The 144,179-nt window shown below is 46.6% G+C and overlaps 2 protein-coding genes across 2 annotated transcripts; both read left to right on the top strand.

Annotated features, from left to right (window-relative positions):
- Positions 1–68,848: 68,848 nt before the first annotated feature.
- l(2)gl (LLGL domain-containing protein l(2)gl) lies at positions 68,849–130,737 on the top strand. The gene is made up of 23 exons (XM_084598274.1): positions 68,849–68,995; positions 72,107–72,205; positions 74,940–75,037; positions 76,866–76,947; positions 77,513–77,625; positions 78,017–78,157; positions 78,843–78,999; positions 84,231–84,354; positions 84,817–84,871; positions 85,208–85,362; positions 86,496–86,713; positions 87,433–87,663; positions 88,962–89,114; positions 93,583–93,758; positions 94,326–94,414; positions 95,132–95,279; positions 95,673–95,866; positions 107,097–107,213; positions 112,934–113,085; positions 119,801–120,027; positions 121,182–121,583; positions 127,394–127,603; positions 128,441–130,737. The coding sequence occupies exons 2-23, from the start codon at positions 72,122–72,124 to the stop codon at positions 128,457–128,459; spliced, it is 3,345 nt and encodes a 1,114-aa protein (XP_084454400.1). The 5' UTR covers positions 68,849–68,995; positions 72,107–72,121; the 3' UTR covers positions 128,460–130,737.
- Positions 130,738–142,320: 11,583 nt separating this feature from the next.
- On the top strand, positions 142,321–142,944 carry LOC146196526 (protein D2-like). Its single transcript, XM_084597035.1, has one exon. It carries the CDS (start codon positions 142,321–142,323, stop codon positions 142,942–142,944), a length of 624 nt encoding a protein of 207 aa, XP_084453161.1.
- Positions 142,945–144,179: the final 1,235 nt, after the last annotated feature.

Genomic DNA, 144,179 nt, shown 5'->3' with positions numbered 1-144,179 from the left:
AGCGATGGTTAGATGGCATCCTCGAGGCGCTGCAGATGAAGTTATGTGATATTAGGAAGATAGTGAGAGACCGGGAAGCGTGGCGTGATATGGTCCATAGGGTCACGAAGAGTCGGACACGACTGAACGACTGAACTGAACTGAACTGATGAGTGGTAATAACTACAGTGACTAGAAATGACTCATCATGACTACGAGATTACCAATATTTAAAACGACGACTTGAAATGATCGCAACTGATTGCAGATGAGTAACAATGCTTAGCTACGAGTGATGATTACTACACTCACTAGACATGACTCATAATGACTGCGAAACGATCAATATGTCAAACGACGACTTGAATGGCCCCAACTGACTGGAAACGAGTAAAACTTAGCGATGTGTAAATAATTACAATGACTAGGCATGGCTCATCATGACTACGAAACGACCAATCCGTGAAATGGCGACTTGAATGACCGCGACTGGAAACGAGTAACAATGCTTAGCGATGAGTGATAAGGATTCGTTATAATGATTTTGATTGCGTCAATAAAGCTGTTTAACAAGCAAGCATGAGTGAGCTTGCATCAAAGTGTGCGCATGCATGTGCGACGACGTACAGTTAGCTGGAATCTGCATCGCCATAGGGAATCATTTAATGTGATCATTTAGGGTGGTAATCGAGGAGGGCAAGAAGTGCGAGTGATGACATACCACGAAAAGCACAACAGAATAGCAAGGTGTCAGATTAATCGATAGATCTCTTTCGCAGGGGTGGAATGATCCGCATGCAGACCGCCGCTCAGCCTTCTAATAAGCTGACCATTAACAATTCGCAAATTTTACTATTTCTAAAGTAGCCGCAATGTTCTTCAAGGCAATGCACATACAAATGCCCATGATACTTTCAAAATCTCTGCGTTTGACTTCAATATAGATAGCCGCGCCAGAGGCGCGCTTTGGGCAGTTGGAAGCTTCATGGCTGCACCGGTCATGGTTGCCAGCACACGATGGGGCCTTCGCGGTACTCAAAAAATTATCGAGTGATTCTGTTATTCGCAACATGCTCACGCCACCTCCTAAAGCGGCGCCTGTATGCGGGTATGTAACATGACTCCAAGATTTACGGCTCCCCTTAACAGATGGCGCCACAATTTACTTTGATGCGCGTTTTATTTTTTATTATTATTTCTCTACATTGGCCCGTGCATTCAGTGGTTCCCGCCCTTTACAATGGTCTTCATCTATATGTCTTCTCGGTGTCGCCAACCATCTGTTCATCGCTGCGTCATCGGATCACCTCTTTCTTCCACCGTGCCCAAGACCATGAACATATAAAACTGTATATTTTCATCATTTTCCGCCGGGAGGCTTCGAATTAAATACGGGGTTATAGGAGGTGCTCTTTTTTTTTTTTGTTAAATAAGTCTGTAGAATATCTCAATGAAAGATGGCCTGCCAACATGATGGCATATTAAATTGTTCCGGGTGTTTTACACAACACCAAGTTAGTCGTCCACGGTACGAGTATTCTTTTCAGCTCCAGTCATATCTTAGAGCAGGCAAAATAAATCGGCGTAGAGTAGTCGTTAACGCGTCCGGGTGGGACACGGAAGGATGGTGGTTTGATTCCTGGTGCAGTTCGATTTTATTAAATTCGAAATCATTTCTTAGCTCATGAGTGGTGTAGGCAGAGCTTGTCATCACAGCGTGTCCACACGGGCTGACACTAAGAAAAACGACGTGCCACCGGCTGTAATCGAACCACCATCCGAGGCGATCATCTTCCTTGGCCCAGGCACGAGAGCTATCGCCACATTGTTTATCTTTATTCGAGAGCTATCGTCATATTCGATCATATGCCTTCATTGAAAGAGCAACACACTGCATTCTTCTTTTCCCTCAATAAGTTATACATATTCACGAAGGGGGATTGGTCAAGGTTCAGTGTGGACAAGCTGTGCATTAAACATCCTCTTCCTCATTAAGTTCCATCTCCTGTACTCCTTTTTTAACCTATACAAATATGCCATACACATGCGCTATCTGGTAGAGTGCTGCTGAGATCCGCTTGCATAGTGGCGTGTGAATCCATAAAACTCTCAATGCTTTCGCATTACTGCCCATAAGCAGACTTAGTGCACCCCTCAATTTCTTTTTAAGTGTTAGTTCCCGAGGACAGGCTCTGGTAACTCCACACAAGAGACAAGAAACGACTTCGATATTTAAATGCAACAATGGATGTGTGTCGAGATCTCGATGCCGCGGTCTAAATTTATGTGGAGCACTTTAGTACAGTGTCCCCCATCATAGACCTCAATGCCGCTTTGCCAGAGTAATAACTAACCACTAAATTCATTCCAACATTGTTATTTTACTTATATGGGACAACGCTTTCTCGCCTAACAAAGTGATGACTCTGGCCGTTCTTACGACATATCTGCTCTCACTAATACCCAAACCACACCGTTAGGAAGGCAGTGAAAAAAATAAAAGTTAAAAGAGGTGCGTGGAGAGCTGCGGAATGATTTAAACCACCTGGCGATGTTTAAATTAGCACATTGAAACCTTAGCATTTTGTCTCCACTGAAAAACGACCGTCGCCTTCGGCTTCAAAACCGCGGGTACTCCACTTCAGTAGCAGATCTTTGTATCTGTTTTTGTATAGGCCAGCATTCTAGGCTTTCTTGCACTGCCGCCCGACTACAGCGACGTGTACAGACCAATGTGCCTCCTCATCAAGGAATGGATTGTGTCAAGTGTAAATTTACAGTGGACCGGAGCAGTAACTTAATTTGTAATTTCGACACAGGTTGTTAGTTGCACTTCTAGTAAACCAATTTTATCTCCAGCATATAATGAGAAATAAATTCAACTGTTGCCAAGGCAGCACAAAAATTAGCAGCTTGTTTGCAATGGGAATATCCGAGGTTATTTAGGTCAAAACCTGCATAATTTCGTGGTTAATGCTGCGCTGGTAAGACTACACGAGAACGAACGATTCAATACATGTATTGGCGCCCTATCTATATATAGGGTGAATATGTTTATTATGCTTTGCACAGGAACTTAACCGTCTTGATCACCATGTCCCAGTTTCATTGTCAGCCAGTTACTAACAAGTGCAGTCTTTGGATATTCGCGCTCGAACGAAGTGAGGAGCTTTTGTCTGACAAGCTAGTAACGGCGCACGATGTTCCTGTAAAGCCGGGGGTTCATGGAATTCTGGCAAAGTCAGCACATTCCACACTAACTTAGCCGCCACGATGAAGGTATTCGTCACCGGGTGGCCCACGGAACGTGTCGTCGACTTTGTGGCCCAGGGATAAGTCATTTACGCTCAGCGCCCCCGTGTTCACCTTTTTCTCGCTGTGATGTTCCGAGAGTGATGTCATTACGATATTAGGGCTAGCCGAGCAAGCTCTGTCCTGGCGTTGTTGCCGTGCTGGTCGGTCACTTTGTTCGGGAAGGCTATGTAACTTCGCATATGCTCGTCGTTCCGCTTGGTCCCGCTGTTGTTGGTGGACGAATGGGTCAGGACGCAAGCGCATCCCCGGATGGAAACGGCCAGCCCGGCAACGATCACGTAAAGACCCGCGCGGTTGTCGGGCATCGCCGGGATGTTCACCCGAGTCAGCAGCTCGGTGCCTGAGCTGCATCCCGTCGCGATTCCACCGTGCCAGGAATTGCCGCCTGGTGATGTCGACGCGGCGTACGGAAGCTGCGGTGGGACTCCCAACCGTCACCATCATGGACGCTTCTTCTTGTTCTTCTTCGTTTCCTTCTTCTTTTAGTTGATCTTGGACCCTCGCATGGACAGATGAGGGCCATGATGCGTTTGATGTGAATTCTCGGTCACAGTCGAAATCTAGGAGAGGCCTATCCTCAAGGCAGGAGAAGTAAAATGCACCTGCATTTTTCTGTGGACAATCCGGTTTTTGTGAGGTGCGGTGCCTTATCTCAGAAAATTGTTGATGGGTTAAATGGATTGGCTCAATGGTGAAGAAAAGAAAAAGAGCGTCGGATATCTGTGAACAAGGATAACAAGAAAACAGTGTCATCTAGTCGCCGCCTTCTGCTACGCACTGCGGTAAGGTTTGAAAGGTGTGCGTAAAATAATTGACATAAACGGCCCCTGTTACCTCATCCTCCAAATTTTATAGCAATATCGCCTTTATTTGTAGAGCAAGAAATTAAGTCGAATATTTAAAATTGTGTTTTGCTGTGTTTCGTCACCCGGTCGCGTATTGCCAAACCATATCCCGTAGGAGCACTCGAGCAGACGACGGTCTGGCGCGGGACCCTGGTGAGGTCTCTGTGTGATTGTTTTATTTGGTGCTAAACTTTTTTGTGCGCAATATAAGATCAAGGTGCATGCGTAAGAGGCTCCCTGGCCCGCTAATTTGGATTTGAATAGTTTTATTTGATTTTTGAACGTGAGCTCTACTTTTTCCATGCTAACATCATGGTCATCTGGCTCCAAACATTTGACTGAGTTTTCGCGTCGCGCCGCAAACAACGCCGTCTTCACTGCCCAGACTAGGTACTGCGAATGCACCAGTGTCATCTGTGCCTCACCACAGCTGCGCCAAAAAGCATTGCCCTGACCGGGCTTCAGAACCGCACAGAACGAACACATCAGCTTCCCTGTCCCGAGCTCGAGAGCTCCATAATATCGACGCTGCCGATCGCGCTTCGTGCAATACTGTAACACAACCTGAACATTGTGCAGTGAACATCGTGGTCTTCATCAACATCCATCTGCAGCACACTCTCACGCTGTGCATGGAACATAGTCGTCTTTATGAAGTTTCATTTGAGCCCCTCCTTCATTTAACATAGGTAAGTACACCCCACAGTTACGCCGTCTTGCCAAGTGCTGCCGAACACGTGCAGAACGAACAGACCAGCTTGTGCTCCAAATCAATTTTCTCTTTCGACCACGATGTTTCCGAAAAATTTACATAGCTTTCGTGCTTTATTCTATGGCACGTGCTTTCTTCTATATCTGGTCCGCAAATTCATTACATTGGTTACATTTGTGAACATCTATAGTATATGACACGAACTACTTTTATTCGCAACCTGCTCACGCAGCCTCATACAGGGGCGCGTGTCTGCGGAAATATCCCATGTCTCTTCAGCATAGACGGCTCCCCTCAACTGATGAATCCACAACTTACCCTTCGGACTGCTTTATTTTCATTATTATTTATCTACAATGGCTCGGCCATTCAACGGTCATTGCCCGTTACAAAAGGTATTGCTTTATCTGTCTACCTCGGCGTCGCCAACCGTTTGCTCATGGCGGCACATTCGGATCACCTCTTTTTATTCCACCGTGCCCAAGATAACAAATATACCAAATTGTATACATTCGTCCCTTCCAACCGGGAGGTATTTAGAATTCCATAAGGTAATTCACAGTACGCTGTAGAATATTCAGATGAGAGGTTGCCTACCAACAATAAATGGAGGCATGTTGAGTTGTTTGCGGGTTTTTGCACAACAAGCAGTTCGTCCTCTACGGTACGAATGTTTCTTTCTGCCCAAGCCATTTGTTAGCACGAATCAACAGGCGTAAAGTAGGGGTTAGTCCGCGTGCCTGGGACACGAAGCGTTCGTGGACACGATTTTTTTTTTCTCACGTGTAAGTTCATGGGAACACACTCTGGTGACACGTTCTGATGCCGCCGATGATGACGCAAAAAATGTTTTTGCATTAAAATGCAGAAATAGATGTGTGTAGAGATCTCGATACGGTGAAATTATATGGAGCCTTTCAGTAATATCCCCCATTACAGACCTCAGTGCAGATTTTCCACAGTAACTTCCAATCATTACCTTCATTCAAACTATGTTGTTTTTATTGTGGACTAACGTTCTTCACCTTCATTCTAAGGCTTGCTACGGTGTTGTCCCAAATTCAGTGACGCGTATGCAGCATTTTGTCTCCTCGTGAAGAGCAGGTTGAGTCGGTTTTACATTTGCGCCGGAGAGCTAGTATCGCTAATTTACTCCACAATTTTGACACAATTGTTAGGTAAACTTCTCGTCAATAAGATATATCCAGCATCTAATGCGACAGTGACTGAAGTGCTGTCAAGTCAGCACAAAAATTAGCGGACATATCCGAGGTTGTTTTGTTCGAAACCTACGTAAGGAAAGTTAGCTTTGTGCTTAATACTGCGCTGGTAAAAACACGAGAAGCGACTCAATAGATGGACGGGCGCCCTCTCGCTGGTGGCTATATTTACTTTGTTTTAGACAGGAAATTAAACGATCTTTATCAGCACGTCCACGTTTAATTATCAGCAAGTCACTCCAAGCTCAGACTTCGGCTTCGAACACTTGTACGACGTGATGTGCTCCCGCCGGACAAGCCAACAAAAGCGCGTGGTATTCCTGGAACGTCGGAGGGCAGCGTTCCGCAAATGACGGAGATACACCAGCTGCGTAGTCCACGGAAGTGACAAAGTTCGACATTTCTGCTCTAGCGTGAGCCGTCACGATGGAGTGGCTCTTTGCCGGGAGTCCCATTGAGCGTGTTCTTGGTGTTAAGGCCCACAAAGGCAACAGTTCCGTTCAGAACCACCCAGTCCACCTCTGGCTCGCTGCGATGTTTCAAGAGGGACGTCATTATGGCATTGGTGGTAGTCGAGCAAGCGTTGCCTTGGCGCCATTGCCGTGCTGGTCGATCACCTTGTTCTGGGACGCTATGTAACTTCGCATATGCTCGTAGTTCCGCTTGGTCCCGCTGTTGTTGGTGAGCGAATAGGTCAGGACACAAGCGCAGCCCCAGAAGGAAACGACCAGCCTGGCAACGATCACGTAGAGACCCGCGAGGTCGACGGGCATTGCTGGAAGGTCCACAGCGTCTGCAGCTCAGTGTCCGAGCGATGCGACCAGGCCAGGGTGTGCCGGCTGGGGCCATCGACGCGGCGTACGGAAAATGTGGTGGGAGCCGCAACCACCGCCACCATGGACGCTTCTTCATATTCTTCTTCGTTTCCTTCTTCGTTCAGTTGATCTTGGACCCTCGCGTAGAGTGATAAGGGCAACAACGCGTTTAATATGAGAGTGCTCAGTCGCAATCGAAATTTAGGAGGCATAATCATCAACGTAGAAGCAGCAAAATGCACTTTCATTTTTCTACGGACAATCCGTTTTTGGGAATTCCGGTGCCTTTTCACCCAAAAACGTTAATACCTTGGATGGATTGGCGAAATAGCAAACTAAAACTGACTCATTCCGAACATCTGAGAACGCAACAAAATTCGGCGTAGAGTGGTGGTTACCGCGCTCGGGTGCGACACGGTAGGATGGTGGTTTGATTCCTGGTGCAGTTCGATTTTATTTAATTCGAAATCATTTCTTAGCTCATGAGTGTTGTAGGCAGAGCTTGTCATCACAGCGTGTCCACACGGGCTGACACTAAGAAAAAAGACGTGCCACCGGCTGTATTATCGAACCACCATCCGAGGCGATCAGCTTCCTTGGCCCAGGCACGAGAGCTATCGCCACATTGTTTATCCTTATGCGGGCGTTATCGCTCTATTCGATCATATGCCTTTATTGAAAGAGCAACACACTGCATTCTTCTTCTCCCTCAATAAATTACACACACTCACGAAGGGGGATTGGTCAAGGTTCAGTGTGGACGCGCTGTGCAGCAAACATCCTCGTCCTCATGAAGCTCCATCTGCTGCAGTCCTTATTTAACCTATGCAAATATGCCATACTCATACGCCAACTGGCCGAGTGCGGCTGAGATCCGCTTGCATAGTGGCGTGTGAATCCACCAGGTGGCATGATAAAACTCGCAATGCTTTCACATTACTGCCCATAAGCAGACTTACTGCACGCCTCAATTTCTCTTTAAGTGTTAGTTCATGAGGACACTCCTTGGCGACGCCACACAAGAGACAAGAAACGACTTTGATCTTAAAATGCAACAATGAATGTGTGCCGAGATCTCGATGCGGTGATCCAAATTTATGTGGAGCACTTCAATACAGTGTCCCCCATCATAGACCTCAATGCCATTTTGCCAGAGTAAACGCTAACCCCTAAATTCATTCCAACATTGTTATTTTACTTATGGGACAAAGTTTTCCTGCCTAAAAAAGCGATGACTTCGGCCGTTCTTACTACATATCTGCTCTGACTAACACCCGAACCACACCACCGTTAAGAAGGCAGTGAAAAAAATCAAAGTTGAAAGAGGTGCATGGCCTGATACTATAATTTCATTTGATGACACCCTCCCAGTGAATGCTAAGCATTTGTCTGCCAATGTATTAAATGCCCTTACAGAAAACTACCTAGACAATTTTCCGGGACATATTGCCATTTTTACAGATGCATCTCAGCAGGATGAAAAAGCAGCTATTGGCATATACTCCCAGGCTCTTGACTGGAGTTATTCATTTCGGGTCCCATACTATACGCCAATTTTCGCTGCTGAGTTTCTGGCCATTGAGTTGGCCTTGACTAAAATCCCTAGTAATATTTCTAAGGTTATTTTTTTTTTTCTGACAGCCTATCCGTGCTGTCATCGCTCCAAAATTCGAAGGACACTCTGCTTTGCCGTTCACTTTATTTTCCTTTCTCCTCACATTTCGGATTTCCGTTTTCAATGGGTCCCAGGCCACTGGGATATTACATATAATGAAAGGGCAGATTTTTTAGCAAACTCCGCTCTTAGTGAACCTCTTGTTCCATTCATACCTAATACCGTTTACTTAACTTTAGCACGATATCAAAATTTCCAACGTCTCCATCACCTCAGTAACGAGCCTCTCCTTTCTGCACTAGATTACCAACACCTCAGATGGCCTTGGCGTGACCGCATGTGTGTTTCAAGGCTATGTGAAGTGACTATGACTCTCTTGCGCTGCAGATTACCGAAACTAAATCTGTATTTATGGCGTTCGGGGCTATCCGCTACTAACCTCTGTGAGTCTTGCAAAGAAATTGAATCCATAGATGATGTTTTTCTCTTCTGCCGGAGGTTCACATCTCTCCGCAAAATTTACTTAGCAACTCCCCTTCCGAGATTAGGCCTGCCACTCACCATTCCAGTTCTCCTCTCCTTCGGAGCAAGCATCAAGGGATATGCATTAAAACCAGTTTGAGATTTTATTCATGATTACATAATTTCAACAGGCAGATTCCTATGCTAGGTACGATTTCATTACCTTTTCTTTTCCTTTTTATTTTTTCCAAATTCTAATTAAAGATTCATATTTATCTGAATAGTCCAGTCCTTGAACATAAATATTTACAATCTACAATGCACCCTGGCCAATCCCCCGCCGTGGGTATGTGCCATTTTGTCTGAGGTCGTCATCATCATCATCAGCTGCTGCGGAACTATTTCAACCACCTGGCGATGTTTAGCACACTGAAACGTTAGCATTTTGTTTCCACTGAAAAACGACCGTCGCGTTCGGCTTCAAACCTTGGTACTCCATTTCAGTAGCAGAGCTTTGTATATGTCTTGGCTAGGCCAGCATTATAGGCTTTCTTGCACTGCAGCCCGACTCCAGCGACGTGTACAGACCAATGTGGCTCCTCATGAAGGAAAGGATTGCGTCATGTATAAATTTACAGTGGACCGGGGCAGTAATTTTATTTGCACTTTCGACACAGGTTATTAGTTGATCTTCTGGTAAACCAATTTTATCTTCATCATATAATGAGAAATAAATTCAACTGTTGCCAAGGCAGCACAAAAATTAGCAGCTTGTTTGCAATGGAAATATCAGAGGTTATTTAGGTCAAAACCTGCATAATTTCGTGGTTAATGCTGCGCTGGTAAGACTACACGAGAACGAACGATTCAATACATGTATTGGCGCCCTATCTATATATAGGGTGAATATGTTTATTATGCTTTGCACAGGAACTTAACCGTCTTGATCACCATGTCCCAGTTTCGTTGTCAGCCTGTTACTACAAGCGTAGTCTTTGGCTTCTCGAGCTCGTACGAAATGAAGCGCTCTTGTCCGACAAGCTAATAACGGAGCACGATGTTCCTGTAAAGCCGGGGGGGGGGTCACGGAAGTCTGGCAAAGTCAGCCAATTCCACACTAACTTAACCGCCACGATGGAGGTATTCGTCACCTGGCGGCCCACGGAGCCTGTCGTCGGCTTTGTGGTTCATGGAGACGTCACTTCCGATCAGCGCCTTTAGCACGCTGCGATGTTCCGAGAGTGACGTCATTATGGTATTGGTGGTAGTCGAGCAAGCGTTGCCCTGGCGCCGGTGCCGTGCTGGTCGGTCACCTTGTTCCGGGACGCTATGTAACTTCGCATGTGCTCGTGCTTGGCCCCGCTGTGGTTGGTGGACGAATAGGTCAAGACGCAAGCGCAGCCCCGGATGGAAACGGCCAGCCCGGCAACGATCCCGTAAAGACCCGCGCGGTTGTCGGGCATCGCTGGAAGGTCTACCGGCGTCTGCAGCTCGGTGTCCGAGCTGCGTCCCGTCACGATGCCACCGGGCCAGGGATTCTCGCCTGGTGATGACACGGCGTACGGAAGCTGCGGTGGGAGTCCCAACCACCACCATCATGGACGCTTCTTCTTCTTCTTTCTTCCTTTATTTGATCTTGGACCCTCGCTTGGACAGATGAGGGCCACGATGCGTTTGATGTGAATGCTCGGTCAGTCTAAATATGGAAGGCCTATACTCTTCAAGGCGGAAGTAAAATGCACCTGCATTTTTCTGAGGCCAATCCTGTTTTTGTGAAGTGCGGCACCTTATCACAGAAACTAGTTAATGAGTTAAATGGATTGGCTCAATGGTGAATAAAAGCGAAAGCGCGCCGGATATCGGTGAACGAGGATAACAAGAAAAGAGTGTCATCTAGTGGTGGCGGTGAAAACGTTTATTGAATCTTTGCCTTATTGATTGTTTTGATGAGTCGGCTCGATATCGCGTAGGGTGGCCGGGAGCTTTTGGCTCTCAGCGACTCTTAGAGCCCAGCCCACCAGCTTATTTTGTGCAGCTGGGTCCGAGCTGGACACCGCGATCTCCCATCGCACTATGTCTGTTAGTTGCATCTAGTCACCGCCTTCTCCGATACGCACTGCGGCTAGGTTTCAAAAGTGCGCGTAAAATAATTGACATAAACGGTTCCTGTTACCTCCTCCTCCAAATTTTATAGCAATAATGCCTTTATTTGTAGAGCAAGAAATTAAGTCGAATATTTAAGACTGTGTTCTGTTGTGTTTCGTCACCCGGTCGCGTATTGCCAAACCATATCCCGTAGGAGCACTCGAGCAGACGACGCTCTGGCGCGGGACCCTGGTGGGATCTCTGTGTGGTTATTTTATTTGGTGCTAAACTTTTTTGTGCTCAATATAAGATCAAGGTACATGCGTACGAGGCCATGTTAACATCATGGTCATCTGGCTCCAAACATTTGACTTTGATCTTACGCGTTGCGCAGCAAACAACGTCGTTTTCACTGCCCAGACTAGGTACTGCGAATGAACCAGTGTCATCTGTGCCTCGCCACAGCTACGCAAAAAAGCATTGCCCTGACCGGGCTTCGGAATCACACAGAACCAACACATCAGCTTTCGCTGTTCCGAGCTCGAGAGCTCTATAATATCGAGATGAGGGCCACTACGTCTTTGATGTGGAGTGCTCGCTCTCAGTCGAAATTTAGGGGCATAATCATCAACGCGCAAAATGCACCTGCATTTTTTTTGCGAACAATCCAATTTAGTAAGTGCGGCACCTTATCACCCAAAGGCTTTGTCGAAATAGCGAATAAAAACGAACGCGCGCCAGATGCCTGTAAACGAGGACAACAAAGAAAACAATGTCATCTCGTTGCTGCCTTCTCCTACGCACTGCGACTAGCTGTTGATGGTGTGCGTTAATAATCGAAATAAGCGGTGCCTGTTACCTCATCCTCCAAATTGTATAGCAAAAACGCCTGTATTTGTAAAGCACGAAATTTAGTCGAATATACGGGATTGTGTTTTGTTGTCTCTCTCTCGTCACCCAGTCTGTGTTTGGTTTTTTCAGTTGGTGTTAAACCTTTTGTTTTACAATATAAGGCCAAGGTGTATGCATATGAGGCTGCTCTGGCCCGCTAGTTCCGAGCAATCTACGTGGCGTTCGTGATTTATTTTAAGGCTCGTGCATTCTTCGGTAACTGATCCGCTAATTCTCTACATCAGTTACCTTTGCGAACACTTATATATACTATATGTCACGACCGTCTTTATTCGCGACCATCTCCTACAGCGGACTCTGGCTGCGGAAATGTCACATCATTCGGTCCTCAAGTTGTACAGCTCCCCTCAACAGATGGCGCCATAACTTTCCATTTGAAGTGTTTTATATTTTATTATTATTTGTCTACACTGGCTCAACCATTTAATGGTGCCCGTCCATTGCAAAGCTTATGTTTTAATCTATCTGTCTATCTCGGCATCGCCAACCGTCTGCTCATCGCGGCTCCTTGGGATCGCCTTTCTTTCTTCCACCGTGTCCAACACCATGGACATATCAAATTTTATATCTTCGTCAATTTTGACAGGGAGGTATCGAACTTCATATTGGTCTATGGGAAATTCTTTGAGAGTATGCTGTAGGATATCCCAATGAGAGCTAATCTCCCAAGAATCAATGAAAGCATGCTGAATTGTTTTCGGATTTTTCACACAACAACCAGTTAGTCGTCCACTGTACGAGGGTTCCTTATTGCCCAAGCCATTTAGCAAACGAGAAATAAAAGGCGTTAAGTAGTGGTAAGGGCGTGGCTGGGACACAAAAGGGTGGTGGTTTGATTCCTGGCGTGTGCACGATTTTTTTTTCTACAGGGTATTTCATGAGGACAGGCTCTTGTGAGACGTTCTGATTGTGCCTATCATAAGGCAAGAAATTTTTTTGCATTAAAATGCAGTAACGAAAGCGTGTCGAGATCTTGATACAGTGGTCGAGATTATATAGAACCCTTCAGTATAGTGTCGCCCATCATATATATGTCAGTGCTGATTTTGCACGTAACAGCGAAACATTTGCAGTCAGACTATGTAGTTTTCCTTGTGGGCCAACGTGTTTCGTCTTTGGCCTTGCAGCACATTAAGACGTCGAAGACTTTTTTCGTTCTCACGACATATCTGCGTTCATTCGCATTCTAAGCATCGTTCCTAACGTCCGGACAGCGTCATGTAATGCGTTTGCACCATTAGTATTTTTCAAACGTCCGTATCCCAATCCAGTGAGTGACGTCTTCAGTACCAGCGGCATGTACGGCTCTGCCATGGCTACGCCAACATTATATCGGTTTCTGCGATGCTTTCTCGACTTCAGTGACGCGTATGAAGTATTACGAAATCCTCGCGATGAGCGGATTGCATCTGTTGTAAATTGGCGCCCCACAGCTATTATTACTAATTTCGTCCACAATTTCGACACCATTGTCAAACTTCTCGTCAGTCAGATTCTATTTCCAGCATCTAATGCGAGAGAGATTCAAGTGCTGTCATGGCAGCAAAATATTATCAGACACAAAAACATTACCTGACATATCCGAGGTTAATTGTTTCGGTCCAAAATTAAGGAGCGTTAATACACTTTAGTGGTTAGTACCACGTCCATAAAATAGCACGAGAAACGACTCAATACATGGATGGGCGTCCCATTGCTGGAGGCTAAATTTACTGTTTTACACAGGAACATAAACCATCTTGACCACTACGTCCTCGCTTCGTTATCAGCAAGCTACTGGAAGCTCAGTCTGCGGCCTCGCACACTTGTACGAAGTGTAGTGCTCTCGCCAGATAAGTCAATAACAGCATGCTATATTCTTGGAAAGCCTGAGGGCAGCGTACGCAAATGGAGTCGATGCATCAGCTGCATAGTCCACGAATGTGTCAAAGTTCCTCATTTCCGCTCTAACGGGAGCCGCCACGATGGAGCCGTTCGTCACCGGGCGCCCCTCGGAGCATGTCTTCGGACCTGTGGCCCACGGAGACGTCACTTCCGTTCAAAGCCACCCTGTCCACCTTTCGCCAACGCATTGGTGCACTTCGATGTTGCGACAGTGAAGTCATTATGGCGTTTCGGCTAACCGAGCAAGCATTGTCCTGATAATGTTGTCGTGCCGGTCGGTCACCTAGTTCAGGGACGCTATGTAACTTCGCATGTGCTCGTCGTTCCGCTTGGTCCCGCTGTTGTTGGTGAGCGAATAGGTCACAACGCAAGCGCAGCCCTGGATGGAAACGGCCAGCCCGGCAACGATCACGTAAAGACCCGCGCGGTTGTCGGGCATCGCTGTAATGTTCACTAGCGTCTGCAGCTCGGTGTCCGAGTTGCGTCCAGTCGCGATGCCACCGGGCCAGGGAGTGCCGCTTGATGACGTCGACACGGCGTACGGAAACTGTGATGGGAGCCCCAACAACCCCCATCATGGACGCATCTTCTTATTCTTCTTCGTTTCCTTCTTCCTTTAGTTGATCGTGTACCCTGGCATAGACAGATGAGGGCCAAGACACGTTTAACGTGACAGCGCTCGGTCACAGTAGAAATGTAAGAGGCATAAATAATACTCAAGATACAAGTAAAATGCAACTGCATTTTTTCTGCGGATAATTCGTTTTCGAAGTGCGGCACCTCATCATTCAAAAGCGTTAATGCGTTTTTGTGCATAGATTGGCGAAATAGCTAACAAAAACGTACTCGCTCTGAACGTCTGTGAACAACAAAGAAAGCAATGTCATCTAGTTGCCGCCTTCTCCTATATGCATTGTGGCTATGTTTCAAAGGTCTCCATTAATAAGGAAGTAAACGGCCGCTGTTACCTCATCCTCCAAATTTTATAGTAAAATCGCAGTTATTTCTAGAGAAGGAAATTAAGTCGGATAAACAATATGAAGGTGCATGCATACGAGCATATCCTGGCTCGCTAGTCTAATTGGTTTCGTATTGTTTAATTCGTTTGATTTTTAGCCTAAGCTCTATTTTTCTCATGCCAACTTCATGGCCCCGAACATTTGATAATGGCCTTACGCACTATGCAGCGAAATGTGTCGTTTTCTTACTGCAAGGTCCTTCATCTGCGCAAACAAGGTACTGCGCATGCGTCAGTGTCATCTTCGCCTTGCCACGGCTGCTACGCAATAAACGTTGCCGTGACAAGGTTTCGAACCCGTGCAGACTGAACAGATCCGCTTCCCTGGCCTGGGCACGAGAGCACTATGATATTACCTCAGCCGACAACGACTCGTGCAAAAATGCATCACTCTCCTGCTGTGCAGCAGATATCGTCATATTTATGAACATCCTACTGCAACACGTTGTCGCTCTATGCAGTGAACATCGTCCTCTTCATAAAGTTTTATTTGCGCCGATCGTTCAGTTAACATAATTAAATGCACCACACACATACGTCGCCTGGCCGACTGCGTTGTTGTTGTTGTTGTTGTTGTCCAAATAACTTATGGCACATACCCACAGAGGGGGATCGGCCAAGAATTGGGTAGCAAAGAATTTTTTTTTTTTTTCTGCCTCCGAACAGTCTCTTTTTTTCTTTCATCGGCGAGGTTTCTGAGAAACGGCCTTGATTCTATAGCACATGCTTTTTTCAATAACTGATCAGCAACTTCGTTACATTAGTTATTTTTGCGAACATATTCATTACATGTCACGACCGGCTTCATTCGCGACCTGCTCCATACACCGCCTCCTACAGCAGACGCCTCTCTAGGGAAATGTCACTTGACTCCTCAAGATGGCCGGCTACCCTCAACAGATGACCCCGCAACTTAGCCTTTGGAGTGTTTTATTTTTGTTATTATTTCTCTATATTGGTCCGGGCATTCAACACTGCAAGCCCGTTAGGCATAGGTTTATCTGTCTACATCACCATCGGCAACCGTCTGCTCACCACGGCGCCATCGGATCACCTTTTTCTTCCACCATGCCGAAGATCATGATCATATCAAATGGTACACATTCATCAATTTCCATCGGAATGTATCGAATTACATGCGGGGTTATGTGAAGGTTTTTTTTTTTCTTTCAAATAACACTGTGGGATATTTCAGTGAAAGCTGGCCTACCAACATAATGACATATTGAATTGTTTCGGGAGTTTACACAACAAGCAGTTAGTCGTCCACGCTGAAAAGATTCCTTTCAGCTAAAGCCATGTCTTAACAGGCAAAAAAATTGCCCATGATTACTTTAATTCCTGATGCGAAATTTGAGCGCAGCTCATCAGCTGTTTCACCTTTTCGACAGATTGAGGCAGAGATTTCGAGCAAGACATGTATGTACAATTATAGACAATTTTTTTTTTATTTTTCTCACGTATTCCTTCAAGAGACACTCCACTAAAGGCACGCTCACACTAGCGGGAAAACGCGCAACGCTGGACGTTCTCCGCGCGCCGCTTCCCGCAGGAACCGTTTTTTTCCCCGCAGGCTGACTTGTTTGACGTTCCGCGGAGCGATGGGGTCAGGAGCTATTTTTCCCGTCCCGCAGAACGGAGTAGCCAATCGGAGCGGAGCGCAGACCGTGACGTCAGTCCAAGTTCAATGACTTCCCGGCCGCGGCTGCGCGACCGACGGAAGCATTGATCACTTGTGCGCTAGAAAGCGCGCGCTTTCCATTCTCTGTTATCACGTGACTACCCTTCCCGCTCCTCTTGCCTTCGCCTCCTCCGCATTCCTCGACAAAAGCAGCGGGAAAGCGGGGGTAGAGTGAGCGTCCTTCCGAGGAGATGCGACCCAACGGCGCCGTCAACGCTGCGCCGCTGAGGGAAGTTTCCCGCTAGTGTGAGCCGGGCTTAACAGTTCTTGGCTGTCATGAAAGAAGCTTTGTAGTCAGAGAAATGAAGAGAGCAATTGAGTTATCGGGAGGCTGCGGGAGGCAGCGCGTGGGCCCATAGGAACGTTGCGCGACGAACAGATAGCAGCGACTGACTGATGCCGCTGACGCCGCTAGCGAGTGAAGCGAGTGAGAATGGGAGGCACGCACCGTGATCCGCTGACAGCGAGCCGGTGTTTCGGCAACCTCAGAGCACCCTCGCCGCCACGCAGGAAGAGGGGGGACCCCTTCCTTCTCTTTCTGCATGGCGGCGACGGTGCTCTATGCGGTGTTCTACACAGTCACGTTGTCTTGACACGCTAGCGGCGTCAGCGGCACCAGTCAGTCGCTGCTGGCGCTGCCTCCGGAGACCATCCCCCCTTCCTTTCCTCGTGTTCTCCGGTTGCTGCGCACGCTCCTGCTCCCATCGTTCGCCGCGTACCCCCCTCCGCTTCTTGCGAGGCTCCGGTTGCCGAAGCGCCGGCTCGAACTGGGGAATGAAATGAGGGGCGGGCTGGTTACGAGGCCGACGCGGCCGACGCCGACGCGAAACCGAGGAACGGGCGCCAAAGAGCTGCGCTCTAAATAGTAGGCGTAAAGTAGTGGTTGGCGCTATCGGCTAGGACACGGAAGATTCGTGGTTTCATTCCTGGTGCAGTTCGATTTTCTTTAATGCAAAATAATGTCGGCGCATAAGTGGCATAGGCAGAAACTCTGATCACAGCGTGTCCACGCGCGCAGACACTTAAGAAAAGATGTGTCCCCGACGGTAATTGATCCATCATCATAGCAGATCAACTTCCGTGACCCAAGCACAAGAGTTATCGCCATATTTTTATATCCTTATTGCGAGAGCTATCGCCATACCCGATCACGCCTCTAGTGAAACGACAACACACTGCCGCATTGTGCACGAAATATCCTTGTCCTCGCGAAGTCCCATCCACCTCGCTCCTTCTTCAACCTAGGCAAATACGTCATGCACATGCGCCATCCGGCGGAGGGCGGCTGAAATCCCCCGTGGCCTCCGCGATGGAGCGGCGTTGCAACGCCGCGCCGCCGAAGCCGATCGCGGCGGACACGTATCCACCTACGTAGTGTCGGCTGAATCCACCAGGCGGCATCATTGAGGTCGCAATGATCATTATCATGATGTTTTCGAATTACTGCACCCAAGAAGACTTAATACATACCCTGAATTTATTTTTCTTAAATGTTAGTGCATGAGGACAGGCTCGATAACGCCACTCCTGAAACAAGAAATTACTTCGACATGAAAATGCAAACTGGATGTGTATCGCGATCTCGATGCGGTGGTCGAAATTTATGTGTGGCCCTTCAGTACAGTGTCCCCCATCATACACCTCAATGCCATTTTGGCAGAGTAATAAATAACCACTAAATTTATTAAAACTTTGTAATATTGTGGGCCAACGTCTTTCGCCTAAGACGGCGATGACCCTGGCCGCTCTTACTATACATAGAGGTAAAACTAGAGGTAAAACTATACATATCTGCTTTCACTGACACCTGAACCATGCCGCAGGGGGGCGGGGGAGGTGGGGTGAAAAACGAAAGGTGGAAGGAGATGCGTGGAGAGCTGCGAAGTAAATTCAACTGGCGATGTTTAACGTGCGCTGACATATATCGCGCAGGTGCCTTTCGCCTCCACCGAAACGTCGTAGCAGTCGGCTTCGAACCCGTGTACTCCACTTCAGGTGATAATCTCTCTCTCCCTGTCATGGCTACGTCAACATTGTAGGGTTTCTTGCACGGCTCCTCGACTTCAGCGACGCGTATAGAACAATATGCCTCTTCGTCTGGCGCAATTTACAGTGGATAGGGGCAGTAATTTCGTTCGCAGTTTCGACGCAAGTTATTAGTTGAACTTCTGATAAGATAGATTCTATCTACAGCGTTTAAGAAATTCAACTGTGTCAAGGCAGCACAAAATTTAGCACCTTATTTAATAATGGACATATGTGCGGTTGATTTGGTCAAAAGCTTCATAATTTCTTACTTGATACTCAGCTGGTAAAACTAGAGAAAGAACAATTCGATACATGGATGGGCGTCCTCCCTAGGTTGGATATATATTTTTTATGCTTTGCACAGGAATTTAAACCATCCTGATTACAGTGTCCCAGTTTCGTTATCAGCCAGTTAATAAAAAGCGCAGTCTTTGGCTTCTCGCACTTATACGATGTGAAGCGCTCTTGTCCGACAATCTATTAATGACGCGCGACGTTCCTGGGAAGCCGGAGGGTTCACCAACGTCTGGCAAAGTCAGCCAATTCCACACTAACTTAGCTTCCCCAGTGGAGTCGTTCGTCACCTGGCGCCCCATGGAGTCTGTCTTCGGCCCTGTGGCCCACGGAGGCGTCACTTCGGTACAGCACCACCCAGTCCACCTTAGGCTCGCCGCGATGTTCCGAGAGTAACGTCATTACGGCGTTAGGGCTAGCCGAGAAAGCGTTGTCCTGGCGTTGTTGCCGTGCTGGTCGGACACCTTGTTCCGAGACGCTATGTAACTTCGCATATGCTCGTCGTTCCGCTTGGTCCCGCTGTGGTTGGTGAGCGAATAGGTCAGGACACAAGCGCAGCCCCGGATGGAAACGGCCAGCCCGGCAACGATCACGTAAAGACCCGAGCGGTCGTTGGGCATCGTTTGGAGGTTCACCAGAGTGGGCAGTTCGCTGCCCGAGCTGCGTTCCGTCGTGATTCCACCGTGTCAATGAGTGCTGCGTGGTGACGTCGAAGCGGCGTACGGAAGCTGCGGTGGGAGTTCCAACCACCGCCATCATGGACGCTTCTTCTGATTCTTCTTCTTTCTTCCTTTAGTTGATCTTGGACCCTAGCGAGGAGAGACGAGGGCCACGACGTATTTTATGTGAGAGTTCTCGCTCTCAGTCTAAACTTAGGAGGCATAATCATCGCGGCACAAAATGCACCTGCATTTTTTGCAGGCAATCCGTTTTTGGTAAGTGCGGCGCCTTCGATGTCTATTACCTTAGAAATTGTGTTGTGTCGTGTCTCGTCACCCAGTTATGGGAAGTTCTTTGACTGTCGCTGTAGAATATCCCGATACACGGCAGCCTCCCAACAACCAATGAAGAAACGTTGAATTGTTTTTGACTTTTTTTACACAACAAGCAGTTAGTCCTCCACGGCACGGAGCTCTCTGCCCAAGCCATTTGTTAAAATGGGAAAAAAAGGTGTCAAGGTGTAGTTAGTGCACGTGGATTGGACACGAACGTATAGTGGTTTTATCCCTGGCATGGGCACGATTTTTTTAAGGCAAAAGCCTTTCTAGGCTCTTGGAACGAAATCCCGTGGGCGACAGTTGTGCGCGGGATCTGTGCGTCGGATCTGTGCGCTGTGTCACTTGCTAATAAGGGATGTATGAGAAGGAAAATTGGGAATGAAAACGATTTATGATGATTGATAATGAATAAATGTTATCGATAGATATCGATAGAGTGAATGGACATTAATAATGGCAAATAAAATTATCATAAAATGACTAAAAATGACTACGGAACGAGCAATATGTCAAACGACGACTTGTAATGGCCACGACTGACTGGAAATTAGTGAACAGGCTTATGTAGTGGTGATGACTATAATGACTAGGCATTACTCAGCATGACTACGCTTCGAGCATAATGTCAAACGACGACTTGTAATGACCGTAACTGACTGGAAATGAGTAAACATGCTTAGCTGTGAGTGGTAATGACTACAACGACTAGGCATGACTGAGCTTGGTTACGGAACGAGCAATATATGTCAAAAGACGATTATAATGGCCCCAACTGAATGCAAATGAGAAAATGTGCTTATTATAAGTGGTAACGACTACAATGACTAGGCATGACTTAGCATGACTACGAAACGGCCAGTATGTCAAGCGACAACTTTAATGACCGCAAGTGACAGGAAATAAGGAAAAAAGGCAAATGATAAGAGGCAAACGACGAAAGACAAACGATAAAGGGCAGGCTTTTATGAGGCAAGAAATGCTTTTGCATTAAAATGCAGAAACTGTGTGTCGAGGTGTCGATGCGGAGGTCAAAATTATATGGAGCACTTCAGTAAAGCCCCAAATGATAAACCTCTGTGCTGATTTATCACAACAATACCCAATCATTAATTTCATTCAAACTATGATGATTTCCGTGTGAGCAAACATCTTTCGCCTTTGGCCTTGCAACGCATCAAGACTTCGATGACTGTGTTCGTTGTCACATGTTTGCGCTTATTCGTATTCTGATCCGCCGCACTAAACATCCGGACAGCGTCATGCGGTGTGTTTTAACCTTCAGCATTTTCCAAACGTTTGTATCCCAACGCTTTGGGAGATTGCTATAGAACAAGCAACATCTAAGGCATCTAAGAACAGGCGACGGTATATGGCAATGTTTTAAGGCTTTCTCCGATGCTATCCAGACTTTTGTAACGCGTATGGAATATTCTGCCTCCTCATTAAGAATGAATTGCGTCTGTTGTGATTTTCGCCGGACAGTTAGAATCACTAATTTCGTCCACAATTTTGACACATTTGTTAGTTAAACTTGTTGTCAGTCAGATTTTACATCCAGCATCTATGCGATGACAATGCAAGTGTTGTCAAGGCAGCACACAACTTAGCAGACATATATGAGGTAGTTTTGTTCGAAACTTACATGTGGAGCGTTAATACAGTTTTGTAGTTAATACTGCGCTGGTAAAATAAAAGGAGAAACGACTCAATAGATGACGGGGGATGATCACTGCGTCTCTGTTTCGTTATCAGCTATTCACTACAAGGTCAGTGTTCGGCTTCGCAAACTTTACGACGTGATCTCGCCGAACCGAATAAGCCACTAACAGCTCGCAATATTCCTGGAAGGCCATATGGCAGCGCTAAGCAAATAGAGTCGATGCACCAGCTGCGTAGTTCACAAAACTCTGGCAAAGTTCGTCACTTCCGCACTAAGTTGAGCCCCTACGGTGGAGTCGTTCGTCGCCGAGTTGCCCATTGAGCGTGTTTTTGGTGTTCTGGCCCACAAAAAAGTCACTTCCGTTCAGCGCCACCCTGTCCACTTTTGGATGACTGTGATGTTACGAGAGTGACGTCCTCACTGCGTTAGGGCTAGCCGTGCAAGCGTTGTCCTGGAGTTGTTGCCGTGCTGCTCGGTCACCTTGCTCCGGGACGCTATGTAACTTCGCATATTCTCGTCGCTCGGATTGGTCTCGCTGCGGTTGGTGGGCGAATAGGTCAGGACGCAAACGTAGCACCGGATGGTCGCAACGATCACGTAAAGACCCGCGCGGTCGTCGGGCATCGCTGGAAGATTCACCAGCATCTGCAGTTCGGGGTCCTTGCTGCGTCCCGTCGGTGTGCCACCGGGCCAGGGGGTGCCGCCTGGTGACGTCGACGAGGTGTATGGAAGCTGCGGTGGGAGCCCCACTACCGCCTTCATGGACGCTTCTTCTTATTCTTCGTTTCCTTCCTCTTTTAGTTGATCTTGGATTCTCGTATGGACGGGTGAGGGCCACGATGCGTATGACGTGAGAGTGCTCGGTCACAGTCGAAATATAGGAGGCATAATCCTCAAAACAGATGTAAAATGCACCTGCATTTCTCTGCGGACAATCTGTTTTTCGGAAGTACTGTAGTTTATCACCTAAAAGCGTTAATGCGTTGGATGTGGATGGATTGGCGAAATAGCGAACTAAAGCGTACTCGCTCCGATGATTATTAACTTTATTAACGCGCGTCAAAGAAAAGATTCCTCCTCTTTCAGCAGGCTAGAATCCCTTCGGATTCAGCGGTGTCCAGAGCCAGATGGATGATTTTTGTTTGACCTTCTCTTCTCTGGCCGATCATTAAATCCTCCCAGGACTCCAATTTCCTGTCTGGTTCGTTGTATCTAGGGCATGTACACACCACGTGTATCATACCTGCAGTTTCGTTACAGTGTTTGCACCGCGGGTCCTGTAACACCGGATTCCATCTGCTTAGTGCGAGAACATCTGTGAAAGAGGACAACAAATAAAACAGTGTCGTCTAGTCGACGTCTTTTCCTATGCACAGCGGCTGTGTTTCAAAGGTGTGCGTTAATAAGTGAAATAAATAGGTCGCTGTTACCACATCCTGCAAATTTTATAGCAATATCGCCTTTATTTCTAGAGCAAGAAATTAAGTCGAATATATACGATGAAAGTAAATGCATATATGAGGCTGCCCTGGCTGGCTAGTTTGATTTGGCTTTGTTTTGTTTGATTTTTGAGCGTAGGCTCTACTTTTTTTCATGCCAACCTCAGGATCATTTGGCTCCGAACATGTGATATTGAATGTCGTCTTCTTCCTCCAAGGCCATCCATATGCGCAAGCTAGGTACTGCGCATGCGTCAGTGTCATCTGCGCCTCGTCACAACTGCGCTGTAAAATACATTAGAACGAACAGATCAGCGTCCCTGGTCCGGGCACGAGAGCTCTATGCTATCGACGCTGCCGATCGCGCCTCGTGCAAAACCGCAACACCCTCCAACGTTCTGCAGTAAACATCGTCGTCTTCATAGAGCTTCATTTGCGCCGCTCCTTTGGTTAACCTGGGTAGATACACCGCACCTACGCCGTCCGGCTGAGTGAGGCCGAACCCGCGCAGAGCGAGCAGATCAGCTTCTGCCTGAAAAGATCTTTTTTTTTTTTTTTGTTCCTTTCATCTCCGAAGCTTCTGAAAAATCTACATATATTCCGTGCTTGATTTTAAGGCACGTGCTTTCTTCAATAACTGATCCTCAAATTCGTTACATTATTTACCTTTGTGAAAGATTTTACTATATATCACAACCGGTTTTATTCGCGACCTGCTCACTAGCCGCCTCCTCCAGCAGCGCCTGTCTGCGGATATATCATATGGCTTTCAAGATGAACAGCGCCGCAACTTACCGTTCGCTGTGTTTTTTTATTTCTCTACATCGGCCGGGTCATTAAACGGTGCTCGCTCGTTACAAAGGGTATGGCTTTATCTGTCTATGTCGGCGTCGCCAACCGTCTCCTCATAGCTGCGCCGTCAGATCCCCTCACTTTCTTGCACTGTGTCCAGGACCATAAAAATATGAAATTGAATACCTTCGTCACTTTCAACAGGGAGGTATCGGATTCCATATGTGGTTATAGGAAGTTATTTGAGAGTGCATTGTAGAATATCCCAATGAGATGTGGCCTGCCAATAGAATTATTTCTGTGTTGTTGTTGCTGTTGTTGCTGTTGTTGTTGTTGTTGTTGTTGTTGTTGTTGTTGTTGTTGTTGTTGTTGTTGTTGTTGTTGTTGTTGTTGTTGTTGTTGTTGTTGTTGTTGTTGTTGTTGTTGTTGTTGTTGTTGTTGTTGTTGTTGTTGTTGTTTTTGCACAGCAAGCAGTTAGTCCACGGTACAAAGGTTTCTTAGTGCTCAAGCCATGTGTTAACAAGGGGAAAAAAGATGGCGTAATGTGGTGGTTAGCGCGCGCGGATGGGAGACGAAAGGATGAAGCTTTGCTTCCTGGTGCGAACACGATTTTTCATCTTAAAAGTCGTTCATAAGAAAACGCTCTGGTGACGCGTTATGACGGCGTCGCTATGAAGCAAGAATTGATTGTGTATTAGCATGCAGAAATTGATGTGTTTCGACATCTCGTGCGATGGTGGAAATTTATATGGAGACATCAATGCTGCTAACAGCCAATCATTAAATTCAATCAAACGATGTTTTCCTTGTGAGCCAACGTTTTTAGTCTTTGGCCTTGCAACACATTAAGACGTCGATGACTGTGGCATTTATCAGTACATATCTGAGTTCAGTGACGTGTATGAAATATTTTGCTTCCTCGCAGAGTGCGTACTGAGTCTGTTGTAAATTTGCGCCAGACAGTTTGACTAATTCCGTGGACACAATTGTTAGGTAAACTTCTCGTCAGTCAGATTTTATATCCAACATCTAATGCAGCAGAGATTTAAGTGCTGTCAAGGCCGCACAAAAATTATCATACATATCCGAGGTTGTATTGTTCGAAACTTAGGTAAGAAAAATTATTGTTTCGTTACTGCGCTAAAACAACACGAGAAACGACTCAATAGGTGGGTAGCGCCCTCTCGCTAGTGGCTATATTACTAAGTTTACACAGGAACTTAGGCAGTCTTGATCACCACGTCCCTGTTTCGTTATCAGCCAGTAACTTTAACTTCGCACACCTCTACGAAGTTAAGCGTTCTCGCCGAACAAGGCAATAATCATGCGCGATGTTCCTGGAAAGCTGGAGGGCAGCGCTACGCAAATGGTGATGCACCAGCTGCGTAGTTCACAAAACTCTCGGCGAAGTTCGTCACTTCCGCACTAAATTGAGCTCCTACGGTGGAGTCGTTCGTCGCCGAGCTGCTCATTGAGCGTGTGTTTGGCGTTGTGGCCCACAAAGACGTCACTTCCGTTCAGCCTCACCCTGTCCACTTTTGGCATGTTCCGAGAGAGACGTCATTACGGCGTTAGGGCTAGCCGTGCAAGCGTTGTCCTGGCGTTGTTGCAGTGCTAGTCGGTCACCTTGTTCCGAGACGCTATGTAACTTCGCATATGCACGTCGTTCCGCTTGGTCCCGCTGTTGTTGGTGGACGAATAGGTCAGGACGCAAGCGCGGCCCTGGATGGAAGCGGCCAGCCCGGCAACGATCACGTAAAGGCCCGCGCGGCCGTCGGGCTTCGCTGGGAGGTTCACCAGTGTCCGCAACTTGGCGTCCGAGCTGCATCCCGTCACGATGCCACCGAGCCAGGGAGGGCTGCCTGGTGACGTCGTTGCGATGTACGAAAGCTGCAGTGGGAGCCCCAACCACCGCAATCATGGACGCTTCTTCTTATTCTTCTTTGTTTTCTTCTTCCTGTATTTTATCGCGTGCCCTCGCGTGGACAGATAAGGGCCAGGACGCGCTTGACGTGAGAGTGCTCGGTCACAGTCAAAATTTAGGCGGCATAATCCTCAAGACAGGAGAAATAAAATTCGTCTGCATTTTTATGCTGACGATCCGCTTTTGGAAAGTGCGGCGCCTTATCAACCAAAACCGTTAATGTTTTAAATGGGTTGGCGAAATAGCGAACAAAAACGAACGCGCGCCGAAGTCTGTGAACGAGAACAAAGAAAACAGTGTCACCAAAAGAGTCGCCGCCTTCTCCGACTCACTGCTGCTAGGCCACAAAGATGTGCATTAACAAGCGAAATAAATGGCCCCTTGTTACTTCACCCTCCAAATTTTATAGCAACTTCTCCATTCTTTCTAGAGCAGAAATTTAATGGAATGTAAAAGATGAATGTAATGCGTATAAGGGTGCACTGGTCTGCTGATTTGGTGTGATGTTTAGAGCATAAGCTCTACTTCTCCTATGCCAAACTTCAAGGTCATCTGGCTCCAAACTTTTGACTTTGATCTCAAGTGCTTTCCAGCAAGCATCATCGTCTTCATTCTGCAAAGTTATTTGTCTGCGCCTCGCCACAGCTGCGCCGCTGTGCGAGTGCGGCCAAAGCCACGAGCGTAGTGTCGGACGAATCCACCAGGCGGCGTGACAAAAAGAGGTGGCGTGGCTTAGATGAAGCCACTCTCGCTAAAGAAAGGCATCGCAGCTGTGCCAGACAGACTGCCGAGATCATCGAACAACAAATAGCGCCACTCGATTTACGCTGAATCGAGTCAAGGTCAAAGCAGCGCAGCAGCAAATGCCGCGCCGGCCGATGGCTGAACGTCTGGACTTGGTTCAAGGATAGTTGAATCTCTGCCTTTTTTTTTTTACATTTTAACATTGCGAAGCTTTTTGTGAGTATTGATATGGGAACACAGATTCCATGATAAGCATTTTTTTTTTCAAACGCTTTTGTTATGGTTGCTGTTTCGGTCGCGAAATAGTTGGTGTGGTTAGGTAGTTTAAGTACATCTGATTATGCTATATCATCGGCTATGATATAAGGGACTCGCACTGTCCCTTTATAGCTGTTCCAATCTGAGAATATCTTATTATTATTTGAATGTGAATTAGCATTCCTTCACTTTTGCTTGCTGCATTATTAATTTGCTCATTTTCGTCAATATTTTGCTTCAGTGAAATTCATCATCTTCCCACATGAATTTCTTGGTTGCTATTGAATATTCTCGCAAGTTCATTTTCTCTTTGAATGTTTATGTCGACACCAGGAAATTCGCAATTATTATTTATGAACTACTTGGCATGGTTTTATAACATTTGAATATTATCAGGAATGTGGTTCCAATATAGTTCTGAATTTTATCGCTATATGTATTTTCAGAGAACCAGGTTTCAGAAGCATATATCAAAGCTATTTGTATTCCTCGAATATAAACCTGCTGTAGCCTAAGGCTGAAGTGCCCCAATTTTTCTAACCGAGCCAATTGGTGTGTTATCACTTGCGTTTTGCTCCTGATTATTCCCAGGGGGTCTAAAAACCCTAGGGAGCTCTCGAAGGTGACGCCTATTATTCTGTTTTAAAGCGTTTGACTGTGTCGTCACGTATGTGAATGGTGGCTTGCCCTCTTCCGTTACTCTCTTCTCTTCAAGAAAAAATTGTGCGTCTTGTTTAGAACTAATCCTTGGTTATGGTCCCAGAAATCTGCTGTTTCTAGAGCCCTGTTAGTGATCTTGCTTCTTCGTGCTGGCTTGAACCATTAGTAGTGCAATGCTGCTATGTGTTGTGCTAGGTCTCATAGTTCGAAGCTGATGACGTCCAAAATTAAATGTCTGTCCGCATATCATCGTTGTGGACTTAACTGCGCTACATAGAAAAAGGGGTAGAAGGACGCACATAAATTAACCCTCTATGTGGCGTTGTATTGCCTTTGTACCGTTCTTCAAACGTTTTTGCTACTAAATTACGTTCGCCGGTAGTAATTTAATCGGGTCTTCTAATGCTCATATCTCGTCACCTTTTCGGTTTTAGCTTCATGACGTCTAAGTACCATACGAAGCTATAGCAGAGGGTAAACGTTAAATAGCTGATTAGGCCAAATCTTTAATTGGTAAATTTATCTATATTTGTGATCACCCAGTGTTCAAATGCGCTATGCCGAAATATTATTGAGAAATATGCAATTCGGGTTTAGATAGTGTGGTTTTATTTACGTTCGGTCGTCAAAAATTACCAGCGAATTGGGCTTCTGGGGATCCCGCCGCCTCTCTGTTTCGACGGCTTTCCGCAACGCACAAGACAGATGTGTGTGTCTCCACTGGGTTGTCCTGCATCTTTTTTCACTGGTTCAACCTTTTTACTACAATGGAGCAGACAAGCAAATGGTGGAGCAGACAAGCAAATGGGCGGGCGGGCAGGCAGGCAAGCTGGTAGGTTAGGCTGGCAGGCGGGCAGGCTGGCAGGCAGGCAGGTAAGCAGGCAGGCAGGCTGGCTGGCCTGTCTTGGTGGTAGAGAGGTGCTCCATTTGCGCAGTGAGCTGCGCCTCGAATATTTCTTCTAAGGTGTTATGGACGCCGAGCTGCAGGAGCCTAGCTGTGCTCGTGGTCTCCATTAATCCCAGCTTCCTCTTGTAAGCCCGTCTGATCAGTGTGTTTAACTTTATCCTGTCAGTGACCTGCCACAACGTAAGTGATGTGACTGGTGAAGAACAATTGGACGAGGTGCGCAAGACTGTCTTTACGCATGAATGACCGTCGTGTCGAAACTCGGTATATGAGCCGGATGGCGTCCATTGCCTTGGTAGTAAGCTTGTTGGTGGTCTCGTTGTTGCGGTCGCTCTTGTTTAGCAGCAGGCTCAGGACCCTGATCTTAGGAACGTCGGGGATGCGTTGCCCCGATGCAGTCACGATCTTGATGGGATCGCATGCGTTTCCTTCCCGGTCGTAACGGTGTGAGGACGGATAGCTCGGATTTGCCGGGCGAGCACACTAAGCCGATGCCGTCAAGGTGCTGTTTGATAACGGTAACCATTGCTTGGAGCCGTTGCTCGATGCTGGCGTCGGTGTCGCCGGCTGCCCACAGTCGTAGATCGTATGCCGGACGCCGGTCCCTTCTACTGTCCTCACTACCTTGATCATGACGAGGTTGAAGAGCAACGGCGTGATGTCCGAATCTTGCGGGGTACCCGTTCTGCCGAGCTTGCGTTCGGGGAGCTTCAGTTCTCCAACGTGCAGTTCCACTGCGCGGTTGGTCAGTAAGCCTTGGATGTAATTGTATCTCGTTACCCCCATGTTGAGCCTTGATACTTGCGCTAATATGGCTAAGTGTTTGACTTTGTCGAATGCACTTTGTAAATCGAGTCCCAGAATTACTTTGCTGTCTTGTGTCTTGTTGTCGATGATTTCTTGTTTCAATTGTAGCATGGGGTCTTGTTTGCTGACCCTGCGCCGGAAGCCGATCATCGCATCCGGATATAGGCCTTCCTTCTCCAGGTATTCTTGCCACCGGTTGGCAACACCGTGCTTCAGCACCTTGCCGCAGGACGTGAGCGAGAAGAGACGCAGGTTGCTGAGGTCTGCTGGCTTGCCCGGTTTCGAAATAAGGATCGTTCTTGTCGTTTCCCACAGTCGGCGGAGCTTGCCCGAACGCCAGCACTGCATCGCGGAGCTCTGCCGTCCAGGTTTCGATGTCTGTGACATCTTGCGCTATGGTGGGTCGTCCCTTACGGAAACCGTCCCAGTCCGTCCACTTGTGCGTAATGGTGATGCACCAGAATTGGTTGGGAATCGTAATTTTGAGGATTTAGCGGTCGCTGCCCAGGTCGACACCAGTGTTGCGCCATGTTACTTTGCCTGTGCGGTCGTTCTTGATGAATGTAGGGTCTGGTGTGGTGTGTCGTGCTACGGAGTTGCCGATTGGTGTAGGATGAGCGGGATCCGTGATCAGGGTACAGTTGTGGTCCAGGGTATCCTGCAGTATGTCCCGTCCCTTGGCTGTGTCTTTCAATAACCCCACGCTCGATGGGAGGCGTTGAGGTCTCCTCCAATCAGCAACGTGTTGCCTTTCGCTTGGGAGCTGGCTGTGTGTAGTAGGCTCTTGAATGTATGTGTTTGGTGCTTGGGGTTACTGTAGATGTTAGCGATGAACAGAATGCCTTTCCGTTGTTTGCTTGCGATGATTTCGGCGAAGGTGTATTCCACCCTGCTACAACCGTATCAGAGTTGGTGCTGAATGAACGTGAACTCTTTTTTCGACGAACGTACAGACGCCTCATCCTTCCGCTGGGCTAACGTAAGCACGCGATACCCAGGGAGGGTGGGGGTCGCCGTCACCGTTTCTTGCAGCAAAATGATGTCTGGTTCCTTGTTTACCGTGGCGATGTGTTGTTGCGGCACTGTTCTCTTGTTGTAATTACGGCAGTTCCACTGCCAGACCGTAAGGCCCGGTAGTGATATCTTATTGTGGCATGGGGCTGGGACATGATTATGACGCAGTTGGGGCTTGCTCTGCTTTTGGAGGTATGGGTGGTTGACGAATTGCGCAGAAAAGATGGGGCTGCATACTACATGTAGGCTTGAGGGTCTGTTCAATAAAGTCGAAACGCTCTTGTATGGTGCGGTAAAACGTGGCGCGCCAGTCTTTGGTCGGGGACGGCAGCCGTGCGGGTGTAGGCGTTGGCAAGCGCTTCAATTTTGGCTTCAAGCTGAGTTTCCAATTGGGTCAGGTCATTGTGATGTCGTGATGAAGCGCGTGCTCGTTTCTTGGAGGTTGTGTCAGTGTATTTCTCCTCCCGGGCTCGTATTGGGCTGTGTCCTTTTTGTGTGTCTTAGTGTGATGACGTGTCGGTGTTCTTCTCGTTTAAGAACCGCAGATGGTCAAATTACCAGAGCTCTACACTGCGGTGCACCTTCTTTGGCTGACCCTTCACCACCCATCTCGTAGCCGTGACGTAGGTTGTCGGGAAAGTGTGCGGTGTAGCAGCCTTGTTAATTTCTCGGTGGTTATTGGGACTGGCTACGAGTTGAGGTCAAGGGGAGAATACATCGCTCGCTTAAAATAAAACACTCAAACACGGTGAGCTCCAAATGACTTCATCTATTTCAAAGGAGCCTTCCCGGTGTTCACCCACACTGCATAATGCGCCTAGGTCATGACGAGTACTATTCAAGTAAAACCCAGCATACTTCTTTAATTTACCCGGTTCCGCATAATGCTTCTCGAGCAGCCGGACAGGTGGCGCTGTCGGTCCGCTCTCTAAATACGCATTGAAAGCGGTTCGTGCAATTCAACAAGCAAGCATGAGTTGTTTGTACATGCATGCCCGCTCGTGGGAAAACCCGATCTAAACTCAGAAGAAACTGAACGAACAGCAGGAAAAACATCCTACTCCGTTTAGCCGGACACAAAGGTAATGAGCATAGTGCGTGCATGTTTGGCGGGGCCTGGGAAGGATTCTGCAGGGACGTGCGAGCTTTCTCGGGTTCGTTCGCCGGAACAAGCAGGTGTAAACTGTCCGTTAGCTTTTATAATAATGTTCAAAGATTTGTCAAGTTTTGAGCGACCTTTAAACCCAGTGATACGAGCGAAAGCTGTGAAAGTAGCCACGGTAATCTCTTAACACCGCCTTTTCCCAATCAGCGACTCTTTATCCATATTTTCCTAGGCTTTAGCAAAAGGCGAAGCAGTATACCTTTGGACGGACACCTAGCTACGTCTAATCAGGTGTTTTTTTTTTCTTCTTTTATGTTAGGTTTGGAGAAGGGAAGGCGCAGTAAACTTTTGAGTTGACACCATCGAATGGTGACACTTATACTAAATCAAGTCAGGTTCACATCACCTTTTTAATGAAGGTCACGTTTTCATATTTTTTAATAAATTGAATAAACTGGTGTACAACAAAGGCACAGCATCTGAAACATTTTGTGGACACCTGAACCAAGCCCTAGGGGAAGGGAGGAGTGAAAGCAGCTCCGCAACGGTGGTGCAGTGGTAAGACACCCGGCTACTGTGCCGGAGTACAGAGGTTCGAACCCGACCGCGGGCGGCTGTGTTTCGATGGAGGAGAAACAAGAGTCCATGTGCTGAAGAGCCCCGGGTGGTCAAAATTACTCTGTAGCCCTCAAATTTGGCTGCTCTTTTTCTCTTTCCACTTTCATTCCCACCTTCCTTCCCTTTCGGCGAGGTTTAGGTGTCCACAGAAACTAGTGTGACAGATACAGCGCCTTACCATTCCTGTGAAGTGAGAAAGAGGAGCAGTAGTGGAGGGCTACGGAGTAATTTCGACCATCTGTGGATCTTTATTGTGCACTGATATTGCACAGCATACGAATGCCTCTCCGTTTCGACCCCATCGAAACGCAGCCACTGGTCGTATTCGAAAGTTGGTTAATAATAATAATTGGTTCACAGGAAAGGAAATACGCTGTGTCATCAGACTTGTTGTGTGAACAACAGAACTACGCCGAAAAGCAAGGGAGGAAGGTAAGGGTGAAATGGGAAAGAGAGAAAGGGGTGCCGTATAGCTTTCCGGCCGTAATTTCGGCCACCTGGCGAACATTAACGTGCACTGACATCGCACAAACGCGACATCTTCGCTTCGCCTCAATGGAAACGCAGCCGCCGGCGGTCGGGATCGAACCCGGGTACTCTTGCATGCACCTTAGTTGGGCGTCTTAACCACTGCACCACCTCGGCGAGGCAGGCCTAATAATAAAATTAATAATTGGTTCACGGGAAAGGAAAGAGCAGCCTCTGTCACACTTCTTCTGTGGGCACCTGAACCGCGCCGTAAGGGAAGGGAGGAAGGCAGATAGAGGAAGAGATGCCGTAGTGGAGGGCTCCGGAGTAATTTCGACCACATGGAGATCTTTAGCGTACACTGACATCGCAGAGCAGACGGACGCCACTTCGTTTCGCCTCCATAGAAACGCAATCGCCGGCGATCGCGATCGAATCCGGGTACTCCGGCACAGTAGTCGGTCGTCTTATCACAGCACCACTGAGGTGGGGCAGGGTAGGCTTAAGTTATAGGTTTTGGGGAAATGAAGCCGCAGAATCGGTTGGGGTGGACACCTACACTTGATCATGTGGAGGCCACACCCATTTTTGAAAGGTTTTTGGGAACGGACGGCACAGTATACTCACAGCCACACTTCGTCATCTCGCTCCTTGAAGGTTCATTGCTAGTGCACGCTAGCTAACCCCCTCCCGCTCCTTCGAAAAAGGTCAAATCTGGCTCACCGATGACCTTGGCTCCTGCTGGCTAGCAAAGCTTTCGCTTTAATATTTCTAGGAGGCATTTAAGACCCCTAAACACAGATAAGGCGAAAGCCTTTGGCGCTAATTCTACTGTAGTGTTTATTTGACAGAACTGTTTAGGCACACTTTGAGACACTTCATTTACTCGCCCTGCCGTTGTCAAATAGGAAGAGGACTTGGCACCCGAAAGTGCCGCGTCCCAAGGTCACACATAACTCATCAACCTATCATCATCCATCCTACGCCCTCAGCAAGGAGCGAATCTCCTACCCGGACACAATTGGGCCGCGACGCGCCATGAAGGAGGTCACAGTCATATGGGACTGCTGCCCCTTCCCGAATGGTTTCAACCCGTGGCAAATCGCACTGGTCGAACGAGGTGCCCTCGTAGATGACACAGGGCAGGAAGCGGCTTCTGCTGTACCGGATTCGAGGTTAGCAGCTCCACACGGTCGCGACGGTGATGGCGTGCGGCGATGTTTGGTGCAGTCTATGCACGGTGCTAAAGCCAGTCGTTGCGCGGCTGCGGCCAGCCACGCTCACTTCTCCCCCTCGTTTTCGAGCGTCCACTATACCGCGTGCCTCTGCCTTACATAGACGACAGGCTCGCTGGACCGGAATCATGATGTTTCTCTGGCATCCTAAGTGGAGTAGTGGCTTGAGCGCTCGGTTGAAGATCGGAGGGATAGCAGTTGGATTCCCACTTTCTGTGTTCGGAATCTGATCACGCCACTGATGAGCAAAGAAAAGTTTTCGCCTTAAAAAAAAAATAATAATAAAAATAAAACGAATGCAGGGTGTCGGTCAAGCCCCTAAGACTCAAAATTCACAAATTACGTAAAGAGAGGGAGAAGACCAGGTCGACATTTACCCCTCCGTCACAGGTTTAGATGGAATTCAGCTATAGACATTTTGAGCCGAATTAAGAAGTCTTTAAAATGCGCAAAGGTTGGTTGCCTGGAAGTATTTAAGGGCACGCAAGAGTAGTAGACGAGCAAATTCCAAAGCCATGTGATTCTTACGAGTGCGTGGCGACCCTGAGATAAGGCAGAAAATGTATTCCCGGTGGGTTCTTTAAGGTACTCTACTCTACACAAGGAGCACATGGAGTGCTCTAGAGTAATATTTGTGAACTTGCCCCACCAGTAGCGAGCAGCAGCTCAATTCTTTATTTAGTACTACCATGTATACAGACAACAAAATGCAATAGAGTACTCCCTTTAGATTGTGCATTGTTGATCTGGCTTGCAAGTTCTCAAGTGGTGGTCTGCAAAGCCTTGAATTCCCTCCTCGTGGCTTGCGGTACCGCTTGAGCTGACACCTACAGAAAGATAGAGGAAATGAGGGGGAAAAAAATGTCGCAGGCAGTGAAATGTAATCTGTCATCCCTTCACGACACCAGTGTACATCATGGTGTAGCTTGGAGTGTGTATATTCAGGGAGGGCGGCGGGAGCTTGTGGGGAAGACTGGTGAAACGGTTTCACAGGTGAAAGGTTGTTGTTGTTTTTTTTTTTTCGGCTTTTGAGTCAGGTGGCCCTTTAACGAAAGATTTCACGCTTCAGTTGAACCACCGCTTTATTACAGACACAGCAGAGTCCTTCCGTTTACTGCAGCATTTTTTTTTCTCCGAATCTGAGCTGTATAGTTCTGTGTTTTTAAATGTGCTGCTTAGTGCAAGTGCGGAAAAAAATTATAGTGGTCAGTTTGATTGACGCGGAGGAAGCACAAAAGCATATGCCTTTCCAACTCCTCTTATGTTGTAATGAGGCGCGTATTAAGTAGTTTCGTTATAGCTGAGCATTTCTTCCTCTCACCTGCAGGAGTACAGGGAAGATTTCGCTCTCCATTTTGACACCTGCCAACTGTGACAGGTGCTTCTTCCGTGCACCAACCCTGGTAGGAGGCAGGCGGCTCTTGCCACCGGTCATGTGGTAGGTGGTTAGAAGCTTAGACATGGTGGACGCCGGACAGTTTTTGTTTTTGTGGCTCCTTAAATGCTTCCGCAATAAAAGCAAACGGCACAGAAAAATGATGAAGAAGTACGCGCTTTTTGTCAATGCTTGCGCCACCTATTTCCTCTCCTTTCAGCGTTATTCACTCGCGGCGTTACTTTACTGTGACACATGAGCATTAGTGCACAGATCGGCCTAAGCCAAATACGGCACAAACCATTGTAGCGAGAAATTTACTAATAGTCAGCATACCTAGGAGCACCTTGCTAGTAAATCATATCTTATAACGCAACGTAAGCAAAAATAAATGCGCCGCTGCGGTGGCTCAGTAATTACGGCGGTCGTCTAATGAGCCGAGAGACCTGGGTTCGACCCCAGCCGCAGTGCGCGTGTTTCAGTGGAGGCATATTGCAAAACTCCCGCGCACTGTGCGACGTCCGTGCAGGTACCGTTACATAACCACGTGTTCTACCTTCAGAATCTTCCACTATACGGCGTCTCCTCTCTGGAATGTTGAACCCTATAAACTGAACCAATCTATCAAGATATCACTCATTGAAAAAGTGAGCATGCTGTAAATTCAATCAAAATAACAACTTAAATATTAATTGCTACAGTAGCACACCTGTTCATCTCGGCACCCGTCGAAGATCGTTTATCCAATACCGCTGAGTCGGCTCAATATCTTCGCTTTTTATTTTTATTTTGCCCCAGCTTCGCAGAACGCCAACAACAGAGACTTGCTTTATAGCTCGACCTCCGCATTCTGGCCTTCCGCATTTTATTCTCCCCCTTTCAAGCTGTTGTTACCCCCCTCACTTCGCTTCTTCGTCTACCTCTTTTTCTTTTTACATTTGTCGGTGTATCGAGACGACCTTGAAACATATTTCGCCCTGATATCCAGCTGAACTTCAAAAGGCACACAGCCGCTGCGAACAAAGGGGCCTGCAGAGGAGAAAAAAAAATGCGTTAAAAGGAGAATAAAGAAGCGGCTGCCGCGAGAGCACAATGCGATCCCTTCAGCATACATACCTAGTTCGCTCTCAGCGGGATGCTGAAGAGCGCGGTTACAAGGCCTCCAGAAAGAAAACAAGAAGCACTACAAAAAGGAGGAAAAGACAGTCTTTACAGTTGCAAGAGTTACGAAACTGCAGCGGTACGCGCGGTTTTAGTGGCATCCCTTCCTTCTTTTTTCTTTTATTGCCGAGAGGCGAATTCTCTCTGAATGAGGAGGCGTGTATGCGGTCTAGGAGGGCAGGCAGGAAATGGGCGGGCTGCAAAAGCGAAAGCACGCAATTCAGGCGGAGAAAAACAAACCGGTACAAAGAAAAAATACAAGAAAATAACGCACGGGAAGTGCAGGAGACAGACTCTGTACTAAGCGAAACCACAGGCTGCGTACGGAAACTCGAGTACGCGAAAATATTGGCCAAGCGTTTACGTTTTCAAAGGCAGACAGGTTGGCGCGCACGACGCAAGAGCGTTTTTGTTCTCTTTTTTTTTTTTTTTTTTACCCGCTTTTAGATACGTAAGAGGCATACATTTCAAAAGAAAATTAAAAAAAAAACGCATTTTTCAAACGCGGGGCAAGGGGTGCTTACTCAGCAATAAAGCAGTAACAGAAGAAAAGGTAACATGGATGCAGAAGCGAGTTCAGCATTGCTGACTGGATAGAAACCTTTCCCAGGTTGAATGAAAAGAAATAAAAAAACATGCAAAGGCTGCCCTGTTTAGCTAGTTGTGCCTGTATACAGCAGACCTATCGAGTTCCAAGTATTCACTGTTGTTTTCCTAGCGGCACATTTCACATGCTCACACTGGAGAAGTTTCAACTTTCCTATTGCTGGTATGGTTCCATTTGTTGTTCGAACTTGCTCCGGTGTGGATACATTCCCTTTGTGTTCTTTGTCCCTCGATAGTTGTCGAAAAATGCCGGAACAACCGCTACCCGAACTACGCGTCTCTAGATCTGATACACATTTTGGTCTCGAACGAAACCGATTATATAAATGTGAAAGCATAATTTATGGCGAAGAGAAACACTATAGTGATGGTGTGTCAAGCGCAGTGTGGCCTGTGCTGCAATGAAAGCAATACCCGGACCAACGTTCCCACAGTTGCTTTTCAAAATACTTAGAGTAAATTCTTTCAATAGCGTTAGGTAATTGTGTGTGCGTGTTTTTTTTTTCTTTTGTGAGCAAAAAGATGGGAAAATGAAAAGAGACTTTACTTCGTGTCGTCATATATTTTGCGGTACAAAAACATGAAACGATTCCGACTTGTCCATCTCTCGATTTTATGGCAGAATTAATGTTCGTTCGGAACAACAAAAAAAAGTATTGAGCGTTACTGCGAAGGAAGAAATCCCAGAGAGACACAATTCCATGGTTGAGCAGCCTGCATACATGACTGTAGGTTGCGTGAGAAAGAAAGCAATAGTGTATGAGTAAGAATAGATAAGACACGAAGTTCACGTGTAAGATAACTGTAGATACACATTTGTCTCATTCATAACTTACTGTTCCCGAAGAGCTATTAACTGTCACTGCGGTTTGAATTAATGCCGAAATCCGCCCACTTGTATCAAATCCGCAAGCAAGTGTGACAATCTTCACGAAAAAACTATTACACAATAAGGAAAAAAATTTCCAGGGAATAGATGACGCAAATAGTACCTAACACTAAAGCAGGAAGCGATTTTTAATTTTAAAGATAGCGCTACACCAACGGGTATCGTTGCTGAAACCAGTCTTCAAAGGCATGTCATTATGTGGGAAACATTAATTGACCCTATACTTAAAATCCTCGCCTCAGGTTTCTAATGCACCTTCCAAAATTGCAAAATTTCCGGAGAATGCTAGCATTAGCATATAGTCTTCAGGAAGTCGTACAACCCCTTTCGTTCAGAAAGGGGTTGTCCTCTAATATAGCGCACGGTAAGGTGAAAACTTGGCGAGCAAGCGAATACAGGCTGACATAAACGTTTTAATTTTTATCATACCATAACATACAATTAAGCAGGTAAAGGCTGAGCAAGTAAGTAATATATGGCACGCTGTATGACCCAGCTACGATATTCACAGCTAATGAACATATGAAATGGGTGGTGAGTCAAGCGAACCGATAAGCAACCTCGATCTGGGGCCTCTCTGTTTCTCAAGAGAAGGAAACAGTAAATATATATTAAAATATTATGACCTGCTTGCAGGCTAATTTAAAGGAAAGCAAAAACAAATAATCCAATGCAAGCGAGGGCATTTCGTCACGTGGCAATGGTGGCAGGTAGTCCAGAAGAGAGATAAACATGCAGACAAACTCGAAAACTGTTCATTGACACAAGCATGGGTGCCCGAAAGAAAGAAAGAAAGAAAGAAAGAAAGAAAGAAAGAAAGAAAGAAAGAAAGAAAGAAAGAAAGAAAGAAAGAAAGAAAGAAAGAAAGAAAGAAAGAAAGAAAGAAAGAAAGAAAGAAACCCGGGTGGCGGTGATATCGACGTGCACCTTCGGCAAGAGTAGTGAGTAGGCTTCCTAGATTTCAGCAGACAGGCGATAGGGAAAGTAGATAAAATGACATTACATTTTTTCTCATTACATTTTTCCCAAACTAACGGGTGAAATGTCCGTCCGCTACTGCCGTTTAAGATATGAGCTCCACTGATTCTGGAAACGGCGAGACTGTTTGTTGAAATCCTATCGTTGTTAAGGGGCCGTATTTAGGCTTTATGGAACTCTTTAGGCACCGTTTACATAAACCGACGTGCTTATCGGCGTAAATAAATACGTTCATGAAAATCGGATATGATGGGCTGTTACCTCCCGTCAGCACACTGTCATCTGATAAGATGCGTCAAACGTCTACTGTTCAGCCGCGCAAGCTTCCTTTTTTTCGTAAGTGCTTCGACCCTGCACGCACGATAAACACACTCATCAGTAACTGTCTCTGTCGTAAGGCGATGCGCAATACCCGTCTTCCGACCACCGGTATGTCTCCGTCGGCCGAACGATGAGTCAGAGTCACTTGGAACGAACTTCTGTTTTCTGCGTCCCGGTCATTGTTCTTGAAAGGCAAGAGCTGGCTGCCGAATGCTTTAGAGAGGCGTGTCGATGAATGCCTTATTTATACGTGAATCAACACATCTAAATAAGCACGGCGATTTGGACCAAGGTGAGGGAGAGGAAAAGCTAGGACAGCGCTGCTAATATTGAGGCGAATACCTTACTTGCACTTTGAGTGGCTTGAGCAGAAAGGGTGTGCAGGAATTGATAAAATTCTAGGAGGACGCTTAAGCTTCGTAATAATAGTAGACGCAGTAGCGCCTTTAAAACCACCTTTTTCGTTCCGCGATTTTATGACTATAGAGAAACAGGCACAGAGTTTGGCAAAAAAAAAAAAAAAAAAGACGAAATTTAGTTGGTCTTGATTTTGGTTGGTTTTGATTAATCAATTAGTCATTAATCAGCGAATAATATCTCATTAATTGGATTGGATTGGGGTTAAGCCCGGCAAGGCTTTGCTGGTACGGGCTGCCTCTCTCGTTCTTTATATTTTTGTCATATTCTGAGAGGATTAATAAAAGGTAAAAAAGGCGTAATTAGTGAATAAATAAGGTAATTAATTAATTGGTCATTAATCAGTTATTTATTCAATTCATTTGACCTTTTTAGTTAATTGAGTGATTATTTATTGATCAGTCATTAATTAGTAATTGATCATTGATTGCCATATGGCCATATATGGCACGTATTCACGCATACTGTGGTGGTGCTCTGTGATTGGTCGAGACCTCTATGACATCATCCCGCCTCGGCCAATCAGGGCCGCCGCAAAAGCGGGACCCATTTTGTCCACGACAATATGAGCCATTAAAGGCTTTCGCCTTAATATTGATACTATAATCAAAATTTAGACGCAGCAGCTTCTTGTGCGGCGTTCAAGGTGACGTCATATCCTTTCGCTTCCCATTTAGCATCCATCTGCTACTCAAGTTAGACTGAGATTCGTACCGATGACTTTTGTACCTGTGAAGGTGACGCCACCGTTCGTCGTATACAACGGCCTTTAGTGTGAACATTATGACGCAGCTGTTCGTAGTACAGCAATCCGAATGATGGCATACGATTTTGCGTTGCACGTAGCATAAGTCTTTTAGTCAAACTGCAGTCTAACTCGCGACAAGGACTCCAACCGGCGACGTATCGGTACGTTTAATGCCACACCTTTCGTCGTACAGTGGTGTGGTAGTGTGATTCTATTTCTCGATGCACATAGCGCACAGCTGCCAGTCAAGTTGGAGAATATAGTTCATGACAGGGATTCCAGCAGACAAGACATCAATGAGGATAATTCCGCCTTCAACTCTTAAGTGCAATCTTCTTTTTCTTCTTCTCGTTATAAGTTGTTGTTTTTCTTTTACGACGATTGCAGTACTGGTGGTAATTGGCCAGAACTCCTCGTCGTATGTGCGAAGTCTCAATCTCCCAGAAACTCCGTCATTTCTCTACCATGACTCCCTTTCCAGAAGCACCACTCACCGCCAGTCACCTACCCCCATCCTTCGCCTGAGGGAAGACGATGAAATATGAATAGCGACGCTTGTTGAGGCGGAAGAAATTAACTGAAGTTTATGTATATACAAAGTTTTACAATATTTACAGCAAGGTTAGCCAAAATACAACATGGATCTGGCTAGCTTGGCCTAACCGAAGATGTATACAATCAATACCATAGCTCAGAACGCTCGAATAGACTCTCGGGAGCAGTTTTTCCGCCTCTTGGCCCGAACCGCATTTAAAAAACATCCGACTGCAGCAAGCATCAGCCTGATTGGTCTCTTGATGCATGCAATGTTCCTTCAACTTTGCTAGTAGTTAGTCTCTGCCAAAACGTACATGCAAGCAAAAGGAGAATCAGAACTTGACGTCATAGTGGCCCGAGCGACCACGATTGGCCCGCCAGAACCTGGGTCCTGCTCCACAGCCTTCACAGCATATTCAAAACCCTCCCTTACAGAGGGAGGAAAAGCAAACACAAGAACACGGCGTTCTTTTCCGCCCTTCGCCTACGCCCCGACACCTCACCTGGTCATCTATCTCATGCAACGCTACCGTTGCAAACGAAAATTTGGCAGTGTCATTTCGACGCGTCCCTCCCAGTACTTCTTTGGCGTCACCGCGCTAATTCGCCGTCGTCTTGGTTCTTCGATTCCATCGAAATTAACGACGAACTCTTTTCCAGCAGGTGCATGCGTCTCCTTTGTCATACACGGGCCTGGCCAGTCCATCCTTGATCCTCCGTCTCATCCCTAATCCGGTAGCGAAGTTCGAGCTCAAGCTAACCTGCCACCAATGCCCGCGACGCGATCGTTTCCAGGCCTACACAAAGGCTAGGTCTTCTCTAAAGACGCGCCAGTAGTCAGTCCTCCGTTACGGCTGTCATTCAAAGGCCTCAGTGCCCCCCGCCCGCACGAAGGCTTCCGTGCGGACGGGTGTCTTTGTATTATACAGGAAATCACCTGGCACCGGTCGCTGACACTTGGGCAGTCTGTCCGACACGATGTTGTATGCGTACACCGACCTTTGCAGCCTCCTTACACTCGCCTTCGTGGAACAGGCTATCCTTCCTTCCATGATTGTGGAGGCATCAAAACTCTGGAGCGTTCTCGACGCCCCTTGCGGGAAAACTTCCGCAAATCTAATGGACTTGCGATCGAAGACTACACGCATACAAGCTTCTTCGCTTCGTCGAGGGGGCACGCACTCGTGACCCCTCCATAGCGCCCTTCTTTTCGATTGCCTTTTTTTCCGACCATTTCTCTTATTACCTTTATTTTAGTCCCATTTTTCCTACAACGCGACTCGGCGAACTCGTCCCTCACTAAACTTTCCTCCACAGCCATCATGAATAACGCCTCATCACTTGTGTTCTGTATGGAAATGACTGTCTCCCGTCTCAATAAATGTTCAAAAGCTCCCTCGTTGCTCAGCCCCTTCTATTACGACAAGCGTGCAGGCCAGCTGAGTTTAATCTGTGTCTTTTAGCCAGCAGGATGATAAATAGGCATATATAGGCCGTCACATAAGCATATATATGAGGACTCACGGGACGGCTTTATCACCGAGCGTCCTACGATGCCCGTGCCGCGTCGGTGCTGCGGCGCAGAGCTTCGAACAGGTTAAAAGAACAAAAACATTTCGGTGACATGCACACAGCGTGGCGGATTGATGGTTGTAGTATTCTTCTACCGAGTCCAAGGACGCGGGTTAGAGTCCAGGCCGCGGCGGCTGCATTTACCTGAAGACTGAATGTAAAGACGCATAGGCAATATTTGATGTCAGTGCACGTTAAAAAGAAAGCCCCATGTGGTAGAACTGTGTCGTCTTGTACAGATCACGTACAGCTGGAGGACATTAAACTCTGCCACTCAGGTATGCGAGTTTATTGTCCTCATAATTCTCATGTTTAATGTCCCATAATTCTCAGGTATGCGAGCGAGGCATTGTGTTGTGAGCAATTTCCTCTGGGGTCCTGTCCTCCTTGATGTTTTGTTCTAGTTCATGCCAGAAACAGTGCATTTCGTTCTTTATCACGTAGTAACTGTTCGCTATCCTATTGCTGGTTTTGCATGCAAAAGCAGCAATAAGCTAGCGAACAGTTATTATATGTGTTGGTTGCGAAATAAAGACAATAAAGACAAAAAAAGATAGCCTATTGCTGGTATGTCTGTACGTACTATCGGCAGATTTTAGGAGACACGTTTGTGCGAATACCAAAACATTTCGGCGTAGCAACGTGATCGAGCCGCTTGAAGTATGCTCAGGTAGTCCGGAAGTAACATGTTCTATCGCGTTGATTTAAATACCACGCGACTGGACAGCGACGAAAAGCTATATTAATTTATTTTCCCCGAACACTCCTCTCGTAAACATCAAGGCGGGGACCAGGAAAAGAAGGTTTGACGTCTCGACTATTTAAATATGTAACCGTCAGGCTGTTCTCGAAACCGTGTTAGGCTGTGCAGTGAGAGACCAAGTATTGTTGTAGGCAATTATAAAACCAAACTATAGTGACCTCTGAATAAAGGTATCTCTCATCTGTTCACGTTGCTGACTTGTGGCGAATTGCAACCGACAATCCGGGGCAAGATATACTTTTTATTTTTTTATTTTTTTGCTCCGTGAATCCAAAGAGCTTGTTGCAGTGGGCATTTTATAATTATAAGTCAATTTCCTTTTTACAAGGTGACGGCATGTTCCTTCGCGGATTCGGAGATCTCCTCCAGTTCGCCGTTTAAATGCGCCAATCGATATCTACGTGCTGTTTTACCAACCAGGCGTGTGCCCAGCTTCGCTGGCCACTGCGTCGGACCACTGCCATCTCGATAGCCGGTTTGCTAAGTTGCCAATCGTTGTTTCCTTCACAACTGAATGGCTGCCGCGATAGCGCATCGGTTAAGATGCCCGCGACTACTGTGCCGGAGTAGTCGGGTTCGAACCCGACCACAGGCGGCTGCATTTCGATGGAGGCGAATCCGAGAGGCGTCCGTGTGCTGTGCGATGTCAGCGCACGTTAAAGATCCCCAGGTGGTCGAAGTTACTCCACAGCCCTCCATTGCGGCACTTTTTTCTCCCTTTGCGCTTTTACCTTCCTTCTCTTACTGCGCGGTTCATGTGCCTTTCTTTTGCTATGAAGCAATTCACAATTGGCGTAACGACAACGGCGAGACCTTTTCAAAGGAACGAGCTGTATACGCTTCTTGTAATAAATGAAATATGAGTGTTGTGTAATTTTTGTAATTGTAATTTTGCAATTGTAATTGTAGTCTTTGTGTAATGTTGTGTAATTTTTTCTGAGCATCGACGTCTTCACCACCTTCATCATCTTCACTCCTTCCGCATGAAGATATGTTGGGAGCCTATAGGGACCCTACCTTCGCTGTATGTGCGTACATATATATTATGGTGAGGCTACCCAACAGTACTATAAAATAATAGCCGGAAATCGACCAGTATCTAAATCCATGTCGTCCACTGAAACACGCTGCCTGGCTTTCCGGAGAGAAAAATAAAAAGAAAAAAACCTGCTCCAGATCGCGGATTGATACAGAACAAGCAACCTACAACGCTCTTCAGTACCGCGCATCACTCCGAGTATCCGAGTTGGTGTTTCTATGCGCCGCCTTACACGCGTTTAGCCGCCGTGCGTTTCTTTGTTGTTGTTTTGTTTTTCTTTTTATGAGAGCCCAAGAACAACGACGAAGCCTCTATATAAGCGAAGAAAGGTTCGGGCGGCGCCGAGCCATATATATACGCTTGTTGGCACGGGCTTCAGACAACGGCAGGTGAAAAAACAACGTGCAGCCGCGCTGGCTATCTTTTGCTTCGTCGGAAAGATATCAGGAGGGACCCGTTGTCAGGAGAGTACACGAGTCGCTGCTATATATCTCCCGACGTGCTGGTCTCCTTATCTCGGGCTTCTAAATACGATCGGGTTGGCCGTCAAAGACGTTTACGGAAGACCGCAACACAATGGCTGATAGCGACAAGTGGCGCCGTCGGCAGGTGCACGCCGTCTGCCCACTCCCATGTATAGATATGTAGAGTTCGCACAGCTTGCATGTTTCACTGTCTGTTTCGTGAATAGTTTTGCCTTGCCTTGAGCGCTTGTTTAAAAACAAGAAGAAAGAGCGTCTGAGTGCCGCTGACAGAACCGGAAAGATTATAAAAGGTTGATTGAAAGGTTATGAGGTGTTTTGAATGATGACTGGCGCGCGTCGACGCGGCGAAAAGTGTTTCAGTGTAGCAGCAGCCGAGCGATATAAAATTGCAAAAAAAAAAATGAATAAATAAATAAACAGGAGACACATAAGTGGGGATGTTATACGCATGACAAGTAACACTTCTGATAGGTTTATAGCATTCATTTTTGTGTTTGCACATGTTAGCACGTACTAAAAAATATATTACAGCTTCCTTTTTATTAACTTTAAATTGTGTGTAGAGGAAATACGGTGACAATGTTCATGCTGTCAGTGTCGTTCTTCGTTGAATGTACTCGTCATGATCTAAACTCTGGCGGTGCACTTAACTTTCCCCAGCTCTGAAAGACAAGATACGTACTGTACGTGTATAGCGCGTTTCCAGTTGTTCTTTTTTTTTTTTTTTTGCTTTTATTTTCGTTCTGTACCAGTTCGTGATTCGGACAACTATAGTTCGGTAATCTCAAGGTAGAATCGTAACCGACTTCTTCAAAAAATAAGTGTTCAAGTGTTTAATTGCGGGAAACCTTGTTGAACGCTCTGTACTGGGCTCTGGCCAACTAGAAATGCCTTCCTCGAAATTGTTCCCCTCGAATGACGCCGTTCTTACGCCGAAGACAAATTCTTTATATAAACAAGCTCCGTTTATCTATCCAGTATGGGCCTCTCGTGTCACGGTAATGATGCAAGCTGATAGCACTCACATTTTCTTATCAGCTTCGAATGTAATCTGCAGCCAGCTCATGATGAAAGTGACTGCTGTCGCGTCCACTGGCCAGAACACTTATTTTTTGTTTTAGTTCCTGGTGTGAAGACCGCTAACTCGCTGGAAGATGTGGCCTTAAAGTGCAGAACTAAGAGACTATTTTGTTGGGAATGCTTACAAAAATGAAGTGGGGTACTGCTCTTTGCTTTATTAGGGTTGTCCTAAAATTGTCACCTCATTATAGATGATCACTACATATTATGTGACTTAACCATTACAACATGTAGAAACAAAAGGGATTACAGCTGCAGAAAACAAAACAAAACAGGTAAATAAAGAAATGTCGTCAGCTTTATGAACATAGTGAAGGAGTAAAAAAAAAAAAAAGTGAGTCTCTCTTTTGTAACTATTTTTTCTTCCCGTTCGAACGTTCACCGCACACCCTTAAATAGAAGCTATCGCCGCTTTCTGGCCCGGTAGTACAGGTGCGCGGCCCGGGTCCGAGGTCTGCACCGATCATGCCTCGGCTGACGCAAAAGCCTTCCCTCTCTCAACCCTTCTTCCTCTCCTCAGCATACTGTTCCTTTTATGTCGACCCTCCCCATATTCCTCTCCTTCGCTCCGGGGCAGCAGCAGCACTTGCTGTAGTCGACAGCTGTTCGTTCCCCGGGCAACAGCGCGTGTCTTGCTTGCTTGATTTCGTTTTTCCCGGTGCTTGAGTGTTGCTCGCTTTTCTTTCGTTGTTTATTTTAGTTTCTTTTACGTGTCTGGATATACGGGCAATATATAAGCGCACGCCGGCCGGGTCGCGACTCGCAGCAACGGCACGCCGTGTGACGCTACAGAGAGAGAGAGAGAGAGAGGGGAGGGGGGGTCTGACTGCAATCGGGGAAGTAGCGTACATGGCGCAACCAAGGAGACGACGGAAATGGGGGATGACTCGATTCTCACAGATTTCGAGGGCTCGCGAGGAAATTTATATATAACGATGAAACACGTACCAAGTGACGTGGCCGTCGTACGGCGTCGCGACGCTTGAAGTTCGCCTTCGGCACCTCCGGTACGTGAGGTATCGTAGAGGAAATATGTCGTCAGGTTCAAGAGCAGCTTGACTGGCTTCCGTATGGGCGTTTGGAGTTGACCTAGGGGAAAGTGACACTTATTTTATTTTCGAAAGCTGTACGGGAACGGAGGCAGCCGCTAGCTGACTTAGGCATCATGAGTTATATCCGGCTAGAGACTGTATTGAGCGAACAGCAAGTCACCATGTAACCAGTATGCGGTTAAAGCAGTTCCACGCTGAACAGGCAACTAAATATTTATAATGAACCCCTACAATTATTTAGTTGGCTGCCTGGCACAGTTCGCTAAAGGGAGCGAGAAAAAATGAAGTTCACAAACAATATTTCGGCAACACCGAAAGACAGAAGAAAAAAAATAAACGTTCTTACATCTGCCTGAAAGCGCGGATTGATGTTCAGGAGTTTACAGCTCATGTGGTACAGGGAACTGCAAAGCACTCCCTTCATATGCCGGCTGCGCGGCTAGGCCAGATCCCAAGCAGATTGAAGAGAAACTGAGGAGGTCTCCACCCAGTCCATGCTATCGGTAAAAATTAGTTCTTGAGTTCTCTCGGGATACGCTCACATTTCTGTCATTCTTTTTTTCTTTTTGACGGTGTGCTAGTTTAAACTCTGGGATCCGCGCTTAAAAGTTGATGTCAACGCACACATTGTACTTGAAGGATGGGCCGCTGATGGCGACCCCCGCGTTTCGCTTTTGCGTCTGGTTTTTCTTAATTTATAAAAGCTCCGTTTTCAGTCAGAGTGGCCGATTTGCGATTAGTGCGCGGTGTGCTGGTGCTGCGGTGCCGCAGCGTCTATACGTGTAATCTGTGCACACATAGTGTACGCTGCGGACTTTCCTGCGGAAAACCCTTATGGAAGCAAAAATGGAATTCTCTGAAAGACGCGGAGTGATTGGCAGCGCTATGCGGAGTGAGAGGTTAAGAGTAACACAGAGAAGCAGCGACACTCATCTGCACGCGTGCACTATAGAACCGCCGGCATAGTGCAGGACGTGCGATGAAACGAAGTCCCTCTCTTGTATGTATACCTGCGCGGTTCACGCAAGTCGGCTGCGTGCTTCTGTCGGCGCGCCGCACGGTTCCTATTCCGGGAACGCACAAATGACAGCCAAATCGCGCAGCTGCTCCCGAGCTCGGTGGTCGTCTACTTTCCCCCTTCCTAAACCCCTCTCCGCTTCCTTCTCCTTGAAGTAGAGCGCCTGTGTGTATAGCTTGAGATACGAGCCCTTCTCGACGCGCAGAGAATGAGTCGTTTCAAGGAGGGAATGAGAGATGTATGTTAATGGTTTATATAAGTGAAAGAAATAGGAAGAAGTTAGTAAGGAATAAATAAAGAGAGGAGAACGAACGGAAGAGAGAACGACAGTATTACGCATTCTTTTACCGTTGTAACTTCCAAGCGACAAAGGCGCAATGATATATACTACCAAAGTCATTTTTATGCGGTATAAGATGCGCCTGACGAAAGCTTCAAGTTATCAGTATTGTGCAAGATTTGCTGTGGAATATTTGTTATTCTTAACTTACAAGATATATACTTTCTTTATGCGTCTTTATAGCGCTTCATTCATTGTCTCTGTAGGCAACCATACACGAAAAATAGCCTGCGGGAAGAAATCGAACTGCGGCAATAGATACAACCGTTCTCTCGAAGTATACAGTATAACTGATATTCGTAGGAAAGTGGCCGCCTTAGTAGCAGCAGCTCGTACAAATAGGAGTTTAATTGAGGCTAAGCGTTTCCCCAATATTTGTTTAAAATGCTCCGGTTGTGGTTGGACAGGCCTGCTTATGGTCCGCTTTCGCTTACTATGCAGCGCGTTACGCAATTAAGAGAAACCGATGTCGATTTGTTTTCTTTGTTTTGCGGGGTGAAGGTGCGGAAACCTCGCACAACATTTACCAAGTTTTGCAACCGTGCAGGGATCTTTCACAGCCCAGCGTCTGAAGTGATGGTGGCATCCGATCTCTTTAGGCCATTACCCATCACTGCAAGGTCAGTGGATGCCATAGGATACGGGTTATACCACTTGTAATTTCCGCAGGATCGAAAATCCAGTCAGCTCACACGGCTTTGCCCAAGGAGCGATGGCGCGGACTGAGAGAGCTGCCGTTTGTAGTCCACTATGATGGATCTAGGGCATTCCCTGGGTAAAGTAAGACGGCAAGACGCAGAACAGTCAGTGATTCGCACGCGTTCAGCAATAAGCGGATCATTTCCTGTCGCCTGTTTTGCGTTCAGGGAAACGCCAGATTCACTCAATTTCTCTGCGTCGCTTAACTCTTCTTCACCAGCCCCGCCGCTGTGGCTCAGTGGTTATGGCGCACGACTGCTGAACCCAAGGACACGGGATCAAATCCCGGCTGCGTCGCCCTCTGTTTAATGGAGACGAAGAAAAGCAAAGCGTCCGTGTGCTGTGTGATGTCAGCGCTCGTTAAAGAACCCCAGGTGGTCGAAATTTCCGGCCTTAAATTCGCCAAAAACCAACTTAAGGAAGAAAGACAAAAAAAAAAATTGTGGAATGAAAGGGCGGTGTTAAAGGCGCTAATGCGTATACACTTACGGCGAAACTTGCGTGTCCCCGTTTACTGATTTAATTATTTGTGTCTGTACTTTCGTTCTCATGGTTCGTTTCCATTTTTTTTTTTTCTTTGGTCGATAAGCTATTCAACGTCCCGCTTGTTGGCCAAGGGATCCTTCTGAGTTTAACTGCCTCATGTGGTCAATACGTTGCAAATTCCTTGACCTTGAAAATTTGCAGCCTGGCTTCAAATATTTCTGGCTTCCGAAATATTACCCTTGGTCACGCTCTCATGGAGTAGCGGAAGAGACCTGCTTCCGCCTCAGGGTCATTTCGAAACATCGGCATTTCCACCCTCGTCTGTGTTTGTCTCCTACGTCATGCAGGCCAGTTCCTTCCCTGCTAGCGACTGTGCTCTTGCGGAAAAAGAGGGAAATTTTATTTGGCACCCAAGGTTACTTATTGTCGTTATAGCCACCTTGGTCGAAGCTTTTGGGCTTGGTCAGACCGATGGCTCAGGTACAGTGAACCAGAATGTTATATAGTTTAATCTGTGTCTTTATATAGGTGCAAATAGGTCTTCTCACAGCCGGTTTGCTATCAGAAAAAGAGACAAATGGTGAGTTTCCCTTTAAGCCAATGGGTATGCAGTGTAAACAGCACATGCTGGTCAGAAATTCTCACAGGGAGGTGCAGCAACGACGTAAAGTCTGTTTGGAGTAATATATGCATGAGGTAGTCCTCCATGACTGTAAGGGGGGCGTATGTTTTTTAGTCGGATGTATCTTTTTTTTTTTTCTTTTTACCTGCCTTTGCGATTAATGTCCAAGTATTCACTGACGTCTCCTACGTAGTCATCTCTGTTCATCCTCATCCTACTCACGTCACCACGCCGTACGCCCGTAATTGCGTAGCAATTCCAGACTTCATTTTCGGGAACAGGCGGGTGATCGAGAGCAAGATAAAAAAAAAAAATGCAGAGGCTTTCTGGCTTTCAGAAACCGCAGCTCTAACTTTGGGTCACTGGTCGGGATAGGATTCGGTTCTATCAGCCTCCAATGACTGCGCAAGCACCCCTTTAGTGCGAGGTTTTGATGAACTGACAAGGTTTACTCCATCTTCAGCCATTCTGACTATTAAATATGCTCGCAGAGTTCATCATTCGAGATGTCACGGACGAAGCACGTAATTTGTTACCTGTAAAAACGTATTTCTCGCCCATGAGCCCAGAACCCGCAAGAAGAATTGCACCTTCTAGCACGGATCCATTCAGCAAAAATTCGAAATGCATCTTAGACCTACGAGTCCAGCACTTCTATACCATCCACTGCAAAAGCTTCCGAAAACGAGGCTTGTACTAGTCCAGAGCTGCAATCCTATACTGGAGCGTGCGCTGTAATATTTTACTGTAATAAATCCATTTTAATAGGCCTGGATTTATTTGCAATCACAAATCTCCTATATTATAGCATGCACTGTAATAAATCAATTCTAATATGCCTCGATTTATTTGCCATCAGGAGCCAGCTAAAGCTGGGTCATTTACTCAGCAAAGTCTTCAAAGTCCTGTAAATTTTTCAATTCAGGTTTGAGCTATAATTAACTCACCTCGAACAGTTTTAGCTTTAAACATTATTCCTTACATTTTCCTTTTGCATAGTTGGTGTCCTCCAACTAATACTGACGTTTCCAGTTAACCTCCCAGCTGTCTATAACTGGGCAAATACGACTGCGTAAATATGGCTGGATAAATACGGCTCGGTAAATGTGGCAGAGACAACGCGCGTGCACCACGTCGACTCATGTATGTATCGTCAGCTGGTAGCGCTGACACTCAGCTGACACATCGCCCGCGCGCGGGATCTTCAGCGGGTGGGGAATATCCAAGAGCGGCACGGGCGAAGTACAGAGCTTCCTGCTCGCATGTAACGGCTTGCCGCTGCTCTCTGCACGACACTTCCCGCGAAATCTGCTGGCCTCCGCTCCGATATAACAAAGGTTGACGCTTCTCGCGAAGGATCGATCGAGGTCGTCGTTTCCGGGGAGCGCAGGTGCACTGGGCTGCTTGTCGTGTGGCCAGCTCTCAGTCCGAAAGTTCATTCCTCGGGTTACTTTATCGTGTACGAAGTGAATAAAAAAAAAATGGAGAAGGATGTTGTTATCGCGCAAGCGCATGCGGAGGTCGAGAAAACCCCCTTGTCTGCGCCTCGTCTGACGCGGATACCGATCGATGTAGTCTGGGTCCGTCGAAATTTTTCTCACGCGATGAAAGATTGCGCCCTGAGGGGCCAAGAAGGGGACGCGGACGTGAAGCTTTCCAAGTAGGATATCGCCGTGTCGTTCGACTTTAGTTCCTCCTTCCACGAATCGCATGGGAGCGTAGTCACGCTTTGCTGATATGTGCGTCTTATCTACGGAGCGAAACTCCGGAACGTCGCTCCGGGGAGGGATAGATGTACATGTTGTCGGGTAGAAATAAAAGCGCGTGGGGCCCACAAATACTTATCGAGCTATCGAGTGACAATAATAGGCTGTTGTGGTAGTTTATCGTTTTCTTTTTTGGCATACTTGTAACGGAGGGTTTCTTGTGCAGCTGCTGGCTGTGGGCTCTCCTATGGCATTTGCATCTTACTGTTGTATCTTACCTGTGCTCACCTAAGGGGCTGGAATGAGGAGGCCAACGAAAGGGGTTCCGCTTAAGCCGAGGACAACTCAGAGAGCTGTGGAACGGAAAGTGGTAGATGTAACATACGTTAAGGAGATAGGAAGCGTACCGAGTGGGTCAGAGAGGCAACTCGAGCTAATGGCATTCTAGTGGAAATCAAGAACAATAAATGGTCATGGCCAGGGCATGTAGGGCGAATAAAGGATAACGGATGTTCGCTAAGGGTAAGAAATTAGATTCGACTGCAGATTATGACTGCAGAACGTAGATTTATGCTTTCGTCGTTATGCCATCCAAGAATCGAATCGTGATTTGATGAGTTGCTGAGATAAGGCGAAGTTCCAAGGCAACGCAAACTGGCCGCTTACTAAACAAATACAGATTAACAATCAATCAATCAATCAATCAATCAATCAATCAATCAATCAATCAATCAAAATAGCGCATCAGTGATCAGTCAGCCAACATTCTATCAATTGCCTGCAAGTTGTTGGTTCTCTGCGCGCGCGCGCGCACACGCATGCACACACACACATACACACGCCCCCCCCCCCCCCCCCCCCACACACACACACACACACATTATGTATTCTTTGTTCACAGCGCTTGGGGAAAAAGTGGAATGAGTGAAGCAATGAATGAAAAAATCGATAATTTTTAATCAACAAATAATTCACCTGTGCCGCAGTCGCTTTCGCCGCATGCTCAGGTGTGGCCGTTGCAACCGCAGTCAAGGTCGCGGGCCGTCAGGAGTAAGGTTCGCAAGGAAAAGAGCAGCAATGCACAAAACAAGAAGACGCGCACAGCGCCAGCTCTGCGGGCGCCCGGAGTCCTATATATGATCGACGCTCTCTGTTCGGCGAAGGGCTCCATTGTTCGACGCCGCAGTGCGTTCCGTCGTGCCGCCGTGGTTTAATGGGCAGAATGCCAGCGGCGTAGGAATTTACGGAGGGTGGAGGAGCGTCTCGTATCCCTGCAGTTGCTTCCGAGGAAGGCGTGGAGTGCAATGCTTATGAGACCGAATATCGGCTGCACAATCTGACTCACAAAGAACCTGTCCTGTGGAATGACGCCCACACTGTAATAAAAAAGAAATGCTAAGAAGGCGTTGATGCTAAGGGCTATCGGTATCCTGAAGGGCTTCTCGAAACAACCTTGTAGATTAAGAGAACTTCTTGTTGGGCTAGTTGGTGCTTATAACCTTGTAGATGCGGCGTTATCAGAGCGCGAGAACACGTGCCCATGGAAATGCGTTTGCATGTAGCGAGCTATCTTTAGAGAAGCGCCCGTGCATAAGTGGCGCGCTTGCAGTGAATGTCACAATAGTATAAGATAAAACTGAGGCACGTTGGTTCGCGTCATGAGCATTGTGTTCAGTGCTTTTTCTGTTACTAACTGCTAAGGTCGGTAATGCATCGGTCATCGTAGCGGTCTTATCTTTGTTTACTTCTCTCCCAGGCAGGGAGTAGCCAAGGAGGACGATCCTTATGCATTTCCCTGGCGCGCACAGTTTAAAACGCAGTCAGAAGATCACGTGACAGCACACCAGACTAAGCCAGGCCGCCTGAGTACGTAATGGGAGCACTAGCAGGTGCGTACAGATAACTACAGGTACACTACACATCACTATTTTCAACAGTGTATAGCAGGAACTTCCAACAATATACGGCGCTGCTGACGGATTTCGATCAGAATTCTACCAAAGCCGAGCATTACTTCACCTGGGGATCCTTAAGGTGCACTGACATCACACAGCACACGGACGCTTCTTCACTTTGCCTCCATCGAAACGCAGCCGCCAAGGTCGGGTTCGAACCCGGGAACTCCGGCACAGTGGTCGGGCGTCTTACCACTGCACCACCCCGGCGGGGCAGCCACCTCCGCGGGGGTGGTGCAGTGGTAACACGCCCGTCCGCTGCCCCGTGCGGACAGAAGAAAGTAGAGAAGATAGAAAAAGAAGAGGGAGAGAAAGACGCGCGCCGCAACAGCCGTCGTCCACCACCTAATTGGTGGCGGGTACAATGACGGCCTACAACAGATAAAAATTCGGTGGCTGGGTAACCCACGCCGCAAGCGGCGTTGACCTACCGTCCCAGCCCCGTAGGGCCAGGAACAGCCATACGCTAAAGATCCCCAGGTGGTCGAAATTACTCCTCAGCACCCCACTACGGCAATTTCTCTCCTTCCGCTTTCACTCCCGCCTTCCTCCCTTTACTTACGGCGCGGTACAGGTGGCCGCGGAGAAAAAAAAAAAAAAAAAAATTTGCCCCGCCGGGGTGGTGCAGTGGTAAGACGCCCGACCACTGTGCCGGAGTACCCGGGTTCGAACCCGACCTCGGCGGCTGCGTTTCGATGGAGGCGAAACAAAGAGGCGTCCGTGTGCTGTGCGATGTCAGCGCACGTTAAAGATCCCCAGGTGGTCGAAATTACTCCGTAGCCCTCCACTACGGCTCCTCCTTCTCTCTTCCCACTTTCATTCCCACCTTCCTCCCTTCCCTTACGGCGTGGTTGAGGTGTCCACAGAAAACAAGTGAGACAGTTACCGCGCCTTTCCCTTCCTATAAATAAATCTGGTTGGCCGCGGAGAAAGTGTCACAGATACTACACCTTTCCTTTTTGATACCAATTTAAATTTTTACTCTCTCGTAAATTGGTTTTGCCCCGCCGCGGTGGTGCAGGGGTAAGGTAGTAGTAGTAAAAAGTTTTATTGTCCGGAAGAGGTGACACCGAAATTCTGGTACCGCTCGCAGGCGTCCAGGGAGCCCGATGCCACCCTAAAAGGAAGGGGTTAGTAGACGAAGCGGTTTGCCGCTTCGGTTGCCAGACGGACAATGTTGGCCTGTGCACTTCGATGGAGGCGAAACGGAGAGGCATACATGGGAAATCACTCCAGAGCCCTCCACTACTGAACTCCTTTCTCTCTTTCCGCTTTCACTCCTACCTTCCTTCCTTCCATTAGGGCGCGGTTAAGGTGTCCACATAGCAAGTGTGACAGATACCAATTCCTTTCCTTTCCTGTGAACCAATTATTTATCATAAAATTTGTTTATAGGAAAGGAAAGAAGCAGTATCTGTCAGACTTTCTCCGTGCACTCCTATAACCCAATTTACGTTTCTACTCTCTCACTACACCGCGTTTGGTGCACAATGGTTAAGATGCCAGACTACTGTGTCGGAGTACCCGGGTTCGATCCCGACCGCCGGCGGCTGCGTTTCGAGACGGAAAGGAGAGACGTCCGTGCGGGGTGCAATGTCAGTGCACGTTAAAGATCCCCCAGGTGGTCGAAATTCTTCTCTTTCCACTATCTCTCCAACCTTTAGTCAGGTGCCCACGGAACAAGTGTGACAGATACTGCCCTTCTCCTTTTCAGTGAACCACTTATTATTATTATTATTATTATTATTATTATTATTATTATTATTATTATTATTATTATTATTATTATTATTATTATTATTATTATTATTATTATTATTATTATTATTATTATTATTATTATTATTATTATTTACTCTCTCCGATGCTGCTGCGATCCCTCCCCACTCCACTTTGTAGAGTATGGAGGTGCACATCACAGGGACAGCAGTCCTAACGCGATAGCGTTAAACGCCGCGTTTTCCGGGAAACCGGGGTGTCGGCGTTGTCTGCGTCGTCGTTATGAGCAAAGAATCACCGGACCCTGGTATGTGGTAGCTGGTAGTTGACATTGCTGAAAATGATTGGTCGACGGCACGCGACCACATAACATGGCCAGTTTGGCAGGAGTCGCCGACTCGTGCTTCTCTTGTCAGAAAAGAAGGGGAGAATCGAACCCTCCTGGACCTTTATATCTATTTCGGATGACACTTCACTCAATTTGGTAGTTTACGACATTGTGCTAAAGACGATGTGTGATATATAGAGGCATGGTTTAAGGGGTTACTATTTGGGCGATTGGTAAACTCCGTGCACGCGAACGAGAAACCGCAAAGGGACTTCGTGAACGTTCTCCCGTCATACCCTTGAAAGTGGGGCTTATCTGTTGCACATGTCTTTCTTTTTTTTTTTGTCGCTGACTACTGGTACTGGTTTGTCGTATAATGACACATGCAAGGACCTCGCCCTAATAACAAATCGGTACTATCATCAGCAACCTCACTACGCTTCCACTGTTGGGGAGAGACCTCTTCCACTGGTATTCAGTTAAACTAGTCCTACTCCAACTCAGGCTACCCTGTCCTCCTGACCTGCTCACCTCACCCACCCTGCTACTTTCTGCAATATACGCGAACATGCGACATTAAAAATAAAACCTCCAGAAGGCTTAAGCACTCTTGGCATCGAGTTACGCTAGTTGCTGTAAATGGTAGAAATGTCGGACTGCTCTGTGGAAGGAAAACAACAGCAAATATTTATTGAATAGTGAGAAGTGCGACGTAAAGGTGAGCCGGGTACTTTCGTCTTTACTGCATACTTTCTCTCTACTTCCCTCGTTTATAATTTATAGCATAGTTTTTAGGTGACATTGCATTTCTACAATACAACCTGTCCTCTTTTTTTCTCGCTGATACGTTCATGGCACTTTTTCTTTTCCAGCTTCGCGTAGCACCTAGAACCTTGTTTTCGTTTTATTTATTTTTTTTTTATTTTTATTTTTTATCAGCCAGCACCTTGTGGCCGCCCCTCATCCCTGCTTCGTTGTTACACTATATAGCCATACTTTTCCATTCCGAACTGTTTTTCTTTTCTCATAAAATTTCATTTTGGATTTCCTTTTTTTTTATCCCCTGCTCAATTAAGTTTGATGGTTTAGCCTATGATGGGTGCGGTGGCGCAGTAATTTTTTTCTTTTATTTTATTGCTTTCGTTTGGCTTTGGACTCCAAAGCCGTCAAGGTTCCTTTCTTTGGCTTACACGACAGTGGCTTATTTTAGGAAAAAAAAAAGTTGTAATATATATATATATATATAGCCTCGAATCTTTCTCTCTCTCTCTCTCTCTTGTCTTCTTCAGGAAATGGCACCTTTAGTTACTTCAACTACTTACATTTACCGCAATAGCAGTAGTCTAGCTACTAAAGCCGCTGCTGTTCTCACAACACCATTCAAATCCGTTATTAGCCAAGCCCTTGACTTCATTCTCTCCCTTAAAGACGAATCATTTTTCTCTTCACCTTCGCGAACAAGAACGGGGGTGGTTCTGTCCGTAAGTGCGAAAACAAGTACAGATGGGTGGGATATGATTGAAATGTATTCGTGCCTTTTTCTTTTTATTTTACTTTCGTTTGTGACACTCGTTAATTAACGCCTTCGATTAACGACCCTTTCCAACGCGTCCGCCTGTAAGATGCGAACCACCCACTTATTCATAGTCGCGCCCATTAACACACCTTTGTATGCACACATAATAACCAACCGTAAGCAACGTACGGAGAAAAGAAAAAAAAAAAGAAGCTCATTCGGGTCGCCTCCAGGGCCTTGCATAATGACTACTAATATATGCATAGAGAAAAGGGTGTGCGAAAACTAAAGCAAATTGATACAAACCAAAACAGGACAAAATGCGCTGCGGTTGCCTCCGCCACCAAAGAGAGGGCGAAGAAAATGAGGGAGGGGTCAGTGTAACCGTGTAACTGGTGCAAGCAACCCTTACAATTCGCACGGCCCGACCTCGAGTATATGGAAACGAGATATACTTCGTAGCGAGCAGCGCCGGAGTGGACGAACTTTGCTCACGTACACACAAGATACCACACAACATGCACGCGCACACATGAACAAATGCGCATATATACGACAAACGTCCGTATAGTGACGAAGACGCACACAAGACATGTCCGCAACGCGTACAGCACACAGACCATGCGTACATGACACACGCGTGACATAAGTACACATATTCACATATACACGCGCATTATCGGGCCGTGCAGCCAGGGAGGGACAAAGCAGTTACGTCAGGCCACGTGTCCTCCCGACGGGTGATATATGCGCTGACGAAGAAGGCGTAGGGAAAGGAAACAGGCGCTCGCGCGAGCTTAATTAAGGGCGTCTCCGTATGCACATAGGCCACCTCATACAGCTAGATACCGCCGTTCTTTGAGAGAGGGGTTTGTTTGTGTGTGCGAGCGCCCATAGCCGGCAGTCTGGCGAGAATTAGGAGGAGGTTAAACGGATGGAGGGGGTGTGCTGCTCTTAATTAGAGCGTCCATGCAGCCTCGCCGCCACAGCTGCGCGGCCGGCCGACAGACACCACAAGGCGCAAGCGTTGTGCCCGTATACGTTGACGTACGCACACATACCCCTCTGCGCATGCAGTTAGCGAGTCTGGCCGGGCCAGACCACAGCCGAAAGCCATCGGTCCAGTCTCGCCTGTCGTGGCTCCTGCTCTTATTTTGTCAGGCGAACAGCGCGGTATGGCCAGGCAATTCATTCCCACTTCCAGCGGTCAGCGCGCCGCGCTTCAATTTCTATTCTTTTTGTTTATTTTGAAAGCTGTGTGTTTTTCCCGCACCACGTCGGTGCTGATATGTGCTGTAATGCATTTGTAGGTCAAGTAAATAATCGAACGCTACAAAGCTGGGCCTGTCATCGTCAGCAGCAGCAACAACAGGAATGCGTACGTAATCTGCAGGACAGACTACTCCCATTGGTATTGAATAAACACCACAAGCGTTGGGCCAGTAGCCACATTCCTACCCCAGCAAATTATTTTTATCTCATTTTCTCCACTTTACTGCATTTCCCACTTTAGGGAAAAAATTAGGGAAACTTTATGGAGTCCCTGGCGGTGATCCCCTTTTCATGGTCTATACATATACCAGCGAATTATGTATAATTTTACGCCCACTTTAAAATAGAACCTTGAATACATCCCGTAAAAACTTTTTCTCCTATATCTTTCAAATCACCCTTGATGCCCGGATATGAACATAGAACGGTCACGAACAAATGGGTGTGAAGAGGTAATTGAACGTAAAGATCGAACAGTGCAATATATATGTTGGGCGAATGGATTTCAGGCTTGCAATGCGCTGTTTTGGAAGTGATGAACAGTCCGGCGCTGCGAGCGACAAAAAAAAAAAAAAAAATATATCCTTGTCGATGTCGCACAGCAGAATGAAGGAGCAGTACAGTTATTTGGGTTTAATTTTATAGTATAACATTGCACCCGTCCTGCAGCGACGTTGTTCTATTTAATAGTACGCGCGTGTGTTTTCTTTCATCTGCAAAGCTCCTCTGGACAAGCGGCCTTTGTGGCAACGCCCACATGCTTAACATTCAGTGCGCATTAACTTCCAGTAGAAAAAGGGTATGACACGAAAGCGTATACGATACCAGCCCGCATATAAAGTCCCGCTTTAACCAAGCCGTATATGAACGTGCCTGTGCGGCCTATGTGGGGAGCTTGATTACAAAGGTCTAGGCTGAATCTGAGTTGGCAGCTCCTGCCAAACTTAATATCAGGCAACCCTCCGTGCAGTTAGTATTCAGCCATATTCAGTCGGCTGGCGAGAGTTAATAACTGTCACTTCTATAAATAACGTAATCACGTAGCATGCTGTAGAAAAGTATAGCTATCGCGTATAAACATGCCGTATATGCCACAGATCTTTTGAAATGGCGATATAATGCCCGCTGGGACGTTGTTTAAGGGAGCTTGTTCAACTTAATGTCGCAGGCGAAGAGTTATATGCAACATACTTGTAAAGTGACACTGACAGCGGCTGGCAAAAGTTGGTAAATCGCGATATATTTGCACTTCGCCCCACAGTATACCAGATCGATTTCTTTCTTCTTTTTTTTTTTTCTTTCATAGATGCTATACGACTGAGCTATATGAACGGAAGTGCGTCATAATATTGCTCATTCGATGGGCTACACTATATTCAGGCACGGAGTCAGCCCGTATCAGGATGACAATCTACTCCTGACTTAAGAACAGGTGCAGAATGCATGTTGCCAAATGACGCCTACAGGTTGCAAAGAAATAAAATAAAAAAGAGCTATTGCATATGTGAAAATGCTTAATTGCCACTTCTGCGCATTTAGTGGTTGGTACGTAGAGGTCGTCCGTAACGAAACGAGGATTACAGTTGCAATGGCGTTAGTGAGGCGCGACGATTGTTTCTCTTCCGGTATCAATACAGAGTGCAGGAAATGGTGTTAAATAAAATCAGACGGATTGTGAGGAATATAAGCAACATCACAACTTAAAAGTGACAGAAGGATCTTAGGAAATTTGATTAAATGTACACACCTTCTATTTATCGCCCACTTTTCAAGGTCGCCACAGTCATGCTTGAGTAAGGCAGGATACCGAACTTATGGCATTAAGCATGCAAAACAGTGCATGCACCACAACCTTAGGGACGTTTATCGCTTTGTGATTGAGTGTATTCACGGTATACCGCACTTAATTGACGAGTAGTTTAAAGCGCGGCTGAGAATGCATGTTCGCTGACAGGTGTGCGGTCAACATTACAATGTGGCCAAGCTATGCTGAAATTTCCGTACAGTTTATGTATACGATACTTCTTGTTTCGACACAGCAAGATTAAGCTGGCTGGCGTGCTGTGCGGCCGGCCCTGCGGATTTGGCTGACACCGCTGAGGGCACACAAAATATCAACAGGTTCTGAAAAACGGCGTGCAGAATGTTCTCGGAGCCAGCGGCCACCGGCGCGCTATATATCAATCCATGCCACGCACTTGTAACGTTTCTCTAGCATAAGTTTGCGGATTGCGCCCAGGCCCCGCCGGGGTGGTGCAGTGGTAAGACGCCCGACTATTGTCCGGAATACCCGGGTTCGAACCCGACCTCGGCGGCTGCGTTTCGGTGGAGGCGAAACGAAGAGGCGTCCGTGTGCTGTGCGATGTCAGCGCACGTTAAAGATCCCCAGGTGGTCGAAATTACTCCGTAGCCCTCCACTACGGCTCCTCTTTCTCTCTTTCCTCTTTCACTCCCATCTTCCTCCCTTCCTTTACGGCGCGGTTCAGGTGTCCACAGACACAAGTGTGACAGATACTGCGCATTTCCCTTCCCGTGAACCTATTATTATTATTATTATTATTATTATTGCGCCCAGGGGGAAGTCCTTCATATTTCAATGCCCATCATGTTTATTAATAGCTACCTTTTGGACAGGGGCCGCTATATGGATTATCTGTGTGCCACATGCGCGTGTGACGATCAGAGGTGGGCAACCTCATGAGGTTTCGACCTCATGAGGTCGACCTCAACCTCAAAATGACCTCAACCTCACGGAGTGAGGTGAGGTTGAGGTGAGGTCGGTGGCAGCTCGAATTTTTTTGAGTGAGGTCACGAAATTGGACCTCAACCTCACGCGTGAGTTTGAGGTTGAGTGAGGTCGTCATTGTGTGAGGTCGAAATTGTGAGGTCCAGGCTTTTTGCTGTTGCCGAAGCTTTCTTCGAAGAGCGCCCTTTTGACGCGGAGCTCGAGCGTACTGCCGCGGTGTGCCCGCCGGCTCTCGGTGTTTGGTTACCCCCCGTTCGGACGACCGGATGCCGCAGCCCCTGCCCAGCTTTCGGCATTCCACCGTAATGTCCGCAGCCCGACGACGCTTCCCTCTGGTCTTCTTGGAAGGAGATATTTTTTTTTTTTTTACTTCACGAACTCCTCATGCCCCCCGCCCGCCACCCCCGTTTCCTCTGACTTGTTTTTGCCGATGCTTGCCGCCGGCTCGAACACCCAGGAGCGCGCAAAGCACATAACTCACGTTCACCCGCGGTGCTTTTGTCGGATGCCGCAAAGAAACAAGCAAACTAAAAAGTGAAGCAAACTGTCTTTGCGCAGACGGCGCGGAGCAGAACTGTTTGTCGTGTGCATGCCCGTTTCCAGGCGCTAACGTCACGGCTGCTGCCTTACATTCGATAAAGGACCCCGCTGTACAGTACACGGAAACTTAACAGAAAATGGTGCAGCGAAATTATTAGAGGACGTGATACTGACAGATAAAAAAAAAGGAAAACATGACCAAGCCAGGAAAACCGGCACAATACCATCTGAGCATTTTATCGAAGTCCTCCCTTTCGAATTGTACGTCATCGTTCTATATTCCGGTTCTGTAAATTTATATTCTTGTATTCTCCAAAACAACCTCTCTTTGGTCTTGTGCTGCTTGTTCCTTCTAACAGATTCACAGGTGGCCCCGAACAACTGCAATGGGATGAAGGTGCTAGCGTTCCGTATATAACCAATATAGCGGTAAAACATGCAAGATGATGAAACGGACGGCACAGCTTATAAGACGCAGTGGTATACAGGAAAGAAGCCTGCACATGTTAACTATTTGCCGAGATAGAAGAGACAAAAAAATATATATATATATGAGGCTTGCATACAGTGAAGCCCATTGAAAAAAAAAAAAAATGATTTCGCTCCGCTAAGGCCCCTTGTTTCTCTTTCAAATTCTAGTGAAATCAAGCAATGCAGGAGAAAGGAGGAGAGTAAGGGATTCTTAACTTCATAATATCAGGTTTCTCTCGAAATCTCTTATTCAGGCGCAGAAAAAAAAGGAGAAGAGCGTTCTCCTACATGTTTTTATGAGCTAGAAAGTATTGAGATGGTTTCCGGCTCGACATTTTGGTGTCTAGACGGACGAATTGGTGTAGCGAACTGAACGTGTCTCTATTGTGCTCCCATCTGCTCCAGACGGACAAATCAATCGGATGAAAATTTTTGTGGCCAGATGTCGGAATAATTTTTTCAGACATTTGTCCTTTTATTTAAAAATCAATTTAGATATACGTGAATGAAGCCAATTACATGCTAGCACTGAGGAATGCAGTACTAAGTCGATGTCTCAAACCTTCTATACGCTCTGGGAAGCGCAGTTCTCTTCTGTTTTTAGTGTGCGACATTTGTTATTACTTTCGTCAACATGGTATTTCTTCATATATATTTTCTTGTATGTCAATTAAGTTCATACACTGCCGAAAAGAGAACAGGCTTCTTCCCTTACATTTGGCTCTTTCTTTGGCATCTTTTCAGAGGCCCATAGCACAACCCTCCTTTCCACTTACCGGCGCGGTCATTTAGTTTTTCTCTTTTTGCAAGTATTGAGAAGCGCGATGCAGTCTCTGGAAGCGGAGCTGACACACATACCCCACTGCCTTTGGTGTGTATTGGTGACAGTTCGGCATTCACTGCATGAGCAAAACCAGATGCCATGGTTGGAGACGGACGGCGAAGGGAGGAGCGCGTGCACAGCAGGGGGCGCGGTCCCTCCGGGCTGCTTGCTTGCCTCCTTTCTGTTGTTCTTGTCTTTATTTTACGTTTATGTGCTGTAACTATACGACACTAAGGGGTAAACGGTTTCTCTAGATTCACGTACGGTGCATGCGGCGAAGCAGCTTCGGAGACACCACAGTCAATTTATTAGTTTAGTCTTCAGACGAAAACAGGTGAATACTAGAAAGAAGCTCATCTCAGAATTGTTGGCGAAATGGCATCCAGTATTCAGTTCAGAAGTACAAGTATTTATATCATGTGTGTTATTTTTTTTTTTTAGCCGGGTGGGAGTTGGACATTTTGCTCCAGCGAAATTTGACGGGCGAGCCGATGTTCACGACAGCAAAGTGGTTCACGTTTAACCCTTTTTCCTAGCAGTTCCGACCCTTGTAATTTTTTAATGTAAGCGTGGTGTTCGAAGAAGCAATTCCGCCAATTCTTGCAATACGCCACGGCATCACAGAATTATAAACAAACGTCCAGGAATGGCCGGTTGGGACCTCATAAGATAAACAGCATTCCTCTTGGAAATTTTCTGAAGGTTTATTCGGCGTTGGCCGAGTTTTATGATTAATTGGTGTTTTGCTGTCTTTTCCTCTTTTGTTTGTTTTGTTGGCGATTTAGTCTTCACAAGTCGTTTCATGAGTGGCTATTATGGAAAATTTGTGCCCCGTTAATATGACATCCGTTAAAATGGAGGACCCGAATTATGGACAGTTTCCTGGGGCGAAGATTTTTCAATGTATTTATGCCTCGTTAATATAGAAACTCGCTCTCTGAACAATAGACAGGGGATGAATGCACACAGCCTATTCGGCCCATGTATTTTTGTCTCGTTAATATGGACATCGTTTGAAAAAACCAGGGGAGTCCGAACGCAGAAGGGTGCGCAGGCCGGGAACCTATGCGACAGCCGATACGGTCGGATGCCTGAACGAGTCCTGTGGAGTTGCAAAGAACCAAAGCGGGCGTGACGTCGTTTTAGAAGGGGAGGGGGGGGGGGCAAGAGCGGAAAGCAAGGGAGGAGGAAGAGGAGAAAAGGAGGGTGGATGGCAGGGATCGTACACAGCAAATCGAGGGTCAGCTAACAAACAAAGACCGCAAAAGGAGGGAACCGGGAGATTTCTGGGTGCAGCGGCAGCGCCGCAACTAAAGGCCACAGTCAGGAAAATAGCAACATGTGGTCGCAATAAATTCTGCTGAACGTGAACAGAAGAGAGGCCGGTAAAAGCGTAAGAAAGAAATAATAAGAAGAAAGACAAGCGCCAAAATTGGGGGTGGGAACTGAAGTTTTTCTATCCCAGAACACAAAGTGTGTTCCATGAAGCCGTTAACGCTTTTGGGTCAGGGTTAAGACACACTCACGAAGTAGAGCGACAAAAGAAAGGCGACGAGCACGCAACCAGGACCGGGCGTCCCGTCCTGGAGGCCCTTCCTTCTCATGCTCCTGGTTTTCGTCACTGTTGCGCTGCCGAAATACCACATTTTGCAACACAGCGATCCGCATGTCGGCTTCGCCTTGAGTCAACGATGCGGCCTTGACAAGGTCTGAGCTCTTCGTAGTCGGCTAGCCGTCGTTCTAAACTGTACTTCAGCTTGCAGTGTTTGTTTCATAGGAACACATACAAACGGCACTGGAAAGGGCTGTTTGATAGCCCTCTTTATAGTAGCCTGCCGACTTGACTCCCTCGCTTCCTTACAGAAACAGTACAAGACAAGAAAGAGAATCAGAAGAACGGAAAGTCAGGGAGGTTAACTAGGGAAAAAGAGTACTAAGAAGCAGGAGCCTGTAACCCTCAACTTTAGTCTGACTTTTGGCATGGCGGGAGTTAAACGCAAAAGAATGGAGCTGAACTTAGGCGCGAAGCGGGAAATCTGTGAATACAAGCGGCAAAAGCCATCTCAGTCAATCCAAGCCATGAAAGACTGGACCCAAGTTCAACTAGGCTTCAGCCTCGCCAGGCCCACGGTATACCATCTATATATACTTCAGGACTCCGATAAATGGCTCAACGTCGGCATCGCAGCGAAAGCCACAGTCCGACAGAGCCAAGCACAGTTCGAAGAAATGGAGTCAGCCTTGTTAATGTGGTTCGGGATTGTTTAGGCGAATGGTGCTGTCGTGAGCGACGAAATGCTTCAAAAGAAGGCTCGCTGCTTCGGCAATATTATGAGTGCTTCTTCTCCTCCGTCTTGATAGGTTTTACTGTGATGACTTGCAGAATTTTTGTTCAGTAAAACAGGGAGATGTTTACTGAGAAATATTATTCTACGCTCTGTCTAGGCGTTACTGACTTCAGCTACTCAGGAGGATGGCTGACAAGGTTTAAGAACAGACATGACGTTTCGGGTCGACGGATCTATGGAGAAGAGGGTAGCATCGACATCTCGTCTGTGTTTATATACCCAAATTAATTAAAACAGCAGCCATTATTTATAATTTTTTTCTCAATTATCTACTTTTCGTTTTTATTCATGACTCATTATTATGGATGACTCGCTTTATGGACAGCTTTGGTCGGAAACCAAAGCGTCCGTACTAACGAGCCATGAATGTATTCCTATTTTTCCCGAATTTAATGTATTCTGTCGCAAAACAATGTAGTGTATTAAAAAAAAAAAGCTCGGTAATCATCAATTTTGTTTTTCGAATTAAGAAAAAGAGCAAGGATGGAAGCTTGGGCGAGTTGCTGTCGGTTTTCTTGCCTCATAGTGCTAAACAGACCGGGACACAGCCACATACAGGACGGGCGATAAAAAAAGCGCCCGTCCTGTGTGTCTCGCTGTCTGTCTCGCTGTCTGTTTAGCGCTATGTGGCAAGAAAAAAAAAGAGCATATCGTCATGTTGTCGTCGTCACTAGGGTCAACAGCATTTGTCTTTTCAGTTTATAGTAAGAACTGGCTTGTTTTATTTCTAATACGAATCTTATTGACGTTGGTCAGATGGGATAAACTCTTTGTATTGCATTATGGGCCTATGCGTAGTAACGTTGTACCCATATAGGCCTTAGATTGAAACCGACCACAAAAGGGTAGGCGAGGAGGGGGAGAGGATTGCCACTTTAGTGCAGAGTTGGACATGTAGTGTCCGGAGTTTTTCTGCTTTTATCCGGGATATTAATTGTTGTATAAAATTGGGAGTAAAATACAGCCTTCATACGACAAAATTCTGGCTAGTCTATATACCCTAGGATTACCGAGAAATGTATATTAGCTTTAAGTTGCGGTTTAATTTAATGATTCTTTTTTTTTTTGAGGTCGAGCGCCCGACCTCAACCTCACATTTTGAGTTTGAGGTGAGGTTGAGTGAGGTCGCCAATGGTCACCTGAAAAGTGAGGTGAGGTCGCCTGGAGGACCTCAACCTCAATTGATGAGGTTGAGGTTGAGTGAGGTCGCCAAATATTTTTTGAGTTTGAGGTGAGGTCGAGGTTTTTGAGGTCAAATGCCCACCTCTGGTGACGATAGGTGCGCGTTAGTTACTCTTTTGCGCGTGCGCATTGCAAGCTAGAACGCCCAAGTCGTACCAGTTCATCGCGACGACATATTATAAAATAGATTTTTAGTTATTGATATTACTTTATTGGGGACTTTGACATTCGGTCTTGTGACAGGCAAAAGAGGCGTTGTTCGCCTATACTCGTTTAGAGAAGGCAACAAATGCTACATCCGCTTTCCACGAAGCGGCATAAGAGCAGGAAGCAAGACGAAATCGACCGAAACTCGAAGCGGGGTGCTTGAGAGCGGCGGGAGGGAAGCTATATGGCCTCTGTTTCCGACTGAACAGTTTGCGTCAACGACAGGCACTGACGCCGCACCACCACTCCCGGCTGTGCAGCCAGCCAGGCAGCTCTTCGCAGTTCATTGCCGATGATGGCGCGGCGGTACCTGGAGCGACTCCGCCCGGGCAGATCGGCCGACGCCGCTTGTTCAGTGCAGCGTATACAGAGGGCCCGTACATTCCGGATAGCGGACGCATTCGTATTGAAACATGTGCGCCGCCCGCTATGACGCCTGCTCATTTCCGATGCTCCGCTGCAGTGGGCGGTGTGTAGCCGTGCATTTTACCAGCTGTCGCTGCGAAAAATCCAGCTAGGTCGGACCAGCGGTGATGTATATATATATATATATATATATATATATATATATATATATATATATATATATATATATATATATATATATAGAGAGAGAGAGAGAGAGAGAGAGAGAGAGAGAGAGAAAGATAATCTATTGAAAAGTAAACAAACAAACAAACAAACAAAAAAAAACTGCACATGCCTTTCGGCCCACCGAAATGCATGTGCAGTTTCCGAAAATAAAATAAAAAATTGGTCAGGTGCACTATCTGGACAGTGCAGCATGTTACACTCGCTGCGGTAATTTGAAAGGCCACGCGAAGAAGAAAATGAAAAGAAAACTTATGCGTTTGTGGCAAAATATATGATGTTCTCGGTTTCAGTGCTTCCCTCATGTATAAGTGTCATTCGGCATAGAGCTCTCGGCCAGGCTATAAAAGTGTTTTAGTTGCAATAAGGCTGATGTGTAGGAACGCTCTATGGCAATGATTTCCGCATCGTCTGCAGTAAGGTTAAATTGCGTTTGAGCAAAAGGAGTGTGGTCACAGCTGACGTGCTTGTTTAGCGCCGTAATTAACTACCGTAATCGCTTGCTCCTTCCTCCATACCCAACCATCCACCCCTTCGTTCAGGCCCTGTAAGCGCCTCATTGGCCTCATTGGGCGGGGGGCAGTTTCCGAAAATAAAATAAAAAATTGGTCAGGTGCACTATCTGGACAGTGCAGCATGTTACACTCGCTGCGGTAATTTGAAAGGCTACGCGAAGAAGAAAAAGAAAGGAAAACTGTTATGCGTTTGTGGCAAAATGGGGATCGACTCGCATTATGTGGAAATGAATCTATGATTAACAGGGTATAGAATAACCAGGAAACTGGTTGTCGGCAGTTAAGGCCCATGACCTCGACGCTGCCAGCATATGTATGGTAGAGGAATAAACATCTTTTATGTCGAAGCGCACTTACATCATGTGTGCTCTTCATCAAGGTAAAGCAAAAATCCAGAACGTAAAAGAAAAAAAAGAGCAATGTTTTAAGTGCTGGCGTCAAAAAAAGAATAAGAAGAAAGGTGAGCATAAATAAACTTTAAGGGCAGCAAGACGAGCGGTTTATGCCAGCGACGAGCGCGAGTTAGCATGTATAAGCTCATGAAAAACCTCAGCATCATTTTTATATCCGCACGCAGACGAGTTTACTGCGTTCATTTTTGTGAATTCATTTTGTTCGTGTTCTTTTCATTTCTTTCTTTTGACAGCGCGCCCGGTAGTTCATCCAGGGACGGGACGGGTTTCCCGTTATGGGCTCTGCGGTTTGCCAGCGCGACACCACAAATATTTATGGAGCCAGACCCGGCACGGGCAAAACGGAACAGACAGCAGCATCCGCGTCGCCTTTGCCACGCCCGCGTTCACCTCTTTTCTTTATGCGCCGAGCATTTTGCGCCCTCCGAGCGTCGCGCCGGTTAATGCGAACAGGCCTTGCAAAACGCTCCACCCGTCATTGCACTGCGGTCGAGAGGCGACGGCGTAATGCCAGCGGCGCTGTAAATTAGACGGCCTCGAAGCACGAATCGCGTGTATTTGTGACCGGGAGCTCGTAACAATAAACACGGAGAAAAAACCGAAAGCTTGGGTGCGCGCACGAGTCAATGGCCTATTCAAGCGATGCGCCCCTGGGCGGTGACGTCATGCAACCGAGATAGAAAATAGTCCGCCTTGTTCGAAGTAATATCCTTATCAATTTATCTACGCATTCCGCCTGAAAGTTACTGTGATTGCAAATATTGTGAACTTTGGAATTCATATTGACAAATGTTTAACGCCATAACATTGTTTGAGGCCAAAATTCTTCAGCAGCGCAAGAATACAGCGTCCCGTCTCGCGCAGGTACGCGCTGTGTGGACACATGCGTTGAGTGTCTTGCCGTTTGTGTGTGTGTAGCCGGTTTGCTTGAAGTGTTGGAGAGTCCATCATAGGATGTTTACACATTGAAGAGCATTCACTGTAAGTACGGTACAGTTTTATTTTGCGCACGTCCGATGCTGCGGTCATTTGATCAAACTTTGGCGTGGTCGACTACTCCGCGCGGAGTTGTCACGTAAACACAAATGTCGCTCTGAGCAACGTTAGGCCTAACCTATAAAACCGGCCTTCAGGTGCAGCCGCTCTCTCCGTTGCACTGCCCGCTGACCGCTCCTTCGAGTACTTCGTTGCGCTTGCTTGTAATTTTTTGCTTAAAATCTTAGCAACCGCTTCCGATATCACTTTACGATTCGGCGCCGTTGTTGCGATATAAAACTCATGGTTTCTCCTGTTTTTGAGGAGCATGCCGTCTCTTGTCAGTGTATGAGCTTGGAGGCAGCGCATCAACAAAACAAGAAAATAGCGCTGGAGGCTGGTTTGTCAAAAGCGATGTCAACGCCCAACTCGCGGAGATCGCGCTAGGAAGAGAAGGCGATGTTCAAGCTTTGCTGTTTTCTCGCCAATTTCATCTTGTTTTACCAGGCGCCGAGAACGATATCGTTCCGCGTGACTTTTGCGGGATCCTTTTTTTCTTCCTGGGTGGATGCTTTTCTGCGATGGATATCGGCAGTGTAGGCGCTGGCCGAGGCGCGTCACGCGTCGCGGTTTCGACTTTTTTCTTTTCTGTTTCTCGTCTAGCTTTAATGCTGTGTGAAGGAGCGTAGTTCCGCTATCTCGGCAACGCCTGATCGCGTTCTCGTAGTCTGGCCGTCCTGCTATTTTATCTGAGCAACTCTTGAAACACTGCGACGAAAGAATTTCTGCCATCGACTGCAAACCGCATTCCGGACGGTTTTCTTTTTTTTGTGTACGCGAGGAAGCCGCCCGCCTGTGTGGACGTCCAGCGTCATTCGGCATAGCGCTTGTCGAGCTGTATGTATGTGCAACGCGGCGTGCAAAGCGCATTTTTCGCTCGTGTTTCTTTGCTTGTGTCTGGCTGCCTAGGTGAAGGCCGCGCAGTTTCGCGCAGCCGTGCCGTGGGGAGGGACGCGGCACGGCGCCGTGTATTGTCTGGCGTGGTGCAGCACATCGCATGCTGCGGCACCTGCGCGCCTTGACATTGATGCCTTTTCTGCTCGGTGTTGGTTTGCAGCTGAGTTTTCGCACTCTCGTATTCAAGGACGGCCACCGCGGCCGGTGTGTGCCCGACATTAATCCGAGACATGCTTGGTCGAGCGCGCTGTCTGTCGTCTGCTATTCAGACCGTCCCCGGCGGAGTTGCGTTTCTTTGTTCTTCGCTTTATTTTTTCTCTGTCTCGCAATGTGCGCGTGCGCAACCCGCTGTTTTTTTTTCTTTTTTTTTTTTTGAGCGATGCCGCATTTCGGACAGGTTGCGTATGGTTCACTAGCGGCGCGAAAGGTGTTAAGCAAAAATCGTGCTCAAATTTACCTGTGTTTAGGCGTAGCAAGTGACACTGTTTGCAATTTAAAAAGACTGGAGTCATGACAAGGCTGGACAGTAGGCAGAAGCGTCTTGTTCTGCAAGCCGGCCTTACCCGGTTAACTCGACGGGCATCATAACTTGAAATTCAAGGGAAATAAATACAAAGCTTGGAATATGCTGAGGCTTTTTTTGTGGAAAAAGGTATGGCTGTGTGGGTGTCTTCTGCACTGTCGAGTATGTAGCGGACGCAGAATGTCTATGCTGTATCATTAAGTATGCTGTAGTGACATGGAATGTGTTACACAAAAATGAAAGCAAAGATTCATTTACTGACCTGCATGAAGCCTGTATCATAAAGTGTATTCTAGTTAGTGTCATGAAGTGTGTTCTCCAAAACGAAGACAAAGGCTCATTTTCTGACTTTACTGACTGGCAAGGACGTGTTGTGGTTTTGTAGTACAGTATGAGAGTTTGTGTAAGCTTGTATAACTGCTGCATTAGTGCATGTAACCTTTGTGCAAAATGCACCCGTCTTGTTTAAAGCTAAGCTTGTATAACTGCTGCATTAGTGCATGTAACCTTTGTGCAAAATGCACCCGTCTTGTTTAAACAGTGTGAAAATTTTCTTTTAAAATACACTAAATATGGTCTCTTTACTGTTGACGAATGTTACACTGAATAAGCATAAATCATCGAATGGTGCATCTGTTCCTATTGAGGAAAGATTCCATGAAAAAGATTTCTAGGTTCAGATTTTATGGGGGCGGTTTTGAAAGTCTCAAATTCTGGAGAATTTGCGGTTCAGCTGTATTAGTGATTTTATATCTGAACAGACTTCAACAATGATAAAGACACTGCCCTACTGTACTGGCATTTCTCAAAACACCTTGTTTGCTCTGTGCTGTTACAGGCAACCCAAGGTTTGCAGCTGCTTGCACAAACAGCTATATCAAGGCACTTCACATGTTCCATGTCTGTATGGAGACTGTGGGATAAGAGAGGATGTGCGAATTTAATGTGCATGCTTGTTGATAGTTCACTGATTACAGCTGACAAGTGAGCTGGTAATGACCCATGTGCCTTATGTGCTAACTTGACTACATTTGGGGAGGCCAAAATGTTATGATGAATGCTCTGTGCTTGCTCCATAGCACTGCCAAAGCAGCTAACCTGTCAGAATGGCTTAACCCAGTGAAGTCAATCATTTTTGTTGTTAATCTTTGAACTTCCATTGACGCCTAAAACATATTCACACTCACTGTGAGAGATGCTTAGGCCCTTTCCGAACCCATTTTGTCTTGTTTGAAAGTACAAGTTCCATATCTTTTGTTTAACTTTTTGTGATACTTCAGTAACCGATGCCCTGTTGGTACATGTGTGTTTAAACTCTCCTTATTCATCCCAAGCAGTTGGTTTTTGTAGGCGAGGGTAATTGGAGGACCAAAATTAGAAAGTGAAGGATGGTGGCTATGTGTGTCTTGTTGAGTTCATTACTCACAAAGCCCTGGACCTTCAAGTGCTCTCAACAGGTCCTGCTGGTTACTGTGTTCTTCCTTTTTGTTTGTTCATTGCTGTGGAAGCGCTTGTTTTAAGGGCAGGCTGATACCTTCTGGTGGGCACTGGTGTTACAGCATTACTACTGTGTTGAAGTATTTGTACGAATGCAGCATTTATTTGGCTCTGAAAAAGTGCATATTCCATCTGTGCAGGCCTGAATAGTGAAGATGCTCAAGTTCATGACAAAAAGGTCGCAGCACGTCAGTGCTGAGCGGCTCAAGGTCCAGCGAGAACTATTTGCATTCAACAAGGTAAAGACACCACCCTTTTTTATCATTGCGGTTTCTCCTGTGTATCCTATCTGCTTTCTGGTATTATCATAACTTCTAGTGTCTTGTTATTTTGCTCATTGACTGACTGAATGAGTTGATAGAAGGCTAGCCAACACTCGTGTGTCAGCTCTTGCAGGGTGCAGAAATAAATCTATAATGATATTTCTTTGTGCTGAAAAGGCATTCTACAGTTATTGTTACATAAATAGGTTTTTTTATGCATTTATGCATTTCACCTATATATTTTGTGGAATTAAGGTGCACTTTTTCATTTGATTTCTTGTGTACCTGTGCTTCTGACTGCGGCTGCCACATTTACAGAGCCTGACATCTAGTGAAGTCTCTTTCAGCTCTTTTATTTAACACTGAGGCCAAAGCTGATTAGAATTCAAGATAATTAATAAACTAATTTACAGTCTGCTCATTGACATATTCCAGAGATTCTATTTCTACATTCTTTCCTTGCTCTTCCTGCATGTTATCCATGGGCACAGCCAATCTTTATTTATTTTGCTTTTGTACTGTTCCAGTTTTTAATTAACATCGGAGTATAGTTTGTGCACATTTCAATGTTAATGAGTTCGTAAAGAAGCTTTAGGGTTGAGGAGTTCTGGCAGTGGTTGAGGCATAGTTACTAAGACCCCACAGAATCGTCATTGCCATAGCACACACGATTATGACGCAGCCCAGGATGCGTGCGATTGGTTACGATGTTCCTAATGGTCAGAGGGAGAGAAAGAGAAAAAAGCTAATAAAAGTGAGACCAAGCCTCGGTCGAGACAGCTCATGCTGCTAGCATTGGCAGGCTGCCCAGTCTTGCTCCTTCTCAGCTTCGTGAAGGCTGCTGCTGCGGCAGGAATTCCTAATTGCTGTGTCGGAGAGTAACCCGATTTTCCGGTGGTGTAACAGCCAAATCCTCCTAATGTCAAAGGTTGCGTGGCTGCGAGAGGTTTTGGTGAGCCTGTCACTGCATTATCATCACTTCCTCTTCACAGCATGCATTTTGCCACTCCAAACTTCTGTTTTTTTTTACATATGAAAGGTGATGGAAGGCTCCCCCTCTGTGTGAGCTAGCTTACCACCGCTGCTCTTCCAAGCTGCTGCTAATAATGTATATTTTACCAGAGCTTACCACCGCTGCTCTTCCAAGCTGCTGCTAATAATGTATATTTTACCAGACTCTTTCTGCACCATTCCATTTTGTGAGCAGATAGTAGACACAGCAGCATCGAAATACGAGAAAGGCAGAGCCATGCTGTTGTGTTGAGGCGAGGGGTGAAAAAAGTGGTTGCCAGGTGCTTTCGTTGCTCGTTTGCTTCCAGTTCAACTCTAAGCCAATGCATGATCACATTTACCATTATTATCTACGTGCCACCTGTCATTTTTTTCCCAGCCGTCTTTGAGCCGGTTCCTTGCTGTGGCATCATGCTTCTAATGTTTAAGCAATAGTTTGTGATTGAAGGAAACTAGTGAGTAGCGACTGTGTCCTGGGTGCTTGGAGGTCCCATAAGGGGTACGGTAGTACAATGCTTTTGTGTTAAATTCAATTGTCTGGTGCTCTTTTTTTGCTGCTTATTTATTTATTTTTTTTTTTGTTGATAAAATGCTGCAGTCATCACCCAGCTACTTAAGGTAGAACTTGTTGAGCTTTTCTTTTTTTCTCTTTAATGTGCACTGACAACGCACAGCACACGGGCGCCTTGCCTCCATCAAAAAGCTGCCGCCGAGGCCGGTATTCGATCCCGGCCTCGGCGGCAGCTCTTCGATGGAGGCGAAGAGCAAGGCGCCCGTGTGCTGTGCGTTGTCAGTGCACGTTAAAGAACCCCAGGTGGTCGAAATTTCCGGAGTCCTCCACTACGGCGTCTCTCATAGCCTGAGTTGCTTTGGGACGTTAAACCCCACGAACCAAACCAAACCATCATCTAATGTACGCCGTGAGTTAAGGAAAACAAAGCAAGCACTGACAGTGAGACAATAGAACAAATGCACGAGGCTTGCGCTACAGTGGACACTGTGCTGTTGACAGACATTGCATTCCTCAGCACTCTTTTGTCTCTGGAAAAGCACTTGTTAAGGCTGCTGAGTCTGATTTTGACTTCCTTTGTCATTGAGGGTCATATGATCTCTCTGAAGTTCTTGTCTGTGTGCTGAGTTGACCGTGCTGTGATTAGCCACCATTAAATTCGGCTGAGTGTGAACAAAATATATTTCTTAGATGTACTGGAAAGTTTTAATATTAAATTCTTAAAGTCTTGACAGCAGAACATCATTTTTTTTTAAACAACCAACTAGACAACTCAAGGTTGTCCTATAAGATGTTCACATGCACAGCAGCACTAGCATGTAGATAGCTGGCAAGAAGGGCGTAAGTCCTCTCGCTTTTCCCCCCCCCCCCCCCCCTCCCTTACAAAGTTAAATTGATACACAGATTGCAGCACCCCCATTCCCCCATGGCTTTTGTGTGCCTGCTTTGCTATTGAGGCACAGAGGGATTGTCCTACGTTATGGCTAGAACTAAGTTGTGCTTTTTGCTCGGCAATTAACACGAAAATCCCCCATCCCTTTGTCCCCTCCTCCCATTGGGAAGAAAACATTAAGAGTTGTATATATAGCTTTGCAACAAGGTGGGTTGTTAAAGTGTTTCAATTTCTATGGAAGTTCACTGAAATACTTACATCACCCTCTACTTTCGTTTTTAAACATCTCTTGCCAGACTGCCTGCCATGGATTCCCCCACTGCCCCACAGCTCTGGCCTGGGACCCATTTTTGGAGCTTTTTGCCATTGGGACCAAAACTGGATCACTCAGGGTGTATCCTTGATTTGTGTAGACATTGTCTGCCGACGTTGAGTGCTGATGCGACTATTAAACATTGTGTTAGGAATCTTGCAACAAAGAATACAGCTGTAGAGGAAGCATGCACCACTCCTCGTGGTGTCAGTGCCTTTGTGCTTGGTATTGATGCACGCGTCAATATTCTTCACAGAAGTGTCTGGAGCAACCATGGCTTGTGGTCATTTTCATGACCAGTGTCGCGGCTTTGGGGAGGAATCCTCCTAAGCGCAGCCTAAGTAGATTTGGATCTGTTTCAAAATTTTGAAATAAACTTGCGCTTGCTTATCACACTGGTTATCATTGGCACAACCTTCTAAGGTCCAGTATTCCATTTCTGGAGCGTGTAAAGGAGTAAACCAAGAGACTAGGAAGAAATCGCTGCCTAGCATTTGAAATCAGCTGATGTGAAAGCGGAGCGTTTGGTTGTTTTTGTGTACATTAAAGGGATTTTAAAACCTGTGGCATCAGTGGAAAAAGCACTTTTACAGCAAGTGAATGGCATAGCACCACAGATAAACAAGGTCCTGTAAATGCCATGCTGCTTGCCCAGAAACAGAAGCTAGGAAACGTTGCCAGTTGCTGATACTTGAACTTTAGTTGATAATGGTCTGGGGTTGTGCATGCAAAACATACTTATCGCATATACTACCTTTAATGACTTTATCGCATATACTACTTTTAATATGACTATCACCACCACCATAACATTATCATTCTCCAGTCTGTTCTTAGTTCAGATAAATTTTGATCGGAATAGGGGCTGTCATCTGACTCTGACACCGATTAGGCTCTTTTCAATGTATGTTTGTCAATAATTCTCTGTATTAAAGCAAAGAACTAAAGAAAAGTGGTGGAGTGGACATGGAAGATTTCATTTTAGTACACATTTAAGTAGGCGTGCAACAGCATTGTAGCTAGAGGTCGGATTTTTATGGGTTAATTTTAAAATGCAGCTTCCAATTTTGCAATATTTTATATGGACGGATATTTTTTTTTTTCTATGAAGTATATTAAGTTTACATGTGTGGACAGGACTCTGGAGTCGCCTAGAGCTTAGGTTTGGCTGTTTCTTTTTTTCAGTTTTTTTTTTGAACGAGCCATTCACGTAGCTGGTTCTGAAGATTGCTGGTGTCCTTGCACGCAGCCTGAAGCATTTTAACCTTGTGACGGCACTAAGCCTCCCCATTTCCAACAGCCTGTCCGAGAGCGCAGATGAGTGCTTCAAAGCTCACATTCACTGTACTGTTCCAATAATGTTGTCTGACCAGGTTCCTGGTCTTTTTGGCACCTTTTTTTATTTCCTTTGGGACCTACTGCAACTTGGCTCTCTATACCCAGCTAGTTGTGACTTGCATGCCAGAATTTATTGGTTAAATTTGAGTTTCAAAAGGTGAATTCGCACTTTCCCTAAAATGCCCTTTTAGTTAAAACCAAATAGTTTTACCTTGATTTATGCGATTTCTCTTAGGAGCATTCCTTCTTGACATTCTTAGTAAACCTTACCTTTCTTTCTTTTCATTGATCTGTTTACTGTAATGTTAATATTTTATACAGGTTATGCAGCTGTTATTTTCCCCTCCCCCCTTATGGCCTCAAAATTTCTAACTTCCCAGGAAACTCTGCAGGCTGTATATTATGCAGCAGAGGAATATTGTTTTAGAGGCCTTATTTGTGATCTTGTGTTTCTTGTGCAGCCTTATTTTCGACAGAGCCTTTGTTTTTGATAATCAATACCATTGCTGCTTAGCAACCCAATTGAATCTTGTGAAGTGCAATGTGTGTGTGCCCTTGACACTTTTCATAGCTATGGCGCCCCTGGTGTTGAATATGTGGCTGAGCACGATGCCACCAGCCCTGTGATAGAGCTGCACTTTGTGCCTAAGCAGGTGAGCACGGGCAGTGGATAAGCTGTCCTTTCTGCCTTTTTTTCCCTTATTATTTTTCGTTCACCGGCACTGCATAACACCCCTTGAAAAATATTTCTGGCTGTGCCACTGGTGTTGTTGCAGAGTCTCAGTTTTTTTAAGCATTAATGCAGAGGCACACCCCCTGGTGGGGAGCCGTATAGCGTCGTGGAAGCAAAGGTGTACCCAATGGCTAAATGCTGATACAGGCCACATTTATTTTATGACACTTGGATGAATTTTGTTCTAGGCTGTGCAACGGTCATTGGGGAGCTTAATCCTCAACTCTTTCCTGTGCTACAAGCACAGCCCAGTGCCCAGTATGGCAGCACCCTTGACCTCTTTTTTAAAAGAGGCCTATATGAGGTGTGTTTGCACACTGGCGCCAGGGAGCATGTGCAGATATTTGTGCTGCTTTTTTTTTCTCATTGCTATTATTTAACTGGGGAAATCTTGAGAGACCGTTGTGGCCAGATTGTGATTTACTGAGCAGGAACATTCTTTGACAGCGGAGTGTGGAGTTTAGGCTCACAAGTTTGTATTGCAGGGTCGCCTGATAACCCTTCTCGAGAACAACACACTGCACCTGTGGGAGATCAACATGAAGGGCGGTGAGGACTCGGTACTCGAACATATCGAGTCCTGCACCGTGGACTCCAAGTGAGTGCTGGTTGGCAGTTGGTTCTACCAGTTTTCTGAGCACAGCATCGTGATACCTGATGGGGAATCAAGGGAAACACATTATCTGCACTCGGCCAGTGTCTTTGCCGTGAATGTATGGGTGAAGAGCTATCCCTTCTTTCGTTGTTGGTTGGTTGTTTGTTGTTTCAATGCGCCGTCACGATGTTCATATGTATTGCATGCTAACTAAAAAAAAAGCGTTAAAATAAAAATATATAATTAGTCAACCAGCTCATAATTCGTCACCAAGACTAAAAATTGACAGTGTTTATATCATGGGTTTAAAATTGTATGTAGTTGATCCTAGGTGAGGCGGGTGCGGGCATTGAGCATTGTAACCAACTTTTTCTTGCTTGTTTGCTGCATGCAGGTTGCGCATCTTCACCTGTTCCGTCCAGTCCTCCGGAGACCACCTCTACCTGGGAACCGAAGGAGGTAACATTCACCTGCTGGACATCAAGTCCTTCCAGATGACTGACGCCATCATCTACCAGGAACTCGTCACCCAGAAGTGAGCTGCCACTCTGCTTCTTGGACCTGTGTTGCCACTTAGCAGTGGCAAGTGAGAGGATGAGTAAAGGAGTGCTACATAGGAGCCTAAGGCAGCCTGAAGTCATCTCTCAATAATTTGATCTGAAAGGAAATGGAAAAAGTGTTCAAAGCTAAGCTTTTTCAAAGTATTCATCACACAGATGGGACCAAAGCGGCAGTTAAAAAACAAGGAAAACCAGGTGCTTGATTTAGAGAGTTCAAATAATTAGTACTGCACTGTTTTTCATACTGCTAGTCTGAAATGAACTATACAAACGAATGAAATCTAAATGTAGTTTTTGGAATTGTATTATATAATTGTATAGCCAGTTGCAAAGTGGGTGTGGAGAGTGACCCTTCACACAAAAACAAGAATTTTTGTTCAGGCTCATAACGGGGATTCGCATATTATTCCAGCCTATTCCAGTACTTTATTTTTTTAGGACTCCCCATAAGCTCTGGCCACAGGTGCATTTGGCCGGCTCTCTCTTCTTTTGTCTGCCTTTTTTCTTTTCCGCAGAAAAAAAAAAAACATGCTGCTAGTTGTTTTGGATACGAAGAGGACACCTATGTGCCTCCCTTTTGGCGATTTTTTTCTTCTTTAGAACAGTAAGCAAAGGCTGCGTTTGTCTAGTCTGGAGCCTCATTAGCATTGCTTATTGCAGTGTTCCTGAAGATTACAAGATCAACCCTGGAGGCGTTGAGGCCATTGCAGAGCACCCGTTGGACCCAAACAAGATGGTCATTGGCTACTCGAGGGGCCTAATGGTGCTGTGGGATAGGGAGTCGCTCAACGCTGAGCAGACATACATCTGCAACAAGGTGAGCGTAAATTCTGGCGCAATTTAGCAGTCCCATCACATATGCATACCTGCCAACTCTTACGAATTTTCCGTAAAATGTACGAATTTTGACCAGTCTTACGATTTTACGAATCTTGTGGGAAATTTTACGGAAAATGTTTTATTTTCGGAAAAAAAAATGCGGACATTTATTATCATGGCCTCCGAGATAACAGCACACGCGCGGTAGGGTAATCTCGGAGGCCATCTATTATGGTACCTTTGGCGGCCACGAGAGGGCAACACATATTTGTGATATCATCATCAGCAGCTGCAAACGTTGTCGTGACTTCTATCGTCTACTCGGGGGAACACGAATCCATATCCAAAACCTAGTGGCTGTTCCTTTGTTCACGTGTTTGGACAACTTTGGTGTAGGCCTCTGTTTTTGCGTGATCTGCGGCCGCGTCCGACTCAGTGTGACTCTGAAGTTTTAGTAGCAGCGGTTTCGCAGTGCAATGGCGGGCTCAAAGCCGCGACAGTACTTCCAAGTATTTTTGAAGTCGTACACGGCAGAATTTCCGTGCATCGTGCCGTCTAAGAAAGGAGAGAAGTTCGGATTTTGCACCACGTGTGCCTGTGATGTTAACATTTCACATGGTGGCAAGTCCGACATAAAGATCCACATCGCTTCGAAAAAGCACCAAGGATACGTGCGAGCCGCGGACAGCCAGCCGAGCCTGACAAGTTTTGTTCGCAGTGACAGCGACCTCGGTGGGATTCGTGCAGAATGCCATTTCACGGCGTTTTTAGTTGAACACAACATACCGCTCAGTGTCAGTGATCACGCTGGACCACTTTTCCGGAAAATGTTCCCCAAGTGCGAGGAAGCCAAACGCTACGCCTGTGGACGGACGAAGACAACGGCAATTGTTCGTGAAATGGCTGCGAACGCAGAGACTCCTTTGCTGGATGCCCTAAAAAAACAGGTATTTTCGATTGCTGTGGACGGAAGTAACAATAGGGATACGCAGCTTTACCCTATTGTTGCGACATACTTCGTTAAAGAGACCAGTAGAGTTGAAAGCCGCCTCCTTTGCCTCGGTACAATCCAAGGGGAAGCGACGGGTCAGAAAATTGGAAATCTGATTCTCGACGAAATGAAGTCCCGAAGTTTGCCTCTTGAAAACCTGTTGGCATTGTCTTCGGACAATGCCCATGTCATGATTGGCAAAAAAAACAGCGTTTCGACTGTATTGAGGGAGGCCCAACCAGCTTTGATCGGGGTTGGTTGCCCATGCCACCTCATCAACTTGGCCGCCCAAAAAGGAGCTGCATGTCTTCCTGTAAAGGTTGATGAGGCCTTGGTTGACATTTTTTTTTACTTAGAGAAAAGCTCAAAGCGGAAAGATCTACTAAAAGACTTTCAAAGATTGCATGACGTCGACGTCAGGAAGATGCTGAAGCATTCGCCGACACGTTGGCTGTCTTTGGGGAAGTGTTTGAAGAGGCTGCTGGACCAGTGGAAACCACTACTTAGCTTTTTCTTGAATGAAACAAAACAGTGTAATGAGCAGAGCTTGTTTTTGGAGTCTTACCAGATTCCCAAGACTTCTCTACAAATCGCCAAGAATCCTGCGCCGGCCTCAAAGACTGCTGCACACCTTCCCAAGGCTGCTGCAGGTGTTGAAAAAAAAAAGCACCGACTGTGATGGACCTTCACTAAAAAGAAAAGGAGTTCATTCTGCACCACAAGTAAAGAAACTGAAACTTCAATGCGAGGCATCTGCAGAAGCTAGCCACGTGACCCGTGAAGAGCGCCTGTTTTTTTTTTGTCATCGGAGCTAAGCAGGGCATGCTGTCTTTTTCTCCAAAATGTTATCCCTCTTTTTGAGAAGACAAACTGCCTACTTCAGTCGCAGGCTCCTCAGATTCATGTGCTCAGGGGCCTCTTGAACCGCCTTCTCGAGGATCTGTTGACTCGATTTGTGCGGCCAGGTGTTCTCAAAGGATGCCATTCATTGCCTGAAGTTGCCTACGGAGCGGTCGAGAATCAAAAAGATGATAAAGACATCGTCATTGGCATGACAACCTCCTCTGTAGTTGAGACGCTGACCTCAAATGAGAAAGAGCAGTTCTTCTCGGCTGTACGTCTCTACTTCACTGCAGCATGCGATTATATTTGCCACAAGTTCCCGCTGGAAGACATCAGCCTGAAGATGGCTGAAGTTGCCCAAGTGCAGGCTCTAGAAACTGCTTCATTCAGCAGTGTACTCCATTTCATTATGGCATTTCCTGCTATTCTGCCCCAGCAGAGTGGTGAAACAAGAGAAGAAACAGTTGATGCACTCGAAGTGGAGTTTGCCAACATACAAGCTTACCAGATTCCAGCAGACATACTGAATGAGCCAAGGTGCGGCATACAGTGGTCGCAATTGGGAAGCATTCGAGATGTCGACGGATCGCCCAGATTCCGCAGAATCTCAATGGTTATGCTGGGCATACTCTCCATTCCCCACAGTAACGCTGAATGTGAGAGAATATTCAGCTCTGTCAACAAAACTCGAATGGAGTTTCGCTCATCAGTTTCCGAGAAAACTCTAGAAAGTCTGCTGATGGTGAAAGGACACCAGAGTGGCACCTGCTTTGAGCAAGCCTACACAGAGAAGTTTTTGAAGCAGGCGAAGTCAGCAACTGCAAAAGCATTGCAAAAATAAATCGTGACAGACACAATGGAGTTTTCGCTCATTACTCTACAAGGAGCAAGGGTGTCGCTAAAGATAAATTCTCGGGAAGTAAAAAAAAAACAGCCCCCCCCCCCCCCCCCCCCCCCCGTCGCGGAGGTTTTACGAATTTTGAAATCTTCAGGTTGGCAGGTATGCATATGCCGATGGCTGTGATTTTTTTATTTGTTTTTGGCGTGCTAATGTGTTTCTGGGGCTTTGCTTGTGTCTTGCCTTTCTTTCTTGACTGCAGTTATCGCAGCTCAAACCGGTTTAATTTTTGGAGCCTTGCTCCTCTCAGTTTACTTCTGCTTGTCAGAATTCTTTTGCCAATGGATAATGGTACGCGGAAGGCACTGTGTAGTTTGGCTTAAACGAAAATTGGCACAGACCATAGAAATCCACACCATTGCACATGCATGGAAGAGAAGCTTTGTGTGCGAACATAGTTTTCATCATTTGTAAGTTTATCTAAACAGTTGTATGTCAAGGAGAGGTACTGCTTTCCATCACATGGTAAAAAACAGTGGCTTGGCCTCATGTTGGCCTTCAATTAGGACAAACAAATTTATACAAATCTTCTGCTTTTAAGCACAAACTACTACTCAATTTCTGATGACAGTAGATCCAGTTTTTTTCTCTTCACAGAAGACTGAATTTAGTTATTCGTGCCTGTCATAAGTCTTATTGAAAATTAAGTATACTTTTGTTTTCATTACTGTCCTTGTAATGGCTATCCTGGATGGATAAGTGACCCATAAATGGGCGCCTTGCGTACTGCCTCTGTTGAAACTGGGCTGTTGTGGTCCGGGTTCGGACTCTGGTCTGCTTTGGTTGTGTCGATGTCTTCATGTGTCTGAGAATGATTACTGCAAGGTTTTTATGTTGGGGAAAGAGATCCTTAAACAAATAAACAAAAAATAAACATTCAGGGAGTCACAACTGTGAAATTTTTTGCGAACAATAAGATCTTGTGCGAAAGTTCTTGTGCACATATGTAATACTACCTGTCCAAGCTTTTTTTATTAAGAGGTCTTAAGAAATTTTGCTGTAAAGAGCGGGCTAAAATGAGGTGAAGTAGGAACATTAAAAAGCCTGTTACTCAATTTCAATGATAATCAGGGTGATAATTTTACTCCTGTCACATTCCTTGTTGCCAAAAGGAACCAATGGCATGCTACCACCAAATTTTCTGCTGGCGATTTTCTTGAAATCTCTGGATAGAAGCTTGAAAGAAAAGAAAAGACATATTGCTTAAGTGCACAGCTGTTTATTTTACATGAAATTAAATGATATACTAGCATCACCATGCAAAAATGCATGCTTCTTAAATATAGATTTTGACTAGATGTGGATTGTTGGGCTTGAATGTCCCAAAGTGACAAAGGCTATGAGGGGCACCGCAGTAAAGAGCTCTAGATCAGTTTAGGTCACATAGAATTAATTCCCTTACTATGTGCTTACATAGTAAGGGAATGTATCCGCTTACAGCACATGGGCACCTTTTACATTCTTCTGCCACAGAGCCACCAAGACGGGCAACTGGGTTTTATAACTGGGGGTCACAAGTAGCAATGGGAGACGCTTAGTTTGACAACTAGAAAACGAAAGGCAGTAAAACCTTGGTGATTCAGACTGTGTTATTTGAAATGGCAGATGATTTAGAGGAATTTCTCCATAGTGCAATACTAAGTGCAGTGGTGCAATTGAGCAGTGGGTATGCGTAGTGTGTTATTGCAATTAAATTTCTTTCTTTGCCCATCGCTTTCTTTTGTTTTGTTTGAGTACTTGAACATTTTTTGTAGTCCCTATGACTGAATGAACAAGGTTTTACTTTGTCAATACTGGGTGAAATATAAACGCCTCATTTTCATGAGCAGTAGAGAAGTAAATGCATGACATTTGGTGCAATGCATGTCTTTGATATGCTGGTTTTATTGCTCAATTTAATTCACAATGTGGGCTTATATTTCAGTCTTGCTGAAGTGATCAGTTCCTGGCACTAATGTTAACTTAGCCTGTGAAGGAGTAGCGTTAAATTAGGCACGGGTTAGAAATGTGAGTCAGCCTTTACTTTGCCTTTAAGCTGCTGCGTAATGTAGGGTAATTGTAACTCTTTACGGGTTTATATATGCTGAAAACAAGGTTATTATAATGCAACTCTATCTAGCTGTGGCTTTCAATGACTGTGCTTTATGAGCACCTAGATAAGCAGTTTAAATATGTTGATTGCTACTGCTGATACATAGGGCATGGCAGTGAGGAATCCAAATCAGATATTGTGAACAACGATCAGCACTTGCATTGTTGTGACTGGTCACTAGATACTTTTTGTTCCATATTACCTACGGACAAACTTTTCATTATTTCTTAATTTATTGAAAGGTAGCACACTTCCGTCGAGTGGAATGGTGATTCATTGAGACTGTCTTTCAGATGGCAGCTCACATATTCTTGAAGCCTTTTCAATTTAGAAATAATTTCATACATCAAGACTTTGAACAGTTGGAAGTTACTTTGCTTATGTGTGCTTTGTTATTTGCGCCAGGATCTCCACTCCGTGTCGTGGCATGGAAGCGGCACCAAGTTCATGAGTGCCCACAATGACTGCAGCTACTTTGTGTGGGGTGTCAACACTTCCAAGGCACTTGAATCCGTGGAGCAGTGCTATGGTAAGTATTCGGCTCTGCATTTGTGTTAGATATTGATATTTGAGCGTTTGCCAGTTAGGCGTTTGCTCGATAACCATTGAAGGGTCGAGTGCCCATGGCTGGTAGTGCCGCACATGCAGTGCTTTTGAAAGCTCCTTGTATGTTTTCTTGTGCGCTGGTCTGAACAGTTGTGAGCCACACAGTGTTGTCTCCATTGTGCAACTGATGCTTGGAACAGTGGGCACTGTAGAATAGTTAGTTTTGTATGGCTCTGCCAGCCAACGTAGTGTCGTGCGAGAAAGCACATTCGAGATCCTTGTTAAGGTTGGGATTCATGGAACGTCCTTACGGAAGACATTTTATGTCAAAACAAAAATATTATTCTTTACATGACTGCATCTTATTTAGATACGGCCTAGATTGGCCCATTTAAACCTAGCTCACCGGCAGTATATTTTTGCCCTTCTTTATGCTACTTTTCAGGTCCTTACCCTTGCAAGGCTATCAACAAGATACTGTGGAAGCAGACCACCGGGAAGTGAGTATTGTATACCTTGTTTACAGGGGGGGCACACAACTCCTTCCTGATGAAGAGAACGCTATGAGTGCAAAATGCCCATGTTGCCGTAAACAAATTTCCTCAGCCGCTAACAGGGGTGCCTAAATGCCTCTGCTATACTTCCACATACTGATTTTTGTTCAATTTTGTACGAATTTTCACATGGTACAAATTTTTTCTTGACCCCATTAGATAGGAGGATGCAAGGACATGAGAAATTGCTGCTAGATGTTTGTCCTTCATTGTCAAATTCTAGCTTGCACTTCATAAATAACATTCTACTGCTTTGTTTCTATTTTCTCTTTTGTATTGAAGGGATGATTTCATCATATTCTCCGGTGGCATGCCTCGAGCAAATTATGGTGAACGGCACACGGTCTCGGTGAAGCATGGAGGAACGTCCAAGGTGCTGGATCTCACATCCAAAGTGGTCGACTTCTTTACTGTGGACAAGGAAGCTGATGACTCCGGTAAGTTAAGGACAGTGCGTGCACTTTAAGGGAGGACACAGGCCTGAGTTTGGTAAAAATGGACATTTCGAGAAAAACTCATATTCGTAATTTTCTACATAAATGCATCTACCCTCATATGTTAATGTGGGTTTTTATTGGAAAATCGGATAAAGGTGGCTCTCGATATAATACAGTAGCCATGAAAAGCCTTAAGAGGGGCAAAGTTCGCTTTATCTTCTCGCGCATGCTGGCTAATCTGCGTTATCTTGGGATTGTCGTCGAAGTCATTTCTTTGTGTGCATTTTGAACCATCTCAAAATGGTGTTGCCCAAGGAGGACAATCTCCTTTGATGGTTTCCTGAACACCGTTTCTGGGCCGCTGATTGTATGCACGCATAAGGACTTAGTGTGCACAAACACACACATAAGGACTTAGTGTGTGTGTGTGTGTGTGTAGACGAGTGAGTACATGAGTGAGGGGAAAGGAAACTGTCTAGACACGCCACTATCTTATGCTCAGCCTTCTTTGTCGGGGTGTTTGGCGAGCCATGACAGTCCCTTCCTAGTGATGTCACGTGTGACTTTCAATGTTCAGAGGCGAAACGCGTGCGAAAGACTGGACTCTGGTTGCCACTATGTATAGGAATGAAAATTAAAAAAAATAGTTTGCAAATTGCAAACTCACTTCTTAGGACTTGTATGTGGCTTGTGAGCTCAGTGGCATTTGCATTATGCAATGTAATCATTTGGGAGGCAGGCAGTTTTTGAACTTCGTTTTTAGGACCCTTTACGATTGTAGGAGTCGCTGCAGTCTGTAAGCACCAGAATTTTGCTGAGATTGGACTTCTGTTTTCGGACATGAGCCCTACTGAAGGTTTCACACCTGGGTAATGTGAAAGAGTTGTACTTTTCGTAGTGCAAAGGCATTTTATCTTGAACTATGGTAAATAGTTCAGATCTCCGGCAATAACAAGTGAGCGTGCATGGTGGAGTCCAACTACGCATCCTCTTGGCATTTAATCTTTCGTCGGTGTTGAGGCTTCTGCCACAGGCAGTGCTTGGTGGCCTAGCATATAGATAGGTGTGCAAGTGGTGGACTGGAGGTGTCCAGCACATCCTACTGTTGTTGTGAGAGACAAATGGCTTTGCAGAGTGTGCCGAGCCCGTGGCCTTGGTGATCTTGGCTGAGGAGGAACTTGTGGTGGTGGACCTGTCCTCTGATGAGTGGCCTAGCTTTGCTCTGCCCTGCCTGTCGAGCCTGCACTCGTCGGCCATTACCTGCACCAACCACTTCGCCAACGTGCCGCAGGAGGTCTGGGACAAGCTGCTGGATGTGGGCCGCAAGCAGGCAATCAGCTGCTCGACCAAGGTAATCAGGCTGGCATATGGAGTCTTTGTTTCATAGCATTTTCATAGCACAGTCGTCCGACCAATATTTTTCTGCTCTGACGGACTTGGAAATTGGTCCGTGTAATCGAACAGTCGGTGAAACCTGGAAACTCAAAACAAGAAATTAACGGCATTTTTTTTTTTGTAGAAAATCTGCTTTCAATAACCTTAAACTTTGCCGCTTCCGACGTTTTGTGCTGGTGCTTTTGTTATGTTCGCACCAGTTCGCGTCACAATATGCCAGACTGTGCAAGGTGGTCACAGGTCAGGCCGTGAATGAATGCAGTGAGAACATTGTTTTTGTAGGTAATTATCATGAGGTGGAACCTTTAAAAAGAAACTGAGCAGGAAGAAGTGTCCTGAAACTGCGAGGATATTTTCGTTTTCAGTCTTTCCTTAGTCATGCTTAGGAAGCATATTGGCTGACGGAGTTAAATCTCCTGGAGCTCAGGGGCACACTGAGCTCCAGGAGATCCCACCATTGGGCGGGATGGTGCGGGATGTTTGCCGGGAGTGAAGCAGACATGTCGGACATGTGGCTAGGCTTCTTGCCTATTGCAACATAATGCAAAGGTGCCTACTTTGAACTTGATGCATGTGCCCTGTCTTGATAATTGGACAGGTGGACATTTCTCATGGGAGCAGTGGCGTTGAATCACTTCGCGCTTGCTACATTTTCGTCTCCCGTTGTCATTGCAGCCGTGGCCCCTGGTGGGTGGTCGGATAACGGGAGAGGCGCCGACACAGCACGACCTGCTGGTAACTGGCCACGAGGACGGGTCGGTACGCTTCTGGGACGCGTCCGGGTCGTGCCTGAGGCAGTTACTAACCCTACGGACGGCACGCCTGTTCGGTGCTGGAGACGGCCCATCTGGCTTCCACTCAGCACAGGAGGAGGAGGAAGAAGAGGAGTGGCTGCACTTCCACAAAGTGAGCTACAGCTTTCTTGGCTGCTTGTACCCGTGGTCGCAGTCGCTGAACCCTGTCATTTTGGAGCAGGGTGCATACAGGTCTTTGAACACATTTGAAATTGAAAATCACATTTTCAAGACCTCTGAGAGCGCTTGCTATCCTTGGAATTCTATGTAATACCATTGGTTTGTTCGATTCACCTGCACTACGCAAACTGGTTCATGTGGTGCTGCACTTCGCCATTCGTTTCAGCAATGCAACATGGCGCCCTTTGCATCACTCCGTTCGTTTAAAAAAAACATAGACGTCGTGCTGGTCGAGTTCATGAAAAGTTCAGCAAAACTGTGCACCTCCTCAGAGGTCAGTGCTGAAATGGTGCAGCGGCAGCCGCCGCTTGAAAGCAGACGGCAGCTTGCGCAACGATGGCTTGCATGTTGTGATCACTCGTTCAACGAGAACAGCGGTGCCGTGTTCGCCAAAGAAACGGCGCGCGTTTCAAATCATGCCTGTAACACATAAGCATGTGCGTGCTTAGTGATGTGGTATGTTTAATTTTTTTTTTGAGGTGCACATACAGGCCTTTGGGAGATTTGTGCCTGCATGTTGAAAGCGATTGCTTTTGCTGCTTAGGTCGCTGCAGCATCTTAGTGAGGAGTTTGAGTGCTTCAGAAGACAGTAGCTCGAATATGTTTATGCTTTTTCTCGTGTTTAAGTGCCTTCATGCCCAGTGCTGTGACAGAAAAAAGAATAAAGTATTGCTGCTACTGCACAGCATCAGTAAATTATCATGGGAACATTATGAGAAGCAGTGTGATGAATATGTAATAAACTCACTGGCAGTCTGCAGTCGGAAGCTTGTTGGGTGGTCTTTGTTATATTAGCTTTACATTTGTTACTGGACGCTTTGGCAAAATATTGTGTGTGTGTGTGGAGCTGTGTGGTTTACTCGGAATAGGTGTAGGACTTGAGGACAGCAGGCATTTGAATACACATACTGTAGACTGTTGCGTTACTTTGCCATTGTTGTTACTAGACAGAGTGGAATTTTCTTTCCAGCAGATGCTTGCAATTCTGTGTGCTGCAGTTGTTGAGAGTGCTCAGTAATTGCCGTTGCGTCGCAAATTCAGTCTTGAGTTCCTTCTGTTGTGGCGATGTGAAACATTGCTGCTGTTTCTCAAAAGTTATTTGGAACTGTGCGGGAATTTTTTTTTCTCATCTCGTTGTTCCTATTTTTTTTTTAGCACATTATTTATTGAAGGGAGCATATATAGACATATTTTTTTTTGAGTCCCCATCTTTTGCTTTCCACGTTCCAGGTAGGCACATTTGACCCGTACAGTGACGACCCCCGCCTGGCCGTGAAGAAGGTGCTCTTCTGCCTGCAAACGGGGCGCCTCGTGGTGGCCGGCACCGCAGGTCAAGTGGTCTGCTTCGCCTTCAATCCCGAAGAGTCCGAGAACACTCCTGAGGTGGGCTTCCCTTGCCTAGATTCATTGAGGCAGGATGCTTTCAATGAAATCTCAGGCCGAGGTAAACCTTTGGCACGCCATGGCATCCCAATTCCACTTGAGCATTGCGTATCGGGGCGCTTGGAGGCCCTGAACGTCACCGATTACCGTATTTACTCGAATCTAACGCGCACCTTTTTTCCGATATATCGTGTCCAAAAATTGGGTGCGCGTTAGAATCGAGTACGACCCTAAATCTCCGATATCATATCGCCATCGGCATTTCAAAATGGCCGCCTGGTATGCACTTCGAGCCTACTAGCTGGTCTAGCTGTCTATGCCTAGCTGCAGTAGCGTCCTTCGTGTGCTTTGGTACATGTGCTTTGGTTAGGTTTCAGTGGACCGAAGCAGGGCCGGTTCACCGAAATAGAAGAGCGGCTCGCAGAATATGTTCTAGAGCAGCGAGCGGCGCAGCGGCCAGTGACGACGGACCTGCTCAAAGTCCGGGCGATGCAGCTAGCCCTACAAACAGGGCTAACGCGGAGCGACTTTAAAGCGAGCAGGTGCTGGCTGTCTAATTTTATGAAGAGAAAAGGCTTTTCTCTTCGAAGGCGGACAGGGATATGTCAGAAGTTGCCTGAAGAGTACGAAGAAAAGCTGCACAGTTTTCAGCGGTTCGTTCTAAGTTTGCGCCGCAAGTACGGCTACCACCTCGGCCAGATTGGAAATGCCGATCAGACACCGCTGTACTTTGACATGCCTGCCACCACAACCGTTGAAAAGAAGGGGGCGAAGCAAGTGCGCGTGTTGTCTTCCGGCCACGAAAAAACGCGTCACCGCAATGCTTTGTTGCACCGCGGATGGACACAAGCTGCCCCCGTATCTCATATTCAGGCGCAAGACGCTCCCGAAAGGAATCGTGTTTCCGAGTGGCGTGATTGTGCGCGCCAATGAGAAAGGTTGGATGACAACGGACTTGGTCGCCGACTGGATCGATAACGTCTGGCGCAAGAGACCCGGCGGCAGTTTGGGCCTGCGTGCGATGCTTGTGCTCGACGCTTTCAAGTGCCATCTCGACCAACGCATCAAGGACAAGCTCGCTGCGTGCAACACCGACCTTGTCGTGATACCAGGTGGCATGACATCGCAGCTCCAGCCGCTCGATGTTTGCTTGAACAAGCCAGTGAAAGATAGGATTCGGGCGCTCTACACCGAAGGGCTTGTGAGTGGCTGCCATGAATTCACTCCCAGCAACAGAATGAAGCGTGCCTCGCTGCAAGAGTTCACTGGATGGGCGAAAGATGCGTGGTGCACGATACCGTCTGCCATGGTCATCAAGGCCTTTAAAAAATGTGGCATATCGAATGCCATGGACGGCACCGAGGATGAGATGCTTTGGTCCATCAGCAGTGACAAGGAGTTGTCTGACAGCGACGACGAGTGAACCTTGTGCCGGCATAGTGACAATCTTGGCAAGATAAGCCGTTTCCTTTTGTGTGTGTGTTTTTTAGTGCACCGAGATTAAATATTTGCTTTTCCAAACGAGACAAAGTTGTATTGCTGTATGAAAGCGTTAGGTGCGCGGTACTCTTTTTCGCGGAGAACGGGTGCGCGTTACAATCGGAGCTTTTTTTTTTTTCGGGGGTGGGGGTCACGAAAAACGGGTGCGCGTTACAATCGAGGGCGCGTTAGATTCGAGTAAATACGGTATCTGCACGAGCGCACTGTTAGTCTGTGACTTGTGTTGTCACTGGCATGAATGGTATTTTAACAGCAGAGCCTGGATTTTCACTTGTTGACCAGCAGCATAAGCATGTAAGTTTTCAACTACCAGGCACTGACAGCATGGCTTGCTAGGCATTAGTGTTATATATCTAGCTAAGGGCTCAACTTAAATAAAAGCAGTATGTTTCCTGCTTGCAACAGTTGCCCAACTTCGGTACTTTCACCTGGAATGGAAAAAAAAAAAAGATTAAGGGAACTGTGTGAATAAGGGTCAAGTGTCGGCAGTCATAGCTGTAAAGCAGCCGCCTCACTACAGCCTGCGTAGCGTAAAGCTGAGTCAGGCATTAGACTTGTCATTATATCCATCTTGTTCGGCTGTGCCGTGTGTGAAACTTGAGGGGATCTGAACACGGAGTGCAGACCATTACAGTAAAACCTCGTTAATTTGAAGTCATCGGGACCGCGAGAAATCTTCGAATTAACACCCGAGGCATACGACTTGGGCAAAAAAAATTGTTTAAGGAACGCGCTACCTTTATTCACCATATTTTTGATAACTTAATGTAATCAAGAGATGCTGGTTTGCCGCGTCCGGTAGTTTGCGGCTCTGAAGGTCAGGTCAGTGAAGGTCAGGTTGGTCAGCTAGGTGAAACATTTCAGAACTTCGACCGTGGCACTGAGCAAAACCGCGGATAACGTTCAGCGATGAGATAACGTCACTGAGAGCAGTTGCTCGTGGAGGCTTGTCGGCGGCGTAGTTGCTATCATCGCTGTCATCGTGTATGTTCGCAACAGCAGTAACCTCACTCTCCAAGTCCGAGCAGCCTGTCTGCTCACCACCCTGAAAGTTCAGATACTCGGCGAAGCCGACTGCGTTGGACTCTCCTATGTGCAGCGTACATTGATGCGGTTGCAATACTCTACTCCTTCTTCGTCAAACACACATGGGTAGTCTGCATCGGTATCAACAGTGCTTTCATTGGAAAAACGAGCGTATTCAAAACATCACCTGATCTATGTGGGCTCCACTTGTTTCCAAGCATATAACATGAGGCACATGGATCCAAGGAGGTCGACGGAGTACTCCTTGCCATTGTCATAGCAAAGGAGCATGCGCTTGAGCACGTGGTGCCGATAAATTTGTGTAGTGAATGACGCCTTGGTCCATAGGCTGCGAGATCGAAGTGGTGTTCGGAAATAGAAATACCATCCTGATGGCCTGAAGAAATACCATCCTGTGGGATATCGCCATGTGCCATGCAGTTGGCGACGACAAATAGGACGTTCCTGCCTGTGGCCGCGAACTTGTGGTCAAGCTGCTGCACGTATTCTTCATATGCTGCACCTGTCACCCAGGCTTTCTTATTGTGCCTGTAGACGAGTTCATCCTTTGATGGCAGACGCGCATTTTTGAAGCAGCGAGGCTTCCCTTCTTCCCGACAGTCAGTAGCGGCAGCTTGTCTGTACCGCATATGTTCGCACCGAACAGCACGGTAATCCTGTGCTTGGCCTGTTTTCTACCCTTGACTGCAGTGTCCTTCGCTGCGAATATTTTTGTTGGCAGCATCTTACAAAAAAGAAGTGCAGCCTCGTCAAGGTTGTAAACGTCGTCTGCACCGTATTTGCTAAACAGCGGCACCAAAGTGTGCTTCTTCCAATTCTCGACAACGCTCTCGTTAGCATTGCCACTCTCACCACAGGCAGTCAGAAACATCAAATTATTACATTCTTTAAAACGGCTAAACCATCCGTTGCTACACTTGAATTCTTCGTGCCCAAGTTGCAGAGCCAGCTCGTTGGCCTTCTCCCACAGTATCGTTCTATTGATGGGAAGGTGGGCTGCATTTGCTTTCTGCAGCCAGCGAAGCAGAGCAGGTTTACATCTTGATATGCGTTAGCCCGTACGTGTGACCGTTTGGAGAATGTGTCTTGCCGTAGGCCTCTAGTATCTTTGACGTTCCTCAGCATTGTGGACATCGAGATGGGCATGCCGTGGCTTTTAGCCAACTCGGTCTTGGATCAAGCGAAACTTCTGCTGCAGAGTTAGTCTCGTACTTTGGCATTTCGCTCACTAATGCGGCCCAAAGCTAGTGCTTCTGCACAGCGCAAGAATTAACGGCACAGTAGCCAACCTCTAAATGCCGCACACAACACAAAGAAATTGTGTAGCAGCGTCAGAGGCACAGGGGAAGAGTGGTCGCGACACAGAATATGTGCTGCAGCTGACACAGTGTGAAGAGAGTACAGAGCATGTTGTGAGATGGAGCGGGGCGAGATAACGTGACAAAAACGGTATGCCTGCTGCGTTGCAGTAAAGCACGTCTTCTCTGCAAGCGCGCATTGCGGCGCACTGTTGACCGATTTTTGTGCTGAAAGTGCGCCGGCTGGGACGCTTTGTCTATAAATCATCGGCATCGCTATGTGGCTTTGCCTCATGCTTCTGTAGGGCTGTCGTTCTGTCGGGTTCGCAGTGAAACATGGATCATGTATTGCCGTATACCATCCCAAATTTTTTACTTAACCAGGCTGGCGCGCAGGCCGTCTGTTCGAATTATCCGGTCAAACTTACATTGGAAAATATGCGACCACAGAAAACCTTCAAATTATCTGGAATTTCGAATTAACTGAATTCGAATTATCGAGGTTTCTGTGCTTGGAAGCGGCAGTCAAATCATGAACCATTCGTGTGTCACTTTGGGTGTCGAACGTGTCCTTTTGGTGTTACCGAGGCTGTTAGTGAAACCCCATTTTGCTCCTTTTGCAGGCTGTGCAGTTGAATTTTGTGGGCGACCGTGACAGTTTTGTGTGGAAGGGCCACGACCCTCTGCAAGTGAAGAGCTGTGCTGTCAAGTCTGAGGCCGGCTTCCACCCCGACCTGGTGCTGCAGCTCTCGCCGCCTGCAGGAGTCACTGCCTTGGCACTGCACTCCAAGTGGGGCCTGTAAGTGAAAGCCACCATGTTAAGATGAGTGATAGAATATAGCATTATCCGGATATCCTTAGAAAAAGGAAAGTGCTATCAATGGAATAAGTTAGGTACATCTGCACTGGTCTAGGAGCTCCTGTTCTTAATACCGCTCTTCTGTTCAGGGTGCAATAAATGGGGTTCTTTCCTGAGAGCAGTCCCCTGTATCGTAATGGGAATGAGTAAGCATTTTGTTTGTGCGAGCAACCACGCTACTCACCACTGCCAGCCTGCAAACAGCATACCTCGGAATTTGGGTAGGGCAGTTGGTTTGGTTTGTTGTCGTTCACTATTGTTATGAATGCTGAGCGATTACATCTCCTCTGAGGCATGGCCAAGGAGGTTGGAGGCCAGTCTTTTCCCCGTCGCAAACACGAAAGAGAATCCACTGAGTAGATTTTCTTGAAAGTTGTACATGTTCAATGTAGCACTGCACAATTTTTGCAAATGGCTTTATTTATATGTCATGCTGTCTTTTTAGTTTTGTTTTGAAACGGCTTCATTTGGAAGTGCTACATGTGCATTTCATCTGGTTTTCCACAGCATTGCAGCTGGAACTGCCCATGGATTTGGTGTCCTGGACTTTGTACAGAAGAAGGTGGTTGTGTCAAAGTGCACACTCAATCCTCATGGTACGCTCCAAACTGCTTTGAGGAAACGTCCTCTTAATCTAGCACTGAGGCAGCCCATTTGTGAAATTGCGCACTAAACTAAGTGATATTCTGGTTTGGTGTTCCAAGGGCTGTTGGCATCGTAGATGAGTTTGTAACTGCAAAGGCGTGTGTGGTGCCTGCCTGTTTGGATTTACCTTTTCTCCGGCGTTACAATGCTGGCGAGTAGTGCCACATTTAACTTTCTTTTACATGGTGCTGTTAACGCCTTGTGCCTAAACAAAAACGAAAGAAAGTGAAAGTCAGTAACGTGAGGGTCGGCGGAAAGAGGGGAAAGAGCAGACAATGCTTGTTTAGGCACCGCTTCCAAGTTTTGTGTCCCTGATAGACATTCGCGTTTTTTTGTCGGCGTCTCAGTTCTGCTTTTGATGTTTATGCCAGCTGTTCGGAGGGGGAGTAGGAAGAAAGGGCACTGCCCTGAGCAGTGCAGTGCTTTTCTGTCTTGTTTGCTTTTTGTCTTTGAAGTTTAACTTCGTAGAGCAACTTGTGTTACTAGGTAGACAGAAGTGGAGGTTTAAAGGGGTTTGCTGCCCCTGAAATGTGGCCACTACAGCTGGGATTGAATCTGGGTCCCGCGGCTCATTGGTTGAGTGCCGTAATTATTACTGAGTATAGTAATAGGGCGCTCATCCACCTGAGGTTCTTGTTTTCATACCACTTGTGTGTGCATATGTGCAGACCTGGCTGCTTCGGGTGACATGATGTCTCGGCGCAAGTCCTTCAAGAAATCTCTGCGCGAGTCCTTCCGACGTTTGCGCAAGGGCCGCTCCCAAAGGGGCAGAAAGGACAAGTCCATGACTAAGTCGCCAGACAGTCGGAGACCCAGGTAAGCTATGCATCTTGGGTACGTGGCGCGTGCGTGCGCTTGCACCATAGCGCGTTAAACAAGGAGGCACACATCTGGTGACACACTAGGTTGCACTGCGAGCTCTTTGCTGCCGTGAAAAGGCACCACTTGGACTTGATTGATCACTTGGATTGGCTGACGTGGGTAGGCTGGAGCCTTGCTTCATGCTTGCTGCATTCATCGTGACACTGAGAAAAGGCGAACATTTTGCACAAGGTTTGGATGCGACGTCAGTGTGTCTCACTGCAGCAAAGGTGACTTGAAGCTGTAACTGAAACTTGAACTGAATTTTGTTCATCAATGTCCTGTGCAGTCTTTGGCAACTTTATGTGGTAAGTAGTGGCTTGATTTTTTGTTTCTTGTTTTCTTCAGGAGAGGGGAGGAGGAAGGCCCCTCGTCTGCTGTGGCAAGCCCTGCCTCCCGTCACAATGAGTCGGCCATCGACCCAGGCTCTCCCCTCTCGGAAGCCAAACCTGTGGAACGCCAAGTGGAGGCTCGTTCCTCTGACGATGCCCTCTCGTCCATGGTTCGTTGCCTCTGCTTCTCCAGCAGCTTCATCCTCCACAGTGAGTGCATGGCAGAAACCTTGCTGTCTCCCTTTAGTTTGTGTGTATTTTTTGTCATCTTGTTCCCTAGCCCTGAAAGCAAGTAGAGAGCAGATAATAGAGACTTTTGACGCCATTGAAATATGGTGGAGTGTCTTAATTGTGACAGAAAGAAGCAAAAACAAAAAATAGCCTTGTAACCTGGATTAGTACGGTGAAAGTGTGGTCTCATTTTCAGGGTGTCTAGCAACCGAGAAAACCGGAAATTGTCAGGGAAATTTTATGCACAGGGAAAAATCGGGGAAGTGTCGGGGAAATCACCAAAATTTCGCCAAGTCAGGGAAAATTGCACGATATATTCTGCAGTGCATTTTCATTTTAGGCTGGCACACAAATTATGTTATTCATACAGATATCTCTTTTTTTTTTTTCTACGGCGACACGCGATATATTACTTTGACGCAAGCGCACGGCTGAACTGCCACAATAGAAGAACCAATATGCACGTGAGTTTGGTATTCAATAAAATATGCTCAAGCGCTGCGGTGGGAGTAGTATGCGACAAAAAGCTGGAATAATCACGCAGGCAGCGGCCAGCCAGCACGGCGATCGGCTCGCTGAGCTACAGCTGAGGTCCGTTGTGACACTCCAGCGATTGACCGCTCATGTCTTCGAGATCTCGCTGCAGTTTCTGGGCTTCGTGTGCGCGATAAAATTGCTTAGCACTTTTATGTTCACAATCATGAACTCTGTACTGACATCACATTCCGCGTGACAGCGAGGTGAAACTCGCGTTGGGTCGTTGACTTCCCTGACAAAACGGATTTTGCACCGACCACTCAACACAGTGCGCTGGCTAGGCCATAGAGTAGTACGCGGCGGCGGCCTCGACTCAAAGTGTACCATGATCCGGCATGTAATTCGCAGTGTAATTTGAACCCTTGGTGTCATCCGGCAGCGTGGTTGATGCTCCCTGCAAATCTAACAAGTCTGGCATCGGCTGTAGCGCAGGTCCCGACGGCACGCTTGTGGCCGGCGTTTTCTGGTTTTTGTTTCACGCCCGTTTGTTATGGCTTCCAAAGGCTCCTTACATGTACGGTTACAGTCTATTGTTTTCCGGCATCTCTCTCTGCACAACTCTGCACAAAGCGGTGCATTAAGAAACGAGCGCAAACGCAGACTCGCATGAAGCGACGGCGACGAACGCGGAACAGAAAGAAAAACAAATGATGCGTCGATTATGCCAGCCAATGGAAGGCTCAGAACAGCGTGCTTTCAAGTGCGCCTTGTGAGAGCTAATCAGAGATCATAGCTGATCTTTGAAAAATAGGTGCGCGCAGCCAGTCCGCTTGAGTGAAGCCATTTTGAGATGGCGCAAATTCCGCACAAAGAAAAGTTTCAGACCCAAGCCCAAGATGGCGGTGATCGGCAAGCTGCAATGCCCACGGCACGCGCCGGCATTTTGTACATATTTCCTTTTTTTCGGGGGGCATTTTGTGGCTACCGTGACGTTTTGAAAGCTGATTTTATCACATTTCCTGGCCGAATTAGCGTTAATCATTTCAGTGCAAGTGCTCGAAAGGATAAATGTTTTGAAAATCAGTTTCTCATAATTGATTTTTGACCATTTTCGATCGTTCTAAGACTCTCATCTCCCATTGATTAGCTCTACGGCTGTTATCTTCAAGAATTTTCTCTACTGCAAGGCTTCAACTAATTTTATTTTCCATGTGACTGCGCATTTATCAACAATCTGAAAGTTTGCAACTTAGATGCAGTTTCCTTTAATGGCCGCGGGCGCCGCCACTAGCATCGAGGCACCCTATATACACCCGAATTTTGACCAATCAAAATCACCGTTTTTTTTTTATACATGGGGCCTATAAGAAGTTTCGCAACTGGTAGTATCAAGGAGCTGTGCTGAGGCTGGGATCAGTGTGCTTTTAATTTTCAGTAAACTTTTGACGTTTTTACCGTCCATTAACGCTAATAACAGCCATTCACTATTGTAAAATGCAGAATAGGATTAATAAATAGCTTTTTGTTGTGAATTATTCGTCTGTGCTCATGGTCATTAGCAGCTACATTTTTGAGCCTCTTCACTGGTCAGAGAATTTGAATTCATATAGTCAGGGAAAACCTGGAAAAGTCAGGGATTTTGAAAATAGTGGTTTGCTAGACACCCTGCATTTTTTCCTTCCTTATATGACTGTGGAATATATATATTTCTTTTTTTTATATAGCGAACACATCTTTCAGAAAAAAAGTTACAGTAAAGGGCTTCTTGGTTGTTGCTGTGTGCTTCCTGCGGAATGATGACATTGTGGCAACATACAGTGTTGTAATTAAAAATTATCTCGTAATAGGATGATGCGGATGGAAGGCATTTCTGAGAGTTTCTTTTTTGAACCAGCACTGTGTGTTCAGTATATCTCAATCGCACAGCATCTTCCAGGCTATTCAATGAACAACAGAGCAGTAAAGACTGTATACAGTGAAATCTCGTTGATACGATTCGGCTAAATACGCTTTTCGGCATACAGTTGAATCCCGCTATAACGAAATTCACGGTGCACGAAAAAAAATTCGTTCTCGCGGAACTTCGTTATCGCAAAAATTTGACGTGAAACGCAGAAAGAATTGCCCAAGCAGCAGCAAAGGCGTTTAATGCCAAAAATCTGTAAGCTTGGTTTGCTTACGCTTCACGGCGAGCAACGCCGTCACGCGATTTTCGCACTCGGTCAGCAAACCCATTGCAACATCGTCGTCTCGGACAGCAACGAAATTCCTGATGACATCAAAAGCGTCCATCACCTGTACGGCGGTTGCCGCAGCCGGCGCTTCCTGTACGTCGTCGTCTTCTTCATCGGAAGAGTCCTTATCATTCCGGGCAGCTTTTATGATCTGCTCATCACTCACATCTTCGTGAACAACAACACAAGCGTCAGCGCCGATTATTCGTCGAGCTCGAGATTAGGCGGCACGGTTCCTATTTCTCCCAGCGTTTTCCAGGCGGCCGCAATCCCCGGAGCCGGTGACGCCTCTTCGTCGTCGTCTGTAACGCCTGTAATGTCTGTTAGGCCAGCAGAGTGTACGGGTCGACCTTCGGCAAATCCGGCGTGCCTGAAACAGTTCACAATTACTGAGCGCCCCAGTGTGCTCCAGGCAGCAGACATAATCTGCAGTGCCACGTACAAGTCCACCTTCGTGTCTCGGCCGGTTTCAGTGTTAAAAAGCAGCCGCTGAATTAACCTCCCGCGGTAAGCGCGCTTCAGGCTAAGAATCACGCCCTGATCGAGAGGCTGTAAGACAGACGTGCAATTGGGAGGGAAAAACCTCAGCTCCGTGTTAGTGAGCTTGACTTCGTCGGAGTGATGCGCTGAACAATTGTCCAAAAGCAAGCAAACTTTACGGCCCTGCCGCTTCATGTCGCGGTCGAATGCCATCATCCACTCGGTGAAAATAGCGCGGGTCATCCATGACTTGTTGTTCGCCTTGTACTGCACAGGTAGGCTACGAGTTCCCTTAAAACAGCGCGGCTTGGCACTTTTGCCTATGACTAACGGCGGACGCTTGTCCGAGCCATCCATGTTTGTGCAACGCAGCACTGTGATGCGTTTTTTGCTGTGTTTGCCGCCGTGACAGCGCTGCCCCTTGAAGTCGAGCGTCCTAGCCGGCAACATCTCGTAGAATAGCCCGGTCTCGTCGGCGTTGTAAATGTCTGCAGGCGCGAAGTTGCTTAAAATTCCGGCCATGTTACTCACCTTCCAAGCAGCTGCTCCGTCCACGTCTGCTGACATTGACTCGCCGCACAACACTTTTCCAACGATGTTATGGCGGGCCTTGAAACGGTTTAGCCAGCCAATGCTGGCTTTAAGGGGAGATGCGCGTCGAAAAAGCGAGTTTTCCGAGTAATTTTTCAGTTTTGAGTTTTTGCCTGTAAAATTATCTTTGAACATTTAGCTACAACTTTCTAAAAGATCAAGGCAAAATTCGATCGTGAAGTTAGTAAAAAGTCCATTTTATTCAACCACGGTGGCTCGAGAAAGTGCTATTTTCCGCGCAAATCGTCAATTTTCGTGCGCCTATACTTCGAGAACGCCGCGTCGCCCGCCATTGCCGTTTGCTGGGAGAGGTTGAGCAAGCCTTTCTCTTGTAGATAGCATCTCTCGCAGTTTCGTATCTCGGCTGCAAATAATAATAATAAACGTTTTCCGCGCACGCTTCGAGCGTCCCTACTGGACCTTTTAAATCACGTGGTGCTCTAGAGAGGCCGTCATTGGCCTAGACTGATACGACGCTGTGGCGAAGCCTACCTCCTGCTTTCGTTTTGTGCAGCGTTTGGATCGCGCTACATCGTGCTCTGCTAGTTCTTTTCAGCGGCCTTTTAGCATTTGTTGAGTTCGCGACGAACGACACGCAAAAGCGCAACTTCCGAGCTTGAAAGTCTCGGTCGAAGAACCCGTACCGAGGACGCCGTCGCGGACCTCACCGGAAAACTGCAGCGGGAGACGCAAGCTAGTCCTAACCAGGCCAACGTGCACTCGGACGAGATCGATGCCGCGGTGAACTTTGTGAGCACCTCGGAGGTGAAGATTGGACTCTTCAAGGAAGATAGGGCAGCATGCGGTCATCGATATTCTAAGAGTGTTGCGATATGCGAGATTAGCACGCTTACGGTGCTGGTAAGCGGTGCTGCTTGCCCTACGTGCCGCACCTGTACCCTTGCGGTACGCGAACCGGTGGAAAAGCGAAAGGGGATTTCGGCCTTTCTTGAGCTGCACTGTGAAAGTAGCGAGTGCCTAGCATCAGTGCTTTCTGCTGTGCACGCGTTGTGCCCGGTGGACTTGCAGATAGCGCCAGTGGAAATCGGGACTATCGGAGTGGAAGCTCTCGCGACAGCTTCGCCGTCAATGTGAAGGTGGTGGTGGCTGCGCGCGCGATTGGCATCGGACACGAACAGCTGTCGCGATTTTGTGCAATTCTTGACCTGCCGAACCCATTACACCACAAGAACTTTGCTGCTATCGGCAAGAAAGTTCATGGTGCGGCCATGAAAGCAGTGGCAAGAAGTTTCATGTGCTTTTGTTGTGTTTATGAAAAAATACAGATGTTTGAAACTTTCAAATGCAATTTTCTCCATTCGTAGTTTTCAGCATTTTTTACATTTTGTGCAACAAATTTTGAGTACTTTCAGTGGTCAGATTTGGATGAAATTTTGCGCACAGCCTCTTCAAAGTGTGTAGAATGTTGTTATCTACCTGGTTATAAAAAATCTCTTGAACTTTTTTTTAACAAAATTCAGAATGTTGACACATGGTGCCCAAAATATACACATTGGTGTTCCTGAATTTTTTTTACAATTATAGGATAAAATGAATAAATTTGAAGTAGCTTTCGACATACTATATTACCAAAGCAACATAATGAGCTATTGCAAGCTGGTCTAAACATGCATTTCATTATCAAAAAAGTGTGCACAAAAGGCCCTATATTGTGCTTTTGCAGACACTTCTACACAAAAACTAATAAAGATATGTGAAAAGTAAAAACATATTTGGAATCAGCATTAAAAACTCTATAAATGGCCAATGTTTCATAACCTTAGGTTCAATATTAAAGAAAAAGTGTTTTCGAGGAGCATCTCCCCTTAAAATCATCAATGCCAAGTAGGCATGCATAGTTCAAGGCCTTCTGCTGGACGATGCTTCCGGACAGGGGGACGTTGCTGGCTCGTGCTTCCACAAACCACGCATGCACTGCTTTGTCCAACTCTTCATGGAGGGGCCGCGTCACCTTTTTGTGCTTCGAGGATGTGCCTGAAGCAAGTGCCATTCTCACGCTGTCCTTATTGCCTAGAATCGTTGACAGCGAACTTGCAGGAATTCCGAAGTCTTCAGCAATTGCCGCTTTCTTCCTTCCACTTTCTGCTTGGGCGATTATTTGAGCTTTTTGCTCAAGGGAAAGAGTTTTGCGTTTTTTCACTTGCGTTGCCATCGTGTCCTGCGGATGAAAACTCGTCGTTGTCGAAGAGAAAGGCAGCGAGTGAACAACGCGACCACGACACAAAGCCAAAATGGCGGAACTGCAATCACGTGATTTCATGCTTAATGTGGCTTTAGATTTGACTTGGACTTCTCGCCAATAAAACTAGTTTCGGTTTCGATTTTGAACGCGAAAATTTCGTTGAAGCGGAAACGCTCTGCAAAAATGGTTCGTTGTGCAGAGAAATTTAGGCCATTAATTCTTATAGGATACTCGCGGGGAATAAAAAATTATTCGTTGTCGCGGAAATTTCGTTGTGGCGGTATTCGTTGTGGCGGGATTCAACTGTAATACGTTTTTTTTTTCATTCCCGGCCGATGCCCTATAGAGGTAATGCATTTTTGTACGGCTAATACGATCGTATTTCCACGTCGGTTTGGATAATACGATCGTGGAAACGTCTTCCGTAAATCTCGCGCAGTTTCGATTTTCACGCCAGGAGGCAGCAAAAGTGTCCTAGCGGGATCTGACAGTAGCTGCAGTGGTCGTAACTCCCCAGCGCTCGTGGCCGATTTTCGATGTTGGACATGAGACCTTTGCTAGATACGTGTAGGAATCACATCTCTCCAACTATGATGATGACATCAGAGCCAGTCCTTTGCAGAGGGTGGGCAGAGCTACTGAAATTATCGCATCGAGCAAAACTACAGGCACGGCGGACTGAACACGCGACGACATGCGCTTCGTATGCTCGAGGCTTGGCCTGGCTCGGCTCGGCTCGAGTCCGGCCGTGCCTCAGCACAGCGTCTGCAGCAGTGTGGCGGCCTCTGGGAGCCATTTTCCCAAGCTCGCACAACAAAAGCGCCGAAGCGCACCGAAGGTTTTTAGCACCATCTATCCTAAGACATACAAATCACGGTAAAATCACGTGACCAAGAAGCAGTGATTGGCGCATGCATTGACGATGCTGTAGGCTTTGTTGGCTTTGTGTTTGCCATTTCTCGTTGCCATTTTGGTTTTCCGAGCGTTCAGCTTGCACTTCGCACTTATCGTTTTTGTTTTGGTGCCGCGTTTCACCCGTGCGCTTCACCATGTCTAGGAAGCGTAAAGCGTTATCGCTGAAAGAAAAACTTGATATTCTCGTAAAAGTCGACGACAATCCGCAGAAGAAACGTGTCGACCTGGCACGCGAACTTTGTTTGGCTGTCTCCACGCTGAACACGATTGTCGGCAAGCGAGAAGAAATTCGGAAAAACATTCAAGTCTTCGGCGCCGGCGTGAAGCAAACAAGGGGCGCCCAGCATGGCAAGATGGAAGAGGTTCTACTGGCATGGTTCAAGGAAGTAAGGGCGGCGGGCGTGAACGTGGACAGGACAGTTGTTCGCGAGAAAGCTGATGAGATTGCACTCTCGTTGGGCATTGAAGATTTTAAAGCTTCGGGCGGGTGGCTCCATCGTTTTAAAACACGACATGGCCTGTCATATAAAACCGTTTCCGGCGAAGGGAAGTCTGCCGACCAAGATCAGGTCTCCAACTGGCTTTCGACTCTGCCGGCGGTGATTGCTCAATACCAGCCAAGGGACGTGTTCAACGCAGATGAAGCTGGGTTGTTCATCAACCTCCAGCCCGAGAAAAGTCTCAGTATGAAAGGTGAGACGTGTCAAGGTGGAAAAAAAAGCAAAGAAAGAGTCACCGTATTGTTGTGCTGCAATGCTGATGGAACCGAGAAGCTCAAGCCTACCGTCATTGGCAAGTTCTGGAAGCCACGCTGCTGCTCGCGTAACCCATGCCTTCCTGTCGTTTACAAAGCGAATAGGAAGGCATGGATGACCGGAGCCCTTTTCACAGAGTTCCTCACCCATCTGGATGCCCGGATGCGTGCCGAGAACCGTAGAATTCTTCCATTTCTCGACAATTGTGCCGCGCACCCTGTCGATACTTCGTGGCTGCAAAACGTCAGAGTAATTTTCCTGCCGCCCAACTGCACCAGCCACTTGCAAACCCTAGATGCAGGAATCATTAGAAACGTGAAATTTCACTTTAGGAGCTTGTTGGTCAGACGCTTTTTGGCCAAGATTGACCGGAAAGATGCCAGCTTGAAGGTGGATCTTCTTGATGCCATTCACTTTTAGCGATGTCATGGGATCGCGTCAAACCCGACACCATCGCCAACTGCTTCAAGAAGTGTGGCTTTTTTTGTGCATCTGGCGATACGGAGGAACATGGAGCTGACAGCGCAGAGATTGACATCCCGGACTGGGGTGACCTCGATGTCGGCGTGTCTCCGGAAGAGTTTGTATCGGCGGACGACCAACTGGCGACATGCGAATTGCGCACCGTCCAAGACATCATTGCAGATGTTACTGCTGAAGAGGAGAGCGACGACGATGACAACCAAGACGCCGGAGATTGCAGCGGCGATCGTCGGCCATTAAATACTGACGGTGCACTCCAAGCTTTGGACGGGCTTCGTGGCTTTGTCGCGTCTGCGGAGCTGAGTGAGGAAACTGCTACTCGTTTCTACGAGTTCCAAAAAAGCTTTCTTCAGGACCTCGAAAAGCAAAATGTGCAACGCAAAGTGACGGATTATTTTAACGTGCTTTAATAAAAGCAAGTTCTGTACCAAGTATGTATTATTCGCGATCTTTAGGAGTCCGTTTTGGATAATACGATTTTCGGATAATACGCTTTTATTGTCGGAGCCCGTGGGAATCGTATCAACGAGATTCTACTGTAGTAAATATTTGTTACTGGGCCCAGTGAGTTTCACTGTAGAGGAGTTTTTCAGATTCTGAAAAGACAGTGAGGGGGGACATGCCCATAATGTAAACTGCTGTTTAGCTTTCGTTGAGCTTATGGTGTTCACTCGATTTTCAGTGCCTGATTAATGCATCAATGTTGTGGTTAGTGGGGACGAAACCAGGGCTCATTGCAGCTCCCGCTTCCTGGTTATTTCTGGTACGCTCACCGCTGCAACTTCAGTAAAGGAGGGACACCCTTTATAAAACTTTTTTGCTTATTTATGGGTGGATCTGATTGAAACTTGCACGGTTAATGTGTATTTGCATGCTGATTTCAAATATCTGATTAGTTTTCTTGCAGGTGAAATAGTGTTCAAAATATTACCTAATTCATGTACTTCATTTGAAGGTGAGTTAATTAATAAACACTTTGCGGCATGATGAGAATAGACCCGTCAGCGTGATCTAGAAGGATCATAGAGTGCCGCTAGCCATGAATTAACGTGCTAGAAGAATTTGAACCAAAGTTACACAAAGTCAAACTATTATGACTAAAAGCCCCAGTTTGCATCTTAAATTGATAATTAATTCTGTAAATGTTGCCTCATAAAAACTGTACATATTTTAGTCCTACTGCACTGTCCAAGAGATTTTCTTTCTAACAAGACAAGAATGAGAGCTGCAGCACAAATAGTTTAAGAGATATCTCTCCTCCAAAATTGCGGCACCCTTGGAATTGCAGTTTTGAGAAAATGAGGAAAAACATTTCACAGTATGTAGGTGTAAATTATGTCAATGATTGATATGACAAGATCAGAAACAAGTGGAAAGTGATCTAAAGCAAAAATTAATGGCCTATGCCAATTTGAGCCAAAGTTGTGCAATAGGAAACGTTTAAAAGGAAAGGTCCATTTGGGTGCCCAAGACAAGATAACCTTCTCAGTAAATTTTCCTTTGTGGTCACTGCATTTACCTTGGTTTCATGAGAGTGGCCGGATTCCCTTTCTAAAAAAATTATAGCAATAGCATGAACAGGACCGGAGATATTAATCTCTTCCAAAATTGCAGCACCCTCAAAAATGCTGTTTTTGAGAAAACAAGGAAAAACATTTTAGAACATGTAGATTTAAATTATGGCAAGGTCTGACATATCAGTGTGTGATCAGAAATGGTTGGAAAGTAAATTAAAGCAAAAATTAATGTTCTATCCCAATTTCAGTCAAAGTTCACCATAAAAAAAAAAAACTCAAAATAAAGGCTGTCCATGTGCCCAGACAATCTTTTCAGTAAATTTTCCCCTATGGCTATTACGTTTATATTGGTGTCAAAAGATACACGAGGTTAGCTTTCTATCAAAAGAAAATAACTGTAGCAAGAGCAGGACCAGAAATAATGATCTGCTGACTGTGTCTAAAATTCAATTTTGAGAAATCGGTGAAAAACGTTTTGGGTATATTTTTGAATTACTAAGGTTAACAGCAACTCGATAAAATGAGTTATGACTGGTTTTTGGTGTGAATGCACCATTTTTAATCGAGATAATTGCCCCTGCAACTCATACGCAAATTTATTTCGACAAAGTTTGCTATTCCGCATGCCGTGGCATGATTCCGTTTCACGATTGCCGCTGCGCCACTAACTTTTCCAAGTGTGCTATCCTTCGCGCCCATGAAAAGTTCTAGGTATCACTTTTTCATCTGCATCGTCATGATTACGATGTTCGCACCCAGCAGGAATCTCCTGGCTCTCCTATCTGTACTATCTGTTGTGCCCAGCATCATCCACTTCGCCCTTATCGGCCCAGCGCTGATTGCTGATAACAGGATGCCGCGTCACCGGCGCCCCTCTTTTTTCTACCTTTCTTTGGTTTTTAGGCTAGTATGATGCTCGAAACCAAATCTTCCCCGTTTTACGCCGTGATCGTGACGACGGAACGTCGCTAAACCAGCTAGGCCTAACTATGCAATCTTTTCAAAATGGTGCCAAGCCGCAAGCAGCCGACGCCGGCAGCCAACCAAAAGGGATCATGTGGGCCACGTGCTTTCGGAGCCCAATAGCAGAGCGCATTTCGCACAAATTTGTCCCTTTGTTTTCTGCTTTGGGTGTTCGCTCGCGGACGCCGATTGTGGCGTGGGAATAGCCTGAATCGCGATCTTTCGAACGAGACCAAAACGATACCGGTGGAGCGCATATTTCTCGATCTGCGGCTGATCAAAACTCTGCGTGATTTGACCTCAATTTAAAGGGGGCAAACGTTCAGATTCTTAACTTTGGAGTGCTGTAACGTGCGAAATAGGCGGTATTTTTCAACCTAAATTTGCAGATAGTTCTGGAAACGTCTCGAGACAGCGAAAATGAAGAAATAAAAAAATCGGTTTTTAAACCGATTTTCGGCTGCAAAGAGCCGTGACCCCCCTTAACTGGCAGACTTCGCTTGGTCATGCGGGGCTGTTGACGACAACCTCATTTTTCACTGTGCCTGGCTTCTAAAACTAACTCTTCCTCACTTTTTCTCTTTCCTTCAGGTGCTGCAACCACACCAACCCTCTGGGCAGGCACCAATGCTGGTGCCATCTTTGTTTACACCCTAGCATTTCCTCCTAGCGACAAGCGGGACTCGGATCCAGTGCAGTGTACACTTGGTAAGCACTTGATCCTGTGGTTTTTCCTGTCTGCATTTGCGATTTCGGAGAAGGTTGGTGCATCTGGCTTTTTGCAGACTTCATGTAGTGTATCCACATCAAACGCTTTTTAGACAAGTTATGAAACGGGTTGGGACTGAAAATTGGCTTGGAACATGTAGCTTTATTCTCTTTCTTTTTGCTAGTGTTCGAGGTACCTTTCTGGCATATTTAAAAGGAGCACGCAATGCCTAAAATGAGGCAAAACAAATCGGTCGAGAGATAGATAATCCCTCACAAGTCGGTTCACTACAAGAAGTTTTCAGCTAGCTTCGATAACACCGAAGATATCGGCGAATAAAAATGGCGCTCCTCCTCTTCTCCCTCAACTCAACATTCGAAGACATTAGGAAAAAAACGAACAAAACAGCTCTGGAACTCTGCCCCACCCACGAAGCGTTATTGGGTGACGCTCGGTTCTCAAACTTGCGTTTGCCATGCCTCTTTTTTCCGAGCTAAATAAAAAACTAAATTAACAACTAGAGTTTCGTAGCTCTAATTCAAATATTCAAGAAAAAGTTTCTTCTCTCCCCATCTCCCCACTCTTAATATGTTACCAGATAACTCGATTTCCAGGTTACTATGTTCGAAATTTCTGCAAATTGTGGTTGTATAATATACTTTGCGACCATCGAGACATGTGCTAATGAGTGCTCGCGATATGCAAAAATGATAGTAGCGCTCACCTGCCACAGTCGCTTTCCTGCAGTGCTCAGATGCAAAACGGTGAAGCATCAAAGAAAGGCAACGAGCCAACATACGAGGCGCCCGTTCCCCACAAAAATTTACTTCATGAGGAGAAACATGGTGGCTTCTTCGCGGTGCCTAGGGGCATAGGGGTGTACCATTTGATAACTACAACTATTTGCTTGCACACACGAGCAGACCGGGTTTGGGGGACGCAACATCGACAAAAATGTGGTGACTGTAAGCCATTGCAATGGCTTCTCCACTTGACATTGTTGTGAAGGGGCAAAGCATCCGGAAGCAAGCAAGGCAATGATCCCAGTTCCGCACTTAGGACAACGCAAATACGGACTGAATTCTGCGAGAGCTTAAGGGGGGACATGGGTCTTGAGCAAAATTTTCTTAATATTTGTCCTGTCAGTATGAAATTTGCAGGGTTTATGTAAATTCTTGTGCTGGTTTCAAATATGTTGTTAGTTTTCTTCTACATAAATTTGCTGAGTAGTTACAGCAACTTTGCTGTTCCAGACTTGCGGGAAGCTTGTAAAAATATCTACAGAAGGGAAATTGCTAAAATGCACATGGATCTGTTCCTGAATGTCTAAGGAACACAATAAAGCAAGTTTTGCGCTCCTGCCTTACTACAAGCCAAAGTTATGGAAGTTTTAAGTTTCAGCTTCACAAGTGCAACCACCCCCTTTCTACATCTTCTTATGTTTAAAAATTTTTCATGCAGTTGAGACCTAGTATAATAGCTTTATTGTGTTCCTTTAACACCCACGAGCCAGTAAAAAAAAAATCATTACAATCTAACGAGTAGGAGAGTCACAATGCCACCCGCAAAATAGAAGGGTAGGCAAAATTTTCATTTTGAAAAAAATGGAAAAAACGAATTGCAATGTCAAACACTAATTTAATCAAACAAAAACTAGAAATGCAGGCCACTGTGGCCTAGAAGGCTCCTGGACAGTAATCTGCATTGGGTTTGCCCTTCTGCTTTCGTTTTGCTGCAGTCTGAAAAGCTGCAGAGGAAGCACGCTTCCTCTCTGTTCTCAGACATTCACTGGTGCAATGCACACGTTTACAATTTAAAATGGCTATAAACCTCCAGGAATGTAGTCTCTTTGCTTTCCAACGTCCAAGTGTCGCCTCTTTCATTTTGATTTGCAGTTGCAGCACATTCAGTTGTCACTCTTTCGTGTTTTTTTTTTTTTGTTTGTTTTTTTTTACGTACGTCGTTTTGCTACGTCCTCGCATCAAGACCGCGGTGAGGAACGTTTATTGCGGAAAAGAAATGTAATCTGGAGCTGTTTGCTGCTTCCCAGTGCTCTGCATTGCACTGGAAGCAAGTGAATTCCCTAAGGACTATGAACGAGGTCCGATCGGCGCAAACGCGCGGCGAGCTCTACGAAGACGACGTGTCCCGCAGTTTACGCATTGGAGAATAAGTTTGACGGCGATTCCTTATCCCCGTTCACTTTTTTAAATGCCAATATCGCCGCCGTACGTTTTACGCTTCGCCAATCTCGGCAAACTGTTTAGATCTGACGATCGTGAGCTCCGCATCGCCAAGCGGACTGTCCGCCGCGCTGCCGTCATCGTTACGAACACAATCCGTCTACCGCTTCGTTGCTGGAGTTGGCGCGAGTTCAAGCTTTTCCTGTTTTGAGCTTATCTTTCTGCTCATCTGCGGCCTGCGTTATCACTGTCGCGGCGGGTGCGACCGCTGGCAGTAGCAGTCCCCCGTGCTGGGGAACACGCTAGGCCTACTTCAGGCTCGTACACACGATCGTTCGGCGCACGATTTCCGTCGGCCTGAGCGCGCACAGCCGGGGCAGGGCATCACTTGAGATGATTATTCAACTATTTTTTTTCACTTTTTTCACAAATTCTTGCCATGAACGCACCTCGCGGTTCGGAACCAAGCGCGGCCGGCGTCACGTCTCCGCCGTCTCCCCGCGGCTCGGGCGCGCCGAGCAGAAGCCGTCAGCCAGCTCCACCAATGCGGGAACGCCTTATCGTCACATGCACCCCGAAAGCCAATGGGATTGCAAACGCCACGTTTTCTTTTTTGCTATTTTTTATGCGACCAATGGGCGAATGTAAACAACAGAGGCGGCAATTTGAAGACGAAAGGCGGCTCTTTCGAATGAGACCAAGATGGCTACGGTGCCGCGCACGAAATGGGAGCTACGTCTCGCGGAAAATGGTTGTTTCGGGGGTCGTTTTCGGCCCAAATTTGGGCGACATCGATTATATAAATTGGCACTGCGACTAAAATACCGACCCTAGAGATGAAAAACTTAGCAGGTAGGTAGATAAAGAGCTACTGATTTCGCAAATCACATTTTCTAAAAAGTGATTTTTTCGCGATTTTTTGGTCCGCAAGACCCGTGTCCCCAAGGGGGACACGAGGGCCTGTGATGACTGAGCCTTCGTAGCCGTAATTCGCTGGAGCTCCTCAAGGACAATTTCTCTAATGAGGTCTCGAAGAGCGGTCCTATCGGTTGCATTCAGCGCCGCCGCAGTCGTCGAAGCACAGTTAACGGGTCGGTTGTACTGGCGGCACCGGTCTTGTAGGGCTCGCTCTATAGCAGTAGCGTCCTTAACGAACTCTCTCACCGTTTTAGGTGGGTTGCGTACCAAGCCGGCAAACACCTGTTCTTTTACACCATGCATGAGATGCCGTAGCTTCCTTGGCTCACTCATATCAGGGTCGGCACGGCGAAAAAGGCGAGCCATGTCTTCCGCAAACATAGCCACGCTCTCATTTGGCTTCTGGATGCGCACTTCAAGCAGGCGCAGCGCATTGTCCCGTCGGTCAGTTCTCGCGAAAGTGTCGACCAGCTGGCAGCGGAAGTCATCCCATGTGGATAAGCTGGCCTCGTGGTTTTCAAACCACGTTCTAGCATTATCCTGAAGGGCAAAATAAACATTACAAAGCTTCTGGTCTGCGCTCCACTGGTTTATCTTGGCCACTCGCTCAAACTGGTCGAGCCAGTCCTCCACATCTTCAAACGCTTCCCCGCGAAAGCACTCTGGCACCTTGGTGTTCTGTAGAGTCACCGGCGTAGGGTTGGTATGTGCCATGGCTTGGGAGGTCTGAGGAACTTGGGCGTTTGAGGAGTCGTTCGGTAGGTGACTGTACTCCGGCGCTAGGCCTAGAAGGCGGCGGCTAGCACGATGGACAGGCGTGTCGACGTTTGGGATCCGCTGTGGACTGCCGGAAGGAGTCCTATGCATACCCCAGCGCGTTCCACCAGTGTCACGTCTCGGTAGAACACCAAGGAGGACCTAGCGATAGATGGTTTGAATGGTAGACCAGACATATTTGAAACCAGCACAAGAATTTACATAAACCCTGCAAATTTCATACTGACAGGACAAATATTAAGAAAATTTTGCTCAAGACCCATGTCCCCCCCTTGAAAAGCAGCTCTTTATACTTGGTGTTCACAAATGCTAATTAACACTTAATGCAGTGAAGGTCTCAATTCTAAATGCCTTAGTACTTCATTTAGCAGTTAAACTTTTCCTTATCAGGCAGTCCGGGTCATACATTTCCTGGATATTTTCTTTTTTTTTACGAACTTTTTTAACGGTATGTTTTACCTTATCGCCTACTTCAGTGGTAGGAAAGTACAGCTTTTAGTTAATATCTTATCCTGCGTAATAATTACACCTCCCAAAATATGAAGATATTTTGAAAAGTAAGTGTTCATTATGTGAGCTAATAATGTAGTTTTAGCCATTTTGCTGTCTCGAAGCACTAGTCATGCTGGAGCCTTTTTTAGTGATTAAGGAAACAAAAGCGTGCTCCAACTTCATGGGTTTCTTATGCACAGACAGTAAAAAGAATGGGGCAGTAGAAGGTTGTTGTTTCAACTCCCTCAATTTGGAATCCCAGATAATAGAACAGCTAGCACGGTCCCAGCCAATGTCCATGCAACTCTATGGCATCAGACACTCGCCGTGTTGGATGCTATGGGTCTCATACTGGCTAATTTGAAGGGGCTCGCAAAGGGATGCTGCATCTAGTAATGACTGCATGGCAAGCTGTCAAAATAGCTCTGCTCAAAACTGAATTGTTTACCCCGCCGGGGTGGCGCAGTGGTTACGGCACTCGACTACTGTTTCCAAGGACGCGGGATCGAATCCCGGCCTCGGTGGCCGCTTTTCGATGGAGGCGAAAAGCAAGGTGCCCGTGTGCTGTGCGATGTCAGTGCACGTTAAAGAACCCCAGGTGGTCGAAATTTCCGGAGTCCTCCACTACGGCGTCTCTCATAGCCTGAGTTGCTTTGGGACGTTAAACCCCACAAACCAAACCAAACCAAAACTGAATTGCATGCTCTTGTGCAGAAAATTTGCAGTACTGTCTCCAACAATTGTCCCACTGCATAGTTTGATTTCGCTTTTCCCAGCTTGGCTCTAGCTTGCAGAGGTGGTAGCTATTGGCTGCATATCAGCCAGCCATTCAGGCCTTTTTGTGCGCTCTTCAAGCGTTGATTGGCACTGTTCCTCGTCTTCCCAGCTTCCGTCCAAGTGGTTCTTCCATTGCGCCTCAACCACATGCTTGTCACATGTTGCATTGCCGTTTGTGCATTGACGCATAGCCATGCACCATACTATGAAGATTTATTGGGAGAACCTTACCATTTTGTAGGAGTTCTGCTTTGTCATTCCTGATGGCATGTGTGCCATAAGGTGTTGGTGAGAATTAGAAAATTTCCACTCGCACTGTTCTCATCTCAGAAGCAGGTGACTGCTGCGCGTCTGGCACTTGAAAAGTTTGCAGTGACCTTACACCTAATAAGTTTGCAGTGATGCAAGTAACTCTCGACCTTTATTAAAGTAATTTGGTAACCTGAACAAAGCTTTCGCTCCCTTGAAATTCCAATGGATGAGCTTCTACTGTGCGGGCTGTCTCAGCCTGTGTCTGCAGTAGTCATCAGACATTTTGAGATGATTTCTTTATTTGCGGGTGGGTGTTGCAGGCAAGGAGATCCACCTGAAGCACAAGGCCCCTGTGATATCCATCCACATCATAGACGCCCGTGGCTACCCCATCTCAGACCCCTTTGAGGAAGACCCCAAGGGCCTGGTGCCACCACAGAGGGTGCTCATCTGCTCCGAGGAGCAGCTCAAGGTGCGAGCCTTCACTGTGCTCCGATTTGGAAGAGGCACTTTCTCCTCCGCCAGCATACTTGGCTGAATGCAGTGCATCCAGTTTGTTTATGTACACTTTCTAGGTGCTCACTAGAGCTTTTCAGTTGCTTAGTTTGCTTCTAGTAGTGCAACCAGTGAAACTTTTGGCCTGAGGCGAGTAACAGTGGTTTGCCCCAATTTGAAGCAAATGTATATTGATACAGTTTAACCCTGCTATCACGAAACAGCTGGGAATTACATATTTTTGCATGTTCATGAGAATAGTCACGTAAACGGGACTGTACTGATGAATCAGTTTGAAACTGAGCCTGCAGAGACAAAATTTCATTTGAGAAAGTCGGTCGTTGCCATCTGCTTTTACTGGTCGACTAAAGATCTAAAACCTTTCAAAAGTATTATGTTCGTTCATGTAATAAACCCACATCCATAATGAACAGACCCCCCTCCCCCTTTTGTCATTGCGATTTTTTTTTTTTTTTTTCAATGCAGCTTTCAGCTTTATGTTCTCACTGTAGCCGCAGTGCAGAGCTTGGAAGCGTGGCGGTAACATTACAGCATGTTATTTTTGAGAAGGGCTCCTGTGGAGGGAGGGAGATGCGTTTGGCGGCCTTGGCAGGAGGTGAAGACATTGCGTTTTCTACAGGACCACACGAGCGACGGTCATGACTGCTTGCTTGCTTGGCAAGCTGCTGTGTTCCCGGTTGTGCCCATGCATGCTTGAAAGCCTGGTGTTCAGCATGTTTGCTTTATCTTGCCATGATCAGTGCTGTCCACTACCACAAAATCATCCGACCCTACCATGATAACAGCAAGCAGTGAATGTTCCTAGAAACCAATGACATGATTGTTGTTGACCGCATGCTTTTGTTGATGATGGATGGGCGGACGTATGATGCAATATTCTGACTCGAGCAAAAAAAGTCTGCTCAAACTTTTTTCTTTTTTAATTTCGGCAGAAAGTGGGTTTCCTACGCAAGTAAAAGTAATTTTTTCTTTGCAAATGCCTTCATTAATAGCCATCATGAGCAGCTTCTAAATGTACTTGGCCGCATCCGTAAATTCACTTATCGGCAGCGGGGAAGCATATCAAATCTTGGTGTGAAACGCGTGCCAGTGCTTTTTTATTTTACTGTTATGGCTTCCGCACAAAAATAACTTCTAGACTGCAACTTCAGAAGTGTTTCATTGAGAGATAGATGGATAGGGAGGAAGAGGGAAGGCAGGAATGTTGGCTGAGGCCTCCGAAATATTTTGTTTCGTCGAGAAATTGGTTGAGTAAAACATCGTTATTCTAAGTTGTCGGATCACAAGAAATGTTAGAAGTATCACGGCGCCTCATGCGTCTTGCTGGGAACGGGAGGCTGCATGTTATCTGCCTCTCACCCAGAGCTGCATTACGCTCCACAGATAGGTCAGCCAAATTTCGAAGGGTCGTTTTTCTGAAGATTTGGTTTTTGAGCGACTGTTCCTAAAAAAAAAAAAAAATCTGGATGTTTCTAATGTCCTAGCTATGGCATATAATTTGCTGTAACGGTGCCGGATGATTTTGCACAAAGTCAACCCGTCACTGGCACTGAGCAAGGGTGATCACGCCGCGAGACGCACACTACCACTGCTGCGGGTAGGGGTGATGACAGTATTTTCGAGTGCATGCACAGCTCCCTCCAGTCCAGTTGTGCCCTGCCAAAGCGCTGATAGCATCCACGGCTGCTTTGGAGTGAAGCATGTCTTCTTACAGGCAGGCATGTACTTGCCTACCACATGGTGGTTTTTTGTGCTGAGAGTTCTGGGGCTGGGGAAGTAGGGCATATAGGGCATCAACACTGCTTTGTGGTGGCTCCGAGGTACCTTCACTTCATTAGTTGCCGGCAGAATTGGGGTCAGACTGGTGCAGGCCGCTGCTTTGATTTCCACTCATCTTTGAAATGTTGAAGTCCTCCAATACCCTTTTCGCAGTGCAACTCAATAGAATTGCTGTCTCTTCACAAAAATGGCCCTGTTGCATTTTGAGGATGCTTCACTGCATAATCTACGCCGAGGAAACATTGTGGCAAATTGCACAGTGCAGTAAAACGGCGTGACTAGCGCGCAGTTTCAGCGTACTGGAAGCAGCATGTGGATGCACACAAGGGATATACGTGTTCCCCACCCGAATTAAGGGGGGACATGGGTCTTAAAACTAATTTTGTTATTTCGCAACCAAATTTGATGAAACTTCACAGAAAGGCTGTTTTTTCTGCTGATTTCAAATATGCAAAAATTGTTCTTCTGGGACAATTAGTTCTAAAGCTATTAGAAATGTATTAGAAAACTGCTGTTATTGTCTGCCAAAACTATAGGGGAAGAAATGCTCATCAGAAAGAATTTATAATGTACAGATAGGTACTACAAAATGTAAAAATGCAATGTTGGAAGCAGTTTTCAAATTGAGCTAATAGAGTCGCCGACCGATTTTTCAGACCCTCAAGCGTCTGGAAAATCAGGCAGTCCGAAAAAACGAATTTATGCAAAAAGGTCACTTTCTTTCGCGAGCGGCCAGAGGCACTACGTGGCAGTACAGGTATGTCTTCTTTCAGGTCGGCAAGGGTGACATTCTCGCTGTACACAACCGAAAGCCCCATCAGAGCTCGGGTTAGTTCGCTGCTAGTTGGCAGCACAGCCTCTGGCTCTTCACTGTCAGAGCCCGAGTCGTCACTTTCAAGCAACTGGCAAACAATTTCGTTGTCGGTGTGTTCAGCGCAGAGCTCGATCTCGATGTCAGCATTAGCAAACTGCTGCACCGTCACTTCCATGGGAACGGCTCCTGCAGCGTGCAAGTGCTCGATGAGGTCAGCAGATGAAGACGGCTGATGGGATTCACTGGCGCTATCATCGGATGACAACGGCGCTTCATCTCTGATCGCGAAAACTGCGTGGAGGAACTCGGTCATCGCCTTCCTTGCATCGGAAAGCATGCAGAGTGCAGACAAGTCGACACAAGGTTTTGCCGCTGTCCACACATAACACCATGTGACTGAGCACGCGTGTCCGATAGAGGTGCTTGAGTGTCCGGATATTGCATTGGTCCATGGGTTGTAGTAGGGATGTCGTACAGCACAACACACCACATGTCAATGGCGATCGCGGCGATTGATGACTGTGCACGACGGCAGCACAGCAGAGCAGGCAGCAGGTCGTGGAGCAGGCACTGACGGGACTGTGCAGCAAGCGGCACCTACTATCGAAGCTATTCCGGGTATGCGAGGTTCTGATGGCTTAATGAGCGGACGATATGACACGTGGGTTCGAGGTTGCAGAAAACCGAAATGGCAGTGATGTTGTTTGCGTTTTTGGTAACTCTTGAGTCGTGAATGGAAAGAAAAAGTTAAAAAAATCGAACGAGACGGATTTCAAGCGTCCGAAATTTTGGCTGGTGTTATACTTTGACTCTATGAAATGCGTGGCGGTGCCATGGCAAGGTCCGGATTTTTAGGCAGGTCCGGAAAATTGGGCGTCCGAAATATCGGTCGTAGACTGTATTAGAGATATAGCAGCTCGTTGAACTTGAACTCACAGCCATGGCTACTACATAAAAATTTCAGGATAAAATAAAAATATTTTAAAAGTGAAAATAAAAAATGTGCTTCCAACATTGCTTGCATAATACAGTAGCCGACGGCTAATTCGGACTCCAATAATTCGGACTTGTAGGATATTTCGGACTTCAGTGAGGCACCGTCAGTCACCCCATAGAAGCGCATACATATTCGCGACGGATATTTCAGACTTTAAAAGTCCGAAAGTTCGATTTTTCGGACTAATTTCAGTCCCCTGCAGGCCAAAATCTGCTTATCGGCTTTTCGCCGGCGCAACAAGCGCCATCTTGAATTGACGTGGATTGGCTCTGCAGTTGGATTGGCTTGATATGGTTTCGGTGCCCCATTTTTGCCAGGAGAGACCCCTGCAATCTCTGCCACTTCGAGGTGGCAGTCGGATTGTCATCGCCGTCAACCTGCTTTTGTCGCCAACGCTGACGCCGGCAGCTATCTCTTTGTGCTTTGTCTCATACGTCCGCCGTGTTGTCACACGAGTTTCTCCGAGTTTCTCCGGAAACAATTGCTAATTGCTTCAGGCACGCTGGATTCTCCGCCGATGAAGTCGATGACGTAGAAGACTGCAACGATTCTGAGGATTTGACTGCAGACAGTGGCGAAGACCTCATCGTTGACCTTCGCGGGAACGGAATGGACATTCCAACGGGCTCCACGTTCCGCGAGTTTGTTGAAGTGGACGACGGCCTCGATATGTGTGCGGACCTCACGGACGACGAACTTGTACGCCAGGTTCTTCAACCTGAAGACCAGTCGGACTCCGACGACGACTCGGGTGGCCTACCACAGCCATCGCTTGCACAAATTACGAACGTTGTGAACTTGCTGTCTAGCGTGTACAGCGAAACGACAACTTTGGCGCAAATACAAGCGCAAATCGTCGCCAGCAAAAGAAATTTGCCGCAAGGTAAAATCGGCGACTTTCTTAAGCCGATTTCCTCTGAATAAAGGGATTTTTTGTGCTTCACGGATTTTTCGGACTGTTCGATTATTCAGACCATTTTTCGGGTCCCTTCAAGTCCGAAAAAACGGTCGGCGACTGTACTTTCACCTTCACAGTACAAAAAGAATTATAGAGCCAGCTACTCTAGTTGCTGAGGTATCCTTTGGGCAAACTTGTAGTTCAACTCAAAACACAGTTTCGAGAAAACGCCAAAAAATGCACCAAAGTAACTTTAATGATTGAAAGCGAGAAATATTTGCCCAGTTACATTGCAAAGCCTAATTAATAAGCCCTGGGCAAGGTCTCTCTCTCATAGGAAGCTGCAATATTTTCTGAATTGCTCATTCAATTCGGCGTACAGCTTGTGAACCGACTGCGCGCACTTGTGTTTTTCGGTTGCACGACTGGCAGCAGACTGCATTTTTTTTTTTTTTACATAAGCCTGCCATGTTTGCGGTGGCTAACAGTCATTTCGGAAAGACCACCTGGGGTCCAGGTGGTCGAAATTTCCGGAGTACTCCACTACGGCGTCTCTCATAGCCTTAGTCGCTTTGGGACATTAAACCCCACAAACCAACCAACCAACCAACATCATTCAGAGTCGTTCAACGATTGGTAGTAGCCTGCATCGCACTCGTCGCAAAAACATTTACAGCGAAAGGGTTGTTTATTAGGGCCCTCGATGCGCGGGGAACTGATGACATCGCGCCGCAGCCTTCGCGCAGGAGAGATTTCAACGCAAGCTCGTATTCCCGCTTATCTCCAATTAATTTCAGAGCACCACAGCACAGTTTCTAGTGCAAGTAAATAGTTCACGAAATTGAAATTCACAACGGAGAACGAAGTTCCGCTGGGTGGTCGAGTCGCAACGCTGGCACTGTCAGCGAGAAATTCATTCTTTCTGTTCGTTACCGCATGTGAAGCTGCTTTTATATCTTGCCCGCTGCTGTATTTTGCCACTCTTTAGTTTCTCCGGGCTGCAAAAATGCTGTGTCATGACACAGCTGCTGCCAGAGATACTTTCGGCGGCCAGGAACGTTAGGCAGTGGGTTCAGCGTCACAGTCATCGTACGCAAGTTCGTCATCTTGTGCATCCCGTGATGTCTTCATCATGAAGTTTTCCGATCCACGAATCATTCGGTTTCTTTCCAAACTTGTTTCTTGGGTGCACCGCTGATCGAAGTATCTCGTACTGCATCTCTTACTGATAAAAGCATCTCGTACTGCTCCGATCACAACACAGGATGCCTCTCGCGCTGGCCTGCAGCCAAGTGCGTCATGCAGACGGCGCAGACCTAATCAGCCAATTGGGCAGCGCCCTCACGTCACGTGCCACGAGTAACGAATAGGATTGCGCATTGGGACGCTTTTTTGGCTCGTTTTTTTCTCTGGCTAATAAACTGGCCAGAATTGCGGTGGCGGGAATTTGAAGAGAGGAAGCTGCTCTTTCAATCGAGATCAAGGTGTCGTCAGTAACATGTATAGAACCGGAGCTGTGCGCCGCGGGAAAATTGTCATTTTGGCATCGACTGCGATTGAAATTCAGTCAAAAGTGACAATATAAATTGTTCTTGGGGGCAAACTACTGAACTTAGAATTGTGAGATTTTGCAGGCAGGTGCAGAACTGGCTGCAGGCTTCGAAAATAATGTTTTAAAAAGAATTAATTTTTCTGCGATTTTTCGGTTTCTAAGACCCGTGTACCCTCTTATGGTCAAGTGCGCCTGTGTCCGAATTAACGAGTGAAGCCGTGCATCGATGTTGGCTGGGACTACACTTCTGATTTGAATTATCCTAATTTCTGAATTAACGGGGTCAAATTAACAAGATTTCAGTGTACTTACATATTTCGTTATTGCTGAGTTCAGCTGTACTCTTTGGACACAAACGAAGTTCAGTGGCAGAAATAAATATATTTAAGCCAATGTGTTCCTGCAAAACAAAAGGCTTTTTATTGCATACGAAAGAAAAGTGCACTGAAGCAGCCATTTAATGCTAGCATTCCAGATATGCTCAGTATTGGCAAATGCTTCCGAGGTTTATACACTAGCTAAATTTCAGGTTAGATGAAATGTTGAACTGCATTGGCTCGGATTATTCAAGCTGTCGGCTGTTTATTGCAAGCATGATCATTTTCACCCTGCTGTGCTCCCACTGCTGCAGGTCTTCACACTGCCCAGCCTGAAGCCTTTTGGCAAGCTAAAACTGACTGCACACGAGGGAGCTCGGTTGCGCAAGTCTGCCGTGGCGCGCTTCGCCAGCCGCAGCGACCCCAGCCGCGTCGAGTACTGCCTGGCAGTGTTGTCCAACCTTGGCGAGGTGGCCCTCCACTCGCTGCCTGACCTACGCCGCCAGATGCTCGAGAGCTGCCTCAGACGCGAGGACATCAAGTGAGTCTTTGGGGCTGTACTGTGATACTTTGGGTTTATATTAGAACATTCAAAATTGTAAATGGGGCAGCTGTGTTAAATTCCAGAGAGCTTATGCACAGCTAAAGTTATCTGCGTGGGCAGCAGCGTTTGGATGCCAAGTCGGAGCCACGAACGTTTAGACACATCTACTTGGTGGGAGCTTCCGAAATGCAGGCCCTGCAGCAGGCAGTTTCCCGCCAGCAGTGTGCTGCCATCTGTTCACAATGTCTTGTACATGACAATCATGCAGCCTTCACTTGTGTTGCGTTTCTAGGCTTGCTAGTGTGCGTGCCATGCCCTTTAGTCCAGTTTACATCTTGTGCCTTCTTAACAGCAAGGGACTGCCAACCAATGGTTGACACCCTTTGACCATGGTTGCGCCGAAAGACTTCCAACTTCATCAACTTCACCATCTTTCTTTGTGACTTTTGAAAGTCACGCTTTGCCTTTGCAGTCTTAGTGGTCGTATCTGCATGTTTATTATTTTGAGCAGGAAGCTGCGCACCATCTGCATGCTTTGTATGGTACAGGAGGTACACTACTAAAAAGGGCATGCTGCACCGAGTTTGCTCAGAGGTTAGGGCATTCCAACTAGAGAGGCCAACGATGTGAGCTCAATCATTGTTGGGTTGGCCGCATTTCAAAGCAGGAAAATGGCAAAGAGTTGTGCACTTAGCAATGGCAGTGCATGCTAAAGAACTCGAGGTGTTCAAAATTATTCTGGAGCTCTCCACTGGTGGCACTTCCCATAGCTCCCACGACACCTTTCAACGTGAAATTGTCATTGAAGTGAAAGGGCACTGGAGGGGTCTGTAATCATGGAAGTAGCTGACACACTGGCATGAACGAGGAAGGTTTAGAATGACTGGGTGTTAATTTAACATATGTGCTATCCAAGGAAGTAAAGGGCTGTTTGGAATTTTTACACTCTCAGGTTATTTAACAGCATAAAACAAATTTTCAGTCATAGGTTCAAACTGGTTGGTTGTCACTATCCAGAGATATGCTTGTTTTGATCCAGCTGTGGCTTTGGGATGTAAAAATTCAGCAGTTTTTCTTTCTTCTGGTCATCATGCGGCACTTAGCTACTTTCTTGCCGCTCGTGGATGGTTATTTTTATGTGTCTCTCACAGTGGCATCTGCAGCCTGGTGTTCACCAAGGATGGTGAGGGTTTCTACCTGAGCTCTCCGTGTGAGTTTGAGCGTTTCTCCCTGTCGGCCAAGCGGCTGGTGGCCCCCCGCTGCCAGGTGGACCTTCCAGAGGGTGCACGGCCTCAGCCCCCTCAACCCCAGGAGCCCCAGGGTGGAAAGGAGGAGGAGGGAGCCCCCACTGAAGAAGTCACTGAAGGCGACCAGAAGGAAGTAAGCAGTGAGGTAGCAGCTAGCCAAGCTAAGGCCGAGGAGACGGCAGAGTCTGCGGAAAAGAAGCAGCCTGAGCTTTCATCTTCCCCTGCCACGTCTCCAACGTCACCCAAGGAAGAATCCTCGGAAGGTGGTGATGATGACAAGGGTGGCTTAGACTCTCCACCAGACAGGTACGCTCTTTTTTGTGTGAGCACGCACTGTCTCCCCCAGACTGATTCCTCCACCCTTTCTCGTCCCCCTCGTAGATGAGTCGCGTGAGCCGCGGCGGAGATGGAGGCTGCCGCCAAAGCCACGCTACGCTCTCAGCGTGATCATGAAGCGTTTCATCACTTTTATAACTTCGAATAATTCTGATTTACTGTAAACACTTTTGAGGTCATTTTCCTTACAATCAGTTTTTAATCTGGTTTTCGTTCTGCATTGCTCTTTTAAGTCTTCATGCAAAAACTGCGTATTACGAGAACCTGGATGTCATGGAAAGGTGTGGCCATTTTATTTTACAATTTTTCTCTGACTAGGTTTAAGGGGGGACACCCCTCTTAAAACTTTTTCCTTATTTATGGGTGGATCTGACTGAAACTTGCACCATTAATGTACTTTTGCATGCTGATTTCAAATATCTGATTAGTTTTCTTGTAGATGAAATAGCTTTCAAAATAATCCCTAATTCATGTTCTTCGTTTGGAGGTGAGTTAATTACTAAACACTTTATGGCATGAGGAGAATAGCCCTGCCAGAGTGATCTAGAAGGATCATAGAGTGCCGCTAGTCATGAATTAACGTGGTAGAAGAATTTGAACCAAAGTTACAATAAGTCAAACTTTTATGAATAAAAGCCCAGGTTGGCACCTAAGATTGATAATTAATTCTGTAAATGTTGCCGCATAATAACTGTACATATTTTTGTCCTACGGCACTGTCGAAGGTTTTCTCTTTCTAACAAGACAAGAATGAGAGCTATAGCACAAATAGACTAAGAGATATCTCTCCTCCAAAATTGCAGCACCCTCAAAATTGCAGTTTTGAGAAAACGAGGAAAAACACTTCACAGCATGTAGGTGTAAATTATGTCAATGATTGATATGTCAACAAGATCAGAAACAGGTGGAAAGTGATCTGAAGCGAAAATTAATGGCCTATGCCAATTTGAGCCAAAGTTACGCAATAGGAAACGCTTGAAAGGAAAATTCCATTTGGGTACCGAAGACAACATAACCTTCTCAGCAAATTTTCTTTTGTCGTCACTGCATTTACCTTGGTTTCATGAGACTCGCAGGATTCCCTTTCTAGAAAAAAATTTTTTTAAGCAATAGCAAGAACAGGACCAGAGATATTGATCTTTAAAAAATGCAACACTACCAAAATTGGGGGATTGTCGGAAGCACTCAAGCCTCACGGCATTTAATCAGGAAGGGCAACCCCAAAGACCTCATGCTATTAAAATGCACCAGGAGCATAGTCGGGGTGCATGCTGTCGCGGTGTTTTCTTTTTTCTGTTTTAGCAACGCCAAGCGAAGCCGCCCGCTTCTTTGCAGAACGTACGCTACGGTGCAAGTCCTTTTCTTCAGCTCTCCTGGACCCAGTTGCTGTCACATTTGTACTGCATTCTTGCAGAATTGCTGCTGCTGTATGCTTGCAGCCGGCATTGAAGCGCAGCACAGCTTCTGCTGTGGCTGCTTCCACAGCAAACAGTGATGAGTGCCGCTCTTTGTGGATCAAGGTCCAGATGACCGAGTGGAAGCTTTCGTTCGAGTTCTGGGTCTTCCCCCGAATGCACCTCTGCAGCAGGCTCTTCTCTGATAAACGACTATAAACAGGCAAAAGAGCATCAGCCACATCTCCTGGCAGACTGTAATTGTGCTTTGGTGCAGGCTCCTCTTTTGCCTTTGCAGCGTTGTGGCGGCACCATGACTTCTCACCGGTAGGACACAAACTGTGTTTGGGGCAGTCATCAGTAGATGTGATGTGGTAATATGTCGCCATCACAGCTCGCTGCATGGCATCCACATCACCTACATTTGATCGAAGCGCTCGGCCATAATATATTGCCAGCTTGTCAACTAGATCAGCTGTCAGCCTTCCTCTGCCGCCAAGACTTTGCTTCCCTGCACCCTTGTGTCTCTGCAAGAGGTTGCGCAAAGCTGCTCCCATACGCTTGTGCACGTGATTTATGCAGTCCTCTTTGACTATTTCAATGTAACCATAGATTGCAGCATCTTTAAGAGCACTGAACGTGCGACTGTCCCCATCGCATAGCATGGTTGTGTAGCGCATGTTGTGGCGCTGCAGAGATCTTTCAAACAGAATTTTGCCAGCCTCTACTTCCATTTGACCAGCCTTGGAGTTGGTGTTTTTTTGGCACTGGTGGCGTGATTTCCAAAGTTCGTAGCCGTCAGTGTTTGGCTTGGGACCAATTTCGCAGCCCAGACAAAAGTTTGACAACACCACATAATCAAGCACGTAACCAGTGAAGAGTTCCACCACGGCACCGACGCCTATATGTGATGAGTGTCCGCGCGTCATCCATGTGCCGTCGTAGCACACGGCAATGTTCCCCCTATGCCCAAAACACAAGTCATCGTAGACCTTCGCCACTGCCTGCGCGGCTTGTGCCATAGCGGTCGTGGCGGCTCGGGTAGCAGCGGGTTGCAGTGTGCTCTTCAGATGCCGTTGAAACGTCTTGTTGTGCATCCCGCGCCGCGACAACCCCATCGCCGAAAAGATATCGTTCATTGCTGTCTGGCCGTTACCGGTCGACAGCATTGCTCGACTAGCCAGAATATTCAGCTCAAAAGGATTGCACCTTTTCTCGCCGTCAACCCTCCGCGAGTTCCACTCGGCCGCAATCTCACCGCAGTTGTCGCACAGCACGATCAGTTTTACGGCGAGGCCATAGCTCCGGTCGCTGGTAATTAAACGCACGCATCCACGACACGTTTTGCACCGCACGGCATCCAGAAGGATATTCACAATGCTGAGGTCAATTACCGCATAGGAGGCTGTTCCGTCCGCATCTGACTCTGCGGACGCACCACTTGCATCGGCGAACAGCGCGGTCTTTCGTGCCGTCGCCGGCGTCGATACCAGTCTATCAAGCGTAGCTTGCTCACGGGCACTCACTTGAGTTATGTCACTGTTAGTGACAGGCGCGGTATCAATACGTACACGACTGCAGTCGGCACGAAGAACGGCGCCGTTGTCCAGCGGAATCGGAGAAGCGTCGCCGCCCGCAACGTGATCGTCACACAATCCCGCAGCACTGGCACTTGCTTCTTGCACAGTATGCAACGAAGTCGCATTCTTAACGCGTTTCTTTGGTTGCTTTCGCCCGAACTTGTGCAAAGAGCGGTACTTCTTCGCGCCTGGCATGACTCTCGCGTTGCACTAGCGTGGTCGGCAGAAAGACAAAATGGCGTCACTGGGAGTCCGCATTTCAGGGCTAGCTTGCCGGAACCAACCAAACGACGCCATTTTGATCACGTGCCTTAACCGGCCAATAGTAGCGCGCGCTGCATGCTATCTTTTTGCTTGTTTTTTATGGGAAAGGCGGAGCGCACAGGGTTGCTTTCCGAAAGAAAAAATAAGCCGAAAGCGCGCGCTTTCGAACGAGACCAAAATCGCCGCGGTGGAGCGCGCAGTTCTCATGCGCCGGGCGATCGAAATTGGGTGTCGTTTGTCCACAATTTAAAGGGCAGTGGGTGTGGTACTGCATTTTTTAATCGCTATAACTTCATAAATAAGCGGGGTATAAGGATGAAAATTTGCGTGCAGATGCGGAATGGTGCGAGGAATACGAAAATGAAAAAATTGAAAATTCGATTTTCAGGCCGATTTTCGGTGCCAAAGAGCCGTGTCCCCCCTTAACTGTAGCCGATATACATCTTAAATGTACCTGCACAAAGTCCTGCAAACAAGTCTGGCAATTAACCGAAGCAAAGCACGCTTGAGCATGGATAACAGAAATGGACGAAGAGTACACAATTCCTTAATTAATTAAAATCTTGGTGTAGACATGAAATCTTGCCTTTCTTCTGTGTTGGAGAGCAAGAATGAGCACTTGTTGGGATGCTGCTCCTTCTCATCAACGTTTGTTTAAAAAACGGCACATTGTTGGTTGGCCATGTCGGCAGCCCCTGTACTGTTTAGAGCTCAACTCTTTTCTTTCTAGTTCGCTGTCATCACCTGCAGGAATTGGCTTATTGACTATTTCTTGATCTGTCAGTTCAGGCACCACAGCACCCCAACCAATAAAATCCTGACACATAACATTCAGAAGTACCAGTTTATGTAAAGGCAATGCTAACACGCTTCCTATCCTTCTTCACTGCACGTTTAGAATGTATTTCTTCAGCATTCTGCTTTGCATTCCACAGTGCTTGTAGCAACACTAAAGTTCATGGCAATGTCCTTTTTCTGTGCTCACTCTCGACCGTCCTAAGCATCCTGATTTTCGCCTTAAGTGAAACTGCTTAGCACTTCTGCTTTTCCATGTGCATGCACATGGGTGTTTTAAGTGACGGCAGGGATACGTGGCATAATGATGCGATGGTTCGATATCGCATACGCGCCTATAAACTGGTAATGCTAGTGTTTATTGTTGCCCTCAGGTGGCACGGTATATGAATGCCTTAACGATTTTAAACAATAAAAATATTGCGTATCCTGAAGTCTTTTTGCCTCCTTTACGCATTTTCAGCCACGTGATTACAAAAAACTGCTACGTTATAACAGATCTGGCTTCAGATTTCGAATATTCTGTTTAGTTACGCATTCAAACCCGCTTCAGTGAAATATTTCCACTTCCCTATCGGCTTGCTATACAAAGTAATGTAAAAAATTTCTTGCTACAATGAACCATTTTCGGCATGAGCTTTTGCTTCAATGAAATTTGAGCCAAGTGAAGCTGGGTTTAAGATTTATTTGAGAATATAATAAGCATATTGCCACTAATCTGTGCACTTCTGTAGGACCATGCTGCTTCATCTAGTACCATGCTGTTTCGTTTCACAAAACTTTCGGTGGAATTGATGTATTCCTATTGACCCAGCCATTTACACACACACAGAGACCTTCATTGGATGATTATAGGCTGGCTGCTTTGAAATAAGGTGCGAGTGTAAGCTCGTATTTTCTTCCAAGTCAGAGCCACAATCAATCCTTATTCTACACCATGTGACAGTGTCAAGAACGCAACGCATTTGCCTGTGTTTTTCTCACTCCTGCTTGCACGGGGCACTTGAATGCAGCGCACAAAGCTGGGGAGCACAAGTTTTTCTTTAGAAGACAAGCCAAAAATAATCGACTAGGCATCTAGTGGCAGGAAAAACGAGATGTTATAGCCGATTTCGGCATCTCGCTGAGCACTCTCTCACGACTCTGAAATCAAAAGATGCGATATCCAAACTTCTTTCTTCGGAGACGTCCGCGAAACGGAAGGCACTGATAATACAGGGATGCGGTTGCTCATTCAATGTGAAAATTCCACTACGCTGCACATGGCGAATAAAAAAAAAAGAATAAAAAACAAAAGCAGCTGATGGACTTCTTTAACAAAATGGTGTTTTGGACAGTGTTGTCCAATCTGTTTGAACGAAACTTTTCATGTACCCCATCAGTTTCATTGTAGCGAAGTTCAACTGTACAGATTGAACTCCCTTAGAATTAAAGTACAGACCAGCAAAACTGCTTTTGCTTCATTATTATCCAATAATTTTTTACAGCCATGTTCATTATAATGAGGATCGACTGTATAGATACAGCTGCATGCACATTGCCAGTGGCACTGAACAGGCCCTGCTTAATCGCTGGTGTTGCACGGGCACTGTTTTCGTCCTTCAACGAAAAGTTTTGTTGAACCGAAAAGTTTGAGAGGAACCAAGATCACCTTAAATGCACTAATTCACACAGATCTTGTTTGTGTTTGTGTCGAGGCCATATGGTCAGCAACTTAATGTTCCCTCTTCCTCTGTTCCTACTTCAGTGGCATCAGCAGCCTGGTGATCACCAAAAACGAGTCCAACTTCACCACCACCACAAGCACGGTAGGGGACCTCAAGTCGCTCGAACTAGAAGACCTGCTGCCTGCGGACCACGAGGCGCTGGCCGACAAGTTGCGTTCAGAGTGCAAGATCGAGGTAGTGCGCGAGAAGCGGACTGTCGTTGTCGTCCGGGAGGAGACCCTTGTGAACGGGTGAGCTTTTACACCATTTTGCCGAGTCTGCTGCTGTCCGTTTGCTTGGTTGCCGGAGCGGGAATGCTCAGCAGGTAAACTTCCTGTGCTTGGCACGGTCCGATCGGTTTCGGGAGTTGCTGCCACGTGGTTTCGAGCTGTTTGCACTCTTTAGGTATCTGGTAGCCATAGACGGGTATACATGTGTCGTATCATATACTGCCACTTATTCAATGCAGGGAAATTAATTAATATCCTGCTTATGAGCACGTTCAGTTACTTTGAATCCTGCTGATTGGCCATTTTTATTGCCTCTCGCCATGCTTACATGTCATGTCGCCAGGTGCCACTGTTGGTGCAGTGGCACATGGCTCTAGAGGCCGGCTCCGGGAAGGCGCAGCACCGATGTCGATGTGTTGCTGCTGCAAACTTATTAATAAAAGAGAGAAAGAAACGTGCAGGGAAAAGTGTCATTGGCATCTCGCCAAAATGCAAATTAAGGTATGGTTTGAAAAATGCTCAGTGTTTTACATGAAGCTTGGCTTGCAGTGCACTAGAACAGTTGTAGATGTCGAGCATGTCTTGGGCAAAAAAAGAAAAAAAAAGGATTTTAGAAATGAAACAAGGTTAGCTGCTCGGCAAGCAGATCCAGTCACTCAGGCCATTAGTGATAAAATTGTTGTTAAGAGAAATACAGTGCAAGCACCAACACCTATGCGTAAGGCTAACACACTTAAGTGCCACTTTTGTGTGAATGTAGGGCCATGAGCTTTCCTTCTTGGGCCATTTGAATGTGCATTACGGGCCAAAATACCAACAGCGGTTTGACAGTCTTCCCTTCTCATTTTCTCGAAACAGGAGCTCCCCAGCAAATTGAAGCCCGCCTTCATCAGCTAGCAGCCGCCGCTTGGAACTGTATTGTATTCACACCACGCGCATTTACGACCCCACTCCCCTCTTTTATACTTTTTTGTGTTCCCTCCACACTGTTGTTTTATTTTGCAGCTAGTTCCTCATAGCAGCAGGTGGTTTTTAAGTCTTCCTGTTACCTGTTGTTGGTCTCCTTGTTTTGTCTTTTTTTTTTTTTTTTTTTTTCACATTTTGTTTTTCTGGTTTAAGGAACAAAGCACACTTGTATAGCAGAGCACTCGTGTGTGCACGTGCATGTTCATGTCTTCTCATTTGTGCGCCCCAGCATGTGGACGTGCATTTTCTGTGCACTGCAGCCAAGGGACGCATTGCAAGAGGGAGCTTGAGGGCGGGAGAGCTGGAAAGAGCAGTAGTTTGTATTTTGTTTCTTTTCCATTCTTGGTAAAAGGAAGAAGTGGAAGAAAAGGAAGTGTTCCTGATCCCCCTTTGTTCAACTGGCTTCCCCGAAGTGCCATGTGGTGGCTGTAAGTGACGGACTGCATCATGAAGCACTGCCTGGGACAGTCCTCCTACCCCTTTGTAGTGCAGTTTTTGAAGTGCACATCCACGTTGTAAAGCAAAAAAGATGACTGCACCTTTGCACCTAATACACAATCTCTGCGAAGTTGGCTGTTGTGAAACAAGTGAAATGGCATGTCTTGAGGTGACAGTCGTGTAAGGACATACTAAGTGGAATGGTCCGTTTGACGCGCCCCGACCTTATCTTGTGTCCTACTATTTTTTGACCTTTTTTTTTTTTTTTTTCTGTCTTTTGTGCACATGTACAAGCACTTGATCCCTTCTCATCTCACTCTTTAGGGTGCCAAGTTACTGGGTGTGGCTGCCCCTCACTCTTTCTCGCGCTCTCGCTGCCTTCGGCCTCCTTTTTTTCTTCTCGATTTTAAATTTAACGAGACCAATCATTCCAAGGTGGGCTGTGATTGTACTTCGAGAGCACCGTAAGTGCCTTTTTGCCTAGGCGTGCAAACAGCTCACTGTTTTTTCACCAGAATGTGTACGGTGTGCACTACTTCACAGTGAGCACAAATATTAACACTGCAATCAAGTCTTAAGTTCTTTGGGCTGGCAGAGCGGAGGTGACTTAGGGGCATTCCCACCTAATAATTTGGCTGCCAACTGCCGGTTCTTGTATCTTTAGCAACTGTGGTCAGCACTGATTTACACGTTTGAATCTGTGCCGAGGTTTTACCGTCAAGGACATCAGTGCACTTAGTCTTTGAGGCTCAAGAATCGCGGTTCTGGTTAGCTGCTTTGTGCAGGACGTATGTTTTTTAGATGCCTCAGCAGTTACCACTACTGTAGGAAGCGAGAGGCTGACTACAGTGTTGTCTTTACCGGGCAGCTTGCTGTCTATCGTGTGTACGATGATAGCCTTAGTGGTAGCAGCACTACTAGCACAGATGGCATGCTGCTGCAATGTGCACGCAGTTTGCTCCGAGTAAAGAAGCACCCCACCAGGCTAATAAGTGTGACGAGGGTGATACTTGCACATGCACCACTGTGTGGACCATGTAAGCACACCACTTTGCAGTGCTGTGTGCAGAAATTATGGCACCGCGTTTTCTTTGCTTGTCTGAATTCCTTCATTTTCTGCTCAAGTGAAAGATTCTGTGTTTTATTTTATCTTTCTGTCCCTGTGTTGGCACAGGCACGGCATCTATTTGGGGTATGTGTGTGTGCTGTGTAGCACCTTGCCCCCCAGGCAATCAGCAACACTTCTCATCCCGTTTTCACTTTTTCTCTTCTTTGTGGGGAGGGAGACGAGGGTAAATCATCTCATAATCAAAAAGTGCCATTTTTTCAGCCTTCCAGAAAAAAAAAAAAAAGTAAAATGGGGAGAGGAAGAAGAGCACTTCTCGGCAGTTTTTTTTACCTGGCTTTTTCTTAGAGCAGCAAGTGGCGGTGTTTCCATTTTTTTTTAAAGGTCTATACATATTATATATATATATACTATAACATATTTAAGGCTCTTTTTTTTTTTTTTTTGTGTCTTGTTTATTGTGCTCGTCACCACAAGTCTTCTTCGCATGTTTATACAGGGCAGCTTTTTGCTGCATGTGTGCATGTGTGTTATGAGGGCAGCAGTTTACCGAGAATCCTTCTACAGTATGCCTCGAATTATGCCACGGAAAAATGTTCATATTGGTGATGGTGGTACAACAGCTATACTACAACATGGTGTTTTTTTTATCGCTTTCAGATTTTTTCAACCATTTTTTTTTTTACAGGGCCAGTTTTGAAATAAAATGTTTGAAAACTGCTTTTGTGGTATGATTTTGTGGGCATGGTAGATTGATTATTGATATTGCCTAAATTTATCTGGAACCCTTCACCACAGCGTCTCTTTTAACCAGAGTCATTTTGGGGCATTGAAGTTCACATGCACTACCACAGCCTTTACTTAAAAGGTAAATGTGGTGTGCTGCTTTATTTCCCATTGCTATCGTTGATGCAGCAGTACCTTGGCTGTAGCTCCCTAATGCTGGTTCCAGGTTTCGTAAACATTTTGCAGCAAAACATCTGCTATGGGATAGTGCTGTATTAAAAGTCATATATTGCAGGGTGAGGTAGAATGAGCGGTTTTGGTTAAAGTGACCATCCGTCCCGATTTAGGCGGGACATGTCCCTCTTTGTAGGCGTGGTCCCGCTGTCCCGCCAGCATGCTGGTGGGACGGCATTTTGTCCCGTCTTCGCTACACTGGCCACATTCGCTCCGCCTATTGAGTGGCATCTTTTCTCAATCTGGATGAGATAGCCGGAGAAACTTGTGTTGGCAAGCTAGTGAGCCTAAGTTATGGCTAGGCTCAAAACTCGTTTTCTCATATACGTTTGCCTACTCTGTTTAGGCCGCATGCTTACGTTTGATGGTTTTAATGCTCCTTCATCACGCCAATAGCAATACCTAAATGGAAGTGTGAATTCAATGAACTATGTAAGGAGTTCCCGATCCTGAAGAAACCGAATTCGGCATGCGATGTCCGCTGCGAACATGTGGAGCAGACTTTTCCTCCCACAGGAGACGTGCTGACATATAAGCATCTAGAAGCACGAGCAGTATATGTCAGCTACTGCATCTTCCAGTGTCCCAGTCTTTCAGGGGAGAACGTGCTGGTGACGAGGAGTTAAAACTAGCTGCTTCCAGAAGTGTCTTTGAATATCATACGATCGCCCACAACCAAAGCTTTCAGTTGATGGACTGCAGCTCAAAACCTCGGAAACATTTCATCTTCTGGCTTTGACATCATTCTTATTGTTGGCAGAAAAATGCCTCTTTTTGATTAAGTTGTTTTGAAATTTTAGTTTGGGAGCTTTCGGCTAATTTCTACACGAGGTCAAGCTGGCATGCTTTATTCGACTGTGTTGCAGATTAAAGAGATTCGAGGACTGCCATGGAAGTTCACAAAGCCTTGAACTAGCTGCGGTTCAAATTCTAAGACAGGCTTCATCAGGCATTTTTGCCACCAAGTGCGCGTTGAGAAGATTGGCAGCAGAAGTTGCGAGAAAGTTCTATCAGACGTCTGCATTCTACCCCAAGCGATGGTGCAACCAATTTGATGAGCTCAGCAGTATCTTGTGGGTCTCTCTCAAGTTAGCACTGGCCCTTTTGAGATGTGCAAGTAAAGACTTCAGAGCTCAGTTGGATCCGTCGAACGCTTTATCTGACAAATCCTATAACGTTTCACATTATGTTACAACTGAAAAACTAGATGAAGGGTAGAGCTAGAAGAAGTCGGTCGAGGAATAGTGGGTGGATATGTGCTTCAGCACTTTGAGACGAATGATGTGATTTGCGACAACATGAGGGCAATTACTGAGCATTCTATGTGCTTGCCTGATACAGATGCAAGAGCTTTTATTTGACGGATAAGCTTGAGCCTCCGCACTTGCAGACACTTAAAGGGATGCTGTTGCTCAAAGTGAATGTTCACATGACGTGTCAACAGTACCACGTGCACATCTGCAAAAATGAAGGGCTGCTGAAGAATATTCATTGAATCCAGAAGTATTAGGTTTAGTTGCCAGGTAGGCAAAAGCTGGAAGAAAAGAACACTGCATGATGTTTAGCCGCCAAAATCTGGCGTGTGTAATGTCTGCATTTTCTGTGATTCTGAGCGTTGCAGAGCAGCTAACCTGCAAAAAGTCCAGTATAAGCAAGGGCTTAGCAACTCCTCGAATAATTTTGACCTCCGGCAAGTTTTATCTGCCCCAAGGCGCAGGAGCAGAGAAAAAGCGACCATTGCGTATGCCCGTTAACTCTACATGACAGTAAAAAGAGCATGTCTAAACTGCATGTTGTGTAATGCAGATGCCCTCCCCCCTTCCCCCCTTTCAGGTCCCACATTTAGGTCTGAGGAATATATGGTCACTTTAGTTTTGGTGAAATTAGAAATAACGCTGTGTTGCATTATCTCGCAGGTACTGCATCATGTAACTAACTTGCTGCTTCCTTGTAGAAACTGCAGCTCGAATTGTTGCACATACGTGGTAATTGAGTTTAAACACCAAATTACAAACGTGCTAATCACTAAATGCAACCGCGCGGCTCTAATATTGCTAGGCGAGGACAGTAATGTGGGCAACATATGTGCTTTGCTATATAGCCATATGACGACTAAAATATATGTATCCTGGCCACTGCAACCGCTTTTCTAAGGAGGCAAGGTGCCTGTGTGATATGTGATAACAGTGCACGTTGAAGAACCCCAGCTGGTCAATTTCTGAAGCTGACCATTACGGCATGTTTTGTAGCCTTAGTCGCTTTGGGACTGTGAACCCTATCAACCAAATAAACCAACCAACTAAAATATATGTCGCATAAAATCAATACACTGATGGGAAAATATGAGCCAAATGTAGTGCAGCATGACATGGTATGTCATTGCGGCAATGCAGATGCTGATCAACTGTGAACACACCAGCTGTCTACTCATTATTGATTAGTGTACAACACGTGGTATGCACAGAAGTAGGTGTTGTGGTGGATTGCAGAACGGCCAAAGCTACTGCGCTGTTGTTCTTCACAACCACTTTTGTAATTCACAGTTTTTGTCAATTAGCAAGTAATCCAGATATAAGTAGGGGCAAGGGTGACAGAACACAGCGTAAAATGCTAAGCCAGATCAAGGTTTAAACAAAGGCGAAACAATATTCAGTTAACCGACAGTCTGTGGCAAAAAGGAGTTCTCGTGGCTTTCCTGTTTGATGACGCGTCGTAGTCGCAGATGAGTTGATCGCGGGCTCGGGGAAAAACTTTCCCAGAGCGAGCGGCCGCGAGTGATGCTCGGAAGACTGAATCTTCCCAAAGCGCACTGCCGCGGGCGTGATGCGGTCTGCCTTTTTATACTCTCGGTTGGTTGCGCTGCGGCCTATCGTCAAGGATCGTCGGACGTGAAGATTCTTGCATCTTCTGTAGGGTCTTGGTGAGGGGCGACAACTCTACGGACGCAATTTGGTGGCCCAAGAACGCGACGGTTTCCATTTCGACCAGCCGCCTCAACTCGGGCAACGACATATCTTACAATGTTTGGCGATGCTGTTCTCATGTAGCACTTGCAATGAGAACATCGTCGAAGGAGTATTCCACGTCGGGAATGTCGGCCAAGGTCTTCGTAAATATCGTAAATCAGCTTCGTAAATATCTGGCGCCGTTTTAATACCGAAAGGCGTATATCGGAATTGAAAGCGCCCCGTGCTAACCGTGAAAGCAGTCCGTCTTTGAATCGGGTGACAACGGTACCCGCCAATATCGCATAGATAAGTCCAGCTTGGAAAATAATTTCTTGCGGCCTACCGAGGCGATAAGGTAAGGGCTCGGCGTCGTCTGCGATGACTTCGTTTAGTTTCCGGAAGTCGATGCATAGCCGATCGATGCGTCCTGTCTGGCTTGCGGACGGCGATCACAGGAAAGTTGTAGGGCGACTCCGATGGCTCAATGATATCTAGTCGGAGCAAGTCCGCTCCTGGTGCAATTACCAGCCTCAAAATGTATGGTAGCGGCTATTGCTTTACATTTATCGGCTTGTCGCACTGTAACTTCAGTTGGCACTCGATCAGCGTGGTCTTTCCCGGGAGGTTCGAAAATATACCTTCGTACGATTGCAGAAGTTTATTGGCCTGTGTAGTACATCCGTGATAGGCAGGGAGGGCTTAGGAAGTTCTATCTCTCCAGTGTCTGCTGCTGCTGCTGCTGCAAAAAAAAAAAAAAAAAAAAAGATTACTGCACCTACGAAAGCCACAATGGTGCCGTCTTTCCTTTGCTGGTATATCTTTAGCATGTTGATATGGAATATTTTTGGGACATTGCCCAAGTCCACTTCATAGTCGACATCGCCCCTGCGGCTGATGACCCAAAAAGGCCCCTTCCATTGCATGAGCAGCTTATGCTCTGTGGAAAGAACTTGCTCTCCCGGTTTGAGGGAGCGTTTGCGGCTCTTGATGTCTTAGTAGCGGCTGTAATGCTCTCCTGCGCGCTCCAGCTCTTCGTGGGCAAGTTTACAGATATTCTCCAGTACCATAGAGCAAGAACATACTCGTACATAGTTCGCAACTCGCCAGGGATGGTTGCATTACTCCAAAGCTCTCAAGTACAGCCAGACTCATTAGGCCAAATAAATCCGTTGAGAATCCAGCGGATGTCCGGCAACGGATACTCCGCCGATCGTCGACCAGACGTCTCCAAAGGTCCGCCGAAAATCCGATGGACATGTTGCGGTCGTCCGAGGGACGTCCGGTGCAAAGAAAATGGCGGTCCGTGGAAAATGGCGGTCCGGTGGACATCAAAACCCGGACGCTCGGACGTCCGTGAATTGTCCAGAAATGGACGTCCGTTTTTAAAGTAGCCACAAGACATCCACCGGAAAATTCTGTTCCATGATGGGACGCCAGTGGATGTGAAAAGCTGGTCGTCGCATGCTGGACGTCCAACCACCCTTCCGCGTACCAACCTTTATGATCGGTGGACGTCCGCAGGACACTTCTTTTTGACCCAAATACTGATGCAGCCTGTAGTGCAGAAACATACATTTGACCTCCTAATCAAGAAGGCTCATTTTGGAGTGTGAACTCTATTCACATCCTACTGGTTCAGCTCATGCTTTGTTCGATGCCACAGACACTCCCTGCAAACAGTAAAAGCAGAAACGTCATGCCTGCTGCATGCATTGAAAACATAGGCACTGCATGTTACTGCTTTACTAAAAGCACCCATTGGCATCCAACAGAGCATTAGTAAAAGAGAACCAGACAGGATTCAAAACTGTCTACAAATAGAAACAATCTGTCTCAAACCAAAAGGCCAATGGTACACGAGGTCCACGTTTTAGTGCGTCGCTGAGCGACGCACTAAAAGACACGGAGGAACCGCAGCCGCCGTTGCCACAATGTATTACTTTTCGCCCTTCCCATCTTTCGACCGCGACTGTAACATTACGCACCGACACTGTGCGTACTCATCTGGCAACGCTCACATTTCCAGATAACACAATAATTGCCACTAAGGCCGACGTCAAGAAACTGAAGCATAGATAGCATCGCTGAAATGCAGGATCACTGCCACTAACATATTATCTTTAGGCAGTGTACTCTGGTACGGAAACAACGAGTACCGCAATGACAGTACATAAATGAAAGCGTATACTCCATCGGCATAGCGACGAAATGGCGACGCACTGAAATGCATGGAAGAACTGCAGCCGCCATCGTATGTGTTATGTTTCGTCCTTGCCTTCTTTCACCCGCGACTGTGCGCTTGTCAGCACTCAATACACACAGGTGGGGCGAAGCAAACACTTCCTAAAAGCTCAGCGCAGTTTCTGTCCTAATAAAAATAAAGAATCCGATGGCTGAGCAATGAGAGGTCGCGCCGTCCGGCTCTGACCTGCGGCACAAGCAGAAGTCGCTGGAGTACGTGAGCTAGATCGGCGGTAGTGTCCAACGGGCTCCCTGAATAGGGGATCCGACCACTTGAGATTGCTTTAATAAAAACTTTTTCTCTCAGCAGAGTCTCTGATCAACAAAAGCTTTACGAACGCTTACAAAAGTTTTCCGTCAAATATGGACGTGCCCTGAGGTATAGTGCATTTTATAGGCCTCCATATGTTTAACACGTGCAGTTTACTCGCCCTGAAAAGGTAGCACGGCGACTTGTCTGCCAATCAACTGAGAAGAACATACGCCAAAAAAAAAAAAAAAAATCTAGAAGGCCTTGTCTGCGTGGGCATAGTTCTGATCATTCATACTATACCTGTTAGAAACTTCAATGCCCCCATTTAGAGTTGTGATGAAAAGTTAGGAGGATGCTTACGCGTGATAGCGCGAATTGTGTTCACCCTTCGCATGTAACACTTTTTGAATGTAATGTGCATGTACTGTGCGCAAAGAAGGAGATGCAAGTGGAGCCTGCAGACGGGAGCCATCAACGCTGCGCTATCAAAGACGGACCTTAAGTGTCCACCCTATGTTTTCCGACTGCCGTCCACGGCGCCGGGGCTTTTCGGTGGATTGAGCTGAGTACGCCATCGCGTAATAAATAGGCAAGTCTTGAAACCAAAGGCAGCCGTCTTATGTGAAACAAAAAAATGTACGGAAGTGACGACCATGCTTGGGTAGTAAGCAGGGAAAGTAGACGTAGGGGAATAAGATGATTTCGTGCTCTCGCTTTACAGAGAACACTGGATAAAGCACATCAGCAAGGACTGTAAAAGAAAGCACGCAAGTTGCCGCTCGTTTGTGTCCTTCCTACGTCCCCGTCTTTTTTGCGCCCTCTGCACTCGCGAAAGGTGTGGTGGGACTGTATTGTCGCAGCTGCTTTGATGACTGTGGCCGCACGCTAGGTCTTACAACACGCAAACAGAGGCAACGCGCTGCTTGGACGCGCAGATGACGCAGGTGTGTTGAAGTGGTGGCATTTCGCGGGGCCAAATACGTGAAGGCTGTGATGAAGCTGATAGAATGAACGCTGTGGATAGAACTTCTGCGGGAAATTGAAGTCTAATGTTGGTATAGAGGTAGAGAAGAAAAAATGGGATATTATAACACCGGGCCAATAGCTCATGTAAATAGTAGCTCAAACTTTAATTGTGAAAATTGGCTGAACTCAAACGCATCATAATGGCCTCCATCCACATCGCCCTCCTAATCGTGAAATTCTACGGCAATCAATGACACAACGCTCCTTCCAACATTTTAAATGCTGCCAGAGAAGGCCGTACGTCAGCAGCATGCCTCGATGGGTACAGCTATCACTTCGGACTACACATGGCAGGACTTGGGGCTTGCCCTGAATGCTGCAACACTGATATGAAATGTGTCTTCGGCTTAGGGGCTCATTGTAGACGTGAATATGTAGTCGTGAGCAAAAGTAGTATACAACACTCAGCCGGTGGCAGAGCTCGGGAAAAGTGCATCATGACTTCATCTGATAACAGCTATATAAGATAGAGACAACAATGGCAATTCCCCATTTTATCCACATGCACGTGCCACTGTCGTCCTTGTCGCCATCGTTGTATGGTATTTCAATGCACTTTTCCCGAGCTCCGTCACCGGCTAAGTGTTGTACGTATACCACTTTTGCTCACGACTGTACATGACGAGCAGACAGGTATCCAGCGTTTAGCAGCCGGAAAGGGCATGATGCTTTTACGCTCATTAGGTAGAGCCTTCAAACTCTGTAGCGGCATGCATAAATCGCAGCTCTCTATCGATATACAAGAGTTGAGCAGAAGCACGGTGACACTGTATTTTAATCAGTCCAGTGCCCATAATCTCGGAAGAAAAGCAAAACACGTTTTTACTCACCAAAGCTTGCGAGCAACGATGCAGTCATAAGTATGAGGTGTCACATATGCTTGCAGGAGTGTGCAATTTTCTGCCTAATTAACTCTAAGTATACTGACGGGAAGAAAGCGTTGCAGGTGGCGGTTTACAGAGGAGCGTCTCTACAAAAGTGCTGCAGCGGCTACGCACTGTACACAAAATAGACCATTGCATATATATTTTTATTTGTTAACGCGATAGCGTTCAAATCTTTTTCTGCAGAAACTCCTGCGTTGCCACGGCTTTGTGAACATATTGGGACATGGCTCTTGCAGGTGGTAGTTGGCAGGTTACACGGACAAGCACTGATTTTTCGATCAGCTGTGTGACGTAACAGTATCACAAAGTTAAGATTAGCTGCCAACTAGGGTTGTTCACTTGTGCTGGGAGGGAGTGTACAGAGGGCTTTTTCCTGCGTTGACACAGCTTGCAACCAGATATATAGCGCCACACAGATCGGTAAAATCCAGGCCAGAAAAAACGTCGACCTACGTTGTCATAGGTGCGGGTAACACCCAGACGGCCAGCTGTGGGTGCATCATGCAGCTGCTCTAGAACGGTAGAGCGAATTAGGTGATGAGGCACAACTAACAAGAACTATAAACCATCCGAGCGCAGATTGCGGCGATAATCAACGCAGGAACGCCATGTGTTGTCTTTCTTTTTAACGAGAACCACAGGAGATTCCCACGGGGTACCAGAAGGCTCGATGATGTTGTTGGCCAGCATCTTGTCGACCTCGCTTTGTATTATGGGCGCTGGTGGACAGGACTGACGTAAGCGGTGTCTATGCGATGAGTAACGGCTGTTGTCTGACTCAGCGGACGGCGACCGATGTCGAAGATATCGCTGTAAGCAAGCAGAAGGTTGTGCAGATCTTGTGCGAGATCGTGTGGTAGATCTGCCGCAATAATCCCAGGACACCAGAACTGGAGCTGGACTGGGCGGCGCCAATAGGAACTCCAGACGGAGACTCATGCTTGAGAATTGACATTGTGCATTCGCTCAGCGAGGACAGCTCAGCAAGTGTAATGCCTTCGGGAAGAACCTGTGGCGATATGCTGAAGTTGAGGACAGGCAGAGTGGCTTTGACGGACATAGATGATGAGATGAGGAAGTGCAACATTACGCTGCAGAACGACATCGGTGATAGGACAGGCAAGATAGTCCCCGACAGGAACGGCTGGATAGGGCACTAAATGGACATAGACGGCAGCTTCCGGTGCAGGCGACAGAATATGGCGGAGCGAAGGCGAGATGGGCTTGTTAGGTCCTCAGGGCATATAGGCAGGTCGAGGCGCAGAAGACCAGCAGTACAGTCGATGAAGGCGGAATGAGCAGATAAGAAGTCGAACCCAAGAATTACGTCTTGAGGACAGCCGTGCAGAACGGTGAAAAGGACAGAAGTATGGTGATCGGCAACACTTACACGAGCAGTACACATGCCGGCTGCAGCTGCACAACTGCCATCGGCTACGCGGACGGTGAATGTCGCAGCTGGGGTCATAACTTTTTTTAGGTGACGACAAAAAGAGGTTCTTCTTCGTCACTATATATACATATTGCATGCATTCACACAAAAGCAGAATAACGCTCTCCCATGTTCTTCATCGCTTCTCGGCCTTTTGGCTAAGATAGTTGATAGTATACATGCACACGGGTTGGGCATCAACGTGCGCCCAGATGGCACACCACTCAGTCGCGCAGTCGCTTCTTGGTCGTAGCCACTAGCTCGGCCACCCCCAACGTTGAGCTGGGAGAAGCCGAGCGCCTGCGGTAGCGTGGTGCTAACTTTCGGCGCTGGTTTGAGCCCCGTGCAGTGCAAGAACAGGTGTTCAGTGGTCTCCTCGTCCACACCACAATCTCTGCACATAGCACTTTCCACTTGGTCATCAAAGCGCCGGCGGTATGCCAGAGTTCTAAGGCGCCGGCTCGAGCTTCAAAGACGAGGCTGCTGGTGACATTATTGTTATTGAGGTGTTCCATACGGATCTCTTGTTTGTACTCTGTACATCTTCAAAACACTTCAAAACACTGTGGCGCCATGTAGTGACAAACGCTAAGAGCACATCATGGGCGATGCGAAGTAAGGATGGTTGAGGGCGCCAGACTCCGACATGAAGTCTAGCAGGGCACTAAGCTTGCGCTTGGCGTTGGTATTGGGGGCTGTCCAGTCTTCGTAAGTCTGAATGTGGTGAGCAGATGTGCAGCGGGCGTGGAGGCCAGCCGTGCCAGGACAGGTCCAGACCCCCTTCCGTCTAGACCTCAAGTCATCCTCATGAATAAAGGTTTACGAATGAATGAAGGATGCTTTTTGCTGACGGGTGCACCGGGAGAGTGCATTATATAATAAAACAAGGCGAACACTGAACAACAACAACAACAAAAAGGAACACTGCAGTTACGAAAACGTGATATTTTCCCAAGATATGGTCACGTGGGTTATTAAAGTGATAATTACAGCGTTTGGCCGGAAGATGCTACTTCACTCGTTCTTAGGTGAGTTTCACTGCCAAATTAGAATGAGAAATTCTCGTTAATTATTGAATATCGTAATGCATCTTAACCCGATTACATATTTCGGTCAATATTGTGTACTTTGGAAGGCGGAGCTTGCATGTTCCCCGTAATTTTATTTACTTATTTGTTCTGAAGCCGAAGCAAAGACAAGCAAGCTTAAATTTCTTAATTTCGTATGGAGACCATGTCTATACTGGTGAAGCCCCAGCTGTGCTCTGACAGTCTGACAGGTACATTACTATATGAGGTTGTTTCTCGTAGGCTGGGAAGTACTTCTTCGACGTCTGGATGTGAATTCAACATTTAATTAGCAGCACTGGCGATGATCTTGTCAATGTTTTATGTCTGGTAATTATTTTTTGTTTGTATGCCTATGTTGCTTGAAATTTCTGCCTCCACTCCGTCTCCCCCTGAGACGTGCCTAATCGCCACATTCAAAGGAAAAATAAATGGTTATGACTAAACCTGACGCAATATGGGCCATCAAATTCGACCGAAGCATTTTTAGCTACCATGTGGAGAACCATCACTATGCAGAAATGAGGTCGTCGACGATACAACACCATTTTATTATTTCCACACTCGGTAATCGGCTCCCTGCAAATGCTCCCAAGAAGCAATATCTGATCCCCGTAATATTAAGAAGAGTCAAATGCGCGAGGTAAATACGTGAGGTAAGAGAGCCACATCAATGAAATTGAAGGATAATCAATTACTTTCAAACAGCACAACACTAACTGCTCGCAATTTGAGACACTTGGCAACTATCCAATATTTCAAAATGATCAGAAGCTACCCCGACAAACCATTTCGCCTTTCATTGCCGGTCATGAGCCGTTCAAACCACCTTCCTGGCCCTTCTAGTGCTCTGCCTTTGAAAAAAATTGTAAGGTTTTAGAGCAGAAGGCTTTTTTACTAGGCGTTTTCCTGTGCTTTCGCAATATCTCGTGTGTTGTCGACTGCAACAATTTTCTTGCTTTATTTTACCTCATCCTGTCATAGCTACACGCAAGGCTACCAGAAAATTAAGTATTGAACTGAAGTCACACTTAGCGTAGCATAATATATCAAATGCTATTCTGGGTGCGGCTGGGCGTCGCTGAACGGCAGCAGCATATACATTGTGCAGCAGACAAAGGAAAGATCGCGTACGTGTGCGAACAGGACGTGTGTCCGGAGATCACACTTACATGACGCAGAATGGATATGCGATCAGCGCCGTTCCGCCATCTTTGGGGGTATCTGGTGACACGTGATGCCGCAGAAAACAATCAGAACAGTCGCGGTACGGGTATGGTATGCGGAGTTTCATAGATCCATCTTTCCGGTGCCAGTCGTCGAAGAAAACATAGCCAAAAAGGGAAAGCCTGCACACGGCACAACCCACTGCCTCGATCGCAGCTCCTACTAGCAGGCAGTATTGTCCCAGCAGCAGCCCCGGTCACTTCACTCCACCTTCCCAGAAGGACAAGATGATGATCCTCGTCTGGCTTCCGACTTTGCTTCTGCTGGCTCTGTGCAGCTACAGCCCAGCAGAGGAACGCTCCAAGGCGGCTTCGAAATCGAAGAAACTGTCGAAAAAGGACATCAACATGTGGAGGACGTCCGGCCTCGTCGATGACCTGTCTCTGCACGACGCCCCGCACGCTCTGCTCGACGTCAAGTACGGGAGCGCCACAGTGATGAAGTTGGGCGAAAAGCTGACGCCCGGACAGGCCGCCAGTGCCCCCGCAGTGAGCCTAGACGGCTTCCTAAACTGCGGCTCTCCATACACGCTCATCATGGTCGACCCGGACGCGCCCAGCAAAGCTAATCCCACGGCGCGCAGCTGGCTCCACTGGATGGTGGTCAACGCTGAGCACACCACTCGCTTCCACGAGGGCGAAACTGCGACGCCGTACAACGGGCCCTCACCGCCCAAAGGATCCGGACCTCACCGCTACGCTCTCCTCGTCTACTGTCAGGATGGCAGGCGACTGGGCAGCGCAGATGTAGCTCCACAGAAAAGGAACAGCTTCCACTTGTCAAGTGTTACTCAGAAGATGCCCTCTCAGATACCAGCTGCAGGCACCTTCTTTTATGCGGAAAACGCCTGAATATGCTACCGCTTCCGAGCCTGTACCAGAAGTATGTCGTCCTCCATGATTTTACAATGAATATACTGGCTAGCAGACAGCCACAGTCATCGTCAGTGAACAGTTGAAGGCATCCGCGTACATAATCCCTGTGAACCACATGCTCGTCACCTTCAAGAACTTGAACTTTAAAACGTGCATTATGCTATGTATATCCGTTGTCTGCAACACTCTTGTTTATCGCATAAAAGCGGTTAGCTTCTTCAATTTCTTGTATGGTTATATTCAAAAGATCATTACGGATTGTATCAATTGAGAACTTTACGGGACTGATAGTAACTGCATATGGTAACCATGCCCTTGTAGCTAGTAAACTGTATGAAACTATGATATCTTTGTACCATTGTGTATACGTCTGCACGAAAAAATAAACATATAAGTATGCTTTGGAGTAATTTTGTTTTGCCCTTAATTCGTGCGGCCAGCAGTTATCTTCATGTAATTTTTCCTCTGCATCCGTGCGAGCTTTTTAAGGCGCAAGTGCAAGTTTTCATGGGCTCATTAGTGTCCGTCCGTGCATCCGCGAGAAGTGCCCCACTTCTTCGCGAGATTACGCGGGATATCTCGAGATTGTGACGTCATCACCTGGTGACATCATGGACTATGACCGTACGTGACGTCATCACGATGGCACATTCGCTATGTCTAAATAACTGGCTGACGTCAGATGCGGTCATGACGTCGCGTCCGGTCATGACCGATGACATGACCAGGTTGTTTGGTTGGTCCAGAGGAAGGGAAAGGCGCAGTATCTGTCAAACTTATGCTGTGGACACGTGAACCGCGCCGTAAGGGAAGGGAGGAAGATGAGAGTGAAAGTGGCCTCTAGTCACTTTTTTCGAACACTGATTCCAGCGATTCGGAATAAATTAAGTAGAATTTGCGCAGCTTGAAGTTACCCATGACCTATACAACCAACATGCAAAATCACCAGTGAGGCATACCAGTGCGCCACCACTCGGTAGCACGCGCGTGGCGGAGTAATAGGATAAAGTGCGTTGTACGTCTGCTGTGCGATGCTTTTCTGGGCAGTGGAGGCGAAGCGAAGTGGCCTCCGTGTACTGTGCGTTGCTGTTGTTGTTGCGACTGCAGCAAGAAGGAAAAGAAAATGCACGGGCCTGCTACTGGCTCTGTAGCTGAGCCACCTTCGCTGCTTCGTGCGGATAGAAGAGCAAATACAGAACAAAGGAAAGGAA

The sequence above is a fragment of the Amblyomma maculatum genome, chromosome 3, assembly GCF_055883805.1.
Source record: "Amblyomma maculatum isolate TAMU_Amacu chromosome 3, ASM5588380v1, whole genome shotgun sequence".
Taxonomy (NCBI): domain Eukaryota; kingdom Metazoa; phylum Arthropoda; class Arachnida; order Ixodida; family Ixodidae; genus Amblyomma; species Amblyomma maculatum.
This window is presented reverse-complemented; position numbering and strand designations above follow the sequence as displayed.

Bases quoted from the DNA above. Each gene is read 5' to 3' on its own strand.
- LOC146196526 (XM_084597035.1), top strand. From the start codon at position 142,321: ATGATGATCCTCGTCTGGCTTCCGACTTTGCTTCTGCTGGCTCTGTGC.